At 42.5% G+C, this 128,821-nt stretch overlaps 2 protein-coding genes and 1 long non-coding RNA gene across 3 annotated transcripts; 1 reads left to right on the forward strand and 2 right to left on the reverse strand.

The window, feature by feature from the left end:
- Positions 1-3,719: 3,719 nt before the first annotated feature.
- On the reverse strand, positions 3,720-56,503 carry LOC140742125 (uncharacterized). Its single transcript, XR_012102229.1, has 3 exons — positions 55,989-56,503; positions 27,026-27,321; positions 3,720-4,595 (listed from the first exon to the last, which is right to left on the reverse strand). It is a non-coding gene; the product is annotated as an uncharacterized lncRNA (long non-coding RNA).
- Positions 56,504-56,569: 66 nt separating this feature from the next.
- Positions 56,570-59,889, forward strand: rbm15b (RNA binding motif protein 15B). Its single transcript, XM_073072548.1, has one exon. It carries the CDS (start codon positions 56,882-56,884, stop codon positions 59,444-59,446), a length of 2,565 nt encoding a protein of 854 aa, XP_072928649.1. The 5' UTR covers positions 56,570-56,881; the 3' UTR covers positions 59,447-59,889.
- A 27,649-nt stretch (positions 59,890-87,538) lies between these two features.
- manf (mesencephalic astrocyte-derived neurotrophic factor) lies at positions 87,539-100,947 on the reverse strand. The gene is made up of 4 exons (XM_073072558.1): positions 100,771-100,947; positions 93,957-94,084; positions 91,576-91,717; positions 87,539-87,809 (listed from the first exon to the last, which is right to left on the reverse strand). Exons 1-4 carry the CDS (start codon positions 100,868-100,870, stop codon positions 87,625-87,627), a joined length of 555 nt encoding a protein of 184 aa, XP_072928659.1. The 5' UTR covers positions 100,871-100,947; the 3' UTR covers positions 87,539-87,624.
- Positions 100,948-128,821: the final 27,874 nt, after the last annotated feature.

A 128,821-nucleotide genomic window follows, 5' to 3' on the forward strand; every position in this document is an offset into this window, starting at 1 on the left:
CCCAAGGTGGGGAACCCCAGTCCAGGCGGGCTCGGATCCTGGAGCACATTTCACAGGGAAGGTGAAGGAAATGTGCTGGCTGTTAGGGATTCGACAACAATTCCAACTAACCTACCACCCTCAGACTTCAGGGACGGTAGAAAGGATAAACCAAACAATCAAGAATGCCTAGTTAGCCAAAGCTCTAGTTGAAACAAGAAAGACATGGGTTGATGTATTACCAGGAATCCTGATAAGACTGTGAGAAACTCCAATCCACGTGCTGGATCTCAGCCTCTCCAGATTATTGATGGGGCAAGCAATGCAACTCCCTTAATGGGAAATTATGGGTTGCGGTGAGCCTGGGACTTACAAGGATAGAATTACATCATCAATGTAACCTCCGGGAGAGGTTCCGGAGGATTGGAGGGTTGCGGATGTTGTTCCCTTATTCAAGAAAGGGAGCAGAGATATCCCAGGAAATTATAGGCCAGTGAGTCTTATCTCAGTGGTTGGTAAGTTGATGGAGAAGATCCTGAGAGGCAGGATTTATGAACATTTGGAGAGGAATAATATGATTAGGAGTAGTCAGCATGGCTTTGTCAAAGGCAGGTCATGTCTTATGAGCCTGATTGAAATTTTTGAGGATGTAGCTAAGTACATTGATGAAGGTAGAGCCATAGATGTAGTGTATATGGATTTTTGCAAGGCATTTGATAAGGTACCCCATGCAAGGCTTATTGAGAAAGTAAGGAGGCATGGGATCCAAGGGGACATTGCTTTGTGGATCCAGAACTGGCTCGCCCACAGAAGGCAAAGAGCAGTTGTAGATGGGTCATATTCTGCATGGAGGTTGGTCACCAGTGGAGTGCCTCAGGGATCTGTTCTGGGACCCCTACTCTTCGTGATTTTTATAAACGACCTGGATGAGGAAGTGGAGGGATGGGTTAGTAAATTTGCTGATGACACAAAGGTTGGAGGTGTTGTGGATAGTGTGGAGGGCTGTCAGAGGTTACAGTGGGACATTAATAGGATGTAAAACTGGGCTGAGAAGTGGCAGATGGAGTTCAACCCAGATAAGTGTGAGGTGGTTCATTTTGGCAGAAATGATGCATAATATGATGGCAGAATATAGTATTAATGTTAAGACTCTTGGCAGTGTGGGGGATCAGAGGGATCCTGGGGTCTGAGTCCATAGGACACTCAAAACTGCTATGTAGGTTGAATCTGTGGTTAAGAAGGCATACAGTGCATTGGCATTCATCAATCGTCGGATTGAGTTTAAGAGCCGAGAGGTAATGTTGCAGCTGTATAGGACCCTGGTCAGACCCTACTTGGAGTACTGTGCTCAGTTCTGGTCACCTTACTATAGGAAGGATGTGGAAACCATAGAAAGTGTGCAGAGGAGATTTACAAGGATGTTGCCTGGATTGGGGAACATGCCTTATGAGAATAGGTTAAGTGAACTCGGCCTTTTCTCCTTGGAGTGACGGAGGATGAGTGGTAACTTGATAGAGGTGTACAAGATAATGAGAGGTATTGATCGTGTGGATAGTCAGAGGCTTTTTCCCAGGGCTGAATTGGCTAGCACGAGAGGGCACAGTTTTAAAGTGCTTGGAAGTAGATACCGAGGAGATGTCAGGGGTAAGATTTTTATGCAGAGAGTGGTGAGTGCATGGAATGGGCTGCTGGCAACGGTGGTGGAGGTGGAGATGATAGGGTCTTGTAAGAGACTCCTGGATGGCTACATGGAGCTTAGAAAAATAGAGGGCTATGGGTAAATCCTAGCTAGTTTTAAGGTAGGGACATGTTCAGCACAGTTTTGTGGGCCAAAGGGCCTGTATTGTGTTGTTTCTATGTGAAAGACCTTTGTAACCAACTTAAAGAGTTGAAGAGCAACACACAAACTGAAAAAGAATGACAGTTGACACTTCAGGCCGAAGCCCTTCAGCAGGGCTGGAAAAAGAGTTGAGAAGTCAGAGTAAGAAGGTGGGGGAGGGGAGAGGTTAAACTGGGAGAGGGGGAGACGTGAGGTAAAGAGCTGGGAAGTTGATTGGTAAAAGAGATAAAAGGCTGGAGAAGGAGAAATCTGGTAGGAGAGGTCGGAAGTTCATAGAGGAAGGGCAAGGGGGAGGAGCACCAGAGGGAGGTGATGGGCAGGGAAGAGGTGAGAGAGGCAAATGGGAATGAGAATGGTGGGGGGGGGGGGGGATAGAAATTACCAGAGGTTCGAGAAATCGATGTTCATGCCATCAGGTTGGAGGCTATCCAGATGGAATACAAGGTGCTACATTCTGTCTGGGTAGGATAATAAAGATGCACATAAAGTAACTGAGAAAATTCTGAGTCAGGGAATTTTTGCTGCCCTATTTGAGTCGATCCTCCTTCAGGGTGGCCTCTCCTGCTACAGATTTATTTATGTCCAGGAGTGCCAAGTGGATGGGCTGTTAGAGTGAGCTTGGGGTTTAGTACGTGCAGCAATTAACTGACTTCAGCCACTAGTCTTCATATTCAAATATGCATTGTAGATTGCATTGAAAATACAGACCAGACAGACCAGGAGACAGGTGCATTACAGATGCATGAATCCAATCAACATCCCACTGCATGGATACAACAGTAATTCATGCTTATTTTGGGTGTGTTGGTGGGAAAATCCAGGCATCTGAAACTGTTACATGTGTAACTCAAAGAAGGCATTGCAAATATGGATTTGTTTGAATTGCCTGAATTTTCTTTGATCTTTAGCACATAAAATGTGTAGTGTTGGGCCAGGCAGACTTTTTTCCCACCGAAAGGAACTCCATCTGATGCCTGTTGTATCTCACTTTATCAAATGAAGAGGCTGCTTCATAGCTACCAGTACTTTAGTGCAGTGACTTCATTCACACAATAGTTGGCATCTCGTTCCCAGTGCAAGTGTCATTGTGATGAGGATGAGGTGATTGTTCACCGTTTTTCTGGGCCGTGTGTTGGTAAAGGTTCGGAAAGAACAAAGGTCACTGGCTATTTCCACAGACACACACATCAAGTACTGCAGGAAGGTCATTAACTCCATGAATGTTGTACTTTGGTCTGCCAGTACGTCGAGAAGTGAGTGCTACCCACTTGCGTGCTTTGGGAGTATGTCCTGAGGGATATGCTGAAGGATTGTGTGCTGAGGCATATGTAGAGGGATGTATTGAGGAATGTACTGAGGGATGTTGAGGGATTTGCTGAGGGATGTGTAGAGGGATCTGCTGAGGAATATGTAGAAGGATTTGCTGAGGGATATGCTGAGGGATTATGTGCTAAGGAATGCGCTGACGGATTTGCAGAGGGAATTGCTGAGGGAGTTGGTGAGGAATGTGTTGAGGGATGTTGAGGGACATGCTGAAGGAGTATCTGAGGGATGAGCTGAGTGATATGTTGAGGGAGTTGCTGAGGGAGTATGTGCTGAGGTTGCTCAAGCTGAGGGATGTGTTGAGGGAGTCGCTGAGGGATATGCTGAGTGATATGTTGAGGGAGTTGCTGAGGGAGTATTGGCTAAGGGAGTATGTGTTGAGGGAGTATGTGCTGAGGGAGTATGTGTTGAGGGAGTATGTGCTGAGGGAGTATTGGCTAAGGGAGTATGTGTTGAGGGAGTATGTGCTGAGGTTGCTCAAGCTGAGGGATGTGTTGAGGGAGTCACTGAGGGATATGCTGAGTGATATGTTGAGGGAGTTGCTGAGGGAGTATTGGCTAAGGGAGTATGTGTTGAGGGAGTATGTGCTGAGGTTGCTCAGGCTGAGGGATGTGCTGAGGGAGTCGCTGAGGGATATGCTGAGTGATATGTTGAGGGAGTTGCTGAGGGAGTATTGGCTAAGGGAGTATGTGTTGAGGGAGTATGTGCTGAGGGAGTATGTGCTGAGGTTGCTCAGGCTGAGGGATGTGCTGAAGCTTGGTGAAGCCATTTCAGTGGCTTCATGGTGGCAGACTGTCCGGGCGCTGAGGGTAGTGAGGGTCTGGGTTCTGACAACACTGAAAGGTGTATTGTTTCAACGAAGCCACATGAGGGACATCTGTACACAGAGTGTTTATACTTCACATCACTGGGAACGTAGTGACTAAGTAAGAATAGGAATATCTAAACAGAACAATTGTTTGAATGGAATGAACGCCATACATTGTCCTTGAACTCCTTGTGTATATTTTTATGAATGATGTTTATTTTTGAAATAAACCACAGAGTAGTACATGCAGAAAGTTCGTGCTTGTATTGTAAGCCCAAAGCCAGTCCAAAAGTAACTGTGACCCTGCGATGCATTTCACTATCTTCTCGACTGACCCACCAGGATTTTCCACACACAGACTGTTCTGTTTGCTGAGGCTCCCTGAGGAGTTAGGAACTAATGTGCAATCGGAAACCTTTTCTGATTCCCATTGTTTGAAGCATCCGCTCGGAAAACAAATGGAAGAGGGTTCCTGCTGGGTGATAAATGGTGGAAAACATGGTTTACAGCATTTACATTGTTCACAAAAGCTTCAGCCTTTGTCCTCATTGGAAAGCTGCTACCAACGCCTGAACCATTCCTGTGTCAAATCGACGGCTCGTAGTGTGTTCCATGATGATGTCCAAAGTGAGCTGCACGAATTCTCTAGGAAAAGAAAGAAAATAGATTTCAATTCACTGCTCATGTTCTTGTTCTCAGATTCAGAAGTGTTTTTTTGTTTGCTGGGCATTTACAGTGTACCTGCCACCTGTATGGTATTATAAAGTCTACTGTATCTGAACTTGGTTGCTGTACGCACATGTTCAGCTCACTTTTGTACTGCAGAATATAATTTGTTAAATTTTACAACAATTTTTAACTTCTGCAAATGATAATTCTAAGCGATAAATCACACTCTTTGGGTTATTGAAGTACTAAATATAAGATTGTGGACTACTCAGTCTTTCAGTGGTTTCATTGCCATAAGTAAAGGTGAAGGGAGCATTTAATTGGTGATTAGCACTTGGTGGATTATTTTTGTGCTGTTTTTAAGAAATACAAATTTCGTTCAGCAAATATATTATGTTAATACTCGAGTGGTAAAATTATTTTAGATGTGAAATATGAGGCATTCAAACTACTTGCAGAGACTCCAGTCCCAGGTTCTGCTTTATAGACCTGAAATAAACTTAATTTTCACCAACAAAGAGCATTGTTTTATGCTTATGCAAAGAACCTGTTTTTATAGTCTTATTTTCCTGCTCTCTAGAACTGATTAACTCTGCATGATTTGTTCTTTTCGTGGAAACAACAACCTGAGAAACTCTGTATTCCAAAAACATAACCATACCAATCATATACACTCAGTAAAGTGGCCACAGAGTGTACATTTGTGAACTTCTGCTGCATTCGTCCATTCACTTCAAGGTTCAATGTGTTGTGTGTTCAGAAATGTTCTTCTGCACACTATTGTTGTAACACATGGTTGTCTGAGTTACTGTAACCTTCCTGTCAGCTTGAACCTGTCTGGACATTCTCCTCTGAACTCTCTCATTAACAAGGCTTTTTTGCCCACAGAACTACAGCTCACTGAATGTTTTTTGCACCATTCTCTGTAAACTCTAGAGACCGTTGTGGGTGAAAATCCCAGGAGATCAGCAGTTTCTGAGATATTCAAAGAACACCGTCTGGCACTGACAATCATTCCAAGGTCAAAGTCACTTGAATCAAATTTCTTCCCATTCTGATGCTTGATCTGAACAACAACTGAACCTCTTGACCATGTCTGCATGCCTTTATACATTGAATTGCTGCCATATGATTGGCTGATTAGATATTTGTATTAATGAGCAGGTGTACAGGAGTATCTAACAAAATGGCCACAGTGTTGTTTATTTCATGTCATTAAACTCATCCATCCCTCTCCAGCTGTCACCTCAGCCAGCCGCAAGTTGTACTCTATATAAGGACAGTATGAGCATATATAAAACTGTAGATTTCTTTAAGTAGCTCCCCTTGTTCCAAACAAAATTTATCATGAATCTAAACTGAAAACATTTTGCAGGTGCTGTAAATCCAGAGGAACAAACACAAAATACTGGAAGAACTCAGCAGGTCAGGCAGCATCTATGAAGAGGAATGAACAGTCGACACTTTGGGCTGAAACCCTGCTGTCTTGATGAAGTGACTTGGTCTGAAACACTGACTGATCATAAGACCATAAGATGTAGGAGCAGATTTAGGCCATTCAGTCCATTGATTCTGTTCTACCATTCCATCATGGCTGATCCCGGATCCCACTCAACGTCATGCACCCGCCTTCTCACCATCCTTTGGTGCCCTGACTGATCAGGAAACTATCAACTTAGCACAAGGACTCCTAAGTCTCTCTGCACCTCTGATGTTTGAATCTTCTCCTCATTTAGATAATAGTCCACACTATTGTTCCTTTTACCAAAATGCATTATCATACATTTTCCAACACTGTATTTCATCTGCTACTTTTTTACCCATTTTTCCAATTTGTCCAAGTCCTGCTGCAATCACATTGCTTCCTCAGCACTACCTACCCCTCCACCTATCTTCATATCACCTGCAACTTTGCCACAAAGCCATTAATTCCATTATTCAAATCATTGACAAACAATGTGAAAAGTAGTGGTCCCAGTACTGACCCCTGAGGAACACCACTAATTACTGGCAGACAACCAGAAAAGGCCTCTTTTATTCCCACTCGCTGTCTCCTGCCTGTCAGCCATTCCTCTATCCATGCCAGTATCTTTCCTGCACCACCATACGATTTTATCTTGTTAAGCAGCCTCATGTGTGGCACCTTATCAGATGACTTCTATAAATCCAAGTAAATGACATTCACTGCCTCTCCTTTGTCCACCTGCTTGTTATTTCCTTGAAGGACTCCAACAGATTTGTCAGGCAAAATTCCCCTTTACAGAAACCATGCTGACTTTGACTTATTTTATCTCCAAGTAGTCCGAAACTTCACCCTTAATAATAGATTTCAACACTTTCCCAACCACTGAGGTTAGGCTAACTGGCCTGTAATTTCCTTTCTTTTGCCTTCCCCCCTTCTTAAAGAATAGAGTGAAATTTGCAATCTTCCAGTCCTCCAGGACCATGCCAAAATCAAGTGATTCTTGAAAGATTATGACCAATGCATCCGTTATCTCTTCAGCAACCTCTCTCAGGACTCTGGGATTAGTCTATCTGATCCAGGTGACTTATTCACCTTAAGACCATAACACCATAAGATGATAAGACATAGGAGCAGAATTAGGCCATTTGGCCCATTTAGTTTGCTCCACCATTCAGTCATGGCTTATCCTTTTCTCCCCTCCTCAGTCCCACTCCATGGTCTTCGGCCCGTAACCCCTGATGATGTGTCAAATCAAGAACCTATCAAGCTCTGCCTGTGGTAAGAAATTCCACAAATTCACCACCTTTTGGGTAAAGAAATGTCTCTGCATCTCTATTTTAAATGGACACCCCTGAGGCTGTGCCCGCTTGTCCTAGACTCCCCCACCAAGGGAAATATCCTTTCCACATCCACTCTGTCTAGGCCTTTCAACATTCAAAAGGTTTCATCCCATCCACCTAAATTCCAGCGAGTACAGACCCAGAGCCATCAAATGTCACTCGTATGATAACCCTTTCATTCCTGGAATCATCCCTGTGAACCCTCTCTGAGCCCTCCAAATGCCAACACATCTTTTCTTAGATGAGGAGCCCAAAACCATTCACAATACTCAAGGTGAGGCCTCACCAGTGCCTTATAAGGTCTCAGCATTACAGTCCTGATCTTGTATTCCAGACCTCTTGAAATGAATGCCAACATTGCATTTGCCTTCCTCACCAACTCAACCTGCAAGTTAACCTTTATGGTGTTCTGATTTTCTCAGATTTTTGGGATTTTCTCCCCATTTAGAAAATAGTCTGCACATTATTTTTATGACCAAAGTGCACGACTATGCATTTTCCAACATTGTATTTCATTTGCCATTCTCTTACCCATTCTCCTAACCTGTCTGAGTCCTTCTGCAGCCTACCTGCTTCCTCAACACTATCTGCCCCTCCACCAATCTTCCTATTACCTGCAAACTTGGCAACAAAGCCATCTATTCCATTATCTAAATCATTGATATACATAATAACAATAAGCGGTCCCTACACCGATCCCTGCGGAACACCACTAGTCACTGGCAGCCAATCAGAAAATACTCCTTTTATTCGCACTCACTGCCTCCTACAATCAGCTAATATTCTAAACATGCCAGTAACTTTCCTGTAATACCATGGACTCTTATCTGGTAAGCAGCCTCACGTGTGGAACCTTGTCAAAGGCCTTCTGAAAGTCCAAATATCCACTGCTTCCACTTTATCTATCCTACATGTAATCTTCTCAAAGAATTCCAACAGGTTCGTCAGGCAAGATTTTCCGTTAAGGAAACCATGCTGACTTTGTCCTATCTTGTCACCAAGTACTCCATAACCTCATCCTTAACAATTGACTCCAACATCTTTCCAACCACTGAGGTCAGGCTAACTGGACTATAATTCCCTTTCTGCTGCCTTCCTCCTTTCTTAAAGAGTGGAGTGAAATTTGCAATTTTCCAGTCCTCTGGCACCATGCCAGAGTCCAATGATTTTCAGAAGATCTTTACTAATGCCTCCACAATCTCTACTGCTACCTCTTTCAGAACCCTAGGGTGCAGTTCATCTGGTCCGGATGACTTATGTACCCTTAGGTCTTTCAGCTTTGTAAGCACCTTCTGCCTTGTAATAGTAACTGAACTCACTTCTCTTCCCTCACACCCTTCAACGTCTGGCACACTGCTAGTGCCTTCCATGCAAAATACTGATTTAGTTCATCTGCCATATCCTTGTTCCCCCATTATTATTTCTCCGCTCTCATTTTCTAGCGGTCCTATATCCACTCTTATCTTTTATTTTTTACATACTTGAAAAAGCTTTTACTATCCACCTTTATATTGTTTGCAAGCTTGCTTTCATATTTCATCTTTCCCCTCCTAATGATTCTTTTAGTTACACTCTGTAGGGTTTTAAAGCTTCCAAATCCTCTTTCTTCCTACTAATTTTTGCTTTGTTGTATGTGCTCTCTTTTGCTTTTACATTAGCTTTGACTTACCTTGTCAGTCACAGTTGTACTATTTTGCCTTTTGAGTATTTAATTTTTGGAATACAGTACATCTATCCTGTACCTGCCTTATTTTTCAGAGAAACTAATGCCATTGCTGCTCTGCTGTCATCTCTGTCAGCATTTCCTTCCAATTTACTTTGGCTAACTCCTCTCTTGTACCACTGTAACTTCCTTTACTCCACTGAAATACTGCTACATCAGACTTTACTTTCTCCCTATCAAATTTCAAGTTGAACTCAATCATATCGTGATCACTGCCTCCTAAGGGTTCTTTTACCTTAAGCTCCCTGATCACCTCTGGTTCATTACATAACACCTAATCCAGTGTAGCTGATCCCCTAGTAGGCTCATTGACAAACTGCTCTAAAAAGGCATCTCGTAGGCATTCAACAAACTCACTCCCTTGAGATCCATTACCAACCTGATTTTCCCAATCGACCCGCATGTTCAAATCTCCCATGAGTATCATAACATTACTCTTTTGACACACCTTTTCTATTTTGTGTTGTAATCTGTGGTCCACATCCCAGCTATTGTTGGAAGGCCTGTATATAACTGCCACCAGGGTCCTTTTACCCTTGCAGTTTCTTTGAGTTTGCCTAGCTATTTTTTCCTTTGTAATCACACTGCTGGTGACTTCCTGAGTGAAGACAGTGCAAAGTACCCATTAAGTTCATTCATTTCTTTGTCCCCCTATTACCAGCTCATTAGTATCATTTTCCAATGGTTCAATATCAACTTTCACCTCCCTTTTATTCTTTATAAAACTGGAAAAACTTTCAGTATTCCGTTTTGTATTATTGGTTAGTTTTCCCTCATATTTCATCTTTTCCCTTCTTATAGTTTGTTAGTTGCTCTTTTGTTGGATTTTAAAAGTGCCCCAATCTTCCAACTTCCAATTCACTTTTGCTACCTTATATGCCCTTTCCTTGGCTTTTATGCAGCCCTTAACTTCATCTGTCAGCCACAGTTGCCTACACCTGCCATTTAAGACCTTCCTCTGTGGGACATATCTAGCCTGCGCCTTGTGAACAATTTCCAGAAACTTTAACCATCTCTGCTCTGCTGTCACCCCACCAGTATCCTCCTCCAATCCACCAGGACAAGCTCCTCTCTCATCCCTCTGTAATTCCCTTTATTCCATTGTGAAATGATACATGTGACATACCAATTCTACTCAAATTCCTCATCCAGTATAGACACTGCCGTGCTTATTTCATAATAGAATCAACATGTTGAGCCCAATATAGATCCTCTGAGATGTTGATACCCAGGAACCTGAAACTGCTCGACTTTTCCACCGCTGCCCTCTCTATGAGGACTGGTGTGGGTTCTCCTGAAGTCAATCTGTACAACTCCCATTTCTCAGCACTTGGTCTATAGCCTTTTATGCCTTGGTGATTAGAAACATAGAAAATAGGTGCAAGAGTAGGCCATTCGGCCCTTCGAGCCTGCACCGCCATTCAGTATGATCATGGCTGATCATCCAACTCAGAACCCTGTACCTGCTTTCTCTTCGTACCCCCTGATTCCTTTAGCCACAAGGGCCATATCTAACTTCCTCTTAAATATAGCCAATGAACCAGCCTCAACTGCTTCCTGTGGCAGAGAATTCCACAGATTCACCACTCTCTGTGTGAAGAAGTTTTTCCTCGTCTTGGTCCTAAAAGGCTTCCCCTTTATCCTTAAACCGTGACCCCTCATTCTGGACATCCCCAACATCGGAAACAATCTTCCTACATCTAGCCTGTCCAATCCCTTTAGAATTTTATACATTTCAATAAGATCCCCCCTCAATCTTCTAAATTCCAGTGAGTATAAGCCTAGTCGATCCAGTCTTTCTTCATATGAAAGTCCTGCCATCCCAGGAATCAATCTGGTGAACCTTCTCTGTACTCCCTCTATGGCAAGAATGTCTTTCCTCAGATTAGGGGACCAAAACAGCACACAATATTCTAGGTGCGGTCTCACCAAGGCCTTGTACAACTGCAGTAGAACCTCCCTGCTCCTGTACTCAAATCCTTTTGCTATGAATGCCAACATACCATTTGCCTTTTTCACTGCCTGCTGTACCTGCATGCCCACCTTCAATGACTGGTGTACAATGACACCCAGGTCTCATTGCATCTCCCCTTTTCCTAATCGACCACCGTTCAGATAATAATCTGTTTTCCTGTTCTTGCAACCAAAGTGGATAACCTCACATTTATCCACATTAAATTGCATCTGCCATGAATTTGCCCACTAACCTAACCTATCCAAGTCACCCTGCATCCTCTTATCATCCCCCTCACAGCTAACACCGCCGCCCAGCTTCGTGTCATCCGCAAACTTGGAGATGCTGCATTTAATTCCCTCGTCTACATCATTTAACCATAACCATATAACAATCACAGCACGGAAACAGGCCATTCCGGCCCTCCTAGTCCGTGCCGAACTCTTACCCGCACTCAGCCCATAACCCTCCACTCCTTTCCTGTCCATATACCTATCCAATTTTACCTTAAATGACACAACTGAACTAATCATTAATATATATTGTAAACAACTGGGGTCCCAGCACTGAGCCTTGCGGTACCCCACTAGTCACTGCCTGCCATTCTGAAAAGGTCCCGTTTACTCCCACTCTTTGCTTCCTGTCTGCCAACCAATTCTCTATCCACATCAATACCATACCCCCAATACTGTGTGCTATTTCAAAGATCAACTTCATTCACCAGACTTATTTACATGTATTAAGAATTTGAGGCACTGTGTTGGTGTGACATGCAACAAAACCGACAGTTAACAATTATATATAAATAATAAAGATTTATATAAAAAACAAAGTTAGAGCTTAAAGGATGGATATGGAATAAAATGTGGATAAATACCAGTGTGTATTTACAATGTCAACAGCATTATAAACAGTGGTTTAAAGTGTTTACAGTGCAGTGACTGAGGCAATAGAGATGGATGGGGGAGGGGCTAACTAAAATGTTTGATCGGATTAACTGCCTGAAGGAAGAGACTTTTAAAATGTTGTGAAGCCCTATAGTGCTAACCAGAATGATTCATCTAACTTCTGGATTCCAATCAGTCTTTGGATGAAAATAAAATCTTCCATACATTCCCTGTAAACTTCTTACTCCTTACCACACCCTCCGGTAATAGATCTACTATGGGAAAAGGTTTACTACTGTCTACCCTATATATGCCCCTCATAATTATCATCACCTCTGACAGCTATCCCTTCAGCCTCTCTACTCCAAGAGAAACAAGCCCAGCCTTTCTCGTCTCCCCTCATAACTGGAACTCTCTACCCCAGGCAACACCCTGGTCAACCTCTTCTTCACACTTTCCCACACAATCACATTCTTCTACACTGAAGCAACCAAAACCTGACACAATATTCAATTTGTAACCTTACCAATGATTTATAAACCTACCCCATAACTCTCCTGCTCTTATATTCTGTACCTCAGTAAATGATGGCTAGCATTCCACATGCATTCTTCACATCCTGTGTTGGCATCTTCAGCTTGCCTGTGTTCCTCAGGACTCCCTGAGATCCTACCATTCATTGTCTATGTCCGAGCCTTGTTAGTCCTTCCAAAATGCATCACTTCATGCTTATCAAGATTGAATTCCATTTGCCACTTCTCTGTCCAACATACCAGTGATTAATCTATTTCTACAATTATTTTATTTTATTTGCAAGTTTATCGTATCTCTTTCATCAACAACTCAGTCATTAATGTATTTAAGGATGCCACTATCTATCCATGTTGATGGCAGGATTCCTATCACAAAAGCAACCCTTACTGTCACCCTCTGTCCATTACTAAGCCAGTTTTGTATCCTATTTGACTTGGATCTCATGGACTAACTTTTTGGACCAATATCCCAGATGGGATCTTGAGAAATGTCTTTCTAAAATCCATTTAGACTACATCAACTGCACTGCCTCCATCTACAGTATAAACATTTAACAATTACAGCACGGAAACAGGCCAAGTCGGCCCTTCTAGTAAATGATTCCTTATTAAAAAACCTGAGTTAGTCAAATTGAACAACTGACAAAGAGTGTCAAAATATTGATAGTAGCTGCTTTTATTTGAAATGGAAAGACATGCAATGTTTTCCAGTGTTCTATAAGCACATTGATTAACTGTAGTTTTTCAGAGGGTCACATCTTTTTGTTGATGACAATGCAGAAAATTCAAAACATACTAAATATTTCTTGTCCATTCATCCCTCCCCACTAATCTCCCTCTTGGCACTTATCCTTGCAAGTGTAACAAGTGCTACACTAGCCCCTACACCAGCTCCCTCCCTCGCTACCATTCAGGGCCCCAGTCCTTCTAGGTGAGGCCACACTTCACCTGTGAGTCTGTTGTGGCCATCTATTGCATCCAGTGCCCCTGTTGTGGCCTGCTGTATATCGGTGAGACCTGATGTAGTTTGGGAGACTGCTTTACCGAGCACCTACGCTCTGTCTGCCAGAAAAAGCGGGATCTCCCGGTGGCCACTCATTTTAATTCCACTTCCTTTTTCCATTTTGACATGTCAGCCAATGGCCTCCTCTACTGTCGCGATGAGGCCACACTCAGACTGGAGGAGCAACACCTTATATCCCACCTTGGTAGCCTCCAACCTGATGGCATTAGCATCAATTTCTCAAACCTTCATTAATGCCCCCCCCACTTCACCATTTCATTCCCATTTCCCTCTCTCACCTTATCTTCTTACCTACCCAACACCTCCCTCTTCTTTCTTCCATGGCTTCTGCCTCTCCTATCAGACTCCCCCTTCTCCAGCCCTGTATCTCTTTCACCAATCAGCTCTTTCCTTCACCCCTCCTCCTGTTTCACCTATCATCTTGTGTTTCTTCCTCCCCTCCCCCCACCCCTATCTCTGACTCTTCATCCTTGTTTTCTTGCCAGTCTTGATGAAGGCTCTCAGCCTGAAACGTCGACAGTTTACTCTTTTCCATAGATGCTGCCTGGCCTGCTGAGTTCGTCCAGCAGTTTGTGTGTGTTGCTTGGATTTCCAGCATCTGCAGATTTTCTCTTGTTTGTAAGGATATCTTCTCACTACTACTATCAGGCAGGAGGTACAGGAGCCTCAGGTCCCACACCACCAGGTTCAGGAACAGTTATTGCCCATTAACTATCAAGCTTCCGAATCGGTGTGGATAACTTCACTCACCTCAACTCTGAGCTAATTTCACAGCCTTTAGACTTACTTTTGACTCTACAACTCATGTTTTCAGTTTAATTTATCTTTGTTTTATCTGCTCACATTGCACATTGATTGCTTGTCAGTCTTTGTTTTCTTTATTTTCCTGTAAATGCTGACAAGGAAATGAATCTTAGGGTTGTATATGGAGAAATATACGTACCTTGAACTTTGATTTGAATATATAATGAAATGATTGGTAATTATACTGTTAAGCTAAATGTCACAGCAATTATAGGATATTTTAAAATTGCACATTATGGGAAAACCTGATCTCTGTACCTCCCTCTGTAACTGGATCCTTGGCTTCTGCATCAGGAAATGACAGCGTGCATTAGTAGTAACACCTCTTCCTCACTGACAATAAACACAAGCACACCTCAAGGATGTGTGCTTAGCCCACTGCTCTACTCTCTCTACACTTGACTGTGTGGCTAGGCAATTAATTTTCTGATGACACAATTGTTGTTGGCAGAATCTCAGATGGTGACGAGGAGGCGCACACGAGTGAGATAGATTGGCTGGTTGAGTGGTTTAATAGCAACCTTGCACCCAATGTCAGTAAGATGAACAAATTGATTGTGAACCTCAGGAAGGGGAGTTCTGGAGGACGCACACCAGTCCTCATTGAGGGGTCAGCAGTGGAAAGGATGAGCAATTTCAAGTTCTTGGGCATTAGCATCCCGGAGGATCTAACCTCAGTCCAACATATTGATGCAATTACAGAGAATGCAGACCAGTGCTATACTTCTTTAGGAGCTCGAAGAGATTTGGTATGCCACATAAGGCTTCAGCACATTTCGACAGATATTTGTAGAGATCTGGTATGGAGGCAACAATGCACAGGACCAGAAAAGAGTTTCTGAGAGTTGTCGACTCAGCCAGCTGTCTCGTGGACACTAGCCTCCCTGCCATCAAGGACATCTTCAAAAGGTGATCCATCATGAAGGATCATCACCGTCCAGTACACGCCCTTCTTCTCATTACTACCATTAGGGAGGGGGTACAGGAGTCTGATGACACACACTCAACATTTTTGAAACAGCTTCTTCCCTTCTTCCATCAAAGTGTATGTATTTTTATTCAGATACAGTGTGGTGTAGGCCCTTCTGCCCTTCAACCAGCACTGCCCTAGCAACCCCATGCCACAGGGAGGCACACAGAGGATGCCAGGACTGAACGCTGAACTCTAACACCCCAAGCTGTAATAGCATTGTGCTGAACAGTCCATGAACCCGTCAACACTTCGCTCTCTCTCTCTCTCTCTCTCTCTCTCTCTCTCTCTCTCTCTCGCACTATTTATTTATTTATTTTTCAGACATATATTCTTATTGTAACAGTCATTTTTTAGGTATTGCACTAAAGTGCTGCCTCAAAACAACAATTTTCATGAAAGATGTCAGTGATAATAAGCCTGATTCTGATTCAGAGTTTTGTCTGCAGATGGGTTGTTAGCTCAACACAGTTACAGTTCGGGTTGTTTTGGAGTTTGCAGTTCAATTCTGGTGCCATTCTGTAAGGAGTCTCTGTATGTTTTGCCTGGGTTTCCCCTGGGTGCTCCAGTTTCCTCTGACAGTCCAAAGATGTACAGGGTAGGTTAATTTGGTCATTGTAAATTCAAAGGAGGTTCACGAAAATGATTCCAGGATTGAATGGCTTGTCATATGAAGAGCGTTTGATATTATCTGAATTCAGAAGAATGAGGGGTGACCTAATTGAAACCTATCAAATGATGATCAAAAGCCTTGATAGACTGGATGTGGTGGGAGAGTCTAAGACTAAAGGAGACAGCCTCAGTATAGAGAGCATCCTTTTAGAATGGAGATGAGGAATAATTTCTTTAGCCAGAGAGTGGTGAATCTGTGAAATTCATTGTCACAGACAACTGTGGAGGCCAAGTCATTATGTATGTTTAAAGCAGAAATTGATAGATACTTGATCTGTCAGGGAATGAAGGGATACGGGGGTGGGGGGGGGGGGTGGAGGCTGGAGATTGGGGCGAGAGGAGAAGTGGATCAGCCATGATGAAATGGTGAAACAGATTTGATGGGCCAAATGACCTAATACTGTTATACTATACTGTTGGCCAGAAAGAATGAGTCTACAAATCAGTGAATTCAAATGAATCAAAGGCAGTGTAAGCAGACAGACTAATTGTCTTCGTTCTTGTTGCGTGCTTGGGGATGGAGGCTGCCATTTTGTTGATCAATGTTTCAAAGAAGACACAGTGATACTTCAGGTAATCTGCTGGACTGAAGATCACTTCCAAATAAGAAGATATATGTGAGATGTTCATTGGTTGGCTATAATATGCAGGTTTGTGAATATTGGGGTTGGTGCCTGCCTGGAGTGATTCGAGCGTGTTGCTAATTGAGAACAAAAAGCAATAAATTATCGACTGCCACTTGATGGGAAAGGGCAATAAATGGACGCTGGCTTAGAGCAGAGCCAATAACAAGATGTTAAAGGACAGGCATATGACCTGTGGCTGATGACATTGGAATGGGATATTTGAATCGATAAGGAATGGATATAAAAGTGGATGCTTTGTGTGTGCTGGCAGCGGGAACTTCGCAGAATAACCATCACAGATACAAGCGTGAGTAACCCTGCGTGAAACATGTGGCGAGTGAATCAGGACAATGAGGACCGCCTGGCCAGTGTACACTCCTTTGCTTGCTCTTTAGCTATTCAGGAGAGTCAGGGATACTTAGCAGGTATGCACACAAGGTATTTAGTGTATGAATTCCCGTACTTCTTGTCAGTAAATACAGATCTCTCTGTGCCTCACTAATCATCGTTATACAGAGTATTTTTTTACAATACCTTATGGTCTTATTTAGACTGCCCTCCACGAGAGGCTCTCGCACAACACTAGAAGCTTTACAATTCTCTACCTAGATGAGAGGGTTTATACCACCTTACCCCTAGGGAGTTTGTGCCTCACTACCTCAGCTTTATTGAAGGGTACCCAGCCACCAGAGAGGATTACAGTGATAGTAGTAGTGCGGTCACTCAAGTCAAGTACGGTGTTCTCCTAAGGGGTTATTGCTTTAATGGAGAACATCTGTACGTGACTTTGTTTAACGTGGGGAGGCTGATGCAAGGGCAGCCAACACACAGTCTTTGACAGATCAGAATCAGGGACCAATGGCGTAGAATGCAAGACAGCTGGGGACCCTTCACTGCTAAAGCTTTCACTGCCATTGTGATGTGTCATCTTTTCTGCCAGCTCCACTGCTGAGATCTTGGTCGGATCGCTCTTTGACTGGAACCTCCCCCTTGACCTTATCATCATGGGAGACCCTACCAGGACTTAAGCTCCATACTGTATCACTCTCAAGATCTCAGGAACTCGCAAGCCTCTCCATCACGACAAGGTGATGATCCTCAGAGAAGGGAAAGGATTACACAGCCCCCACTGCTCAACTTGAGGAGTGGGGTGGTTCACATTTTCAAAGGTGCTGATGTCGAAAGGGTTGAGAAGGAGTGAGCAAGACTAAGAGCCTGTCCATGTTGATGCCTTGGCCAAGACCATGCCTGACCCTCAATAATTGTTATCGATGCACTGTAGACAGCTTCCTATCTGGATGTATCACGCTTGGTATGGCGAGTGTTCTCTCTGAGAAATTCACCACAGAAACCAGCCTCCACTCCACAGACTCTGTCTATATTTCCCCCTAACTCGGTAAAACAGCCAGCATAACCAAAGCCCCCTCCCACCCTGGACATTCTTTCTTCTCCCCCATCTCGTTGAGTAGCAGGTACAAAAGCAAAAGTAAATACAACTTTCAAGAGAAGCGCTGTCGATGTTTCGGGCCGAGACCCTTTGTCAGGCTCAGCCCGAAACGTCGACAGTGCTTCTCCCTGTGGATGCTGCCTGGCCTGCTGTGTTCCACCAGCATTTTGTGTGTGTTGTTGTTTGAATTTCCAGCATCTGCAGATTTCCTCGTGTTTACAACTTTCAAGGACAGGTTTTACCCCACTTTTATAAGACGTTTGAGTAGTCTCCAGTACGATAAGATGGACTCTCGGTCTCACAATCTACCTGGTCATGGCCGAGCACCTTACTGTCAACCTGCACTGCACTGACTCTGCATTCGGTTATTGTTATTCCCTTGTACTACCTCAATGCACTGATGTGATGAAAGGATCTGTAAAAAACGAAGTTTTTCACTCTACCTTGGTATATGTAGTAATAAAGATAAAGATTAGCTTTATTTGCCACTTTTACATTGTAACAAACAGCAAAATGCAATGTTTGTGTCAAATCAAATCAACGAGGATTGTGATGTTTCCAGCGCCAACATAACACGCCCATCAATCTCTAATCCTAAATAGACGTCTTTGGAACCCGGGGAACCTGGAGGAAACCCACATGGTCACAGGAAGAATGTACAAACTCCTTCCAGACTGCAGTGGGAATTGAACCCCAATCCTACAGCTGGTGCTGTAACAATTTATGCTAACTGCAATGCCACTGTGTTGCTCCAATAAACTGATGAAACAATTTATCATTTATAGGGGTTTATCTCCCCCTACACACTAGAATCTATAGCCCTCTATGCCACTACTACAAGATGTTTGTATCCTTTAGCCCCATCCTCATTAGGTTTATACTCCACAACCCCCCCCCATTAATGAGTTTATACTCCTGTATCCTGTCACTTGCTAGCTAACTTTCCTCTTCCCCCAAATGGAGGGTTTATACCACTCTCCTCCACCCTACTATAGGATTCATTCCCTCTGACCCCTCCATTACAGAGGACAATTGTCCTCCCACCATTCTCAACCTCTACCCCCTCTCTGACTTCTTTGCAACTGCAGCTGGTTTGAGGCCCCATCTGAGGGTGCTGGGCTGTGACATTGTCCCACAGCTTCTCATAAAACCTCTCACATTGAGGGGTGTCTTTAATGGGGGGGGGCAGGGTAATCTCCCCCACTAGCCAGGATCTTCCCTCGGAGCTGTGATGTCACTGAGTCAGGCTCCCTCAGCTGGTTGAACAGCCCACTGTTTGTGGAAATACAAATTCAGATTCAGCTTTATTTATCACATGACCATGGAAACATACATTGAAATGCATTGTTCATGTTAACAACCAACACAGCCTAGAGATGTGCTGGGGCAGCACATAAATATCATCATGCACTCTGGCACCAACATAGCATGCCCATCATATTCAGCAAAACATACCATGCGACAAAGCAACGACAGCAAAACAACCCCTGTTCCTTCTTCATTTGCATCCACTCACCCAGCCACGAGCATATACAGTTCTCTAACCCCAGAACAGGCCATCTATGGCCTTCAGCCCCCTGTGGACTCATGGATTCATAAGACATTGGACCTTCAACTTCCCCAGTGGACTCATGGATTCATAGACATTGGACCTTCAACTTCCCCAGTGGACTCATGGATTCACAAACATTAAACCCCTAACTTCCCCAGTGAACTTGCTGAGATTTTCAGACCCAGACTCTGGCCATCAGGTCTTGACATCTGGACTTCCAATCAACCTTTAAGTTTTGATCTTTGACATTAACCCACGATCTGCTGATGACAATGAATGAGGACCTTGATTGAGGACCTGACCTCCAGGCCTCGAGGTCCATTGATGAATGGACCCTGAACACTAGGCCTTGATTTGTCACTAACTGTTGTGTCTCCTGCCCTCACAGAACGTCCAGAATATGCTGATGGCTCACTTACCTGGGGGTACCTCATCCTCACTGGCCTGCCAGCTTGAGATTCAGGAATGTTCACGTTGCTGGCCTTTGAACGTGAAGTAGAGGCTTAGACTTACTTAGACTTAGACTTGGGCTTGTCCTCAAATTCCCCACATCACTGTCCCTAAACCCTAACCTGACACATAACTCCCCTCTCTGTCCCCAAATCCATCCCTACAAACCTAAAATACCATAAAACATAACTAAGCCTGAACAGCGACCCTGATGCGGAGACCACAGCTTGGTACCATCTACACGCTAGAGCAACACCATGGCTCCTATGTTCCCGATAGTGTACCACTGACAGCTCACAGCAGCATTAGGAAGATGAGACTCTCTGGATGAGACTCCTCCACTCACTACAACCGACACCACCGATCGACAAACGACGCAATAGCCACAGCTCTATACCCCGTCCTTACACATCTGGAGAAGAGGGATGCTTATGTGAGAATGCTGTTCTTGGACTACAGTTCAGCATTCAACACCAGAATTCCCTCCAGGCTCAACGAGAAGCTCAGAGACCTCGGCCTTCACCCTGCCTCATGTAGCTGGATCCTGGACTTCCTGTCAGATTGCCGGCAGGTGGTAAGAGTGGGCTCCCTCACCTCTGCCCCTCTGACCCTCAACACAAGTGCCCTTAGGGCTGTGTCTTAAGCCCTCTCCTTTACTCTCTGTATACCCATGACTGTGTCGCCACCCATAGCTCCAATCTGCTAATTAAAATAGCTGACGATACTACACTGGCCTAATCTCAAACAATAACGAGGCAGCCTACAGAGAAGCCATCACCCTGATAGAGTGGTGTCAAGAAAACAACCTTTCCCTCAACGTCACAAGAACAAAGGAGCTGGTTGTGGATTACAGGAGGAATGGAGACAGACTAACCCCTATTGACATCAATGGATCTGGGGTTGAGAGGGTGAACAGCTTTAAATTCTCGGCATAAACATCACTGAGGATCTCACGTGGTCTGTACATACCGGCTGTGGGGTAAAAAAGGCACAACAGCGCCTCTTTCACCTCAGACGGCTGAAAAGTTTGGTATGGATCTCCAAATCCTAAGAACTTTCTACAGGGGCACAATTGAGAGCATCCTGACTGGCTGCATCACTGCCTGGTATGGGAACTGTACCTCCCTTAATGGCAGGACTCTGCAGAGAGTGGTGCAGACAGCCCAGCGCATCTGTAGATGTGAACTTCCTACTATTCAGGACATTTACAAAGACAGGTGTGTAAAAAAAGGCCTGATGGATCATTGGAGACCCAAGTCACCCCAGCCACAAACTGTTCCAGCTCCTACCATCTGGGAAGCAATACTGCAGCATAAAATCCAGGATCAACAGGCTCCAGGACAGCTTCTTCCACCAGGCCATCAGAATGATTAATTCATGCTTACACACCTGTATTTCTGTGTTATATTGACTATTATAAATTACTGTAATTGCACATGGCACATTTAGACGGAGATGTAACGTAAAGATCCTCGTGTATGTGACGGGTGTAAGTAATAAAGTCAATTCAATTCAATTCAGTGTGGAGAAGGGATGCTGAAACTGAAGCTTTATAAGACACATGTCAGGCCACACTTAGAGTATTGTCAACAGATTTGGGTCCCATATCTCAGAACAGATGTGTTGTGATTGGAGAGAGTCCAGAGGAGGTTCACGAGGATAATTCCAGGAAAGAAGGGGTTAACATATGAGGAGCATTTGGCAGCTTTGGGCCTGTACTGTCTGGAATTTAGAATGATGCAGTGGGGTGGGTGGGGGGGGGGGGGAACTTTCATTGAAACCTACCAAATATTGAAAGGACTAGATAAGGTGGATGTGGAGAGGATGTTTCCTCTGGTGGGGGTATCCAGAACTAAAGGGTACAGCCTCAAAATCGAGCAGCCGACCTTTTAGAACAGAAATAAGGAGGAAATTTTTCAGCCAAAGAGTGGTGAATCTATGAAATGCTTTGCTACAGACTGTGGTGGAGGTCAAGTCTGTGGGTATATTTAAAGTGGAAGTTGATAGATTCCTGATTGGTCAGGACATCAAGGGATAAGGTGAGAGGGCAGGTGTATGGGGTTGAATGGGATCCGGGATCAGCCATGATGAAATGAGGGAGCAGGTTTGATGGGCTGAATGGCCTAAATCAGTTCCTATGTCTTATGGTCTTATATTCTAAAGGATCTCATAAGAATGATCCCAACAACAAATGGCTTAATGTATGGGGAGTGTTTGAAGACTCTGGGCCTTTACTCAATGGATTTGAGAAGAATAAGGGGGTATTTCATTGAAACCTGCAGAATACTGAGGGATCTGGATGGAGAGGACATGAAGAGGATGTTTCTATCCATAGGACAGTCTAGGATCTGAAGGAAAGGCTGAAATAAAGGATTGAGAGGAGGAGGAATTTCTTCAGGGAGAGGGTAATGAATTTCAATATTCAAAAAATTTAAGATTCAAGTTTATTTATCACGCGTACATTGAAACATACAGTGAAATGCATCGTTTGTACTAACATCCAAAACTGCTGACAATGAGCTGGGGATAGCCTGCAAATGTTGCATCACATTCTATCGCCAACATAACATGCCCACGGCATTCAGCAGAACAATACATAACACAACAAGCAACAGAACAGCAACAGGGAAACAAGCTCATTCCTCCCTCCCAGCCACGCACTTATACAGTCCTCTAACTCCAAGACAGTCCATTTTCTTCAGCCTTCAGCCTCCAGCAGAGTTGCATTTAGATTTGGACTGGCAGACATTGGGCCTCCAACTATCCCAGCAAACTTGCAGAGATTCATGGACGGTATCATTGAATGTATTTAAGGTGGAGACTGAGAGGTTGTTGATTGGTAAAAGGATTTATTCAATTCAATTCAAGATTGTTTAATGTCATTTCTGTTATTTTTGTTCTTAATAAAGACAAATAGTGTGGGTAAAAACACTAGCACATATTTATTTGGGACACTCCACCCATGCTTTCAGCTCGACATGAGCGTGTGCAACCAGCTCCCCCATGTCATTTCCAGTTCCGGGTGAACCACCCACATTGCCCAATGGGAACTGAAGTTCTTGATTATGTACCCACATAATAACACAGCCTCCCCCTTTAAAGAAAAACCAAAGACAATACTATGTCCCATAGATCTTCAAGAAACAATAATGCTTTCCAACAAAAATATTTACATTAACTTCAATTGTAATGAGCAATTGTCCTCCCTTATTCACTCAGGTACTATCCATCCATCTCTGTGGTAGTTTAATGATCCCTTTTGGTCTGCTATTAGTTTCCACAGATGGCTTGCTTTCATCTGCTGTGTTAATATTAGTATCCTTTTGTGAACTCTGGTCAGCATGTTCATTTCTTTCACATCCTTCTGCCAAGATCCTATCTGTTTGTCTCTGTTATTCTTCTTTCTGTGTGATAATAATTCACTCCACATGCCTCATAATGTAGCTCTAGACTGTATCTATGTGATCAGTGAGCCAACTGATTATGTCTCAATTCACAGAGCTCCTTCTGTTGGCTGTATATCATAGATAGCAACTCCTCTTGTTGGTTTGTGTTGAACTGTTGCTGTTGTTCTGCCTTTGGGCCTCCCCATTTTCCTTTTTATTTTCCTCTTCAACTTTGGAGAAGATCATGGAGATATTTTTGATTTCCAATCCTTAATTGGAAGTTGATGAAGAGACAGATTTTGAAACAAAGCTGCATAATGTGGAAGCAAAACTGGTGACTTGTTCACCATGATCACTCTGTTCAGCACTGGCATCCTGACTGTCATGCTGGTGTAGCTGGTATGCATTTCAATGGAAAGGGGAGTTCTTGTTCTTCTCTTGCATAACCTCTCCTGAACTCTCATGGATGCTCTAAGGAGTTTCTTGAGTTTCAGTTAAGTATCCGAGTCCCTCAAAGACATCTTTGTACACTTCTACGAGTGTTTCATGGTCATCTTTTGTCTGTGAAGCCACCAGCTTGAGCCTTTCACATGCAGTCAGGCCTAATATCGGCTGTACTCACTTTTCAACAATCGGTAGCTGTGCCTTTAGATGCTGCCCCTTCTGCTAGAAGGTTACTACACAGCCCCATTTTACTGGTACATTCTCTCCAGCATAGCCTGTCACTTTTTTAATTTCACTGGATAAATCTTGCTTTTAACTTTGGAAGTTTTGTGGTCCTTCATGAACAACAGATTCACCTGGACTCTAGTGTCAAGCTTGAATTGAATTACTGTCTCATTCACAGTCACTGGAGCAATCTGTTCTGTGTTGTCTGTAGAGAATATACAAAACCTTCCTCTATTTCTTCTTCCCACAATTATTGCAGGACTTTCCATAAGCAGGACATTTCTTTTGAATGTGCCTACCTCCACGTTTGCTGCATTTGCAGTTTGAGCCTATCTCTTTGCTATGCTGTTGCTTTGGGAAACGCCGTATGCTCTGCCCCTCTGTGTTCACTGCATGGACTGTTGTTCCTGCCCTGTGTAGCTCCTTAGCTTGTGATCATGTGGTTTCTGCTGCCCTACTCATATCCACAGCCTTTTCCAGCGTTAAATCTTTTTCATAGAGCAATCTTTCTCTGGGCCCTTATTTGAAGTTCTATTTTGTCTCTTACTAGTGAATCTCTCAAATCTCCAAACTCACAGGACTTAGTGTGTGAAGCTCAGCTAAGTTTTGGACAAAGCTAACACCTTTTTTCTGATCACAGGAAAAAAACCTTTCAAACATGATGTTTTTACTTGGGACAAAATACTCCTCGAATTTTGTCATCTGTGTCCAATGTTAAGTCTATCTCATCAATTTGAAAGCTGTTGTAGATGTCCAAAACATCTTCACCAATTACATGTAAAAAGATAGACACTTTCAACTGCTCCTCTGTCCCTCTGCCTCTGCTCACAGCTAAATATATATTGAATCGTTGTTTGAAGTGTTTCCAGATATCAGCTAGATTGCTGGCAAACTGCATATTGGTATGGGAGGACTTGGGCTATCCATTATAGGGAATGGCCTGATTTTGCTCCTATATCTTATGATGTTATAATCCTGGAGCAGGGGTGGAGTTGGATCATCTGTGTGGACGTGAGGGTGGAAGCACAGGCTCAGACTTTTATCTTCATCGGAGGACACACTATTCATACAGAGTGGTTAGCACCGAGCCGTGCAGCACTCCACACACACGAGGCTTCGTATCCACCCTCACCCTCCCCGCCCTCCCGTTTCCTTTCACCCAGTGCTCACCCATTGTACACAGCTACCGGGCTATTCTGATCTCTTCCTGTCAGTCTGCTTTCTATTTTCAGCGCAGTGACAAATAGAGGGGAAAACACAGCCTGAGGTTGGAGTACATCATCGGGCACGCGGTAGGTCTAGTCTTGTGAAAATGGCGCCATTGAGCAAACAAAGTGGCATAGTTTGCACGCACAGTTCCACAAATAACGCCTGGCTCCTTTTGGGCTTTGACCTAGCTTTGACATCAGAAGCACATTCCACCAGTTGTAATGTCTGGGTGTGATACAGAATGAACTCTAAATCTCCTGGAACAGCTGAGGAAACAGAACCACCTCAGACTGATCAGAGTTGAGAATGCCATTCAAAACAGGAGTACACTAGGCAGTAGGTCAAATTGCCAAACATTCAAATAGTTAGTAGACAATATTAGGCTTTATAAGGCATTTGATCGGACCGCACTTGAAGTATTGTGAGCCATTTTGGGCCTCTTACCTAAGAAAGGATGTGCTGGTATTGAAGAATGATCCTGGGAATGAAAGGTTTAACGTATGAGGAGTGTTTGATGGTTCTGGGCCTGTATTCACTGGAGTTTAGAAAAATGAGGAGGAATTTCATTGAAATCTATCAAGTATTGAAAGCCTAGAATCTAGGGGTTCTCAACCTTTTTTATGCCATGGAGCGTCACCATTCCATCGTTGGGAACCCCTGACCTAGATGGAATGGACATGGAGAGGATGCTCTCTATAGAGGGGAGTCCAGGAACAGAGGGCACTGCCTCATAATACGTCCCTTTACAACAAAGATGAGAGGAATTTATTTAGCTAGAGAGTGGTGAATCTGCGCAATTCATTGCCAAGACGGCAATGGAAGGCAAACTATTGGGTGTATTTAAGGCAAAGTTTGATAGGTTTTTGATTAGTAAGGGTATCATAGGTTACAATGAGAAGGCAGGAGGATAGGGTTCTGAGGGATTATAAATCAGCCATGATGGAATGGCGGAGCAGACTCGATGGACTGTATGGCCTAATTCTGTTCTTATGTCTTATGGTCTTCTGATGTGCCAACTCAAATGACATTCCTCCCTAACCATGTTTCTGCCCAAATGCTGAAGTCCAGCAGGGGAGAAGAGATGTACACGCTGGTAAGCTCATTGGTCACATGGATGTAATTGGGCAGCTTGGGCTTGTTGGACCTAAAAGGCTTGTTCCTATGCTGTATCTCTAAATTAAAAATTAATACTTAAAATTAAAAAACAGAAATTGCTGGAAGTACTAAGGAGGAAGAGAAAGTGTTGACATTTCAGGTTGAAGATATTTTATCAGAATTTAGAAAGAAGGAAGTTGGATATTTCAATAGGTACATTTAATGTCAGAGAAAGGAATACAATATACATCCTGAAATTCTTTTTCTTCACAAACATCCACAAAAACAGGAGTGTCCCAAAGAATGAATGACAGTTAAATGTTAGAATGCCAAAGCCCCCCCCCCCACAATTCCACCTCCCACGCATAAGCAGCAGCAAAGCAATGACCCCCACCCTCCCCCACCAGCAAAAAAAGCACTGGCACCCTCACCGAGCACTCAAGCATGCAGCAAAGCATCAATGAAGACACAGACTTGCAGTACCCCAAAGACAACTCGTTCCCCTGGTAATTCGACATACCACAGGCTCTCTCTCCCTAATAAAGGAAAAAGAGGTGTTCCCGTTTCACAGCGAGAGGGGAGACATAACAAACAACTCACTGGTTTATGGTGTTAAAAGTCTGTTGCATCGATTTTTCCAAGCTCTGTGCCCAAAGATCTCGGGTCTCTGGGCAGAAAGCCAGCAGGCAGCTTGCTGCTTTCGATCTTCCGTCTCCAACGACACATCAGGCAGTGGCACCAGCCTTGAACCCACCCACCTCCAGAGCCATGAAAGCGGGCTAGTCTTCCAGGCCATGCCCTTGGCATACTGAAAAGCGGCCGGTCGTGAGGCCCCCAGAGCAGGTCCCATATCTGCAAAGTCGGCATGTAACTCCAGGTCAGGGTCTTTAAAAGAACTTTGAAAGGGAGAAAAAAGAGATATCAAAGATAGAAATAGAGCTGTTTCTGAAGATGCAAGCAAATGAGTTGCTGTAGGGCACCATCATCCTCAGCCTCGGCCCTTCAGGATATTTACATGGAAGTCACTGGGCTGCCAACTTGTATTTATTCATGCACTGTTATTTTATTTTCTAACTGTACACAATCACATGGCTTTACTTCATTCTTTGCTTGGACCTATGCACATTAAATGGCCTCATTCTCTGAATAATCAAGTTTGCTGCCTACTTATTGAGATAGCTTCAGCTCATTCTCCATTTCTGATGGTCTGTACAATGCTAATGCAGTCTCATTATTTGCTGCGGCAGTTTATGCTACTCCCTGACAGTATGCTGACATTGTGTCGATGATCCTCCGCTCACACTTGTTACCCTGCTATTTCTTCTTTGCGTCCACCTCTTGTGTGGTGCCGTTTTTCACCCTGCATCATGCTGTCAGAGTAGCATGGAAGCAAAGTGGTTAGGGCAATCATTTTATAGCACCAACACTTACCGATCGATATTCAATTCCCACTGCTGTCTGTAAGGAGTTTGTACGTTCTCCTCATGGCTGTGTGTCTTTCCTCTGGGTGCTTCAGTTTCCTCCCACAGTCTTAAGGTTAGAATGAGAGATAGTGAGTGGCAGGCATGCTATGTTGGCTCTGGAAGCGAGGTGACACTCGGGGGCTGTCTCAGCACAATACTCAGTCTGTGTTGGCCGTTAATGCAAAATGACACATTTCGCTGATGTAGACGTGACAAATAAAGCTAAAAATCTTTAATCTGTTGCTGGATTTTCTGCTGAACTTTGTTAACATGGTGCATCTGGCATTCGGCCTCTGCTCGTACTAGCTGCTTCATTTCCTATGTGTGCCTGTCTGCATCATGTTACAATGTGCCTGTGCTTGTTCACCAGGTGCATTTCATTGTTCACCACATGTGGGTGTGTCCCCACAAAATTAACCAGGCGCCTGGATGAACCAAGAGATTGGCCAGATCGGTGGCATTCAGGACTGATAACCCAGGAAAGCACAAGAGCTCCAAGCATAACCTCCAGAAAGCCATCTCACAGGCAACTCCAGACTAAACTAGAATCACAGAAGGAGGCTCGACAGCCGTGGCAGGGCTTGAATGCCATCACCTTCGATAAATCAAAACCAAACAGCATAAATGACAACAAGGTTTTGCTCCAAGATGAGCTGAATGCTTTATGCTCACTTTGACTGACAGAACATGGAGGCACCTTCACTAAGCCCCACAGCACACAACAACTCTGTGATCTGCGGCCAATATAAGAGTGAGTAGGGTGAACCCATGAAAGCCATCTGGGCCAGGCAGTGTACCTGGCCGAGTAATGAAGATCTAGCTTCGGCAGTCTGAGGTGTCCACCTGCTTCAAGCAGGCATCAATTTTACAGGTGCTCAAGAAGAACATGGTAATCTGTCTCAATGACTATTGTCCATAGCACTTACATCCACTGTGATGAAGTGCTTTGAGAAGTTGGTTATGAAGCATATCAACAACTGCCTGAGGAGTGACTTGGATCTGCTCCAGTTTGCATCCGTCACAAGAGGTCCACAGAGATGCCTTTTCATTGGCTTTTCTCTCAGCTCAGCAGCAGCTGGACAATGTCTTCATACATTAGGATGTTCTTCATTGACTATAGCTCAGCATTCAACATGATCATCCCCATGAAATTCATCACTAAGCTCCAGGACCTGAGCCTCAATACCTCCCTCAGTTTCCTCACTTGCTAACCCTAGTCAGTATGGATCAACAATAACATCTCCCCCCACAATCACCATCAGCACAAGGGTATGTGCTTAGCCCCCTGCTCAATCACTTTATATCTATGACTGTGAGGCTAAGTACGACTCCAACACTGTAATTGTTTGCTGATGATACCACTGTTGTTGGCCAAATCAAAGGAAGTGAGAAATTGGTATATAGGAGGTAGGTTGAAAATCTGGTTGAACGGTATCACAACAACCACCTCTCACTTAACGTCAACAAAACCAATAGAACTATAGGAGAAAGGAGCCAGAGGTCTGTGAGCCAGTCCTCATTAGGGGAACAGATGTCAGCATTAACATATCAGAGGATCTGCCCCAGGACCAGCACTAAGTGTCATCACAAATAAGGCAAGATAGTGTCTCTACTTGCTTAGAAGCTTGCGTAGATTGGGCATGTTGACAAAAATGTTAATAAATTTCTATAGGCACACAGTGGAGAGTATTCTGACTGGTTGCATCATGGTCTGATAAGGAAACACCTGTGCCCAAGATGGAAAAGCCTACAGAAAGTGGTGGATACAGCCCAGTCCACCACAGACAAAGGCCTCCCACCACTGAGCATGTTTAGGAACACTGTCACAAGAAAGCAGCATCCACCATCAAGGACCCCTACCATCCAGGCCATGCTCTCTTCATATAACTACCATCAGGAAGGAGCTACAGGAGACACCAGGTTCAGGAACAGCTATTCAACCATCAGACTCCTGAACCAATGTGAATAACTGCAATCACCACAACTCTGAACTGATTCTAAAACCTACAGACTCATTTTCAAGGACCCGTTACAGCTCATGTTCTCAGTATTATTTTTTATTTGCAGTTTTGTCTTATTTTGCACATTACTTTTTTGGCAGTCATTGGCAGTTATGTATAGCTCTACATAAATTCTATTGTATTTCTATTTTTTCTGTAATTACCTGCAAGAAAATGAATCCCAAGGTAGTACATTGAAACAAAAACATACTTTAAAAATATATTTACCTTGAACTTTGAACCTATCCTTATTTATACAATATTAACAATTTTTGAGCAAACAATAATCTGCTGGAGGAACTGAACAAGTCAAATATTATCTCTGAGGGGAGAAAAGTTGTCAACATCTCAGATGGAAACTCTGCAAAGATTTCTTTCCTCACACAGATATTGATCGACACGCTGAGTTCCTCTAGCAGATAGTTTGTTATCCAAGTTCTCACATCTGCAGTCCCTTGTATTAATATCTTTCATGAGTGCACATTTTTCATATCAAATAACTTCATTGATCTGCTTATTCAGATATTCTCATTTGGTTACCATATATTTTGTCGTTAAGACCCAAGCAGCGAGTAAATCCCTTTATTACCCATCTCAAGTTCTTCATTGGTGCTATGGTAGCGTAGCAGATAGCACAACCCTATTGCAGGTCAGCGCGTCAGAGTTGAGTTTAATTTTGGTGTCCGCTAAAAGGAGTTTGTATGTCCTCCCCATGGAATGGATGGGTTTCCTCTGGGTGCTCCAGTATCCTCCCACAGATGTACTGCTTAGTTAGCGAATTGGTCACTGTAAATTGTCCTGTGATTAGGCTGGGGTTAAGGGAGTAACTCAGGGAGTTGCTGGTGGCATGGCTTCAAAGGCCTTATTCCGCATTGTATCTCTAAATAAGTAAATAGATCTACACACTGCCCAAGCTGTAAGACCAAACATGGTCTTGTTTCTGGAATGTCAAACTGCTGGGTTAGAACGCCATCTGCAGGTTCAACAAAGCACATGCCCTATAATCCAGACAGCAGCTTGAAAAAACGCTTCTGTACTCTCTTCAAAGACTTAACATCCTCCCTATAATGGGGCGGCCAGTACTGTATGCAATACTCCAGGTGCAGCCTAACTAGAGTTCTATGAAGCTGCAATATAATTTGCTGATTCTTAAATTCAGTGCCATGACTACTAAAGGCAAACATAACATATGACTTCTTAACCACTCTATCAAAAGCCTCTTTTAGGGAGCTATGAACTTGGACCACAAAACCCCTCTGCTTCTCTACACCATTAATGGTCTTGCCCTTAACATTGTACCGTCTCTTTACATTTGACTTATTAAGGTGCAACACTTCACCTTTGGCCATGTTAATCTCCATCTGTCATTTCTCCACCCATATCTGCAATTGATCTATATCCTGCTGTATTCTTTGCCAGTCATCTACGCTGTCCACAACACCAATCTTTGTATCATCTGCAAAATTACTAATCCAACCATCTACATTTTCATCCAGTTATTTATATACATCACAAACAGCAGAGGTTGCAAGACAGATTCCTGTGGAACGTCACCAATCACAGACATCCAGCTAGAAGAAGTCCCTTCGACCACTACCCTCTTGTCTTCTACGGGCAAGCCAATTCTGAATCCAAACAGCCAATTCACCATTGATCCCATGCACCTTAATCTTCTGGATAAGCTTCTCATGAGGGACTTTGTGAGACGCCTTACTAAAATCCTCTGGTTCTACAGGTATGTTGGATGCAGTTAGTCAGAGGTGTCCTCAAGCTAGCCAGGTTGAAGTGCCCTGTAATGATTGGGAAGGCATTAGGGATGCTGATTCGTGGCTGATGATCAAAGTGCTAAGCTGCTCCAGTGCCAGCTTGATGTTAACCAGAGGAGGAACGTATACCACTACCAAGATAATGGTGGAGAAAAAGTAGAACAGATGACACTGGACCACCAGATGTTTCAGGTTGGGGGAGCAGGACTGAGACAGAAATTCCACGTCCATGCAAGTCTCCACCTCTATGTGGTGCCACCATCCAGTCCATGCAGCCATGTGTCAGTTCCCCGTGACCCCAATATTTCAAATATATATATAAAATGATCCAGTCTCCTCCACCCTCAAGGGCAGAAATCCAGAGATTTACCACCTTCAAGAGAAGAACTTTCTACACCTCTTACTTTTAAATGAGAAGCCCATCATCCCATGTTCCTCTTGATTGCGTTTCTCCCAGCTGGGATGGAAATATCCCAGCATCTACCCAGTCAAGCCCCTTTAGAACCTCAGATGTAATTCCTGCATTTGGTTACACTGATTTTTGGGAATTTAAGACCTGATCTTCCAAGGCTTCTTGTCCTTTTGGAAATTCTGTTTCAGCTATCAAGACTGCCTTTGAAGAGACAAAGGAGCACAATCCAAGGACTCCTTCCCAGCAAGGCAGTAACCACGTCGACCCAAGAGCCACCCTATTTTGATTAACACATTATTTTTACTGGAAAAGAATTGGCTTGTGGTGCAGTGGTAAATATGAAACATTGACTTATCATATCAGAGGATCTGCCCTGGGACCAGCATGCAAGTGCCATGAAAAAGAAGGTAATGCAGCGCCTCTACTCTCTTAGAAGTTTGCGTATTCAGCAGACTTTGACGAACTTCTATCTATGCATAGTGGAAAATATCCTAATGGTTGCATCTCAGCCTGGAATGGAAACACTAATGCCAGGAATGAAAGTTTGCAGAAACAGTGGGACATTGATAGCGTGCAGAACTGGGCTGAGAAGTGTCAGATGGACTTCAACCCAGATAACTGTGAAGCAGTTCATTTTGGTAGGTCCAATTTGAAGACAGAATATAAATGTTAAGACTCTTGGCAGTGTGGAGGATCTGAGAGATCTTGGGATCCGTGTCGACAGGACACTTAAAGCTGCTGCACAAGTTGACAGTGTTGTTAAGAAGGTGTATGGTGTGTTGGCATTCATCAAATGTAGGATTGAGTTCAAGACCCATGAGGTAATGTTACAGCTATATAAGGCCTTGGTCAGACCCCACTTGGAGTACTGTGGTCACCTCACCTCAGGAAGGATGTGGATACTATAGAGAGAGTGCAAAGGAGATCTACAAGGATGTTGCCTGGATTGAAGTGCATGTCTTATGAAAATAGGTTGAGTGTACTTGGCTTTTTCTCCTTGGAGCGACAGAGTATGAGAGGTGACCTGATAGAGATGTATAAGATGATGAGGGGCATTGACTATGTGGATAGTCAGAGGCTTTTTCCCAGGGCTGAAATGCCTAAACACGAGGGGGCATAGTTTTAAAGTGCTTGGAAAAAGGTACCGAAGGGATGACAGGAGTAAGTTTTTTTTACACAGAGTGGTGGGTGTGTGGAATGCACTGCCACTGACTACGGTGGAGGTAGTGCTAAATAGGGTCTTTTCAGAGCCTCTTAGATAGGTATATGGAGCTTAGAAATATAGAGGGCTATGCGCTAGGGAAATTCTAATTAGTCTGTAGAGTAGTCTACATGGTTGGCACAACATTGTGGGCTGAAGGGCCTGTAATATGCTGTAAATTTCTATGTTCTAATTTCTAAGTGGTGGGTAGAGCCCAGTCCACCACAGGCAAAGACCTCTTCACCATCAAACACATTTACATGGAGCGTTGCCACAAAAAAGCAGCATCCGTTATCAAGGAGCCCCACCATTCAGACCATGTTATCTGCTCGCTACCACCATTGGGCAGGATGTGCAGGAGCCTTGGGTACAACACCACCAGGTTAAGGAAGTTATTATCCTACAACCATCAAGCTCCTGAACTGGTGTGGAGAACCTCATTCAACTCTGAACTGAGCCCCCAACATACAGCTTTCACTGTGAAGGACTCAACAACCCACATTCTCTGTATCATTTTATTATTTATTTGCACAATTTATCTTCTTTTGCACATTGGTGTTTATCAGTCTTTATATATAGTTTTTCATAAATTCTCTTGTAATTCTTTATTTTTCTGTAAATGCCTGCAAGAAAATACATCCCATATTTGGTAACATACATGTTATTTGACAATAAATATATTTTGATTTGGACTGTGTGGAGAGTCAAGAGTCTAATCATTTCTGTGAGATAATTAAACTCTCCTAATTCCCTCCTTTCACCAAATATCCACACAGGTTTTGAGTTCTTCCAGGAGCAGTGTAAGCGAGTGGGTGTTGGGAGTGTGGTTTATTCAGAAGACGTACAACTGCAGAGAACTGCATCACCAATGCAGTGGGTATGGTGTGTTGGGGTATAGTAGATCAATGTACCTGACAGTCACCACTAACTGATAGCCTGCCACCATGCTGCTCTGTGAAGCTGTTCTCTGTTTACAAGGAGGAAGGAAGGTGTTCGTCCTCAAGTCCATGATCAAAATGCTGGACGCCACTGAGAGCAAACACAGGGTTGGGGGGGGGCGGAGTCAATTCCAAAAAAGAGCAGAGGGGATCCAGTATTTACCCCCACCCCAACTTTTCATGGGGAGCCGGTGGAGTTATTCCCAACATCAACAGTTGGATATACCAGCAATCCATCACAGTTTGGTTTGTTCTGGGTTGTCCTGGACTTATAATGAAAGTCTGTCCTCAGTAAGCCTTTAGTAAGAGGCTTTGAGGGGAATCAAAAGGGTTACGATGGATGCTGATTCAGAAGCAAGTGTCGAGCCTCATGAATACAGTGAAAATGGGCTCTGGGAAGTTGGGTGGTGAGTGAGAGACCAACTCTAGTGGGAGTTCTGCATCAGCCAAGTAGAGAAGAGCAGATTTTGACCATGAAGAGAGCCACCCTGAACACCTGAAAGAGGGTGCAGTAGTTGGAACTTTTCACTTACCACCCCTTCCCTTCACCCTTTACACCATCTCCCCTCAACTCTTCATGCTCAAATGAAGGGTCTCAACCAGAAAGAACATAGGGAGGCAAAAAAAAACCCAGGAAATTATAGGCCAGTTTGTCTGACTTCAGTGGTTGGGAAAACACTGGAGTTTCCGAGTACTTGAAAGCATATGGTAAAATATGCCAAAGTCAGGATGGTTTCCTTAGGGGAATCTTCACTGACAAATCTCTTGGAATTCTTTAAGGAAATTAACAGGCAGGATAGGCACAGAAAAATCAGCAGATGTTGCTTACTTAGATTTTAGACAATAGACAATAGACAATAGGTGCAGAAGTAGACCATTCGGCCCTTCGAGCCTGCACCGCCATTTTGAGATCATGGCTGATCAATTCCTATCAATACCCGGTTCCTGCCTTGTCCCCATATCCCTTGATTCCCCTATCCATAAGATACCTATCTAGCTCCTTCTTGAAAGCATCCAGAGAATTGGCCTCCACTACCTTCCGAGGCAGTGCATTCCAGACCCCCACAACTCTCTGGGAGAAGAAGTTTTTCCTTAACTCTGTCCTAAATGACCTACCCCTTATTCTCAAACCATACCCTCTGGTACTGGATTCTCCCAGCATCTGGAACATATTTCCTGCCTCTATCTTGTCCAATCCCTTAATAATCTTATATGTTTCAATCAGATCCCCTCTCAATCTCCTTAATTCCAGCGTGTACAAGCCCAGTCTCTCTAACCTCTCTGCGTAAGACAGTCCAGACATCCCAGGAACTAACCTCGTGAATCTACGCTGCACTTCCTCTACAGCCAGGATGTCCTTCCTTAACCCTGGAGACCAAAACTGTACACAATACTCCAGGTGTGGTCTCACCAGGGCTCTGTACAAATGCAAGAAGATTTCCTTGCTCTTGTACTCAATTCCCTTTGTAATAAAGGCCAACATTCCATTAGCCTTCTTCACTGCCTGCTGCACTTGCTCATTCACCTTCAGTAACTGATGAACAAGGACTCCGAGATCTCTTTGTATTACTCCCTTACCCAACTCTATACCGTTCAGATAATAATCTGCCTTCCTGTTCTTACTCCCAAAGTGGATAACCTCACACTTATTCACATTAAACGCCATCTGCCAAGTATCTGCCCACTCACCCAGCCTATCCAAGTCACCCTGAATTCTCCTAACATCCTCATCACATGTCACACTGCCACCCAGCTTAGTATCATCAGCAAATTTGCTGATGTTATTTTCTATGCCTTCATCCAAATCGTTAACGTAAATGGTAAACAGCTGTGGTCCCAATACCGAGCCCTGTGGCACCCCACTAGTCACCACCTGCCATTCCGAGAAACACCCATTCACCGCTACCCTTTGCTTTCTATCTGCCAACCAGTTTTCTATCCATGTCAATGCCTTCCCCCCGATGCCCTGAGCTTTGATTTTACCCACCAATCTTCTATGTGGGACCTTATCAAATGCCTTCTGAAAATCGAGGTACACTACATCCACTGGATCTCCCCCTTCTAACTTCCTGGTTACATCCTCGAAAAACTCCAACAGATTAGTCAAGCATGATTTACCCTTGGTAAATCCATGCTGGCTCGGCCCAATCCTATCACTGCTATCTAAATATGCCACTATTTCATCCTTAATAATGGACTCTAGCATCTTTCCCACCACCGATGTCAGGCTGACAGGTCGATAGTTCTGTTTTCTCCCTCCCTCCTTTCTTAAAAAGTGGGATAACATTAGCCATTCTCCAATCCTCAGGAACTGATCCTGAATCTAAGGAACATTGGAAAATGATTACCAATGCATCCGCAATTTCCAGGGCCACCTCCTTTAGTACCCTAGGGTGCAGACCATCTGGACCTGGGGATTTGTCAGCTTTCAGTCCCATCAGTCTTCTCATCACCGTTTCCTTCCGAATGTCAACCTGTTTCATTTCCTCTGTTACCCTATGTCCTTGGCCCATCCATACATCTGAGACATTGCTTGTGTCTTCCTTAGTGAAAACAGATCTAAAGTACTCATTAAATTCTTCTGCCATTTCTCTGTTTCCCAGAACAATTTCACCCAATTCATTCTTCAAGGGCCCAACATTGTTCTTAACTATCTTCTTTCTCTTCACACACCTAAAAAAGCTTTTGCTATCTTCCTTTATATTCCTGGCTAGCTTGCGTTCGTACCTCATTTTTTCTCCCCGTATTGTCTTTTTAGTTAAGTTCTGTTGTTCCTTAAAAACTTCCCAATCATCTGTCCTCCCACTCACCTTAGCTCTGTCATATTTCCTTTTTTTTAATGCTATGCAGTCTCTGACTTCCTTTGTCAACAACTGAGGCCCCTTTCACCCCTTTGAATCCTTCCTTCTCTGGGGGATGAACTGATTTTGCACCTTGTGCATTATTCCCAAGAATACCTTTCCCAGAAAAGATAGTCTTTTCTGCTAGGCTATCCGTCCAGTCAACTTTGGCCAGCTCCTCCCTCATGGCTCCATAGGTTCCCCTGTTCATCTGCAACACTGACACCTCCGAGCTGCCCTTATCCTTCTCAAATTGCAGATAAAAGCTTATCATATTGTGATCACTACCTCCTAATGGCTCCTTTACTGCGAGATCGCTTATCAAATCCTGTTCATTACATAACACTAAATCCAGAATAGTCTTTCAGACGGACTTTTTTGTAATTTGTTTTTTTATTGAAGTTCATCATCTAACAAACGGAAATGTTTGTTATCTTATATGGAAATATAAGATATATTTCAGACATTGTACATATATATCATATAATCATATATCATATAATCAAATCTCCACAAAGTATTTATCTGAGGTATACACTTATAGAAAAGAGTGGAAAGAAAAAACAAGCAAAAGGAAAGAACAAAAGGGAGTGATCTTTTTTACAACAGATTCATTGATTTGTGAGAATAAAATCAGGCCTATGAGGCATTATGTAGTTAAACCATTTTTCCCAGTATGAATCAAATTGTTCCAGCTTATGATTGACAGATGCTGTTATCTTCTCCATTTTGTAAATGTCCATTGTAATTTCCATCCATGTATTTAAAGCTGGGCCCTCCTGTGATAACCATTTCCTATTGAGTCTTTTTACCAGCCACCAACAGTATATTCATTAAATATTTATCTCTTTTCAATCATTCTTGAGGTATATATCCAAAATATATGGTCTTACTCTCTAAGGGTATTTCACATTTAAATCTGTCTTGTAGGGCATTGTGTATCCCCCTTCAATAGTTTTTGATAACCGGGAAGTCCCAAAAAATAGGATAATGATTTGCATTTTGATTTCCACAATTTCTCCAGCAAACAGGGAGGTTACTATCATAATGGGATTTCTGAGAGGGTGTAATAAAATATCTTATCAAGTTTTTCCATCCAGACTCCCTCCATTTCTGTGAACTGGTACACTTCCATTGATACCTCTATATTGTTGTCCATTCTTCCTCAGATATAATTATCCCTCCTTGCTTCTCCCATTTTGTTTTAATGTATGAAGTCGAATGTGTTTTAAGATTTGACAACCCCTTATACATGCTTGAAATGATTCTACTACCATTATCTGAATTATATGCTTTTCTAAAGAGCTCTATCAAGCATGTACTTGCCTTGGTTACATTTTTAAGCATCTTATTAACATATTGTCGCATCTATAAATACCGATAAAAATCTTGTTCTTCTAATAAGTGTTTCTCTTTAAGCATTTCAAAACTGAACAGTGTTCCTTCTTTCATTATGTCCAGTCCTTAAATCTAGCATCCAATTTATTTGGTGTAAAATCAGAGTCATATGCATACCATTTAAGAATTGCAATGTCTCCCTCGAGATTATATTCTTTTATAGTAGTTTTCCATATTTTAAGAGTCAATTTCACCCATGGGTTATCAATAGTATTTACGTACCTTTGCAGGTTGTTATCAGCCAAAATTGCTTGTATGGGGATGGGAAGTACCCGCTCCTCAATGTTTTTCCATTGAGCGTCATATGATGGGTTGCACCAACATATCACAGCTCTCAACTGTGCTGCAAAATAATAATCTCTAGGAGAAGGCAGGCCCCATCCCCCCTTTTCCTTTGCTAATTGCAAAGTTTTGAGATGAACTCTAGGCCTTTTACCCCGCCAAATATACCTTGATAGCATCTTGTTCCATTCATTGAATTGATTTTGATTAATCTCAATTGGTAGGGTCTGAAAGAGATATAACAGTCTGGGCAGTATATTCATTTTAATACTCAATCCTTGAACGGAGATTGAAAAAAGGAATCAGGTTCCATCTTGCCACATCTTCCTTAATTTTTTTATATAAAGGCTGATAATTACATTCTGATAATTTTGCCAAATCTTTTGGCATAATGATGCCCAAATATTTGAAAGACTCTGTGTGCCATGCCCAGGGGTATCGACTTTCAATTTCTCTTGGTGGGCTATAGTAATATGAAAGTATTGGGTTTTATCTTTGTTGATCTTGTATCCTGATAATTGACCATATTGTTCAAAGGATTGCATCAATTTAGGTAGAGTATGATGGTTGCCCTAGATAGATCAAAATGTCATCCGCATAACAAGCCAATTTATGCTCTGTCCCTTTAATAGTAATTCCCCTGATATCTTCATTTTGTCTGATGTATTGAGCTAAAGGTTCCAGATTTAACGCGAAGAGTAGCGGTGACCATGCACAACCCTGTCTCGTGCCCCATTCTAGGGTAAGACTATTTGATAAATATCCATTGATTTTAATCCTAGCAGTAGGATTGTCATATAGTGTCTGTATAGTTTTAATAATTGTGTCTTGGAAACCAAATTTATGTAAAAGCCTGTACAGAAAATTCCAATTAACCGAATCAAATGGTTTTTCAGTGTCCACGCTTATCACTATTGCTTCGATTTTATTTTTTTGTATATGATCCATAATGTGGTGTCCTTCATATATTGTCTTGTGTCTGGCGTTGTCGTATAAAACCTGTCTGATCATTACGTATCAATATGGGTAGAAACTCCTCTAATCGTTTGGCCATGATGGAGGTAAATAATCTATAATCTACATTAAGAACGGATATTGGTCTAAATGACCCGCATTCCATTTTATCCTTGCCTTCTTTCGGTATAGCTGAGATTATCGCTTCCTTCCAACTGGGTGGCATTTGTGCCTTTTTTAGAGCCCAGTTCAGTGTGGGGAGTGAAACAGAAATTAACTCATTTTTAAATTCTTTGTACCACTCTGCCATATACCCATCTGATCCTGGTGACTTGCTTAATTTAAGCCTACTAATTGCAGCTTTTAATTCAACTTCAGTTATGTCAGCAGTCATCGTTCTATTTTGTTCTTCACTTAAAGTGGGTAACTCTAGAGAATTCAAGAAGGTGTCAATTTGGGTTATACTTCCCCCTGGAACTTTGGAATATAGAGTTTTGTAAAACACTTCAAAAGCTTGTTGAATTTCACTTAGCTTATTTTTTTATCATTTTTGTTCTTGGGTCCCTAATTCTATGAATTGTATTTTCTGCTATTTTTTTTTCAGTTTCCACGCCAGTATTTTCATAGATTTCGATCCACTTTCATAATGTCAGTTTCAGAAACATTAAGTTTTTCCTGATTTCTTGCGTAGCCAAACTATTTATTTCATTCTTAATTCTTTTAATTTCCCCTAATGTATCCCGTGCCAAATTCAATTTGTTTTTTCTCTAGTTCCTTCAGCCTATTTTGTAATTCCTCTAATGTTTTATTCCTTATTTTTTCTTATATGAAGATATCGCTATAATTTTCCCTCTTAAGACCGCCTTCAGAGTATCCCATAAAATGGGAGGTGAAACTTCTCCATTATTATTAAATTCTAAGTAGAGACCAATTTCTTTTTAATTTGTTCCTTAAAGTACGAATCATTGAGTAGACTTGAATTTAGTTTCCAAATAGTATTCTTTGGTTGTAGGTCAAAATCAACAGATAAATATATAGGTGCATGGTCACTTACATCTATTGCCCCAATTACACAGGTGTTTATTTTGTCTTTGTCTTTTCCAAGTGTAATGAAATAGTCTATTCTTGTATATACAGAATGGGGAGCAGAATAATGAGTCTAATCCCTTCAGAAGGACTTTAATGAAGTGCCACATATGATGCTGCTAAACAAGAAAGATATTAGCATACTGGAAAGATATTAGCATGGATAGAAAATCGGCTGACTGGCAGGAGACAAAGAATGTGAACAAAGGGGGCCTTTTCTGTTTGGCTGTCGATGATTAGTAGTGTTCCACAGGGTATGGTGTTGGTTCCACTTCTTTAAGGAGTTGTTGGAGGTTGTTCCACACAGTGGCATCGATGAGGAATCAAATGAGCCTGCTCTCACCAATGTCTGCTGGCAGTGAGCTCAGGCTCAAAGACCCTTCCACCACTGCTACCGATAGACAGACCTGCACAGTGCTGCTTCTACAACTCACCTCCTACTGCATTTGTTCTCATAGGAATCTCTAAAATCTTGACCAAAAAAAGATCACAGAAAACTCCTGTAGCATGCCAAAAACTTTTATTAAAATTTTATAAAAGGAATTTCTGTTGAATAAATAAAACTTTCAATTGACCAAACATACAGGAAATCTACAAGAAACAATGGCAAAGGAAAATGGAGAGTAAATTTAAACACCACAATACAAGAAGATGAGGACAGAGGTGGGCAAGCTGAAGACTGAAGCACGAAAGGGCATCAAGAATCTGTGTCTTAGACTCCTCACTCCCACATTCTATCCAGACCTTACAATATTTGATAGATTTCAATAAGAACTGTCCCCCCCCTTGCATTCTTCTAAATTCCAGTGAGTACAGACCAGGAGCCATCAAACATTCCTCGTATGATAACCCTTTCATTCCCAAAAACATCCTTGTGAACCTCCTCTGGACTCTCTCCAATGCCAGCATGCTACCATTGCATTTGCTTTCCTCACCACTGACTCAACCAGCAAGTTAACCTTTAGGGTGTTCTGCACAAGAACTCCCAAGTCCCTTTGCATCTCAGATTTTTGGATTTTCTCTCTGTTTATAAAATAGTCCGTATATTTATTTCTATTACCGAAGTGCATGACCATGCATTTACCAACATTATATTTTATTTACTATTTTCTTGCCCATTCTCCTAATCTGTCTAAGTTGTTCTACAGCCTACCTGTTTCCTCAACACTACCTGCCCCTCCACCTATCTTCTTATCATCTGCAAATCTGGCCACAAAGTCATCAATTCCAAATCAGGGACATATAACATGGACAGAAACAGTCCCAACACCGATCCCTATGGAACACCACTAGTCACCAGCACCCAACCAGAAAAGGCCCCCTTTATTCCCATTCTTTACCTCCTGACAGTTAGCCAATCTTCTAACTATGCTAGTATCTTTTCTATAATACCACGGGATCTTATTTTGTTTATCAGTCTCATGCGCATCACCTCATCAAAGGCCTAAATCCAGATAAACATAAAATGATGCATTTTTAAAGTACCAGTAAAGCTAGGACAGACACACAAATGATAGCTCCAAAGGAGTATCGAGGAACTGAAGGACCTTGGTGTACAAGCCCAAAAACCCTTGTGGAAGTCGAATCTGGATAAAGTCACTCAGAGACTGTATAAGTACAAACTCTTTATTCAAAGCTCCTGGGGCTTACTCAGTTCGTTGCTCATACAGGAACAGTTTGTCTGTGACTGTTTCTGCTCAATTCACCAACTAACTCACAATTCCCGTTACAAGTGGATATATTCGTTCAGATACCAACCCCGCCCCTCCCCCCCACACATACCAAGCTGGAGTCAGACTTATCTGTTGCTTGACAGTACTGAGAGACAAATTACAGAATAGGCATATTGGCCTAATACACAAAACAGACTGAAGCTGTCCTATCTCTACACATGAGTGCACAGGGAGGTAAGCATCCTGAAACCCTAGCTAGCTACCTTCAATAAGAAATATTGCTCAGCATTGAATAACAAAATTAGCACATCTGTTGATCATCAGCGATTTCTTTCAGATAAACAGGCTGCTATTGTTTAACGAAGTGTTAATCCTTTTACATACTTTATCACCCTTGAAGGTGACAGCACAGATAAAAAACGTGGTTAAGAAAGCAAATGAGATGCAGGCCTCATTAGTCAGGATATCAAATACTAAAGAAAGGAGGTTATGCTCCAACTTCACCAGCCTCAACTTGAGCACTGTGTACAGTTTTGGTCACCACACTATAGGAAAGGTGTGATAGTGCTAGGTTGGATGAGGTCTTTCAGTTATGAGGAGAGCCTGGGGAATCTAGAACTGAAGTGATGAAGAGGAGACATAATTGAGGGATCTAAATTATGAGGTATGTAGATAGGATAGACAGCAGTAAACTATTCCCCATATCATAGGTAGATAAAAATAGGGGACAAAGATTTAGGGTAATTGATAAAAATAGAGAAGAAATATGAGGGTATCTTTTTCACCAAGAATGGTATCTGGAATACATTCCGTAGGTGAATGCTGCAAGTAGAGTCACTGACAGTTTTTAAGAAAAGTCTAGAGGTGCATTTGAATCACCAAGGCATACCTCTACAAGGTAAACTGTGGAAGATGGGATTAATATAAGTGATCCCTACCGGTTGCTATGGTTCCCTGCTGTATCAAGTTTCCCCTCAGCTTCCTTCACTCCAAGGAAAACAAATCAAATCTACCTTGTCTCTCTGTATAGCTGAAATGCTCCAACTCAGGCAGCAGCTTGATGGATCTCATCTGTATCTTCTCCAGTGCAATCATGTGACAAACAGAATTGCACACAGCACTCCAACTGCAGTCTAGTCAATGGATTATACAGTTATACCCGTACCTCCCGGCTCTTCTATGCTCCAGCTAATGAAGGCAAGTATAACACAAAGCTTCTTCACTACATTATCTACCTGTGCTGCCACCTCCAAAGATTCATGGACTTGTACATTAAGATCCGGTTGTTTCCTACCCTTACAGGTCATATCCACCTTGTCTATTGTCCTGAGCACTTTCTACAGACAGGAATGAAATCTCTCAGCAGCTTCTGCATGTGGGATTCATTGAGGTTGAAGGGAAGAGTTCCACTCCTTTGCAAAATGTTAATAAATATGCCATGGTGATGTTGGATTCTCTTGGTTCTAGAGTGATAAATATGAACGTGTGGGAAATGGAATGACGTGTTGGACAAAAATGTATTTTTATTGCTACTTAGAGATAGAGCACAATAACAGACCCCTCTGACCCAATGACCCCATACCGACCATTACACCCATGTGACCGCTACCAACCTGTATGTACTTGGAATGAGAGGAATCGGGGGGGGGGGGGGGGGGGCATCATGTGATGACGTAGGATCGAGACGTTGGGAATCCAGCTCCCTCGTAAAAAGTAATGAAATAGGGTTTAAATGAAGAAGAGTTAACAAATATCTACTAGAAACTATTTATAAGTAACTCAGGATTATCTTTTGATATGGCTCCTAAACCGAAACAGAAGAAAGCTACTACTTCAAAGACTGCGCAAATTGGCGGGGAAAAAGGCCTAACCGTCTCGGCGAAGCCTCGGACTCAAGTTGGATCTCCTCCCGGCGAAGTGCATGGCACTTCTGATGATGCGGGACAGGAAGTTGCAGCAATGTCGGCGGTCTCTAAGAAGAAACGGCAAGAACGCATGCGCGAAAGTATGCATGAACAGATATTAACAAAACTACAAATCCCAACTACGGCTAGAAGTGAAACTGGAAGTGAATCGGAAGTGGAATCCGACTCTTTGGGAAATTCAGAGGAAGAAGAAGAGGAAAAGAAGGAAGAGATTAAAGGAGACATAAAAGATATCCTGATTTATATTATGAATGAATTAAAAGCTATAAGAAGGATGCAGAATACACTCGATAATGTGGTGGAAAAACAAAAGAAGATGGATAATAAAGTTAAAGAGATGGAAGTAAAAGTGGAAGAAAACACTGAAAGAATAGATAAGATAGAAGACAATAATCTTGCTTGGACAATAGAAAAAAAACGGATGTTGGAAAAAATAGATGCGCTTGAAAACTCTAGTAGACAAAATAATATCAAAATTGTTGGTCTTATGGAAGGTACAGAGGGAGAAAATCCAATAAAATTCTTCCAAGAATGGATTCTGAAAATTTTGGAAATGAAAGAAGGAAGCCAAGTAATTGAAATTGAAAGAGCACACAGAGCTTTAAGACCAAGACCTCAACAAGATCAAAATCCAAGATCAATTTTGATAAAATGCTTAAGGTACCAAGATAAAGAAATGATCTTGAAGGCAGCTACTCAAGGTGCTAAAAAGAGAAATGGGCCATTGATAATAGAAGGGAAAAGAGTTTTTTTTTATCCAGACATAAGTTACGATCTTCTGAAGAGGCGGAAGGAATTTAATCCAGTGAAAAAATCTTTATGGGAAAAGGGCTATAAATTTTTATTGAGCTATCCAGCAAAATTGATAATTTTCCTGGATAACGAAGGAAGAAGATTTTTCGTTGACTACCGGAAAGCAGAGAAATTTGTACAAGAATTACCTGATGTCCACGAAGAGAAGTAAAGAATTATAGAAATGAAATGGACTAATGATGAAGACTGAAACAAGGTTGGACTTGACAGACATTTATAAAAAAAAATAGTTGAGGAGTATTAATTGGGAGTAGAGACATTAATTATTTTCTTCTTTTTTTCTTCACTAATATATTTTCTTTTTTTTTGTGGGGGAGCTGGAGGAGCTCCTGATCGATGGCTGCGAGTTTCACGTGTACAATCATGGCGATTGCCATGACCCGTAAAATGGGGGGGGGGGTAATGTTGTGTTCTTTTTATTCGCAACATTAGTGGGGGGGGGTACTTTGTTTTTTTTCTTATATATTAGTTATCTTTCTTCTATTTTTCTTCTTTTTTGCCTGGATGGTTGGGGAGAAACTCATAGCAACATGGGGAATTTTAAAGAGTTCCCAAGGTATTATGAATGATTAATTTACTTAATTTTTAAAGTTTTAATGTTAATGGAATTAATGGACCGTGAAAAGAAAAAGAGTTTTAACATATATTTAAAAAATGAAAGGAGATATAGCTTTTTTACAAGAAACACATTTAATTCAAAATCAAGAGGAGTTGCAATTTTGGTTAATAAATCTTTACCAATTAAAATACAAAATGTAATAATTGATTCTGGGGGGAGATATGTGATTATACATTGTCAAATTTTTTTCAGAATTATGGACTTTTATGAACATTTATGCACCAAATGAAAATGATGCAAAATTCATACAAGAAGTTTTTTTGAACTTGGCTGATGCACATGATAAAATATTAATAGGTAGAGATTTTAATTTTTGTTTAGATCCAGTTTTGGATAGGTCAACTAAAATTGCTACAAAATCAAAAGTAATAAAACTAACTTTATCATTAATGAAAGATTTAAACTTGATTGATATATGGAGGAAAATTAATCCAAGAGAAAGAGATTATTCATTTCATTCAAACAGACATAAAATTTACTCAAGGATTGATTTTTTTTATTATCAAAAAATATTCAAGTTAGAGTGAAAAGTGTGGAATATAAAGCAAGAATACTGTCAGATCATTCCCCCTTGATAATGACAATGATAATGATGGATAAGGAGGAATCGATTTATAGATGGAGATTTAATTCAATTTTATTAAAACATCAAGATTTTTGTGATTTTAGGAATGAGAGGAATCCAGAGCACCTGGAGAAAACCCAAGCAAACAGAGAGAATGTACAAACTCTTCACACACAGCAGCAGGAACTGAATCCAGGTCTCTGGCACTGTAATAGCATTACACTAACCACTAAGCTACCATGCTGCAAATTATGAACAATTCAAAAGCCATTAGTTTAGATCCAGAGAGGGACCACCATTTAGGCTATCTTCACAATCTTCATCCAATGCTACCTGTTATGCCAAATGCTAATCATCCTGCTGGTCCTCCTCCTTGTTCTAGTCCTCCTTCTCCTCTATTTCCTGGAGGCTTATAGGCCACAGTACGTAACACAACCTGATGAGTCCTGGAGAACAATACTGCAGATGACAAACCTTATTTTGAGGATGTGTGTAATGCAGTGGCTTTCATTGTGACTACACTGGCTGCAGCACAGACAGGAGCCAGAGGAGAAATAAAAAAAGGGGATAGCTCCTATCACTCAAAATCCACCTTGAATCTCTACAGAGGAGATTGGTAGCTGAAGGATGAATGTATCGTGTGAACTCTTGGGACACATGATATTGATTACAGGGAGAGTTAGCCTTTGTCACCTTCAGGTGGGGAAAATTAAGTAGTATGTGTATGCAATCTATCACTGCCTGTACCTCCGGGAAGCTCACAACGGTGGAAGGTCTGCCCACGTGCTTATGTCTCAGGTTCACTGCTAAAGCGAATGCTGAAGAGAGCATCAATGGCCTTTACAATGCTACAGTGAGCAAGTCACTGTGAGAGATGGCGTGTGTGCACCAACGCCATTATCTGGAATGATCACAAGAACAGCAGGAGTGACAGCGACCTGTAAGGGTGGAGAAATCCATCACGACTGATTTGCATTTGACTTAACAGCCAGATGTTACTCTAAATTGAGATGGTAGTAACGCAAGGATGGTTCAAGTTAGTAGAAAACTACAAATGAAGCATTTGTAACAATTTCTATTACCCTTGTGCTTCTCTTTATTGGCTGTTTTTCACTCTGGGTTTGTTACATCACAGTAATGTAATGGTTAGCATGATGCTATTACAGCTTGGGATGTCACAGTTCTGATGTCAACTGTAAGGAGTTTATATGTCCTCTCTGTGGAATGCTTGGGTTCCCTTCAGGTGCTCCGGTTTCCTCCCACAGTCCAAAGATATACAAGTTAGTAGCTTAATTGGTCATTGTAAATTGTCGCGTGATTAGACTAGGGTTAAATTGGTGGGTTGCTGTGCGGCATGGTTTATAGAGCCGAATTTTGGTCTCCAGGGTTAAGGAAGGACATCCTGGCTGTAGAGGAAGTGCAGCGTAGATTCACGAGGTTAATTCCTGGGATGTCCGGACTGTCTTACGCAGAGAGGTTCGAGAAACTGGGCTTGTACACGCTGGAATTAAGGAGATTGAGAGGGGATCTGATTGAAACATATAAGATTATTAAGGGATTGGACAAGATAGAAGCAGGAAATATGTTCCAGATGCTGGGAGAGTCCAGTACCAGAGGGTATGGTTTGAGAATAAGGGGTAGGTCATTTAGGACAGAGTTAAGGAAAAACTTCTTCTCCCAGAGAGTTGTGGGGGTCTGGAATGCACTGCCTCGGAAGGTAGTGGAGGCCAATTCTCTGGATGCTTTCAAGAAGGAGCTAGATAGGTATCTTATGGATAGGGGAATCAAGGGATATGGGGACAAGGCAGGAACCGGGTATTGATAGTAGTTGATCAGCCATGATCTCAAAATGGCAGTGCAGGCTCGAAGGGCCAAATGGTCTACTTCTGCACCTATTGTCTATTGAATGAGCCTATTTGCGCTGTATCTCCAAATAGGTAATTCATTACAGTACTCCACTTGTGACTGCTGCTAACCGCATTAAGCTGCCCCAATTCGGTGGGCACAAATTCTTATTAACAACACGTACTGATTGGTGGTCAGCATAGACTCAGTGGACCAAAGAGTTTGTTTCCATGCAGTATGACTCTATGAGTTTGGCAGAAAATCTTATCACTTACTTTTACGCCACAGAAGGAAGCTCTTTGGCCCAGTAAGTCCATGCCAGCATCCAGAAGAGTAATCCCATCATCCCAGTCCAAATTGAGTTTATTGTCATATAAACAGAAATGATGAAAAACTTGCATGCAGCGTAAAACCATAAGGCATAGGAGCAGAATTAGGCCATTTGGCCCATCGAGCCTGAACACCATTCAATCATGGCTGATCCTTACCCCCCCCAACCTGTTCCCCAGCCTCCCCATAACCTTTGATGCCAAGTCCAATCAAGAACCTATCAATCTCTGCCTTAAATACACCCAACAACCTGGCCTCCACAGCTGTCTGTGGTAAAAAAAATTCCACAAATTCACTACCTACTGGCTGAAGAAATTTCTCCACATCTCTGTTTTAAATGGATACACCTCTATCCTGAGGCTGTACCTTCTTGTCTTAGACTCCCCCACCACGGGAAACATCCTTTCCACATCTACTCTGTGTAGGCCTTTCAACATTCGAAAGGTTTCAATGAGATCCCCCCCCTTATCCTTCTAAATTCCAGTGAGTACAGACCCAGAGCCATCATATCCAGAATGTGAGAGAGGATAGCGAGAGGAAGAATAAAGGACAGGTGGGGACTATACGGTTCCAGAATATTAAGTGTGTAGTAGAGAAAGGTGAGGTGGAACAAGTGATAAGGAGGACACATGTACAGAGGGATGGTCTGACGGAACATGGAGTTAAATGTGCTGAAAGAATAAGTAAATTTAGAAAGGACAACAAAATTCAAGGGGCATATAGCCCGAAGGGAGTTCGGGGATCTGGGTTAAGCACAATAGGCAGCGATTTAAACAGAGAGAGGAGAAATGGGCTAAAAATTCTATATCTGAATGCACATAGTGTCAGAAATAAGGCGGATGAGCTTGAAGCTCAGTGCGAATGGGTAACTATGATGTTGTTGGGATAACGGAGACATGGCTGCAGGGAGATCAGACCTGGGAAATGAATGTACAAGGGTATACATGCTATCGTAGGGACAGAAATGTGGGCAGAGGGGGTGGGGTGGCCCTGTTGGTGAGGAATGAGATTCAGTCCTTTGCAAGGGGGGACATAGGATCAGGAGAAGTAGAGTCTGTGTGGATAGAACTGAGGAACAGTAAGGGCAAAAAGACCCTAATGGGTGTTGTCTACAGGCCCCCCAAACAGTAGCATGGATATTGGGTGCAAGTTGAATAGGGAGTTAACATTGGCATGTGGCAAAGGTAATGTCGCAGTAGTTATGGGGGATTTCAACATGCAGGTGAACTGGGAGAATCACGTTGGTGCTGGACCCCAGGATAGGGAGTTTGTAGAGTGCCTACGGGATGCATTCTTGGAACAGCTTGTACGAGAGCCGACCAGGGACAAGGCTATTCTGGGTTTAGTGTTGTGTAATGAACAGGAATTGATAAGCGATCTTGAAGTAAAGGAGCCATTAGGAGGTAGTGATCATAAGATGATGTTTTTATCTGCAATTTGAGAAGGATAAGGGCAGATCGGAGGTGTCGGTGTTGCAGTTGAACAGGGGAAACTATGGAGCCATGAGGGAGGAGCTGGCCAAAGTTAACTGGACGGATATCCTAGCAGAAAAGACAGTGAAACAGGTATTTTTGGGAATAATGCACAAGGTGCAAAATCAGTTCATCCCCCGGAGAAGGAAGGATTCAAAGGGGGGGAAAGGGGCCACAGTGGTTGACAAAGGAAGTCAGAGATTGCATAGCATTAAAAAAAAAGAAATATGACAGAGCTAAGGTGAGTGGGAGGACAGATGATTGGGAAATTTTTAAGGAACAACAGAACTTAACTAAAAAGGCAATACGGGGAGAAAAAATGAGGTACGAATGCAAGCTAGCCAGGAATATAAAGGAGGATAGCAAAAGCTTTTTTAGGTATGTGAAGAGAAAGAAGATAGTTAAGAACAATGTTGGGCCCTTGAAGAATGAATTGGGTGAAATTGTTATGGAAAACAGAGAAATGGCAGAAGAATTTAATAAGTACTTTAGATCTGTCTTCACTAGGGAAGACACAAGCAATCTCCCAGATGTATGGATGGGCCAAGGACATAGGGTAACAGAGGAAATGAAACAGATTGACATTAGGAAAGAAACGGTGATGAGTAGACTGATGGGACTGAAGGCTGACAAATCCCCAGGTCCAGATGGTCTGCATCCTAGGGTACTAAAGGAGGTGGCCCTGGAAATTGTGGATGCATTGGTAATCATTTTCCAATGTTCCTTAGATTCAGGATCAGTTCCTGAGGATTGGAGAATGGCTAATGTTATCCCACCTTTTAAGAAAGGAGGGAGGGAGAAAACAAAGAACTATCGTCCTGTCAGCCTAACATCAGTAGTGGGGAAGATGCTAGAGTCCATTATTAAAGATGAAATAGTGGCATATCTAGATAGCAGTGATAGGATTGGGCCGAGGCAGCATGGATTTACCAAGGGCAAATCATGCTTGACTAATCTATTGGAGTTTTTCAAGGATGTAACCAGGAAGTTAGACAAGGGAGATCCAGTGGATGTAGTGTACCTCGATTTTCAGAAGGCATTTGATAAGGTCCCACATAGGAGATTGGTGGGTAAAATCAGAGCTCATGGCATTGGGGGAAGATATTGACATGGATAGAAAACTGGTTGGCTGATAGAAAGCAAAGGGTAACGGTGAATGGGTGTTTCTCGGAATGGTAGGTGGTGACTAAGTGGGGTGCCACAGGGCTCGGTATTGGGACCGCAGCTGTTTACGACTTATGTCAATGATTTAGATGAAGGCATTGAGAATAACATCAGCAAGTTTGCTGATGATACTAAGCTGGGTGGCAGTGTGACATGTGATGAGGATGTTAGGAGAATTCAGGGTGACTTGGATAGGCAGAGTGAGTGGGCAGATACTTGGCAGATGACATTTAATGTGAATAAGTGTGAGGTTATCCACTTTGGGAGTAAGAACAGGAAGGCAGATTATTATCTGAACGGTGTAGAGTTAGGTAAGGGAGAAATACAAAGAGATCTAGGAGTTCTTGTTCATCAGTCACTGAAGGTGAATGAGCAAGTGCAGCAGGCAGTGAAGAAGGCTAATGGAATGTTGGCCTTTATTACAAAGGGAATTGAGTACAAGAGCAAGGAAATCCTCTTGCATTTGTACAGGGCCCTGGTGAGACCACACCTGGAGTATTGTGTACAGTTTTGGTCTCCAGGGTTAAGGAAGGACATCCTGGCTGTAGAGGAAGTGCAGCGTAGATTCACGAGGTTAATTCCTGGGATGTCCGGACTGTCTTACGCAGAGAGGTTAGAGAGACTGGGCTTGTACACGCTGGAATTAAGGAGATTGAGAGGGGATCTGATTGCAACATATAAGATTATTAAGGGATTGGACAAGATAGAGACAGGAAATATGTTCCAGATGCTGAGAGAGTCCAGTACCAGAGGGCATGGTTTGAGAATAAGGGGTAGGTCATTTAGGACAGAGTTAAGGAAAAACTTCTTCTCCCAGAGAGTTGTGGGGGTCTGGAATGCACTGCCTCAGAAGGCAGTGGAGGCCAATTCTCTGGATGCTTTCAAGAAGTAGCTAGATAGGTATCTTATGGATAGGGGAATCAAGGGATATGGGGACAAGGCAGGAACCGGGTATTGATAGTAGATGATCAGCCATGATCTCAGAATGGCGGTGCAGGCTCGAAGGGCCGAATGGTCTACTTCTGCACCTATTGTCTATTGTATGATCTGCCTTTCATTCCCGGAAATATCCTTGTGAACTGTCTCCGGACTCTCTCCAATGCCAGCATGCTAACATTGCATTTGCTTTCCTCACCACTGACTCAACCAGCAAGTTAACCTTTAGGGTGTTCTGCACAAGGACTCCCAGGTCCCTTTGCATCTCAGATTTTTGGATTTTCTCCCCATTTAGAAAATATTCCGCACATTTATTTCTACAACCAAAGTGCATGACCATGCATTTTCCAACCTCATATTTCATTTGCCACTTTGTCCATTCCCCTAATATGATCATTCTGCAGCCTATCTGTTTCCTCAACACTACCTGCTCCTCCAGCAATCTTTGTATCATCTGCAAAATTGGCAACAAAGCCATCTATTCCAACATCTAAATCACTAGTATACAGCATAAAAGAAATGGTCCCAACACTGTCTCCTGTGGAACACCACTAGTCACTGGCAGCCAACCAGAAAAGGATCCTTTTATTCCCATTCGCTGCCTCCTACCAATCAGCCAATGCCAGTAACTTTCACGTAATACCATGGCCTCTTAACGTGGTAAGTAGCCTCAAGTATGGCACCTTGTCAAAGGCTTCTGAAAGTTCAAACATACAACATCCACTGCATCCCTTTTATCTATCCTACTTGTAATCTCCTCAAAGAATTACAACAAGATCATCAGGTAAGATTTTGCCTTAAGGAAATCATGCTGACTTTGTCCTATCTTGTCCTGTGTTACCAAATACTCCATAACTTCATCCTTAACAATTGACTCCAAAATCTCCCCAACCACTGAGGTCAGGCTAACTGGTCTATAATTCCCTTTCTGCTGCCTTCCTCCTTTCTTAAAGAGTGGAGTGACATTTGCAATTTCCCAGTCCAGAGTCCAATGATTTTCTAAAGATCATTACTAATATCTCCCCAATCTCTACCCTACCTCTTTCAGAACCATAAGGTGCAGTTCAGCTGGTCTGGTGACTTTTGTACCCTTATGTCATTCAGCTTTTTAAGCACCTTCTCCCTTGTAATAGTAACAGCATTCACTTCTCTTTGTTCACACACATCTGGCACACTGCTAGCGTCTTCCACAGTGAAGACACATGTAAAATACCCATTTTTTGCTTTGTTCTGTGCCCTCTTTGTTGTTTTGACATTAGCTTTGACTTCCCTTGTCAGTCACAGTTGTCTTATTTTGCCATTTGAGTATTTATTTGTTTTTGGAACACATTTGTCCTGCACCTTCCTCATTTTTCCCAGAAAATCACGCCAATGCTGCTCTGCTTCATCCCTGCCAGCAACTCCTTCCAAATTACTTTGGCCAACTCCTCTCTCCTACCTCTTAGTTTCCTTTACTCCAATGAAATATTGCTACATCAGACTTTACTTTCTCCCCATCAAATTTCAAGTTGAACTCAATCATATTGTGATCACAAGCTCCTAAGGGCTCTTTTACCTAATCACCTTTGTTTCATTACATAACATCCAGTCCAGTATAGCTGATCCCTAGTAGGCTCAACGACTAACTGCTCTAAAAAGCCATCTTGCAGGCATTCAACAAACTCTCTCTTGAGATCCGTTACCAACCTGATTTTCCCAATCGACCTGTATGTTAAAATCTCCCAAGACTTTCAAAACATTGCCCTTTTGACATCCCTTTTCTATTTCCTGTTGTAATCTGTGGTCCCCATCCCAGCGACTGTGGGGAGGCTTGTATATAACTGCCATCAGGGTCCTCTTACCCATGGAATTTCTTAACTCAACCCATAAGCTATGCTAAAGGGTAATTTACAGTGGTGATTATTCTATTAACCAGTGCTTGGGAATGTAGCACGAAACTAGAAAATCTGGGTAAAACTCACATTAGTGAGCACACGCAAGTTCCACACACACCACACCAGGATCTACTACTGTACAACTGTGTAAATATTCTTTATATTTATTTCCTCTGATTTTCTGATCTTCTATAGAAATACACACTAGTCTTCGAAGATGTATGCATCAAGTCTGATCTCCCTGCTCTATCTCTATGCCCAAAAATGCTCTCTTTTCATAAACTGATCCAAATGTTTTCCTGGAATTATTTTTGTAATTGTTTCACCAATCTTTCAGGGATTGCTTTAAGATAACAATTTCCACTTCAGTATTCCTGCCCATTATTTTGAAGCTATCTTGTGATTACCTATTCTCTTTCCTTCCTTTTTTTTAATCCACTCTTTTGATAATGGACAGACAGAGACCTGGTTTAAATCCTGATCTGAAGTGCTGTCTATGTGGAGCGTGCACATCCTCCCTGTGACTGTTCTACAGGTGTTCCAGTTTCCTTCTCCATCCCAAAGACATGCTAGTTGATTGGTTAGCTGTACACAGTATATCACTGCAGATTACCCAGGTGAGTGGTAGAATCTGGGGGGAGTTGACAAGAATGTGGGGAAAGTAAAGAGATTAATGTAGAGTTAACATAAATGAATGATTGACATCTGCCGTGGACTTGGCAGGCCACAGACCCTGTTTCCCTGTTGTATCTCTAAATTTCCTGCGTGTTTCTGTTTTAACAGACCTACTAGTTTCTTCAATCTCTTCATGTAACTTAAATTTTCATCCCAAATAAATTTCATGATTATTTCAACATTTACAGCAAATTTACTCTTCATCTCTCCTTTAGCAACAACTAGGCCCTAGTCAAGCTTTAGCACTAAACCTTTACAGCATCCCCTATACTTCCTCCCTCAGGGCCTTAAACAGTCCTTACATGTACGGCAGCAAATCACAGATGAACCATCAGCGTAATTTATTTCATCTGGTGCTCCTGCTGCAGCCTCCTCTACATCAGTGAGACATGACTCAGACTGGGGTAACTGCTTTGTCAAGTACCTTTGTTCTGTACATCAAAACAGTCAGGACCTCCCAGTGGCCAGCCATTTCAGTTCCACTTCCCATTTTCACACCAACATGTCTGCCAACCGCCTCCTCTACTGCCACATTGAGTCTAGGACGCAGACTGGAGAAACAACATTTCAGATTGCATCTTGATCATCTTCAACCTCATCACATCAAAGTCAAATAAGCTCTTCTCGGGATTCCAGCAGGGTACAAGTATTGATTTTAACTGACCTTTTGATGACAATCTCTGCCCTTCATCAGGGACGACGCCAGGCATTCCTGATAAAGATGGCAGAGTTTGTCATCGAAATGTTGGTTAAAATTGATACCTGTACCTGGCTGGAAACACAAGGAGTTTATTTGTCACATATGCCGGGTAAGCACCCATTAACATCGATTTCTCTAACTTCCAGTAACCCCTCCCCTCTGTTTCCCCTTATCCTGTGGCTCCTTTAACTTCCCTCTTTCCCCACTTCACCTTTCTACCCCTTCCTTTATTCTGTCTGCTGTCCTCTCCTGACAAATGTCATGAAAATTAGTTTTTGCAGCAGTAGCACAGTACACTTCAAACATAATTACAGAAACTTAATGTAGATTATACCTAACCACGCAACAAAATAAAAAAAAGACATTTGGGCAAGTTGAAGGAAATATAATCGAAATAAAATTAGGGTTCTTCAGGAAGGTTCAAGAAATGATAGATAGATGAGAGAAAAAGAGCAGGGCCTGGATGGTTGGGGTACTGACAAATACAGATTAATCCAGTCTCTCAGAATTGTTTTCCCCTATAAACTTTCCTGTCACTTATATTAGACTCAGAGGCCTGTAATTATTTGATGCATCCTTCCTACTTTTCTTGTATAAAGGTGCCACAAATACATTTGAAGTCTATAACTTACCTCTTCACTTTCAAGTTTTGTGCCATCTGCAACTTATTGTTGCATCCAATTCCAGGTCACTTATCCATTTCCTCCAGACAAAAAAAAAAGAACCTTTAACTTTGTATTGATGTATATGTGACAAATAAAAGCTAGCCTTTCATCTGTAACTGGAGGCGTCAACTCTTGTATGATGCACCCTGAGCATTTCCAGATCTGAGTATTTCAGATCACGGGAAATTTTCGCCTTTTGTTTTGTTTGATTACATCTCTTAATCGCAGTGACTTGATAATTGTCCTTCCCAAGCTACTATAGCCCCTTTCAATCCCTCTCTTAGAGCTCGATCATAGAAGCGTCACTTCATCAAACGGCCTTCAGAAATCCATATACTCCATTTCTACCGCAGTCCCCTCAAGTTGGGCAAGCATTTCATGGAAGAAATCCATACTGACTTTCTACAAACAGCTCACGTCGATGTGACCTGCGAACGCCGATCCATTTTCATCTCTACGGCCGCGCTGGCGCTGACAGGCGGGGGTATGACGTCACCCAAACCTGCGTGCGTGCGTGCAGCGTGGTCACGTTGCCCGGGACGCGCGAGGTACGCAGGAAGCGGTGACCTGAGCTGAGAGAGGAGTTGGGGGAAGGGGCAGCGGCGCGCATTCTTTCGGTGGATAGGGGGATTCCTCCGACAACATGGCGGCTGGGAACCTCAGGCTGTGAGCAACAGTTGCGCCAGTGCCTTTGTGCCGGGCTGGGCCGCGGCGGTTCGTCTTTGATCAGGGGGGATCCCGGTTGGGTGATTGGCCGCTTGGCGGCGGCGGCGGGGGTGGGGGTGTGAGCCTGGTTGGTGGGAGGACGGGGAGGGGAGGCTGGCGGCCTAGCGCGGGCGCGGGCTGAGGGTGGGCGGACCATGAAGAGACAGAGCGAGCGCGACGCGAGCCCCGGCTCGGCCCCAGCCAGCGGGCTCGGTAGCAGATCGGCCAAGCGACTCCGGGAGCGGGAACGAGAACGGGAGAGTCGGGGCGGGCGGGAGGAGTGCGATGGGGGCCGGGGAGGCGGTAATTACCACAAGGCCTCGCTCAGCGCCAAACACCCCGGCCAGAGTAGAAGTAGAAGCCGAGACAGGCCAGCGGGAGGGGGAGGAGGAGCGGGAGAGAAATCCAATAGTAATAGCCGTAGGGAGGACAGGGGGGACCATCACCATCACCACCATCATCATGAGCCAGCCAGGCCGCCGTCTGCCAGGACCAGTTCAGCTCAGAAAAGTAAAGGTGACGGCAGTCGGCCCACTGGCCTGGAGTATAAGACCTTGGTAGTCAGCAATCTTGGGTCACAACTGACAGACGAGGCAGTGGAGGATGGCCTCTTCCACGAATTCAAGAAGTTTGGGGAAGTGAGTGTCAACGCCACTCAGACTCCCGAGGGGGACCGACTGGCATATGTGCACTTTCGCCAGCATGAGAACGCGAAGGAGGCAAGGCATGCTAAGGGGCGGCTGGTGCTTTATGACCGTCCTCTTAAAATCGAGCCCGTGTACCCCAAGAGGAGGAGCTGCACTCCACCGGAGGTGAACTATGTGCCCATACATGCTGGGTACCAGTATCGACAGCGCTCTTTGTCACCCGGAGCGTGTGCCCTCAGAGAGCAGAGGTCGAGACATGCCAATTATTCCATAGAGGTGGTACCGCTGCCAAGGGAGCGTGAGCGGTCATTAGATTATTATGGATTGTATGACGAGCGTGGGCGTGCCTACAGTTACCCAGTGCAGGAAGATGATTTGATGCCTGAGGATGACAAGCGAGCCACCAGGAATTTGTTCATTGGCAATTTGGACCACAACATCTCAGAAATTGACTTGAGGCGTGCTTTTGAGAAATATGGCATTATTGAAGAAGTAGTTATTAAGCGTCCAGCCAGGGGGCAAGGAGGCGCCTATGGATTCTTAAAATTTCAGAATTTGGATATGGCACACCGTGCCAAAGTGGCCATGTCAGGCCGTGTGATCGGCAGGAACCATGTTAAAATTGGATATGGCAAAGCCAACCCAACGACTCGTTTGTGGGTTGGTGGTTTGGGACCTCTGACTTCGCTGGCTGCCCTCGCCAGGGAGTTTGACCGCTTTGGCAGCATTCGCACAATTGACTACGTTAAAGGTGACAGTTTTGCTTACATACAGTACGAGAGTTTGGATGCTTCCCAGGCTGCCTGTGCCCAAATGCGGGGCTTTCCCCTGGGGGGACCCGATCGTCGATTGCGGGTCGATTTTGCCAAGGTGGAGGACACACGCTACCAGCAGCCTTACCCTCAGGCGCCACTGTCCATGCATTACGAGCCCCTGCCTGATGGGTACAGCCGCCATCGCAGCCTGGAGAGGGAGGCTCGTGCTCGTGACCGGACTCCACCCCTGCCCCTGTATCACGAGCGGGACAGGAACTTTTCTGATGGCGACTGGAACAGCCCAGCCAAGTCCCTGGACCGTCGCAACAATGCCGACGGTTACAATGCCTCCGTCCGCAGTCGCAGCAGAGATCGCTGGGCGAGTGAGCGGGAGAATGACCGTGGTGCCGCAGCTGTCAAGCCGTGGGAGGAGCGCCGGAAGCGCCGGAGTCTCTCCAATGATCGCGCCCGCCCTGCCCACTCGCCTTACGAGGAGCGGATGAGAGCCAAGCCCCAGAGCTCCTTGGAACCAAGTCCGGACAAGAGAAACAGAGACACTAGGACGACAGATGGGGTGTCTGACAAGGAGCAGACCATTGCTACTGCCCAAGATGACCGACGTCTGCCCCTCGAGGAAAAAATGCCCCTTGATGTCCATGAGCCAGTGCAGCTCAAAAAGAAAGACAGTGAGCACAATCACAGAACTATTGAGGTTGATCCTGAGACTAAAGCCAATGTTGAGGCTCCAAAAGTTGAGCCCAAGAAGCCAGCCAATTTGTTGGAGTTTGCTCAGGCGCTGTCGTTGGCCTGGAATGGTGTCCTTGTACTCAAAAACAGTTGCTTTCCTACAAATATGTTCACACTGGAGGGTGACGCTGCCATCACCCTTGCCCTCCTAAAGGACTCTGCAACAGGTGCCAAGGTATCCCAGCTGAAGATTGCGCAGCGCCTCCGCCTTGACCAGCCCAAGTTGGACGAAGTGACCCGTCGCATTAAGCAGGGCAGCCCTGATGGTTATGCTGTGCTGCTTGCTGTGCAAGCCCCTCAGGGGGCAGAGGGTGGTAATGGTGCCGTGGCGGTTGAACCAGGCCTCCAGCAGCGGCTCTTGCGGAATCTGGTGTCGTACTTGAAGCAGAAGCAGGCGGCTGGAGTGATCAGTTTGCCCATTGGTGGGGTGAAAGACAAGGACAATACAGGCATGCTGTACGCCTTCCCTCCCTGTGTTTTCTCCCAGCAGTTCCTACAGACAGCTATGAGGACTTTGGGGAAAGTGGAAGAAGAACATTTGATTGTGGTAATACTACGGGACTCAGTCTGAGAGACTCTTTCACATTGAATAAAGTGTAGCTCCTCTTGTAAGGACTGTAAAGTGTCTTTAGGACAATAATTGCTAAACCAAACAAATGTCTGTCTGTACCAGAACTTTTAGATGTCTAATTCTCTAGTCTGTTTTTACCATAATAGTCCTTTTATTTCTTCCAAGTGGAATTTTAGGCCAGTGCTGAAGTTCGACTTTCATTTGTTTGGTTTTTTAAATTTGGCTGTATGAAGAAAGTTCTGAATTGTCAGTAAAGCTGCATCTAATGTTGTATTTTTAATTCTGTTCTGTTCCTGACTTTTTTATACTTTCTAATAGTTGAAAGTGCAAAGTGAGATACTTATGAATATTGTTCCACAATAATTTGAAGATCACTTTGTATTTTTGTTATACAAGTTGAAAGGCACTAGAAAGTATTAAACAAAATGTGGATTTGATTTTTACCATGAAGTTTCAGTAAGGAATTTGAATGTAAGCATGATGAATTCAGGGCTCCCAAATGCTTCCTGTTTTTAAAGAATGTAACCTGTATTGGTTTCTCCTAGAATTGTACCTGATGATTTCGTTAACCCTTGGAATCTCTCAAGTTTTTCAATAATCTTCCACTTTTTTGACTTTGTCTTTAAGTCCATTTTTGTTGATTATAATTCACTTGTTTCTCAACAATTCTTCCTTTTATTAACCATTTTCTTCCCAGATAAGGCTTCTGCTCCTGTTGGCCTTTCTCCATCCCCTCCACAGGTGTACTTTGCTTCTAACTTTAGCTCTATGTGCAAGTATCCTTCTGTTCCACACCACTGAGCTTCCTATCTGCTTCCTTTGAAACACATTCCTCGCTGATATACCATATATGAATCACTCTGCCCACCCTTTCAACACCATTCAACTTTTCTATATTTATTCTTCCTCTTTTGGGTTGTATCTTTCTCCTCTGTATACCTGCCTCTGTCTCTCTTCACTGTTATGCATCTTTTTTTATTATCTCAGCCACTTTCACCCTTCATTTACCCCTCTCCCTTCACTTGGCCCCGTTCACTCACCCCCCCATGTACCTTTCATGCCCCACTACCTCTGCCTGCTGTTGCAAATTTTTTTTCCTCCACCTGAATTTTCATCTGTAGGATATCCCATCCCAAATTGATGTCTGTCTTGTATTGTTACCAGCACATAGAAAACTGCTGCTATGTAGCTTCTTCATCACTGCCTGTCTCCTTTATTTTAATTCCATGTCGTTTCTCCATTCAGACATCTGCCACTCCATTATTTTTTTCTTTCTCTGTTACAGCTACTGTATTTGCTTCTGTCTTTCTTGTTCCTATCGTTATCTCTTCATATTACAAATATTTGATTTCTGTATTGCTCCTCAACTTGCCTCTCCTTTCAGCACCCCTTTCTTGTATGTTCCTTGTTTCTGGCCCCTCACAACATCATTAAGACCATAAATCTTAAATCTTAAATCCGTCAAATCTGCTCCGCCGTTTCATCATGGCTGATCCATTTCCCTCTCAGCCTCAGTCTCCTGCCTTCTCGCAGTAACCCCTCACTCTTATTAATCAGGGTAATGAGAACCTATCAATCTCTGCCTTAAATAAACCAAATGACTTGGCCTCCATTGCCTCCTGTGGCAGCAAATTCCACGGATTCACCAATCTGGCTAAAGAAATACCCCCTCATCTGTTTTCTCGTCATGCCACTTTATATTCCTTCCTTTACCTTTAGTGACTGTACATTCATTTTTCACATAACCAAACAACCCCTGTCCTTACACCATGTCCCACTTCCCGTATTTCTGCTGTCTTCCACTTTTGCTTATTTCTCCCTATCCTTCATTAACCTGTGTCTTTGTTTCTTTCCTTTACTACCTGCTTTTATCCCCTTGGGGAATGTATCTTTCTCATCTGTTCTACACACCTAATCTCTAGTTAAGCCTGGTGACCCCATAATCTTTTATGATTTTATTATGCCAGTGTGACCTCCTGTGCCTGACTTTTTCCTCCACTGTGCCTCATCTCTCCCCCTTGGGCCCCCACGGCCCTCCACCCCGCGATCCCTCCAGCCTCCCCTGTGCAATCTCATCACCACTACCCTCACCCCCCCCCCACTCTCCCGCCCCAATTTATTATCCCTCTCAACCCCCATTCTCCTGCCTTCTCCCCATAACCTTAAATAAGGCCATAAGATATAGGAGCAGAAGCAAGCCATTCGGCCCATCGAGTCTGCTCCGCCATTCAATCATGGGCTGATCCAATTCTTCCAGTTATCCCCATTCCCCTGCCTTCTCCCCATACCCTTTGATGCCCTGGCTAATCAGAACCTATCTGTCTCTGCCTTAAATACACCCAATGACTTGGCCTCCACAGCCACTTGTGACAACAAATTCCACAGATTTACCACCCTCTGACTAAAGTAATTTCTCCGCATCTCAGTTCTAAGTAGAGGCCACAACTTCAATCCTGAAGTTGTGCCCTCTTGTCCTAGAATACCCTACCATGGGAAATAACTTTGCCATATCTAATCTGTTCAGGCCTTTTAACATTTGATGCCCTGACTAATCAAGAACCCATCAACCTAATACATAATTGAACACACATACGCTCACTCTTTACTGCATCAGTATTTTTCCTTCATACCTCTAATCCCCATTCCCCCTCACTGCCCCCTCCCCCAAAAGGGTATTTTCTTCCTGTTGTGTACTTGCCTTTCTGTAGTCTTCAAACCACAAAACCTTATCCTGATCCCTTGCTACTTCCTCTCTCCAGCAGGTTCTTGCCACTTCTTGGACCTTACTTGATCATAGTGGTCAATTCTTCCCATCCCATTCCAGCCACTCTTGCCCTTGGACCCTTTCTTAGTGTTCCTAATACATGGGAGCTCAAAGCAGATATTTTTCTGATGCAGCAGATTCTATTTATCACATGAATTAGGCACAGGAGAAGATCATGGCTTTCTCAGTCCTGCTTTGTAGTTTGATAAGATCACAGTTCATTTGGTTGTAAACTCAACTACCTACTCTGTCCTACACACAGTAACATTTCACCCCCTTGCATATCAAGAATCCATCTACCTCTGCCTTAAGTCAAAGGCTCCTCCCTTTGCCCTTTGGAAGAGAATTCCAAAGACTTCTCTGAATTTTAAACAGTTCCCTTAGATTTAGCTGCCATGTCTCCTCTCATTTTTTAAAAAATTACAGCAAATGTAAGTTCAGCATATCCAACCTTTACTCTATCTACCCAGTCCATTGTACTAATCAAGTAAATCCATGAACTGCTTTCAATGCATCAATGTCCCCACTTGGACAAGACCAGTACTAAACAGAACATTCTAGATGTGTTCTCATCAGGGGCCCAATGTAACTTGAGGTATTGTATGTTTGCTTTCCTAAATACCACCTCTACCTGTATATTGCAACCATTTTTGGATCTTGTATAAGTGTATCCCAATGCCTCTGCACCCATCTAGTGTGTCTCAGAACCAAGTTGACATTTAAGTGACCATATTCTTGTATGCTGGCAATTTGTTTCAACCAATCCTGATTATGAAAAAGACAAAAGTATGATGTTCGTACATTGAGTGATGAAACTGGGAATGTTATTCCATTAGAAGGTGTATCATTACTCAGTGTAGCTTTGTTTCTGAAAGAATTGATTCATGTTTGGGATCCAATTGCAGTATTTGGACAAAGGCTTATAATTTCTGTCTGGGCCAGAACAATGGAATTTACATTCCACTCACAAACACACCTCCACAGAAGTCACTGGCTCTGAAACCTCTATAGAATTCACCCATTGGATTCAAATAACTGTCCTGTTCACCACCAGCGGTTCACAATGAAAGGTAAGTGGGCATGGAGGTATCCAGGTGGGATGAAGGCAGGAGAAAAACTCCTGTTGAAAAGTGAATGGTGCCTGAGAAGTTGTTTATTTCCAGCATTTTTAAATTTACATTGACTGCAACATTCATGGGGAATCTTAAAATGAAGGATTCATATATAGTGTACCCAATGATGGGCGATTTGAGGGGATTTTGCAAGTTAGAAATTAATAGCAAGAGGAGTTGTGACTTGCATGTATAACTGGAAAAATTACACAGTGCAATCATATTACAAGAGGATTTGATTAATTCATGGACAAAGGAAGAACAAGAAATTTTTGTGATAGAATAGAGGCTAAGATTATCAAGAATCAGGTTTACTATCACTGGCATATTGGGAAATTTGTGGCAGCAGTTCAATGCAGTACACAAACTATACAATAAGAAATATATAAAGTGCAAAAAGTGAGGTGTTCATCAGTCCATGGTCTGTTCAGAAAGCTGATAGTGTTGGGGAAGATGCTGTACTTAAAAATTGTGTTTTCAGGCTAATGTATCACCTTCCTGATGGTAGTAATGAGGAGAACATGTCTTGGGTGGTGAAGGACATTAATGATGGATGCCTTTTTGAGGCATCACATATTCAACATGCCCTCTAGTTTGGAGGCTAGTGACTATGATGGAGCTGGCTGAGTTTACAACCCTCCTCAGCTTTTTCTGATCCAAATGACATTCTTGACTGTCTTGTGAATAGAACTTGTGTTTTTTTTAAACATCTGGAGGTGTAGGAGAGAAGAATGAGGATAGAAAAAAAATGTTGGAAGTCTGAGATGCAGGAAAAAAACAGTTGCTGAATATCTGAAGTACAGGTGAATACTGGGAATATCCAGTAGGTCAGTTAATATCTGTGGAGAGGGAAAATAAATTCAGTGTTATCTTCCACGGATGATGCTCTCCGCAGTTGTTTCTCGGGCAGTTTTTCTTTCAGCATCTGCATATCAGAATTAGACAGTTCTGGCTAAAGCAGGAAAGCCTGGTTATTTGAATTTGGAGCATTGTGATTAGAAAGCACTCATCACCACCACTTAGTTGACAGCAACACTATTTCTGTCACCCAGGTACATTTGTTTTCCCTGCACAGCCCTTTGCAAACTAAAACATGTTTTCTCAATTTTCCTTTGAAGGATCATTGACTTGAACTGGTTCTAGGTGTTGCCAAACCTGATGAATATTTTCAGAATTCTCTTTTTACTTAAATAATTTCTCTTTAATGTACACATTATCTGCTTTCTTTGAAGAAAAAAATGCAAAGCAAACATTTAACACTTTCTTCATGTCCCTTACCTCTATATGAAGTATGGGTCCGTAGTGAAGTTCTGGTGAAATAGCTACTCACATTTTAAGCATTAAAAATAATGCTGGATTCAATGTAATGCTTCATCCTTTTCTGTAATCACCTGTTCCCTCACATGACAACTTCATTTACCCCCTTTTACATTTCACAGACTTTATTTATTGATAGAATTTCCTCAAATCACACTTCCTTTTAATTTTTATTTCCTTTCCATAGAGGTGTATTAGGTTTACCTTTGGCTCTTTAAAGTAATATACTGAGTTTGTCCCAATCCATCTGTGAAGACAATCCAATGCACTGTACTTTAATTTGCATGTACCTATTATAACTCTGCTAGTACTTCACCTTTCTTATTATAAATCTGCTAGGTCTTTAATTTGCACTTACCTTTCCTATTATAACTGCTAGGTCTTTTAAATAATTGAAATTAGATTTTACTGGTTAGATTAGTTTTATTTGACACATGTACATCAAAACAGTGAAATGTATCATTTTGCATCACCAACCAACACAGTCCAAGGATCTGCTGAGTGGCAGCACACAAGTGATGCCAAGCTTCCGGTGCCAACATAGCATGCTCACAACTTATTAACCCTAACCTGTAGGTACTTTGAATGTGGGAGGAAACCCGCAGTCATGAGAAGAACTCCTTGCATACAGATCACTGGCACTGTAAAGTGTCATGCTAACCACTACGCTACCGTGCTGCCCCCTCAAGTTACCTATTTTCCTCTCCATTTTGTCCCTCTAATTTTGAACCTTTTAGTAAAACACACTCCACTTATCCCATCTGAACTTGCTTGGACCAGATTTAACACTGCTTTGCTAATTGGAAAGGTTCTCCCAAATACAGAGTCACAACCATGGAGTTGTACAGCATGGAATTAGCCCAATTGGACCATGCTAACCAAGACACCCATTCAAACCAGATCTATTTGGCCCATAATCTTCTAAATCTTTCTGATCCATGTACCTGTCTTTTAAAAGTTACTATTGTATCTGCCAGCACTTCTTCCTTTGGCACCTCATTCTATGTGAATGAAGGATGACATCTAATAAAAGTTGTCCCTCAAATTCCTATCAAATCGTTACCCTCTCATCTTAAGCCTCTGTCCTATATTTCCTGATTTGCCAACCTGGGGAGGATGCATTTACTATATGTCCCTCATGATTTTATACACATTTGTAAGATCACCTATTAGTCTTCTATACTCTAAGGATTAAAGTCCTTTTGTCGGCAGAGCAGTGGTCATAACATCTGCTTATTTGAAATACAATGTACACTATTTAGACACTTGCTGTTCTATCCAGAGTTACCAAACAGCAAAAGGGTTGCAGTTGGCAAGATAAGTTGTTACTAAAATAGTGAGATACTAATATTTCACCCTTATTCTAATATTCAGACATCTGATGAAACAAAATGGATTCAGTTTGAGGAATCACTTCATTTATATGAGCCAGTCACTTCGTTATGCTTTTTAAAATAACCTCATTTGTAGCTACATAAATAGATTGCAGTGCAATTGTCAACATTAGTTTACCCATTATTAAAATCTTTAGTTATGTGATATTAAAATCACCAATATACAAATTATAATTTCTATCCATGGAGGTGAGGAATAGGCTGGAAGGGGTGAATACTGCAATCCCTCAGACCAACAATGAAGCCCTCAATATTGACACCTGAGTTGCCCACAATTACTAACAGCGACACTGTGGCTTTCAATAATTAACTATGGAATGCTAGTGTCAATCCTGACACTACTTATGAAGCTCTTCAATCGTTGATGATTCTGAAAATGCACCACACACACACATAGAAATGCACCATAGAAAGCATTCTGTCTGGATCCATAGTGGCTTGGTGTGGCAAATACTCTGCATGTGACTGCAGGTAATTGACACAGATCAGCACATTATGGACCATCCTCCCTTTAAAGTTCAAAGTGAAAATTTATTAGAATACATGCATGTTGCCACATACAACTCTGAGAATCTTTTTCCTGCAGGCATACTTAGAAAATCTACAGAACAGTAACTGCAAAGAGGATTACTGAACTATGCAAATATAAATAAATAGTAATAAATAATGTGAGCATGAAATAACAGAATCCTTGAAGTGACACCATCAGTTGTGGGAACAGCAGAAATAGAATGAGTCCTCTATGAACTCTTTGTGTCTCTGCTTCAGTACGAGCCAGTATAATCCCACCCACTCTTGACATTTTCTTCTCCCATCTCCAATTGGGCAAAAGATAAAAGCCTGAAATCATGTACCGCTGAGCTCCGTCACCTTCTATCTTAGTGTTATCAGACACTTGAACAAACAAACCTCTTCTTGCACAATCTGCCTGTTTATGATCTTACATTTTATCATTTATCTGCACTGCATTTTTCAGTAGTTTAATTTTTGTTTATGCAGTGCAGTAACAGGCCCTTTCAGCCCAAACAAGCTGCACCGCCCCATTACACCCATGTGACTAATCTATTAATCCGTGCATCTTTGGAACGTGGGAGGAAACTGGAGCACTGGGGGAAACCCATGCAGTCACGGGGAGAATGTTCAAACTCCTTATGAACAATGGCAGAACTGAGCCCTGGTCACTGGTCCTCTAATAATGTTAAGCTAGGCGCTACACTCGTTTCACCTTATTCTAGCTCAATGGACAGGATAATGATCTGATTGCAAGACAAGCTTTTCACTGTACAATGTAACAATAATAAAACAATACAAGCTATGGCCTTTTCATTGACAATCTGTTCTTCATTTCACACTTCCTCTCAGTTACAGACTAAACTCTGAACCTAAACTATTGGAAAATAATATTGAGAGTCACAACCATCAGATATATATCATATGTCATACTCATTTTAAAAAAACTGCAGATTTTGGATATATAAAATAAATCAGAACTTGCTGGAAATAGTCAACAGGTAAGGCTGTGTGCGTGCGGGGATATGCTAATGTTTCAGCTCAAAGGTCCTTTGTCAAACCTGGCAACCATATTCTTTGATTTTCTATTATTGAGCTATTATGTGAGATTCAACCATTACACAAGAACAAAGTCGGAGCAGAAGCTGTTCACTTTGTTCCTCAAGTCTTCCCGGCCATTCAATATGATCATGGCTGGTCAACCCCAAGCCTCAATTTCTCTGGAACTGTGACCTTCAGTTATCAACACTTATAGTGTGGGCTTCATCATTAACATATTTATTAACTTAGTTATTAACACTTGTAACATGGCCCTAATTGGGCATCTGTACTGTGATAATCATACATATAACATTGCATTCAATAATTTACATGTATTATAAATCTTGATTTAGTTACACTAAACTACTGACACTCCGGTATTTTCACAAATGGTATGAACCCAAACACTGACACACACTGTTACTGTTTTACTACAGATGCATAGAATGAGTACCACCACCAAATATTGACACTTGTACACTAACCCTTAATCATTAATTTTTTTGCATTTCAATTTTTGATACATTCTGTGGCCTTTTTGTTGGTACTCAGTTATTGACACATATTCAGTGGCCATTTATTAAGTACAGGACCCAGTGTGGTCTTGCTATTTAGCCCATCCACTTCAAGGTACGACATGCTGTGAATTCAGAGATGTTCTTCTGCACACCAATGTCGTGACACATGGTTATTTGAGTTACTGTCAGCCTGCGCCTGTCTGGCCACTCTAACCACTCACATTAACCAGGTGATTTTGTGCACAAAGCTGCTGCTTATTCAATTTTTTTTATTGGCACCATTCTAAGTAAATTGTAGAGATTGTTGTGTGTAAAAATCCCAGGAGATTAGTAGTTTCTGGTGATATTCAAACCACCCTCTCTGATACCAACAATCATTCCACAGTCAAAGGTACTTAGATTATATTTATTCAGATATAAATCAGATGTTTGGTCTGAACAGCAACTGAACTTCTTTCTTGTAAAGTCGGCAGTTGGAAGAGCAACATAAGGTGCTTTACTACCACCTACTGAGGTGGAGAGTGGAGCAAAGAGACAAGAAGTATGCCCACTAAATTAATACTCTGCCCCCAAAAAATTCAAATAATATCAAAAAGTCAAATATGCACATGTATACATTATGATGGCAGTGATATCCCAATGACCTTTCCATGTTAAACTGTCTCAAAGATCTCAATTTAGCAATTAGATGTTTCCTTTGCACCTTATAGGAACTGCATTTGAAGAATATATGCTTCACCATTTCTTGACAAATGCACTCCCTACAAATGCCTGTATCATGCATATTAATTCTAAACAAGGAATTATTCAACCTAGTATGTCCAGCATGTAAATGTGTAAGAGTAACTCCTTGCCTCCTTTTATACCTACCTCCCAGTTGAATTTACACCATCCTCTGAATTTTATGTAAGCAACATCCATTCTTTTCCTTATCCCAACTTTGTTGCTACAATGATCTTTTTAATTAAGGCTTTCACCTCCCCTTTATACAAAGGTGCTACCACATTTACATCCTTGATTTTAAGTGATTGGCTAGAATGTCCACCACTTTGTTTCCTTCAATCCCAACATGGGCAGGGACAAATAAGAAATGGATACTTGAGCTGAGACCCTGCAGCCTCAACAGATGTCTAATCTCAAAAAGAATGTCTGGTCTACAATTTGAAATACCTGTTCTAATAGATGTCAAAGCCATGAATGAATCAGAGCACAGAAGTACATGATGAGGGTGTACTACTTAGACTCATTCCAAGGCTAAAATGATAGCACCCATCTCAGATGTGAATGCTGATACAGTACTTTGATAATCTTTTCTTAATAGTCACTTGAAACTTTGGAACATAAATACTTGAATGACCTGTTACTGGATCTTTTGAACCATCTGTATAGATATGTAAGAAACCATAATATCTGCCTTGTATATATTGCTGAACTATCTGTGTCACTGATATACAGTCAACCTTCATCTTGATCGTTTCTTGAAGGCTTAAATCAACTACAGGCAAAGGGTTGAATGATGGAGGAGTGACAGAAGGCAAACATTGTGACTATATTCTGCAGTATGTAACTCAAGATTTTGTGCCCATTCATTTCCCATCCACCGAGAACTGAAGACCTTACAACTTTGGTGCTCCCAACACTCAACTAATGCAACTGAACCTCTTGACCATGTCTGCATGCTTTTATGCATTGAGTTGATTCCACATGATTGGCTGATTAGATATTTGTATTAAGGATATTTGCCACTGAGTGTATACTGTAAGCCTTGTGAACGTTATTCACTGATATTCATGCAATAGCCCTTAATAGTTGATGCTGATTGTCTTGCATTCAATTATTGATAACTATTCACTGACTCTCAATCATAGAGACTATATTGTGACCCCCCCCCCCCATCCCCAGTTATTGGTTATTGTTGATCCTAATCATTAACAGTCATAGATGCCCCAGCAAGCCAGACCATCCTTTCCATATCCAGCTTGTCAAGACTAATCAGGACCTTGTTTGTTACAACTAAGTCAAATCGGGTGATTGAGTTCAAGAGCCATGAAGTAATGCTGTAACTCTATAAAGGAGACCACAAAGGAGACTTACTAGGATGCTGCCTGGATTAGAGAGCATGAAATATGAAGATAGGTTGAGTGAGCTGGGCTTTTCTCTTTGGAGCAAAGGTAACTTGATGGAGGTATACAAATGATAAGAGGATTGAGTGGATAGCCAGAGAATTCTTCCCCCCCCCCCAGGGCAGATATAGCTAATAAGAGGGGGCTTAATTTTAAGGTGATTGGAAGAAGCTATAGGGGAGATGTCAGGGGTAAGTTTTTTTTTACACAGTAAAAAACAGAATGGTGAATGCATGGAATGCCCTGTCAGGGATGGTGGTAGAGGAAGATACATTAGGGACATTTAAGGACTCTTAGGTAAGCACATAGATGATTGAAAAATGAAGGGCTATGTAGGAGGTAAGGGTTTTATTTATCTTAAAGGAAGTTAAGAGGTCAGCACAACATTGTGGGCTGAATGGGCTGTATTGTGCTGTGATAATCTGTTTTTAAGTCATTTCACTCTTTTAAACTAGAGTTCAGCCGATTCAATGTTTCCTCGAAATAGAACACATTTCATACATAAGTTAATCTAGTAACAGATTCTAATGCATTCACACTTTTCCTTCAATAAGACCAATATCCTATACAGTAATCCAAATATGGTCTCACCAAGGTTCTGGATAATATCCCTGTGTTTGTATTCAATTCTTGTCACAATACATTATAACATTCTGTTAGCTTTCCTTCTTACTTGCCATACCTGCACATAGCTTTTCACAAATCATACATTAGGGCACCCAGATCCCTCTGTGTCTCAAAGCTCTCACCATTTTGATAATGCCCTTCTATTTCAGTTTTCTTAATGAAACCCACAGTTCAACATTATTCTTCCTTTGGCCACTCACTTAACCTACCTAAACCCATTTTTAGCTATCTTGTGCTCTCTTCACAAGCTTAGCCAAAATCCCTTCAAGGATTTCATCAAATTAGTTACATAAATTATTAGAAGTTAGGTCTTGGCAACAGACTCTGTGACTCCACTTGTTACACCTTGTCAACCAGAAAATAAACATCTACTCTGATTCTTTTAGCTACTCAACACTCCAGCCATACAATGTCCAATATAGATTTTGTATGGCATTTTTTAATTTCCAGTTCCTGGAAATCCATGTGTAGGACATCTACTTGTATACAAGTAAGATATTAATTCTCTGGCCTTCAGTTATTGACACTTGCAAAGTGGTCCTCCATCGCAGATAATAGCATTTTGGTCTTCAGTCAAAGACATCCAGAGCATGCCATCAATAATTCATCCGTGCTGTGACCCTTGATGACTGAAACTCTTGCAGAGACTTTCACCCATTAATATTCACACAATTACATTCAATTGCTGATGCTCATTCTGTGACCCTAGTTTATTGTCAGGTATAGATAGAGTGGCATGCAAAAGTTTGAGCACCCTGGTCAAAATTTCGGTTACTGTGAATAGCTAAGCGAGTAAAAGATGACCTGATTTCCAAAAGGCATAAAGTTAAAGATGACACATTTAATATTTTAAGCAAGATTACTTTTTTATTTCCATCTTTTACAGTTTCAAAATAATAAAAAAGGAAAAGGGCCCGAAGCAAAAGTTTGGGCACCCTGCATGGTCAGTACTTAGTAACACCCCCTCTGGCAAGTATCACAGCTTGTAAATGCTTTCTGTAGCCAGCTGAGTTTTTGTTTAGGGATTTTCACCCATTCTTCCTGGCAAAAGTCTGCTAGTTCTGTGAAATTCTTGGGCCGTCTTGCATGCACTACTCTTTTGAGGTCTACCCATAGATTTTTGATGATGTTTAGGTCAGGGGACTGTGAGGGCCATGACAAAACCTTCAGCTTGCACCTCTTGAGGTAGTCCATTGTGGATTTAGAGGTGTGTTTAGGATCATTATCCTGTTGTAGAAGCCATCCTCTTTTCATCTTCAGCTTTTTCACAGATGGTGTGATGTTTGCTTCCAGAATTTGCTGGTATTTAATTGAATTCATTCTTCCCTCTACCAATGAAATGTTCTCCATGGCTGCAACACAAGCCCAAAGCATGATCGATCCACCCCAGTGCTTAACAGTTGGAGAAGCATTCCTCTTGGAGTTTGAGATCATTGAATTTTTCAACAAGTTCTACTGAGATGAGTGATATTAAAATAAATAGTGTTTTACATTAATGTTTAAAGAAAACTACTATGTAGTTTCAACTGTTCATATTCTATAAAAAATTAAAATAAGTGATGAAAATTAGTACTAAATTAATTATTCATATTTCATACCTGCATTTAATATTTTATTCCACACATACTTGCAGGATCAAGGGCACATAGGTGTAGTGTAGTTGTGATGACAAGTACAAGGATGTGGTCTTGGGCTCTGATTTCTGGATTTAGGTTCATATACAATAGCTGTCCTTGACTTTGATATAGTATTTTGCTGGGCTATGATAATATTATGGGTGACCTGAATTATGGTGAATCTAGTTATTGTTGTTTTGTGGTATTGTGTTGTAGTAATGACATTTGGTAGTACTATAGTTTGTAGAACAATGGGATGAAATGTTGCGTTGGCTTATGCTGGAAATTCATGATCTAGTTTATGAAGGTGGTTGTCTGGAAGGAATGACAATGAAGCATCTGATAGTATTTGAGTCCTGCTTCTAGCAGATTGGGATGGAACTGGGCCGCTTTGAAGATTGTGAACACTGTTCCCTCTACGTAAACTGCACAGGTGTGCGGCCGCACAGTAACTCAAATGCTCCCGTGCACATAGCCTTTTTTGTCGCACAGCTAGAATTTTCTTTTATATAATGATAAAAAAGACACCTGGACAAAAAAGACACGTACATTCGAATGCTGTTCATAGACTTCAGTTCAGCATTCAACACAATCATTCCTCACCACCTGATTGGAAAGCCCCCCAGGGCTGTGTACTCAGTCCACTGCTGTTCACTCTGATGATTCACGACTGTGCAGCAACACACAGCTCGAATCACATCATCAAGTTCACTGATGACACGACCGTGGTGGGTCTCATCAGCAAGAATGATGAGTCAGCATACAGAGAAGAGGTGCAGCGGCTAACGGACTGGTGCAGAGCCAACAACCTGTTTCTGAATGTGGACAAAACAAAAGAGATGGTTGTTGACTTCAGGAGAGCACAGAGCGACCACTCTCCGCTGAACATTGACAGCTCTTCTGTTGAGATCATTAAGAGCACCAAATTTCTCACCTGGATCTCACTTGGTCCCTCAACACCAGCTCCATAGCCAAGAAAGCCCAGCAGCATCTCTACTTTCTGTGAAGGCTGAGGAAAGTCCATCTCCCACCCCCCATCTTCATCACATTCTACAGGGGTTGTATTGAGAGCATCCTGAGCAACTGCATCACTGCCTGGTTCGGAAATTGTTCCATCGCAGATCGCAAGACCCTGCAGCGGATAGTAAGGTCAGCTGAGAAGATCATCGGGGTCTCTCTTCCCACCATTACAGACATTTACACTACACGCTGCATTGACAAAGCAAACAGCATTATGAAGGACCCCATGCATCCGTCATGCAAACTCTTCTCCCTCCTGCCATCTGGGAAAAGGCACTGAAGCATTCAGGCTATCACGACCAGACTATGTAACAGTTTCTTCCCCCAAGCCATCAGACACCTCAATACCCAGAGTCTAGACTGACATCTACATCATTTATTATTATATTCAAATTTGTCCTCTACCGTGCCTATTGTCTTGTTTATTATTAATTAATTATTGTTCTGTCCTGCACTGTTTTGTGCACTTATGTAGTCCTGTGTAGTCTGTAGTCTAGTGTAGTTTTTGTGTTGTTTTTACATAGTCTAGTGTAGCCTTGTGCTGTCTCACATAGTCTCGTGTAGTTTTGTGTTGTTTCATGTAGCACCAGGGTCCTGGAGGAATGTTGTTTCATTTTTACTGGGTACTGTACCAGCAGTTTATAGTTGAAATGACAATAAAAGTAACTTGATTTGACTTGATATACTGTAATTGTGAAATATGTGTTAATGAACATAATCATACATGTTCTAAATAATAAACATGCTACAAACTTTACTCTAAAACACTTTAGAGCTTCAACATATTTACAGTGCCAGTGTTTCAAGTTACTCCACTGTTACAAACTCTAGCAATAAGCGCAGAATGGAAATTGGTAGTTCACTGTTAATAAGCTGCTGGCTTGCTGAACTCTGATGCCTATAGTGAGTATCTTCTGTTACCTACCCCGTAACTGGGTGTCTTACCAGCAAAGTTAGAAGTGTCCGTTGGAGTCTGGTACTATTTTCAAAACAGTGTTTATTAGTAAAATATACGAATCAATATCAACAATGCAAATATACAGATAATACACGTTAGCAATAACTAAACCTAAAAGTGTGGATATAATAATAATAATCAATAATAAACAAGCTCTATCGATGTCTAGGGGATAATGAAGTATCATGGGAAAGTATAAAGTTCAGTTCAGTTCATACAGGCTGAGGTAGTTGTTGGTCGATGTGTTGTAATTGTTGGAGGGAGGGAGGGGGGAGAGAGAGAGAGGGAGAGGGAGAGGGAGAGAGGGAGAGGGAGAGGGGGAGGGAGGGGGAGAGGGAGAGGGAGGGAGAGAGAGGGAGAGGGAGGGAGGGAGAGAGAGAGAGAGAGAGAGAGAGAGAGAGAGAGAACGAAAACGAACAGTGACAGCCAGTCAAACCTTCCTTTACATTCTTGATCCATTGATGTGTTGTTGTGGCCATTCAGGTATGACCCCTCTGTCCTTTTGCTAGACCGTTCTTCTATGGTGGACTCGACACCCAGGCAAGGGTGGACACACACACAAGCCCCCACTGGCCTCGCTATAAACACTGTGAGTTAAAATTGACCGATCCTTCGTTCGGTCTTTGATGCCCCCCACTTTTCTCGTGGGTTCCAACACTTAAGCAGTGCTCACTAGTGTGTCTCTTGGTGCATCTGAGGGGTGTCTCCCCAGACCTCACTTTTATCCCTACTCACGGGGTCTCAGATGTCAATCAGTTTTGAATGGCTGTGTCCATCAAACCAGCCCACTCCGGCTGTCCACTGAGGAATTTTAATGAACAGAATGGTACCAAGTAAACAGCCCTCTCCGGAGCCGTGAGTCTTACAGGAGTCATAATATGGTCTCTCTCCCCCGGTGTTATCTCGCCCTTGTCTGAAGCAAATGTTCCAGTCCCAGTATGTTTTGTTCCATCTCTTTCTCTCTCATTAGCAACCTGGCAACAGTAACGGTTTGTAATTCTCCCAGGGGAGGGGGACATGGGCAACCCTGCACCCTTCTGCCCATCAGAGTTGTTCATCCTTCGTAACACTTCTTTTTGCCATTGTGCCTATCAGTCAATTTGACATTGTTTACCGGTATTGTGAGTTGTGGTTTGTGTTTGCTTGATGTGAAAAATTCTATAAGTAATCTTTCAAAAAAGTCATCATCTATTTAAATTTTAAAAATGTTAGAACAAGGTAAATATTCCTTTCCATAAAATTGTTTGCATGACTGGGTAATTTTTGACTTGTTAAATTTTTCAAATAATATTTTTTAATAATCTCAAAAAATAATTATTTTTAGACCTATGGATGTCGAAAAGAAAAGCAAAAGAAGAATTAAATGCTTTGAAGAACAAAGCTGTACATTTAAAGTAGAAAGGATTTTGCAATGTAGATACTTGAACTACTCTCTGCATCATAAACAAAAAAAATTGGAGATTTTTTTGCATTTTAAAATGTATGTGGCATTTGTGTGGAAAAGCAGAGGTTGGAGGAAAGTTCAGTAGTGGAAATGAACGCGAATAATGTAAATTAGATTATTTAAAATGACATCCTCACCAGAGAATTCATATAGATGCATTTACCAAATCACGCAACCAGAAGGAATATGGAATTTTGGCATGTTAACTGAAACTCCAAAAGACTGTGAGCATGAAACAGGATGTGCGAAAATAGTCTAATTCTGATATGGTGAAACTGGTAATTGAAAGCATTATCTTAGGAATTAAAATTAATGCTTCTATGTATTCCGTGCAAGAAATTCATGTGTAACTGGCCGAATAAGTAAATATACCAGCGAGTTGGTGCAGAAAGAGCCATGTTTTTGAGTTTGTTGAGGATGTCAGTTTTGTGCTTCAGAAGCGGATAATGGGAAGAATTATGGAAATCTTTTCATACACATATTTTCAGAAGGCATTTGATAAGGTCCCACATAGGAGATTGGTGGGTAAAATCAAAGCTCATGGCATCGGGGGGAAGACATTGACATGGATAGAAAACTGGTTGGCAGATAGAAAACAAAGGGTAGCGGTGAATGGGTGTTTCTCGGAATGGCAGGTGGTGACTAGTGGGGTGCCACAGGGCTCAGTATTGGGACCACAGCTGTTTACAATTTACGTCAACGATTTAGATGAAGGCATTGAGAATAACATCAGCAAATTTGCTGATGATACTAAGCTGGGTGGCAGTGTGACATGTGATGAGGATGTTAGGAGAATTCAGGGTGACTTGGTTAGGCTGGGTGAGTGGGCAGATACTTGGCAGATGACGTTTAATGTGAATAAGTGTGAGGTTATCCACTTTGGGAGTAAGAACAGGAAGGCAGATTATTATCTGAACAGTGTAGAGTTAGGTAAGGGAGAAATACAAAGAGATCTAGGAGTCCTTGTTCATCAGTCACTGAAGGTGAATGAGCAAGTGCAGCAGGCAGTGAAGAAGGCTAATGGAATGTTGGCCTTTATTACAAAGGGAATTGAGTACAAGAGCAAGGAAATCCTCTTGCATTTGTACAGAGCCCTGATGAGACCACACCTGGAGTATTGTGTACAGTTTTGGTCTCCAGGGTTAAGGGAAGACATCCTGGCTGTAGAGAAAGTGCAGCGTAGATTCACAAGGTTAATTCCTGGGATGTCCGGACTGTCTTACGCAGAGAGGTTAGAGAGACTGGGCTTGTACACGTTGGAATTAAGGAGATTGAGAGGGGATCTGATTGAAACATATAAGAGAGGGGGCGGATAGGAGATTTTGTGGGGAAGATCGGGGGTCTCAGATGGTATGTTGCTTCCCTGGTGCCGGGGTCCGAGACATCTCAGATTGGGTGCAGGTTATTCTCGAGAGGGAGGGCAAGAATCCAGATGTTGTGGTCCATGTAGGGACCAATGACGCGAGTAGGATGAGTGAGGGGGTCCTGTGTAGGGAGTTCAGGGAGTTAGGTGCGAAGCTGAAGGGCAGGACCTCCAGGGTAACAATCTAAGGATTGCTACCTGTGCCACGTGCGAGTGAGGCAAGGAACAGAAAATTATAAAGATTAATACGTGGCTGAGAGGATGGTGCAGGAGGGAGGGCTTCAGGTTTGTAGATAATTGGGCTTTGCTCCAGGGAAGGTGGGATCTGTTCCAAAGGGACGGTTTACACCTGAACTGGAGCGGTACTAACATTCTTGCAGGGAAGTTTGCTAGTGCTTCTTGGGGGGGTTTAAACTAAATTTGCAGGGGGTGGGGATCCAGAATGTGAGAGAGGATAGCGAGAGGAAGAATAAAGGACAGGTGGGGACTACACGGTTCCGGAATATTAAGTGTGTAGTAGAGAAAGGTGAGGCGGAACAAGTGATAAGAAGGACACATGTACAGAGAAATGGGCTGACGGAACATGAAGTTAAATGTGTTGAAAGAATAAGTAAATTTAGGAAGGAGAACAAAATTCTAGGGGCGTATAGCCCGATGGGAGTTCGGGGAGCTGGGTTAAGCACAATAGGCAGCGATTCAAACAGAGAGAGGAGAAATGGGCTAAAAATTCTATATCTGCACGAAGTGTCAGAAATAAGGCGGATGAGCTTGAAGCCCAGGTGCGAATGGGTAACTATGATGTTGTTGGGATAACGGAGACATGGCTGCAGGGAGATCAGACCTGGGAAATGAATGTACAAGGGTATACATGCTATCGTAGGGACAGAAATGTGGGCAGAGGGGGTGGGGTGGCCCTGTTGGTGAGGAATGAGATTCAGTCCTTTGCAAGGGGGGGACATAGGATCAGGAGAAGTAGAGTCTGTGTGGATAGAACTGAGGAACAGTAAGGGCAAAAGGACCCAAATGGGTGTTGTCTACAGGCCCCCCAAACAGTAGCATGGATATTGGGTGCAAGTTGAATAGGGAGTTAACATTGGCATGTGGCAAAGGTAATGTCGCAGTAGTTATGGGGGATTTCAACATGCAGGTGAACTGGGAGAATCAGGTTGGTGCTGGAACACAGGATAGGGAGTTTGTAGAGTGCCTACGGGATGCATTCTTGGAACAGCTTGTACGAGAGCCAACCAGGGACAAGACTATTCTGGATTTAGTGTTATGTAATGAACAGGATTTGATAAGCGATCTTGCAGTAAAGGAGCCATTAGGAGGTAGTGATCATAATATGATAAGTTTTTATCTGCAATTTGAGAAGAATAAGGGCAGCTCGGAGGTGTCAGTGTTGCAGTTGAACAGGGGAAACTATGGAGCCATGAGGGAGGAGCTGGCCAAAGTTGACTGGACGGATATCCTAGCAGAAAAGACAGTGGAACAGCAATGGCAGGTATTCTTGGGAATAATGTACAAGGTGCAAAATCAGTTCATCCCCCAGAGAAGGAAGGATTCAAATGAGGGAAAGGGGCCACAGTGGTTGACAAAGGAAGTCAGAGATTGCATTGCATTAAAAAAAAGGAAGTATGACAGAGCTAAGGTGAGTGGGAGGACAGATGATTGGGAAGTTTTTAAGGAACAACAGAACTTAACTAAAAAGGCAATACGAGGAGAAAAAATGAGGTATGAACGCAAGCTAGCCAGGAATATAAAGGAAGATAGCAAAAGCTTTTTTAGGTATGTGAAGAGAAAGAAGATAGTTAAGAACAATGTTGGGCCCTTGAAGAATGAATTGGGTGAAATTGTTATGGGAAACAGAGAAATGGCAGAAGAATTTAATGAGTACTTTAGATCTGTTTTCACTAAGGAAGACACAAGCAATGTCCCAGATGTATGGATGGGCCAAGGACATAGGGTAACAGAGGAAATGAAACAGATTGACATTAGGAAGGAAACGGTGATGAGTAGACTGATGGGACTGAAGGCTGACAAATCCCCAGGTCCAGATGGTCTGCATCCTAGGGTACTAAAGGAGGTGGCCCTGGAAATTGCGGATGCATTGGTAATCATTTTCCAATGTTCCTTAGATTCAGGATCAGTTCCTGAGGATTGGAGAATGGCTAATGTTATCCCACTTTTTAAGAAAGGAGGGAGGGAGAAAACAGAGAACTATCGACCTGTCAGCCTGACATCGGTGGTGGGGAAGATGCTAGAGTCCATTACTAAGGATGAAATAGTGGCATATCTAGATAGCAGTGATAGGATTGGGCCAAGCCAGCATGGATTTACCAAGGGTAAATCATGCTTGACTAATCTGTTGGAGTTTTTCGAGGATGTAACCAGGAAGTTAGACGGGGGAGATCCAGTGGATGTAGTGTACCTCGATTCTCAGAAGGCATTTGATAAGGTCCCACATAGGAGATTGGTGGGTAAAATCAAAGCTCAGGGCATTGGAGGGAAGACATTGACATGGATAGAAAACTGGTTGGCAGATAGAAAGCAAAGGGTAGCGGTGAATGGGTGTTTCTCGGAATGGCAGGTGGTGACTAGTGGGGTGCCACAGGGCTTGGTATTGGGACCACAGCTGTTTACAATTTACGTCAACGATTTAGATGAAAGCATTGAGAATAACATCAGCAAACTTGCTGATGATACTAAGCTGGGTGGCAGTGTGACATGTGATGAGGATGTTAGAAGAATTCAGAGTGACTTGGATAGGCTGGGTGAGTGGGCAGAAACTTGGCAGATGACGTTTAATGTGAATAAGTGTGAGATTATCCACTTTGGGAGTAAGAACAGGAAGGCAGATTATTATCTGAACGGTGTAGAGTTAGGTAAGGGAGAAATACAAAGAGATCTAGGAGTCCTTGTTCATCAGTCACTGAAGGTGAATGAGCAAGTGCAGCAGGCAGTGAAGAAGGCTAATGGAATGTTGGCCTTTATTACAAAGGGAATTGAGTACAAGAGCAAGGAAATCCTCTTGCATTTGTACAGGGCCCTGGTGAGACCACACCTGGAGTATTGTGTACAGTTTTGGTCTCCAGGGTTAAGGAAGGACATCCTGGCTGTAGAGGAAGTGCAGCGTAGATTCACGAGGTTAATTCCTGGGATGTCTGGACCGTCTTATGCAGAGAGGTTAGAGAGACTGGGCTTGTACACGCTGGAATTAAGGAGATTGAGAGGGGATCTGATTGAAACATATAAGATTATTAAGGGATTGGACAAGATAGAGGCAGGAAATATGTTCCAGATGCTGGGAGAGTCCAGTACCAGAGGGCATGGTTTGAGAATAAGGGGTAGGTCATTTAGGACAGAGTTAAGGAAAAACTTCTTCTCCCAGAGAGTTGTGGGAGTCTGGAATACACTGCCTCGGAAGGTAGTGGAGGCCAATTCTCTGGATGCTTTCAAGAAGGAGCTAGATAGGTATCTTATGGATAGGGGAATCAAGGGATATGGGGACAAGGCAGGAACCGGGTATTGATAGTAGATGATCAGCCATGATCTTAAAATGGCGGTGCAGGCTCGAAGGGCCGAATTGTCTACTTCTGCACCTATTGTCTATTGTCTATTGTCTAATTGCTGAGGAAAGTACAGCCATTCTGCACAGAAAATGTTAATTCGGTATTTTAAGTTTCAACTGTAAAATGAAACTTTTTATAAGACTGAGTTTTTTGAAACTACCTGCATGTGACAGTATCACTATTATTGAAACAACAGTCTTGATATTCAAAAAATGGTGATGTTTACATCAGTCCGGGCAAATGTTATGCTCGGAAAGAAAGGATTCAAAGGATTGAATAATGGTGTGACAGCAATTCTTCAACGGGGGAGGGGGGGAGCATCTGTCTGGGCAGCATTGCCTTGCACATACAGAAGACCTGTGATAGACGACGCATGGAGAAAAGAATCAATTATGCAGGATATAGAAACTCTATGTATACAATGTTCAACAGGTCATTGGTTAAAATGGAAAACTGGAAGAATTAGCTAATGTCACAGAATATTATGTTGTGTCATTTAGACCACTAAACAAAGCTGGCTGTCAAGACATTTTGCAGTTAATGATTTAATGAGGAATTACGAAGTTTTATCCTGTATTGCAAAGAGTAAGTTATTGAATGTAACGATTCAATCAACAACTGCTGCCTGAAGACTTTGACCAATTCACAATATCAAGTAGCATTAACTGTCCTTAACAATGTTTTTGAAGATTTGGAATCTCTTTGTAAATTCCTTCAGAAAAGCAGTTTGAATACAATTGAAGCACTGCAGTATGCAAGAGCAAAAATTACAAGTTACGGTCACAGTATCTTGGTGATCCCTGTATTGGAGTGACAAAATGAAAGATCTGCTTGCACCTATAAATTCTGGCGTCGATACTACTATTATTCGATTCATTCAACATGTGTGACGAGTGAAGGCATGCTTTTGACCCCGTTGCTATTGCAAACACAACCAATTTTAAATTTGGGAAAGAGAACGTTGTACGACAAAAAATAAACATTCAGCTACTATTATGAACTATTCCGAAAGCATTGCTTCAAAAATATCGCAGCAATACTGTGATTTCAAATTTGTTGTTTCTGAGAAAGTTAAAATTGTTCACTGATGTTCACTGTTAAGATGTTCGCTGATACTTTGAACTACATGCTTAGAAACCAAGGATTCGATGAACTGTCAATTCTTGTTGACCTTGTTGGAACATTTCAAGTTTCTGGTGCTTTCGGTCATATGAATTCAATCAAATGTAAATCCAGAAACGGACCAGAAGTGGAATATTTGGATGATCTAATGAGGATTAAGATGCATCTTTCATCTGGATGTGAAATTAATCAGCACAGTGTTTATAGACAATGCATTTGTAATAAAACAGATGAGAAAAAGTTTGCGAAACATGAAAGATGTCCTTTGTACTGTATGTCATTATACTCAATTACCGTGTAAAATCAAAATGTGATTTTTCAATTTTCATTCTATTCATAGTATGCATATTACAAAAAAATGAAGTGCCACGCAGTTCAGTTTTCAGTCAGTGTAAAAATTTCCTGCTCAGAACAATGCGTTGTTCCGTGCAGCTGTAAAAAAAAGAGAGAACGTTGATTGGGAAGTCTGGGTCCTAAAGATTTGTATGCTGCCCTTACCTGACAGGTTTAGATGGGAAAAGGCCACTTCAGCCTGTAATTGCATTTTCAGACATTCCTGTTACCTCTCAAAAATATTAGAATTGTATATTCTTTACACTGTCCTATTAAGAGCGGTGCTCAATTTTACTTATTTGCCTTTGTAAACAGATCCAAAAATACTTGAATCGGAGCATTCACCAACCCTGCCTATGGGTACTAAATTTGATACATACTATACTTTGGTACTGTATTAGGTTCTGAGGAGATCAGCAATCTGTTCGCTTTAAAAGGAAAAACGACTTGCTACACTTGCTTGTGTAATGTTGATAGGACTGGGACTCACAAATCTTGACCCTTGTATTGGAAATGCAATTTTTTGCACGCTGAACAATGACTTTTGTTGCCCATTAGTTATTACAAGTAAACCAGGACAAAGGTTTCACTGTTGTTTTATGTTTTTTGTTGTTGTTTAGTAGAAGCACTTGTCCTTCTTAGTCAGAGGTCATAAGTTCAAGCACCCTCAAAATCTTGTCCAACAGTGCAGGTTATAGTATCCAGTTTGCTAAATGATGTTGTCTTCATTAGGTGGCGGTATTGGAGACTCCATATTATTTCATTCAAGATGAGACCTAGCTCTGTAAGCAAAATTCCTAAAATAAGGCCTAAGAATTGAAATACCTTTCTTATTATCATTGTTTCCTCTATAGCATTTGTCAGCATGTTGTTGAATATCTGAACAACTTTAGATTGTGAACCTGTCTTTCTGCATTGTAGATCTGTTGTTTGGGTCACACCACTCCAACCTACTTAATCCTCAGCAGCGTTAGATTATCAAGAAGATGGATTCAAATTTGTTTTATAAGTAACACAATATCCACTACATTTACCTCTATTCCCTTCAATTTTAAGTAATGAACTTGACACCATTTCCAGTCAGGGTTTTGCCTTAGTAGTCTGTTCTCATTCTTTTTTTGGTTGATATAGTTTTAAACAAGTCAACATAATCATGGATCAGCCCATGATTGAATGGAGGTGCAGACTTGATGGGCTAAATGGCCTACTTCTGTTCCAGTATCTTATAGTCTTATAATGGGGAAAAGGTGTATTTATAGCCACAATCACCCCTACAAATACCTTACTTTCAATCCCACTGCTTATCTACTGTTTGGACGTAACTAACAGATTATCTGTCAATATTCCTGATTATCCAAAAAGTCTAATCGAGAGTGAATCCTAAGAATGGCGGGTAAAATTGGGGGGAGGTCTAGTGTTCAGTGGAAGTGGCTGAACAGAGATTGGGTCAGAATTTTGGAAGGTGTTTTATAGAATCAAGAACTAAACAGACAAAGCACACAGCAGAGAGAGAGACACACAGAGAAAAAAACATTTCTGTAGCATTGTCATTAATAATAAATTTATTCTGTGACGCACACAATAGGTAGAAGGGAGTTTGCAATTACCTTGTCTGGTGTGTTCAAATATGGACATTTCTATCTCATCCCATCTGAAAAACTTACATAAAACATTGGAACAGAACTAGGCCATTTGGTCCACCGTCTGCTTCATCATTTGATCATGTCTATTCCATTTCCCTCTCAACCCCATTCTCCTGCCTTCCCCCTGTAACCTTTCACACCCTGATTAATAAAGAATCTACCAATACCCACCTTACACACAATGATCTAGCCTCCACAGCTGCCCGTGGCAATGAATTCCAGTTTCACCACCCTCTGCTAAAGAAATTCCTACTCATGTCCATTCTAAATTGGCATCGCTCTATTCTTATGTCCTCTGGTCCTAGACTCCCCTACTATAGGAAGCATCCTCTCCACACCTTAGCTAGGCCCTTCAACATTCAGTAGGTTTCAATGAGATCCCCCTCATTCTTATAAATTCCTGTGAGTACAGGCCCAGAGCCAAACACTTTACACATGATAAACCTTTCATTCCTGGAATCATTTTTGTGAACCTCCTTTAAACCCTCTCCTATGTCCGCACATCCTTTTTTAGATAAGAGTCCAAAAGCTTCCCCAAGTATGGCCTCACCAGTGTCTTATAAAACCTCAGCATTACATCCATGATTTATATTCTCGTCTCAGAATTAATGCTAACATTACATTTGCTTTCCTCACTGACTCAACCTGCAAGTTAACCTTTAGGAAACCCTGCATGAGGGCTCCCAAATCCCTTTGCACCTCAGATTTTTGAATTTTCTCCCCTTCTACCAAAGTGCATAACCGTACATTCCCAACATTGTATTTCATCTGCTACTTCTTTGCCCATACTCCTAACCTGCCCAAGTCCTTTTGCAGCTATCTGCTTCCTCAACACACCCCACTGTCCACCTATCTTGGCCACAAAGCCATTGATTTCATCATCCAGATCATTGACATATAACATAAAAAGTCACTGGCCATCAGAAAAGAGATCCCTTTATACCCTCTTCTTGTCAATCAGCCATTGCTCTATCCATGATAGTATCTTTCCTGTAATACCATAGGCTCTTATCTATTTAAGCAGCCTCACATGTGGCACCTTGTCAAAGGCCTTTTTAATATCCAAGTACATAATATTCATTAATTCTCCTTTGTCTATCTTGCTTATTATTTCTTCAAAGAATTCCAGCATATGTCAGGTTAAGATTTCCCTTAAGAAAACTATGCTGACTTCAGCCTATTTTACTATGTGCCTCCAAGTATTCCAAAACATCATCCTAACAATCGACTCCAACATCTTCCCAACCGCTGAGGATAGGCTAACTGGCCTGTAATTTCCTTTTTCCTGGCCTCTCCCTTCTTGATGGATAAAGTGACACTTGTTATTTTCTAGTCTTCTGGAACCAAGCCAGAATCTACGGATTCTGGAAAGATCATCACTAATGGCTCCATAATCTCTTACAGAACTTTCCTGTGTAGTCCATCTGGTCCAGGTAACTTACCTACCTTCAGACCTTTCAGCTTTTCAAGTACATTCTCCCTAGTAAGGCTCTCACTTCTGCCCCAACTCTCAAACATCCAGCATGCTGCTAGTGTCTTCCACAGTGAAGACTGATGCAAAATATTTAATAATTTTGTCTGCCATTTCCTTGTCCCCTATGACTACATTTCCAGCATCATTTTCTAGTGGCCTGATATCTACTCTTTTGTTCTTTATACCCAAAAAAACATTTGGTATCCTCTGATATTGTGGGCTAGCTTTGCTACATCTCATCTTTTCACTCCATATGGTTAAGAAGCATCCCAATCCCACTAATTTTTTTTGTCTATTATATGCCTTCTCTTTTGTCTTTGACTTCCCTTGTCAGCCACGACTATGTCATCCTGCCTTTAGAGATATATCTATCCTGCATCTTTGCTGCTCTGCTAGTATGCCTTCAATCAATTTTGGCCAGCCCTTCTCTAATGCCTCTGCAATTCCCTTTACTCTGCCACTACTTTAGCCTCTTCCTTTCAAATTGCAGGGTGAATTCTATCATATTATGATCACCGACTCCCAAGGGTTCCTTTACCTTAAGCTCTCTCATCAAATCCAGTTCATCAAACAACACCCAATCCATAACACCTGATCTCCCAGTGAGCTCAAAACCACAAGCTGCTCCAAAAAGCCATCTTGTAGGAATACTACAAATTCTCTCTTGGGATCCAAGATCAGCCACAACCTATTTCCCCAATCTACCTGCGTATTGAAATACCCAATGACTATTGTAATATTGCCCTCTTACATTCCTTTTCTATCTCCCATTGTAATTTGTATCTTAGATTCTGGCTACTGTTCAGAGCCAAATGCAACTCCCATCAGTGTATTTTTTAAACCTTGAGTTCCTTAACTCTACTCACAGGGACTTTACTTCTTCTGATCTTTAGCTCTTTAAGGATTTGATTTCATTTTCTTAAGCAAGAGCCACACCACCCCCTCTTGCCTACATAGCAGTCCTTTCGAGGCAATAGTTTTGTTGACACAATCATCTAGCTACCCAGTTTGAATCTTGACCTTGGATGCTGCCTGTGCCAATTACTGAGGCAGGTTAGTTACTTATTGCCCTTAGGGATCATGGGTGACAGAGTTGGGACAATGGGTGTAGTTGAACATGCAAGGGGGAAAATTGGGATAAGGCAGAAAAGGGCTGGTGGTTGACAGTTGGGAAGATTTGTTTCTGGACTGCATGACTAACAAGTGATTATATGTGAAACATTACTGGGAAGGACATTAGGTGGGGAAAACATGTGTCCATACTAGAGGCAAGGAAAGAAGCATGCAAGTCATTTTAATGCTTTACATCAAAAGAAATACAGTATCCAGTATTTAAAAATATTCTTTAAGAACTGGTACAGGAAGGAAAGATTGTCCAGTTTTTCTCACCACTCAACTTAGATGGATAGAAAAGAGTGAGTCACTCTGTGGTGGGGGGGGGGAGAGACCAGGAGAAATGGCACCGAATGTCAGCTGAAGGCAATCTTGTCATTCCCCTGCCTTTCTCTATCAGGCTGGCGCAGTCTCAGTTCTTTGAGCAAACTAAAAGCTCTTTGGATCATGGCCACAAATGTAACCTTATCTCTACAAACAACATTTCTACTGGGGGAAACAGATGAGATCATCTCGGTCATCTTCAACCCTTTCAGGTCCTCAACACCTTTATTTTCCCCATAAGGAAAACTTTGCAGTGACTGCAGTCCCTCCTCCAACCTCAGTTGTTTTCAGAGAAGAAAAAAAATACCTGGGCCATATGTTCATTGTCACAGAACCTTTCTGAAAAAGAACAAATAGTCAAGTTTGGGACTCACAATGTGTGAGCAATTGAGAAAGCAGTTCAACTTCCTCAAAACTGCTTATACAAGGACTTTCTCAAGAATGGCAAGGAACATAGAAAGCTGGAACTAGTCTGAAATCAAAGGCTAAGACTAGCAGTATAGTTGTATTAACAATATACCCTTTTACCTTCGGGTATCTGCCGGCATGATCATTCATTAAATACTTAGAAAAATCAGTGAACATCAAGTTTTGGACAACTTTAATAAATTCTTCACATCCCATTAACTTCCCCCACTTCCGAAACAAAAAGAAAAGCTCGACAAAACAGCATCTCCCAAGAATCAGTCTATTTTTATAACAAATCATGGCATTAAAGTCCCTTTATTAATAAATACAAAAAAGTGAAAAACGATGGAGAATGTACAGTCATGAAACAGTGGCTAGGGCATCATTAGAGATCGCTACGTGATTTGGCAGCATGGGGCGCGTACTTGGGCATCAGGTCAGTGATTTTCTGGATGAAGTCCGATTTTTCAGCACAGCCTTTACAAGACTCGCCCCACTCATCCAGGATCTTCTTCAGTTCCTTGACCCGTAGTTTCTTCAGATCCACTGTGCTCAGATCCACCTGCTTGTCTGTTATTTGGCACAGCAGAAAGGAAAGACAGGTATATAGTCAGTGACATTATCCTTAACCCCTCTCCCAAAGTAAATCTCTGTAGCTGAAAAGATAGTTATGTACAAACATTGATGTTTGATTACTTTCTCTGTTCAGCACAGGATATAGCAGCCAAAAAACCAGGCACTTAGTTTTGAAGTTATGCCACATCAACTTTCACACCCATCCAAGTGCACTGATTTTTAAAAAAAACATTCAATTCAAAACACAGGAGCAAACACGAAAAATACCCCTCAGATCTGTCAACTCAAGATTATAAATCAGATTTTCATGGAGAGCATAACCCATGCCTTGTGATTCAGGTGTGTATCATCACTGAGCCAAAAGTGCTTCAGTTCATTGCTAATTAGCAAGGAGCTCACTGACTTTACTCATCACCAAAAGGGAAGCATAGAGACATAGGCAAATTCAAATGAGCCCGCAGACTTGAAATTAACCTGCAAATGTTCTACCCATTTGCCATGTTATTTTCGTGCAAATGTCACTGCAAACAGATGAAATTATCCCTTGCGTCCTGGACAATGGAAGAAATGTGGCAAATTTTCAGGGAATATTTGTGTAGAGTTCTGTATAGGTATGTTACAATGAGACAGGGAAGTTATGGTATGGTACAGGAACCGTGGTGTACAAAGGCTGTAATAAATCTAGTCAAGAAAAGCTTACAAAAGTTTCAGAGAGCAAGGAAATGTTAGAGATCTAGAAGATTATAAGGCTAACAGGAAGGAGCTCAAGAAAGAAATTAGGAGAGCAGAAGGGGCCATGAGAAGGCCTTGGCAGGCAGAATTAAGGAAAACCCCAAGGCATTCTACGAGTATGTGAAGAGCAAGAGGCTGAGAAGTGGCAGATGGAGTTCAACCCGGAGAAGTGTGAGGTGGTACACTTTGGAAGGACAAACTCCAAGGCAGAGTACAAAATAAATGGCAGGATACTTGGTAGTGCGGAGGAGCAAAGGGATCTGGGGGTACATGTCCACATATCCCTGAAAGTTGCCTCACAGGTAGATAGGATAGTTAAGAAAGCTTATGGGGTGTTGGCTTTCATAAGTCGAAGGATAGAGTTTAAGAGACGCGATGTAATGCTGCAGCTCTATAAAACTCTGGTTAGGCCACACTTGGAGTACTGTGCCCAGTTCTGGTCGCCTCACTATAGGAAGGATGTGGAAGCATTGGAAAGGGTACAGAGGATATTTACCAGGATGCAGCCTGGTTTAGAGAGTATGGATTATGATCAGAGATTAAGGGAGCTAGGGCTTTACTCTTTGGAGAGAAGGAGGATGAGAGGAGACATGATAAGAGGTGTACAAGATATTAAGAGGAATAGACAGAGTGGACAGCCTGCGCCTCTTCCCCAGGGCACCACTGCTCAGTACAAGAGGACATGGCTTTAAGGTAAAGGGAGGGAAGTTCAAGGGGGATATTAGAGGAAGGTTTTTCAGAGAGTGGTTGGTGCGTGGAATGCACTGCCTGAGTCAGTGGTGGAGGCAGATACACTAGTGATGTTTAAGAGACTACTAGACAGGTATATGGAGGAATTTAAGGTGGGGGGTTTTATGGGAGGCAGGGTTTGAGGGTCGCACAACATTGTGGGCCGAAGGGCCTGTAATGTCCCGTACTATTCTATGTTTTTCTATAAGATGTGAAAGAATAGGACCTATCAAGTGTGACAGTGGGGAAGTGTGTATGGAACCGGAGGAAGTAGCAGAGGTACTTAATGAATACTTCACTTCAGTATTCACTAAGGAAAAGGATCTTAGTGATTGTAGTGATGACTTGCAGCAGACTGAAAAGCTTGAGCATGAGATATTAAGAAAGAAGATGCGCTGGAGCTTTTGGAAAGCATCTAGTTGGATAAGTCACCAGGACAGGACAAAATGTACCCCAGGCTGCTGTGGGAGGCAAGGGAGGAGATTGCTGAGCCTCTGGCGATGATCTTTGCATCATCAATGGGGATGGGAGAGGCTCCCAAGAATTGGAAGGTTGCGGATCTGTTCTGGGACCCTTACTCTTTGTGATTTTTATAAATGACCTGCATGAAGAAGTGGAGGGATGGGTTAGTAAGTATGCTGATGACACAAAGGTTGGAGGTGTTGTGGATAGTGTGGAAGGCTGTCAGAGGTTACAGCGGGACATTGATAGGATGCAAAACTGGGCTGAGAAGTGGCAGATGGAGTTCAACCCAGATAAATGTGAGGTGGTTCATTTTGGTAAGTCAAATATGATGGCAGAATATAGTATTAATGGTAAGACTCTTGGCAGTGTGGAGGATCAGAGGGATCTTAGGGTCCAAGTCCACAGGATGCTCAGAGCAGCTGCGTAGGTTGACTCTGTAGTTAAGAAGGTTTATGGCATATTGGCCTTCATCAATCTTGGAATTGAATTCAGGAGCCGAGAGGTAATGTTGCAGCTATATAGGACACTGGTCAGACCCCACTTGGAGTACTGTGCTCAGTTCTGGTCACCTCTCTACAGGAAGGACGTGGAAACGGTAGAAAGGGTGCAGAGGAGATTTACAAGGATGTTGCCTGGATTGGGGAGCATACCTTATGAGAATAAGTTGAGTGAGTGAACTCAGCCTTTTCTCCTTTGAGCGAAGGAGGATGAGAGGTGACCTGATAGAGGTGTACAAGATGATGACAGGCATTGATCATGTGGATAGTCAGTGGCTTTTTCCCAGGGCTGAAATAGCTAGCATGAGAGGGCACAGTTTTAAGGTGCTTGGAAGTAGGTACAGAGGAGATGTCAGGGGCAAGTTTTTTTACTCAAGAGAGTGGTGAGTGTGTGGAATGGGCTGCTGGCAACGGTGGTGGAGGCGGATGCAATAGGGTCTTTTAAAAGACTTTTGGATAGGTTCACGGAGCTTAGTAAAATAGAGGGCTATAGGTCAGCCTAGTAATTTCTAAGGTAGAGACATGTTTGGCACAACTTTGTGGGCCAAAAGGCCTGTATTGTGCTGTAGGTTTTCTATGTTTCTAATGTAAAATGCAAGTGAAACTGTTACTTGCTAATTCAGTTTGTGATTTCTTGAATTCAAAATGAATACAATTCTTTCCTCAATAAACTCCAGGATGTTAAATAGCAGAACAAGGTGAGCTACAGTGATGGGATAATTAAAACAAATACTCAAAGTACGCAGCATTTCAGGCATCAGTGCAGAACGAACAGTTGACAGTTCAATTTGATAAGTTTTCATCAAAAATATTTAATACAAGTTGATCACTAACCTGTGAGATCTGCATTTTCACATACTGTGCTCATTCTTCTGAAGTCTAAGCTTCTGACACTAGTCAGAATTATACTTGCTAAATGTGCCTGTATAAAGCAAATCTGACTGAAACGTCCCATGTGCAGTGAAAGCATGATCACTGCAACTTCTAGTTTCAGAGCTCAATAGCTCCTTTCACCCATCATATCCAACAGTCTCTTCTATAGATGGGGTGGGAGGGCTGATATTGTGAAACATATCAGATGGTAGATTTCATGTTGCTGTTAACAGCAGATTAAAATATGTAATTTATTCATATTTATATATGATACAGGAGACTATCTGGCACAGTCTGTGATAGCTCTCAGACCATCCCTTTAGTTGTAAGCACTTATTTCACTATTACTCTTCTTGTGAATGCCTGCATATACCTACTTGAATGAAATCACATCTCAATCTTTTGAACTCGATAACAACAATTTGCACATTTCCTTCATAACACAAATGCCCAAGTGCCCTTACCATATTTCAGATCACAGATTTGATGGTCTGACTTCTTCAGTTTTTCACATATTTTAGTGATTGGCACATGATTGCTCATTGGCTTGGAAACCTCTTTGACCACTCTGGTTGCTGCATCAATCGTCGCTCCAATATAATAGCACTGAAAATAAAATGATGCATTAATTTTGTACTACCCACAAATGTACCTCTCCAAACAAGAGATTTTACAGAAGTTGGAAATCCAGAGTAACACACATAAAATGTTGGAGAAACTCAGCAGATCAAGCAGCAACTATGGAAAGGAATAAACAGTAACATTTCAAGCTGAGAACCTTTATTGGGACAGAAAGGTGGGGGATGGAGTGATGATGAATAGAACATAAAAGCACAAAACAGGCTCTTCAACCCACAATGTTGAATCAACCTTTTAATCTATTCTAAAATCAATCTAACCCTTCTCCTCTACATAGCCCTCCATTTTACTATCATCCATGTGCCTGTATAGGAGTTTCTTAAATGCCCCTAATATATCTGCTTCTATCGCTACCTCTGGCGGGGCATTCCATATACTCACCACTCAGTTAAAATAACCTTTGATATCACCCCTATATTTTCCTCCAGTCACATTAAAATTAAGCCTCCTCACATTAGCCATTTCTGCCCTAGGAAAAAGTCCAATCAATGCCTCATATCTCGTGCCTCTATCAAGTCATTGTTCATCCTTCTTCGCTCAATCTATGCTATGATTTCTAATCTAGGTAATATCCTAGTAAATCTTCCCCTCCCCCATCCTCACTAAAGTTCCACATTCTTCCTATAATGAGGCAGAAGTTTTTCTAACTTCAAATGATTTCTCCCTATCTCCCTTTTTCCATGCCAGCTCCCTCTTGCTTCCTGATCTCCCATGGTCCCCTCTACTCCCCAATTCCTTCTTCTCCAGCATTTATCCTATTCAACTTAAGTTTGCCGATGATACAAAGATAAGCGGAGGAGCAGGTAGTGTTGAGGAAACAGAGCTTACAGAGAGTCTTAGATAGCTTAGGGGAATGGGCAGAGAAGTGGCAAATGAAATATAATGTTGGAAAATGTATAGCCATGCACTTTGGTGGAAGAAATAAATGCAAAGATTATTTAGATGGGGGGAGAATTCAAAATGCAGTGATGCAAAGGGACTTGGGGAGTCTATACTCTAAAGGTTAACCTCCAGGTGGAGTTGGTGGTGAAGAAGGTGAATGCAATGTTGGCATTCATTTCTGGAGGTATAAGAGCAGGGATATGATGTTGAGGCTCTGTAAGGCACTTGTGAGATCACACGGAGTATGGTGTGCAGTTTTGGGCTCATTTTAGAAAGGATATACTGACTTTGGAGAGGGGTCAGAGAAGATTCACGAGAATGATTCCAGGAATGAAAGGGTTACCATGAGGAACATCTGGCAGCTCTTGGGCTGTATTCCCTAGAGTTCAGGAGAATGGGGGGGGGGGGGGGGTGGGGGGGGAGAATCTCACAGAAACATTCTGATTGTTTAAGACCTGAACAGATTAGATTTGGCAAAGTTATTTCCCATCATGGTAGGGAAGTCTAGGACAAGAGGACACGACCTCAGGACTGAAGGACGTCCATTTAGAACAGAGATGTGGAGAAATTACTTCAGTCAGAGGGTGGTAAATCTGGAATTAGTTGCCACGATTGGTTGTGGAGGCCAAGTCATTGGGTGTATTTAAGGCAGAGATAGATAGGTTCTTGATTAGCCAGGGCATCAAAGGGTATGGGGAGAAGGCAGGGGAGTAGGGATGACTGGAAGAATTGGATCAGCCATGATTGAATGATGGAGCAGACTCGATAGGCCGAATGGCCTACCTCTGCTCCTGTATCTTATTGTCTATCACCTCCCAGCTTCTCACGTCATTCCCCTCTCCTCACCTAGTTTCACCCATCAGGTTATACTCAGATCCCGCACCCACCTTCTTCCCATTTCCTTTTCAGTCCTGATGAAATGCTGACTTTTACTGCTCTCCATAGATGCTGCCTGACTTGCTGAGTTCCTCTCATTCTCCCTCTATTACATCAGTAGTGAATTTTGCATTTTTCTCCAGTAGTGATTTGTGTGTTGTTTTGAACTCTAATGGCTGTACCTCCTTACTTAGCTTTAATTATGGGGTACCTAGAGTATGGACTCTCGCCACACATATCATTGAGTACAATTTGTCTACTCAGTGGATTACACTATTCAAAAATTTGGAAGATGATTGGATTTGATCAGATCTTGTTGTCACTGCTAAAGTAACACAGGTGGTAAATTTAGAGATACTTAGATTAAACATAATCCTATTTCGAATAGGTAAAAGCTACATCAAGCATGCAAGTTGCATAGTAGAAATACTGGTTAGCAACCACTTACAAATCTGTTTTCCTTGCCCTTGACATCCCTGCATGCCACGAGTAGTTCTTCCTCTATTACATCAGTAGTGAATTTTACATTTTTCTCCACTAGTGATTTGTAAAACCGATCCAAGAATGTCGTACAAACTGCAAGACAAAAAAAATGGGCTTTGAATGTTTGGTGTATAAGAACAACAAAAGGCTTTCTGCTGGAAGCACAAGCTGTTTGCAGAATTTAACTCTGCACCCCACCCCTTTCCCTGCAATAATGGAAGAGTTCCAAATTTTTAAAAAACTACACCAATCCTCCAATTTCAATCTGTATCCGATTCTCCCATTGAAATGTTTCTTGTAAATTGTACAAAAATTATTGTTGCATCGCAGAAAGACATTTAAAACCTTTGATGTAACTAATCGTAATCACAAACACCCGAGAATATACTATGCCAAAAGGTTCTCAGTAGGTTATAGACATGCACCCATTTGCAGCGTGGGAATAATTTTCTCAATGGATTGGAAGGCTTCTGACTCTTTCCGTGGGCTACCCGATAATAATTGTCACATGCTTTCCACACTCTGCTTTCCGAAACAGACATACATGAAAGTCTCAACAGCTGATTTCATTTCTGTTGCGGGCCTTGCTAGGATACTGTGGCCATATTGCCCAGCCCTAGAACAAGCAAGTCTTTTCCCTTGTGCCACTTTGGTGCGCACAAAAGGTCAGCTAAGCTAGGTGGAATTCAGATTACTGGCCACCTTGTTCAAACAAACCAGGAGACGGGTGTCCTTTCAGATGTACACTCAGTGGCCACTTTATTAGATACACCAACTCGTTAATGCAAATATCTAATCAGCCAATCATGTAGCTGCAACTCAATACATAAAAGCAGATAGGTCAAGAAATGTGATCCAAGTGACTTTGACCGTGAAATGATTGTCAATTAAGGCGGGGTGATTTGAATATCTCACACTACTGATCTCCTGGAATTTTCGCACACAACCAGTCTCTAGAGTTTACAGAGAATGGTGAGAAAAGCAAAAATAAACAGCAAGTTGCAGTTCTGTGGGTGAGAACACCTCGTTAATGAGAGAGATCAGAGAAAAATGGCCAGACTGGTTCAAACTGACAGGCAGGTGGCTGCAACTGAGAGAGCTAGCATGACAACAGTGGTGTGTGCAAGCATCTCCCAACACATCAAACCTCAAAGTGGATGGGCTACAGCAGCAGAAGAACACACCAGTGTGAAAGATAAAATGTTTAAGGGAAATCTCTTCATTCAGTGTGGAACGAGCTACCAGCTGAAATTGTGGATGCAGGTTCAATTTCAACAACTAGGTCAACTGTATAGGTACAAGGATGAGAGGTGCGGAGGGCTACGGACTGGGTGCAGGTCGATGGCACTAGTCAGATTAATAGTTTAGCATGGATTAGATGGGCTGAAGGGCCTGTTTCTGAGCCATAGTGTTAGTTCCTAAACTCTCTGAACTGAATGGGTGGAGGGCAGGGAGATGAGTCAAATGACAGTTACAGGGGAATTCTACAAACAGATTACCGTAGATTCCGGACTACAGAGCGCACCTGATTAAAAGCCGCTGGCTCTAATTTTAGAAATAAAATCAATTTTTTACTTGTAAAGGCCGCACCGGACCCACGTTGTAATATGAGATATTTACACAGAAAGATATTACATGTGAGGATTTTTTAACTTTTAATTAAATCCATATGGTAACAAAAACAAATACATATTGCAAATGCTTTTTTTCGAACCATGCCCGTAACGCGGCTACTTTTAAATATACGTTGCGTATACTTCTTTACTGAACAACATTCCAATATCTCCTAACGACTGGTAAAAAATATATATACTGCAGCCTACCAGGAAAAGTTATTGATCGCCTTTAACTTAAAAGCAGCGTTTTCGCTCCGCCGCTCGACCCCCGCCGTCCCGTTTATCGCAAACGGCATTTAAAAGCAGCGTTTCGCTCGGGTCTAATGCCCCCTCCTTCCCGTTTATCGCAAACCGGTATCCCACAAGACGCGGCGAAACCGGGTGTGACGTCATAGCATCCCGCGATGTAGTACAGAAAACAAATATAGTTAAAACTCTTCTAACTTTAACTAGAAAATGAATTACTAAGCGAAAATATTATAAACTAAATAACTGCCATAAAGGCAGCACAATGCTTTTCTTCGAGTGTTTTCCATGTTGATGAGGGTGAGTACAAATGACTGATTTACAATAATTTAATTGTGAAAGTGCGCTTGATTTATCGTACAATTTCATTGGACCTCTGTGAACTACTCATCAATTTTATTGGTCTACTGTTACGAGGCAAAATGTTTACGAGGCGGCATGAAAAAAAACCATGTATTAGCCGCTCTGGATTAAAGGCCGCAGAGTTCAAAGCTGTTCAAAATGTGGGAAAAAAGTAGCGGCTTAAAATCCGGAATCTACGGTACCTTAGTTTTATTTGTCACCTGTATGTCCAAATGTACAGTGAAATGCCTTGACTGCATCAAATTAAATCAGCGAGGATGTGGTAGGAGCAGACTACAAGTGTCACATTGCTTCTAGCACCAACAGAACGTGGTCAGAACTAACCCTAACTGGACACTTTTCGAACGTGGGAGGAAACCCACGTGATTACGGGGAGTATGTATAAACTCCTTACAGACAGCAGCAGCAGGAATGGCTAGACTAGACTTGTTGGAGATGCATTGATCTGTTGCATCCCCATGGCAAGATGGGGAAGTACAGGTGGCCCCCGCTTTTCGAACGTTCACTTTACGACAACTCGCTGTTATGAAAGACTTACATTAGTACCCGTCTTCGCTAACCAAAGAAGATTTTCGCTTTTATGAAAAATAGACGCCATGGATTAGATTAGACGTGTGCTTACCCCGAGAAAGACTACAATGACTGTGAAGTCTTGTGCAGGCAGTTGTTTGCACATGCACGTACGTACATATGCGTGTACGTGCCGATTTTTTTCCTCCAAATCGATTTTGGCTCGCTGCCTTCCCGAGTTTGATAAGTGAAACTACACCATATCTACAATATTTCTACTTTATATAGTGTGTAAATTTATCATATCATTCCTGCTTTTACTATATGTGTTATTTTAGGTTTTATGCGTTATTTGCTTTGATTTGGTAGGTTATTTTTTTGGGGTCTGGGAATGCTCAGAAATTTTTCCCATATAAATGAATGGTAATTGCTTCTTCGCTTTACGACATTTCGGATTACAAACAGTTTCATAGGAACGCTCTACCTTCGAATGGCGGGGGAAACCTGTAACTGCATGGAATCTGGAGGGGGCAGGGAGGACTGAGTACACAAGGAAAGTTTGTGGACCACGGCAGCATCAATAAGTAAAGAAAGTCAAATTTGTTATATGTACCTACACTGTGCACAGGTGCAATAAAACACTTAATTGCATCATTGTCCTGCAGGCTGATTATAAGCTACAAAAACATGCAAGGATTTCAAAAGATGCACTATTTCTCATACAGTGTGAGAGAGTGTAGAAATAGAAACAGCAGACAGCCTTGGCAGCATGATTGAGCATTTAAGTGATTTATATCAGTATTCAGAAAGATGTTGTGGCTACACAAAGTGAATGAATAAGCTCGTCCTGATGGGATGCAACCATATTGCTGATGGAAAGGTACTGAGGACCTTCTAAATAACTGTAGTTTCAATGCTGGTGCCAAGGATACTACTCTCTTCAGAATCATACTGTGCAAAAAGGATGTAAGGATGGATGGACCTACTAATTACAGATTAGCCAGTTTAATAGCGGGAAAGGCTCTATGAACAATTGCCCTAGATAAACTGTCCGTTGTCCTTCAGTTTCACTTGAATAGATTGAAAGCCCTGGTTTCAGACCAACGTTGAAAGTGAAACGGTTCAATGTAAATATCATGGTTCCATGGTTTTTCTCTATTCCATGGCTAACTGGAGAAGATGAATCTCAAGAGTTGTATTCTGTATACACACTTCGATAACAAAATGAACCTTTTTTCCTTACAGTAAAATTAACGGACCCTTTCCCATTTCAAAGTGCCAATTCATTGACCTACCAAACTATGTGTTTGAAATGTGGGAAGAAACCCACAAGATCATGTGGGCAACAAAAATAAAAATGAACAATAATTAAAATAGCCAACAGACTATAGGGCACAATCCTACAAAGGGGTACAGGAAGGGAGGTACATGGCAACTTAGACGCACAGTCGTACAAAGGGGTACAGGAAGGTGATATAGGTACACAGCACATTACAAGTGGCTGTAGTTTGAGAAAGTGGTTAAATAAATTTGGGCTTTATAAAATGGCAGAGAGCACGAGATCAAGGAAGTTATGAAAACTTTAAAAAAAACACAGGTTTGAAGCACTGCATTCAGTTCTGCATGTACTCTTTGTTAAAGAAATTTTTATTAGGTGGTGCGGGAGATTTATTAAATCTAGAATCATTCTCAAACAAACACAGTATGTTGTTACAGGCCCTAATGGAAATACAGGCAACAACTACATTAACTAGGAGTACAGAATTAAGATGACTTGTAAAATAACCAAAATTCAAAGATAACTTCAACCTCATTTCCAAATATACCTTGTGGCCAGGATCTACCACACAGAGCAGAAGTAGATTAAACCATTGATCAAAAGAAAGATCTAGATAAATAACCTAGAAGGGATGAATTTTCATTGCTATGTGCAAGAGAAAGGGAGTGGGAGTAATTCAGCAGACCAAATTGCTTCCTTCAGTGTTGTAACTATTCTGTGAATTCCAAATCTAGTCACTGCTTCAGCAACATCAAGTTTTTCCCCTAGTAATGCCAAGAATCAACTTTCTGTCATGTGCTAATGGTGATTATACTTGCATACAATGACCTACATAAAGTAAGACCTGGTGTAGTTACAACTGCAGAGAAATTGGAGGAGAGGCTCAAATAAAGAGTAAATATAATTAACCTGCCAAAAAAATCTTTTATCCCCTGCAACTGACTCAGTGGGAAGAAGCTACCAGATATCTCAAGTGCAGTGAAAATTAAAATCAAATGTTCCTCTTCTAGACTAATCCAGTTTTCACATTCATCAATTTAAAATTGAGTATCATCCTGTTCATTTTGGCAGAAGTGAAGCCCTCAGATTCACCATTCTCAGTTCTCAAGAAATAGTAGTGGATTTCTACTGATGTTATTCAGCAAGTCTGAGGTACTTGAACAGTGGTTTAATGTAATACAGTTTTGTCAGAGCACGATGACATCCTCTCATCAGCCTATGGTTTCAAGTTTACATGTGCATCCAATTAGAGACTGAAAGGGTGAGCAGCTCCATGCCTTCAGGTTTCTGGACATTAACATTTCAGAGGATCTATCATTAAAATAATCACAAAGGCTCCCACTCCATTAGGAGTTTAAAGAGATTTCATGTCACCAAATTTCTACGGACGTACAATGCAATACATTCTGACTGGCTGCATCAGTGTCTGATATGGAGGTTACAGTACACAGGATGGCAAGACTCAGCCAGCTCCACAGCCCTCATCACCAGTGAAAACTCATCAACACAGCCCCACAAAGGAACCTTACCTTCTGAGGCACGTGCTACTCTCATCACTACTGCTGGGGAATAGGTACAGAACCTGAAGGCCACACTCAATGATTCAGGAACTGCTTCTTCCTTTCTGCCAGATGTCTAAATGGTCTATGAACACCACCTCATTAGTTCTTTTCTCGTTTCTTACACTATATTTGCCATTAGTGGTAATTCTGTCTTTCCATTGTACTGCTGCAGCAAGGCATAAGATTTCAGTGATAATAAACTTGATTTTGATTCCAGGAGAGGAGGCCAATCTTAGTTAAAACCTACCTTAGTGAAAGCTTCATTAAGGGCAAGAAAAACAGACAAAGGGATCATCTACAGTTTCATTGTTGGTAAGGCCTTTTAAAACTTGCATTTTTTGACGAACACAACCGTCCACCAAGAGTGACACTTTCCTTGTTAGAAACTTCTGCGTGCATTTTGTTATACATTTGAATTCTCATTTTTGAACTTTTCATTCCATTGCTTTATTCAGCACATCTTAAGATTACTGCTCCAGATTTAATCTCTACATTAAAATGGGGGATTTTTCATCTATTCATACTCACTTTCGACCCTCCCAATTCCTTAACAATTGATTTCCAGTCCTGGTCCCCTTAGTTTTTAACCTAGCATCTCATATTTTGGCGAACTCCCCTTAACTTTTCTCCAACCTCCAGGACATCAAGTTTCCCCAAGGAAACAGCAACACTTGTTTTGTCTGCTTTGGAACAGCCTTTAGAAAAACATTTAAAAACATGATTGCGAAGGAGAAAATACTCGTAGGCTTGGTGGAAACCAAGTCCGTGTCCTCACAAACAAGAGAAGATCTGTAGATGCTGGAAATCCGAGCAACACGCATAAAATGCTGGAAGAACTCAGCAGGGCAGACATCTAAGAAAAGAGTACAGTCGATATTCGAAACGCCGACTGTACTCTTTTCCTAGATGCTGCCGGGCCTGCTAAGTTCCTCCAGCATTTTGTGTGGGTTGCTCCGTGTCCTCACGTGGGAATAGGATACAGTACACGGTAGGGGTACAGAAAGGGCTCTTTCAGACACTGTTAAAATTCTTTGAAAGGGACGAGGCAGTGAGTGAATGCAGGGTAAGTGAGGATGAGGGGAGGCGAAGGTTCGGGGAGAAGTACTGGAGTAGCTGAGCACAGGATCTACAACGGCAAGGACCAGAAGTGGGGCCCTCACTGCTTCCGCCGCGGACCCTCCACACCACCAGCCCACCTCCTACCTTCACACTCTCCTTCTTTCAGCGCCTCGGATGGCGTCACGAAGAAGATAAAGGCGGCAGCCACACCACCCACCAGCAACATCACACCGGTCCGTTGCATCTCCACACTGTACTTGGCCGCGCACGGTATCTACCGGCAACACACCGCAACGCGCAACCAACCCAAAGTTCCACACGCCCATTGGTCCACGTTCTTTCCCAGCTTTGCTCCGCCCCTAGCACTCTCGTCACTGAGAGGTCAATACATGTGTCATTCAATCTACATCTTGGAAACGTAATACTATTGGGTTAGGTTGTGCCCCGGCGAAGTCCCCCGGCGGCCAGTTGGCGTCTGATGATTGGTCACGCAGCAATTAACCAATAGAAATCATACACCGGGTGTCTGGAAGTGACGTTTCATCCTGGAGACGATTTGGGGCGGCAGATCACTGCGGGGCAAGGAAATAGATTTCCGGCGACCATTTTAGGAGTCGAAGGTAGTGTAGAAAGTTGTCCGGCGGGAATTCATTTTCGCTAACTGCTATACTTCCCATTTTGCGTGGTTGCTGCCGTTCAGCCTCACCAGTTTGTCTAGTTTCAAATTCAATCTTCATTCCTTTTCCACGTTCTTTCGACGCTTTTAACGTTTATTATGTGTGTCCTACCCTCAGCCTTAATGTGGTTCTTCCCTCACTCTGAACAGCGAAGGCAAGCAGACGAGTACCCGCGAAACTTTGAAGTGAAAGTTACGTTTATATCATTTCTTTTATACCATTAGACGCTACTTGCTGCCAAAAATCGTAGAGTAGAGGAATATTTCGTCTCACTATATTCGTGCTATACAACTCCTGCCCCTTAATGATGGATAAATACGTATGGTGCAATCTCTGGGTCTGAAGGCAGTGAAGCTTTGAATTCTAATCCTGCTAAGAAACAGAAACTACAGAAAGTGTATCAAAACAATGTTACATACCTGGAGTATGATCTTGATAGTGCTTCGTATAACATTTCCAAAATGATAGCAAACTGGAAAATCTCATACAATGGGTGAAAGATTAGTAATGCCTGCTGTAAAAGAAGTGCTCACCATTGTTCTCAAAGTAGATACCATTATTTTAAAATCAATTCCTCTGAGTAATAACTCTGTAGCTGGTATTGATGAAATGAGTAAAGACTCATAGTTGAGTATCAACAATGCACAGAGCTACAAAAACAGAATTTGGGATACAACTGCGAGAAAACGAGGCATTGCTAATGGCATATCTATGGTTTATTAAAAATGGAAAAGTTTATGAAGAGATTCTTTTTTTGTAAAAAGTTCAAAACATATCAACAAGAATCAGTCCATAATGAGCTCAAAATGTACATTGACATTAGAAGTATTTTGTGATTTCTTGTGCATCAGATGGAGCACCACATATGACAGGTCACCATGCTGGTTTAGTGGCATTTATTACTTCTGTGGTTTGATCGGGGCATGGCTGTGCAAGCGCGTGGAAGTCAGCCAGTGAGAACAGCGAGACGAGTTTAAAAGAAGACGGTTATTTTTTCAGTGGTTTCATTGGGGCACGACTGCACCAATTGGGGAACATCAGCCAGTGAGAACAGAGGGAAGAGTTTAAAAGGAGACAGCTTTATAGAGTGGGCATCAGAGGAGTAGAGGGGTGACAGAGTAGGAAGGCTTTGGCTTAACAGGGCTTCGGTCAAGGCGAGGTAGGTTATCTGTGTAGCTTACAGACAGGAAGTATGTGTGTGAGGCCAGCATTCTGTGCTTGGTGTCAGATGTGGGAAGTCTGGGAGACTCCCATGTGCGTCAAGCTGCGACTCCTTAGGGACTGCATTAAGGAACTGAAGATGCAGCTCGATGACCTTCATCTGGTCAGGGAGAGTGAGGAGATGATAGAGAGGAGATATAGGCAGGTAGTGACACCAGGGCCTTGGGAGACAGATAAGTGGGTAACAGTCAGGAGAGGGAAGGGCAGGAGTCAGAGGTTAGAGAGCACCCATGTGGCTGTACCCTTTAACAATAAGTACAGTCTAGCTCTGTGGCTCAGAAGGGTAGGAAAAGGAAGAGGATGGCAGCAGTGATAGGGAACTCTATAGTTAGGGGGTCAGACAGGCGACTCTGTGAACGCAGGAAAGAAACACGGATGGTAGTTTGCCTCCCAGGTGCCAGGGTCCGGGATGTTTCTGATCGATGTCCTGAAGTGGGAAGGAGAGCAGCCAGAGGTTGTGGTATATATTGGGACCAACGACATAGGTAGGAAAAGGGAGGAGGTCCTGAAAGCAGACTACAGGGAGTTCAGAAGAAAGTTGAGAAGCAGGACACAAAGGTAGTCATCTTGGGATTACTGCCTGTGCCACGTGACGGTGAGTATAGGAATAGAATGGGGTGGAGGATAAATGTGTGGCTGAGGGATTGGAGCAGGGGACAGGGATTCAGATTTCTGGATCATTGAGGCAGGGGTGACCTCTACAAAGAGGAAAGGTTGCACTTGAATCCCAGAGGGACCAATATCCTGGCAGGGAGGTTTGCTGAGGCTATTGAGGAGAGTTTAAACTAGGATTGCTCGGGCATGGGAACCAAACTGAAGAGATGGAAGAGAGGCCGTTGGCTCACAAATAGAGAAAGATTGGAGACAGTGTGAGAAGGATAGGCAGGTGATGGAGAAGGGATGCGCTCAGACTGGTGGTTTGAGATGTGTCTATTTTAATGCAAGGAGTATTATGGACAAAGTGGATGAACTTAGATCGTGGATCAGTACTTGGAGCTATGGTGTTGTGGCCAAGACAGAGACTTGGATGGCTCTGGGGCAGGAATGGTTACAGAGTCTCTGTGGGTGGAAGTTGGGAACAGGAAGGGGTCAATAACTCTACTGAGTTTTTTTTTGTAGATCACCCAATAGTAACAGGGACATCAAGGAGCAGATAGGGAGACAGATTCTGGAAAGGTATAATAATAACAGGGTTGTCGTGGTGGGAGATTTTAATTTCCCAAATATCGATTGGCATGTCCCTAGAGCAAGGGGTTTAGATGGGGTAGAGTTTGTTAGGTGTGTTCAGGAAGGTTTCTTGACACAATGTGTAGATAAGCCTACAAGAGGAGAAGCTGTACTTGATCTGGCATTGGGTCAGGTGTCAGATCTCTCAGTGGGAGAGCATTTTGGAGATAGAGAACATAATTCTAACTTCTTTACCATAGCATTGGAGAGGGATAGGAACAGACAAGTTAGGAAAGTGTTTAATTGAGTAAGAGGAACTATGAGGCTATCAGGTAGGAACTTGGGAGCATAAATTGGGAACAGATGTTTCTCTGGGAAATGTACAGAAGAAATGTGGCAAATGTTCAGGGGATATTTGCATGGAGTTCTGCATAGGTATGTTCCAAGGAGACAGAAAGAATGGTAAGGTACAGGAACCATGGTGTACAAAGGCTGTTGTAGATCTAGTCAAGAAGAAGAAATTACGAAAGGTTCAAAAAACTAGGTAATGATAGAAATCTAGAGGATTATAAGGCTAGCAGGAAGGAGTTTAAGAAAGAAATTAGGAGGGCCAGAAGGGACTATGAGAAGGCCTTGGTGGACAGGATTAAGAAAAACCCCAAGGCATTCTACAAATATAAGAAGAGTAAGAGAATGAGAGAATAGGACCAGTCAAGTGTGACAGTGGAAAAGTGTGTATGGAACCGGAGGAGATAGCAGAGGTACATAATGGATACTTTGCTTCAGTATTCACTACAATAAGGGATCTTGGTGATTGTAGTGATGACTTGCAGCAGACTGAAAGCATTGAGCATGTAGATATTAAGGAAGGGGATATGCTGGAGCTGTTGGAAAGCATCAAGTTGGATAAGTCACCAGGACCGGATGAGATGTACCCCAGGCTTCTGTAGGAGGCGAGGGAGCCTTGGGCAATGATCTTTGCATCATCAATAGGGATGGCAGAGGTTTAGGAGGAGTGGAGGGTTGCTGATGTTGTTCCTTTATTCAAGAAAGGGAGCAGAGATAGCCCAGGAAATTATAGACCAGTGAGTCTTACTTCAGTGGTTGATAATTGATGAAGATCCTGAGAGGCAGGATTTATGAACAATTGGAGAGGCATAATATGATAATGGTCAGCATGGCTTTGTGAAAATCAGTTTGTGCCTTACAAGCCTGATTGAATTTTTTGAGGATTTGACTAAACACATTGATGAAGGTAGAGTATTAGATGTAGTGTATATGGATTTCAGCAAGGCATTTGACAAGGTACCCCATGCAAAGCTTATTGAGAAAGTAAGGAGGCATGGGATCGAAGGGGACATTGCTTTGTGGATCCAGAACTGGCTTGCCCACAGAAGGCTAAGAGTGGTTGTACATGGGTCATATTCTTGTGGGTGTCCGGTGGTTTGCCTCAGGGATCTGTTCTGGGACCCCTTCTCTTTGTGAATTTTATAAAGGATCTGGGGAGGGGAGGGATAGGTTAGTAAATTTAGTAATTAGGTTAGTAAAGTCTCAATCTCCTTAATTCCAGCGTGTACAAGCCCAGTCTCTCTAACCTCTCTGTGTAAGACAGTCCAGACATCCCAGGAATTAACCTCGTGAATCTACGCTGCACTTACTCTAGAGCCAGGATGTCCTTCCTTAACCCTGGAGGCCAAAACTGTACACAATACTCCAGGTGTGGTCTCACCAGGGCTCTGTACAAATGCAAGAGGATTTCCTTGCTCTTGTACTCAATTCCCTTTGTAATAAAGGCCAACATTCCATTAGCCTTCTTCACTGCCTGCTGCACTTGCTCATTCACCTTCAGTGACTGATGAACAAGGACTCCTAGATCTCTTTGTATTTCTCCCTTACCTAACTACACTGTTCAGATAATAATCTGCCTTCCTGTTCTCACTCCCAAAGTGGATAACCTCACACTTATTCACATTAAACGTCATCTGCCAAGTATCTGCCCACTCACCCAGCCTATCCAAGTCACCCTGAATTCTCCTAACATCCTCATCACATGTCACACTGCCACCCAGCTTAGTATCATCAGCAAATTTGCTGATGTTATTCTTAATGCCTTCATCTAAATCGTTGATGTAAATTGTAAACAGCTGTGGTCCCGATACCGAGCCCTGTGGCACCCCACTAGTCACCACCTGCCATTCCGAGAAACACCCATTCACTGCTACCCTTTGTTTTCTATCTGCCAACCAGTTTTCTATCCATGTCAATGTCTTCCCCCCGATGCCATGAGCTTTGATTTTACCCACCAATCTCTTATGTGGGACCTTATCAAATGCCTTCTGAAAATCGAGGTACACTACATCCATTGGATCTCCCCCATCTAACTTCCTGGTTACATCCTCAAAAAACTCCAATAGATTAGTCAAGCATGATTTACCCTTGGTAAATCCATGCTGGCTCGGCCCAATCTTATCACTGCTATCTAGATATGCTACTATTTCATCCTTAATAATGGACTCTAGCATCTTCCCCACCACCGACATCAGGCTGACAGGTCGATAGTTCTCTGTTTTCTCCCTCCCTCCTTTCTTAAAAAGTGGGATAACATTAGCCATTCTCCAGTCCTCAGGAACTGATCCTGAATCTAAGGAACATTGGAAAATGATTACCAATGCATCCGCAATTTCCAGGGCCACCTCCTTTAGTACCCTAGGGTGCAGACCATCTGGACCTGGGGATTTGTCAGCCTTCAGTCCCATTAGTCTACTCATCACCGTTTCCTTCCTAATGTCAATCTATTTCATTTCCTCTGTTACCCTATGTCCTTGGCCCATCCATACATCTGGGAGATTGCTTGTGTCTTCCTTAGTGAAAACAGATCTAAAGTACTCATTAAATTCTTCTGCCATTTCTCTGTTTCCCATAACAATTTCACCCAATTCATTCTTCAAGGGCCCAACATTGTTCTTAACTATCTTCTTTCTCTACTAACTGGTATGTCTTTGGACTATAGGAGGAAACCAGAGCACCTGGAGGAAACCCAAGCAGTCACAGGGAGAATGTACAAACTCCTTAAGGGCAGTGGTGGGAATTGAACCTGGGTTGCTGGTACTGTAGAGTGTTGTGGTAACGATTATGCTACTGTGCCACCTTTGTGGACTGTATGTGCTCATCTTACCTCTGGAAAAATTTGATCAAATTAGTAAGATCTCCCACTAATAAAGCCTTGTTTAATTAATTAATATCTGCCATTCTAAGTGTAGAGTAGTTCTGTACCTCAGAAGTTTTTCTAATAACTCCTCAACTTGTCCTATCAGTTCACCATGAATAAAGAAACCAAATTTGTTCTCTTTCAATCATGTGGTACCACACCTGTTTCCAATAAAGATTTAAAAATCTCTTTCAAGCCTACAGCAATCTTCCCCCAAAGCTGTCTGGGATAGATTTCATCAGGTCCTGAGGATTGAGGCTACATCCACAGATAGACTTCCACACTATGCGTTTAAAAAAATATCTCTGTCCACGTTGAAACGGAGATTTCGGCAAATCTCCTCCTTCTGGACATGCGCAGGACACATCTACCGAAGACAAGTGACATGTCTGATGTCGAATCTCGCCGTGAAAGTGCGCGTTTGTTTAGTTACAGACTAGAAAAACTTAAACGATGGGCAGCTGTTGGTTCTCGCGCAGGAGAACTTAAAAGTAAAAAAAAACAAATACTGGAGCGTATGGAGGCAACTGACAGGGAGCTCACAGACAGATTGATCCGGCTGACGACAGACATTGAGAAACTGACTAACTCTGTTGCATTAATAAATCACCTTGTTAAATGTATAAAACATGTCTGCATCAGTGTTATCTTGTATTTCCATACAACGTTACATTAGGCTGTTACACATCTATTGTCAGAGAAGTACTTGCATAAATAGGTAAACCACCTTCATACGAGCAAGTACAGAAAACAGGGCAAAGTGATTTATTCAGTAAGTTATGGGTCAAAGTATATGGTGAGTACATTTCTAACACTTCTGGCATCAGTCTCGTTGCCGTCTGTTCTGAAATTGTTAGGTTGCGTTCAAGAAAACAATGAAACAGCGCGCTGCCATCTGACAGCGTTTTCAGATTTCTCCGGTTACCCCGTCCACACTGCTCTGGCCAATCCGGCGATTTCAAAAATACACACTTTGGAGAGCGTTTCTGAAAAGCTCTGGTTTCGGGGGACGAAAACACCGTTTTAGTGTGGACGGAGGGTAAAAATGAAGAGAAAAAGCTTCGGTTACGGATTTATCCGGTGTAGTGTGGACGTAGCCTCATTCACTTTTAAGCCAGCTAAGACATAATAGATCTTTTAACGGTAACTTGTTTTAGAATTTCACCATTATCCCCAGCCCTTAAATTCTGAAACCAGAATATATTTCTCCTTTCTAAGTGTAAATGAGAAATATTTAGTTAAATCCTCACCTCTATCCTCCAACTCCATGCACAAATTCCTTTTTGGACTCTCCCTGATTACCCTCCAGTCCAAGGGGTTCCCAACCTGGGGTCCATGGACCCCTCGGTTAATGGTAGCAGTCTATGGCATAAAAAAGGTTGAGAACCCCCACTCTAGCCCTTAAATACATAAAGTATTTCTTTAATCTTGGCTACCAGTGATACGCCTCTTGCTTCTTCCTAATTTCCTAATCTCCTAAATTTTTAGGTATGCACTTTCTTGTATTCTCCTGAGATGCCTTCTCAGTTTTCAGTTCTAGTACTTATTTAAAGCTTCCTTCTTTTTCTTTATCCAACCCTCAATATTCTCTGACAATCAGGGTTTCTTGGCTTGTCCATATTCTTCACCCTTATGGAAACTAGTTAACCCTGACTTGTCTGTACAGTATTTCATTTTTGAATGACCCCCACATATTGAATGCAGATTTACCTGTCCCGAAATACTTTTACCAAGTCCTGTAGTACAGTATTGTAATTGGCCTTTCCAAAATTTGGACCCTTAATCCCCAGTCCGTCCTTATCTTTTCCTGTAACAATGTTGAAACAGAGTTCCAGTCCCCATCTTCAAAATGCCCTCCTGCCACTTGCTTCTCCAAATGCTTGTAAATTCTGTCTCTTAGAATCCTCTCCAATAGTTTTCCCACCACTGATGTAGGATTCACAAGTCTTCTGATGGTCTTGGGTTCATTGTCCACAAGTTGGTCTAAAAGCTTCTGTGGACAGAGATTCCAGACATCCAAAATTAATGCTGTGAGGGCTGACTCTCAAATATCCCAGTTACTGACTGAGCAACTGCCTGCGACTGTGCTAAATGACAAAATCGGTCTGATCTGCAAGCTTCCTTAGACTCAGTCACAATGGTGTAAATAATTTAGTCAGTTTTGTCTAGTTTGATGCCGGCCATTTAATATAATCCATTGTCTTATGCTGATTAAACATGGACCTACAAGATCTCATTGTTTACTTGTTCACATTTTAATTGTGAATTTCCCTCAGTACATTTGTTCTAACTTAGGCTCTCAAGTTCCTGTCTAATAGCATCATAGTTTGCCCTCCCCAAATATATGCTTTCCCATACCATCTACTCCTAGAACCATCTAGAACCATAAGAAAACACTTTATTAGAACTAGCACAAATGCAATATAGAGAGAAAAACAAATGTCTACAGTGGTAGCAGTACAGAAATCAGACTAATACTCACTAAACAAGCTCATCTACAGAATGTTCATCCAGCCTTTTTTTCTCCAACTCATGCTCTCTCACTCTGAATTCACATACTTTAACTCTCTGGACATACTTGCCCCCACCATCTTCAAATCTTAGCACTAGCGCCGGTCATGACCTAGCCCAAGGCAAAACTCTTCCTTTTCCCTCTCTCTCATTCACTGTCACTCTCAAAGGAATTACCCCTTTTTGTACTCAAACCCCTTCCACTAGTACTTTCCCATCCCTTGGTGGCACCAGTTGTACCCCTTATCTCTTACAACCACCGGCCCAGACAGACATGATTTTTACCATTTTCCATTAGTATGGCTGCAGACTTGCACTTACTTGACTTTCTCAAAACATTTCTGTGGACTGGTTCTTTTGTAGATAGAAACATAGAAAACCTACAGCACAATACAGGCCCTTCGGCCCACAAAATTGTGCTGAACGTGTCCCTACCTTAGAAATTACTAGCCCTCTATTTTACTAAGCTGCATGTACCTATCTAGAAGTCGCTTAAAAGACCCTATTATATCCGCCTCCACCACCGTTGCCAGCAGCCCATTCCACGTACTCACCACTCTCTGAGTAAAAAACCTACCCCTGACATCTCCTCTGTATCTACTCCCCAACACCTTAAATTTGTGTCCTCATGTGGCAGCCATTTCAGCCCTGGGAAAAAGCCTCTGATTATCCACACGATCAATGCCTCTCATCATCTTATACACCTCTATCAGGTCACCTCTCATCCGCTGTTGCTCCAAGGAGAAAAAGGCCGAGTTCACTCAACCTATTCTCATAAGGCATTCTCCCCAATCCAAGCAACGTCATTGTAAATCTCCTCTGCACCCTTTCTATGGCTTCTATATCCTTCCTGTAGTGAGGCGACCAGAACTGAGCACAGTACTCCAAGTGGGGTATGACCATGGTCCTATATAGCTGCAACATTACCTCTCAGCTCCTCGAGGTACTTTCTCAAAACAATCCCACTCCAAGCTAACACCATTTTGTCTTATAAACTTCTATTTTATTTTAGCATATACCAAGGGGAAATCACAATTAACTCTTTACTTAACACTCCTCTTGATTTCTCATTGGTATATTATACAAAAATTATAGTAAATAAAAGTTAAATAGAATTATTATAATTACTTAAGTAGTGGGCTTATAATGTGAATTCTATATAAGCAATAAGCTAAAATAATCTTCACTATAAACAGCCACCATTATAATTAGTTCATGCCCTCTATTTAGTTCCTAGTTCCATACTTTGAATAATGCAAAGCTGATCACAATTAATCATGGTTACACTTCACAGAAATGTGTTGTATCAGAGGACGTCTTCTTCTATAGATGGACTTTGTACGTTCTTCCCACACGTCCATATGGTGACCTCTACTCAGGGGAAGGTCTATGCTATTGACAAAATTAATTCCAGGGCTTTTACTTCACCTGGGAGAAAACAAAGTATCTGTTATTATCAGTCTTACAAAGATTTACTTACTTACTGCCTTTTAGCCCTGAGCTGAACCCCCAAACCTGGAGGACCAGTGAACCACTGCCTCTACCCTTTGACATGGGTGACCCTACCAAGAGCCAAGGGCTCCAAACCATGACAAGGCTGTGGTCCTCGTGAAGGCTTACAAATATTTAAATCTTTCTCCCTTGGTCAATTTCTCCATTTAAACATACCAGATAGTCTTTTCCTTGTATCTCTTGGTCTTACCCAGAGACAGAAACACTTGTCCAATAATTGTTACCATCTCCATTTGCTGCAATCGCCCCCTTGCAAAATGGAAAATTTGGAATATGCATTCATACCTTTCCTCCTACCATGGGAGCCCTTTCTTCAAAATCCTTCTCTTCTGTTTCTGGAGTACACTTGATCATCCTGGTAATTGGTAAAGGTCTGTTATTCAGCTTGTACAAGGCTTGGAATAGTACAGTCATCCACACCTGTAAGGTGTGAATTGGTTTCAGTAAATAAAAAAAAGTTTTAAAAGTTTATTCATTCTATTGTTCATCTCTGATGCTTTGTGGTAATAGGCTATGTGATACACTCAATAAATGCCTTTATTGGTCCTGGCGAAGAGTCTCGACCCAAAACATCGACTGTACTTTTTTCCATAGATGCTGTCTGGCCTGCTGAGTTCCTCCAGCATTTTATGTGTATTGCTTGGATTTCCAGCATCTGCAGATTTGCTCCTGTTTGTAATTAGATGCCTTTATTGGCAGCCCAGTCTTTCACAGTTTGTCCTGACAAATGAGACCAATCTCTTGAGGGGCCCCATAATAACTAATTAACTTTTTGTAATCCCTTCAGTGTTTGACCCTGGTCAGATTTTGTACAAGGAATTGCCATTGACAGACCGGAATAGGTAAGCAAATATTTAAGTTGTTGCTGTTGTGAATGTAACCAGTATGCCATATCTTTTAATATGGGTAGTCGGTTTCTCAGGGAGTGCTGTTCTTCTAAGCTGCTGATAATTATCACATACTATAACTACTTCTTTAATCATGTCCACAGGTAGTCAAGAATCATTGGAGTCTGGCATTGTTTTGGAGGACTGGAAAATGTCACTCCATTCTTCAAGAAGGGATAGAGGCAAAAAAATAGGAAATTATAGATCTGACCTCAGTGGTTGGGAAGATTGGAGTTGATTGTTAAGGGTGTGATTTCAGGGTACTTGCAGGCACATGATAAAATCATATTCTTCTTTTTCAGCAAATAAAATAACAGATAACATAATTGTTAAGCAAACTTTAAGGATTTGGTTTCAATTTAGGAAATTTTTTGGTTTAGCAAATTTTTCATTATCATCTTCCCATTCTCCTTAATTATTTTTTTTATCCCTTCCATCACTGACAAAGTCTTTAAGGATTGGGATGAACTAGGTATTAAGTGTTTTTGGGACCTGTTTATCTCAGGATCTCTTGCTTCATTTGTCCAATTGTCAACTAAATTTGCACTCTCAAAAACACTTTTTTACAGATACCTTCAAATTAGAGATTTCTTACGTTTCCAATTAACTACTTTTTCTATAGGTCCTGATAAAAAATTACTGGATGATCTTTTAAATTTAAAACCTTTTGTTAATGGTTCTATTACCGGTATCTATAACTTGTTGATTGAATCTAGACAAGATTTTTTAGATAAAATAAAAAAAGCTTGGGAGGATGACCTAAATTGTCAGATTTCTGATGATAGATGGAATAAAATTCTTAAACGGGTTAATAAATCATCTTTCTGTGCTCGTCATTCTCTTCTACAATTTAAAGTGGTTCATAGAGCTTACATTTCTTTTTTTTAAAAAAATTCTGATGGCGGAGGGAAAGAAGCTGTGCTTGGGTGGATACAGGTCACCGTATCCAGCTTACATTTCTAAACAGAAGCTGTCCAGTTTTTATCCAAATGTTTCTCCACTTTGTAATAAATGCAACTCTGCTGATGCCTCTTTAATTCATATGTTTTGGTTTTGCCCTAAGATTGAAAAGTTTTGGCGGGAAGTATTCCATACCTTCTCACAACTTTTTAGGGACCAATTTGACCCAAATCCTCTTACTGCCTTGTTTGGTATTATTGCAAATGAAGATATAATTTTAAATACTCCTAACCTACAGGTTTTAGTTTTTACCTCTATTTTAGCAAGGAGAGCAATCTTGCTTAAATGGAAGGAGTCTACCCCTCCTACACATCTTCAATGGCTACGTGATATTATGTCTTATTTAAATTCAGAAAAGATCCGCTGCTCAGTTTTAAATTCGAAACAATCTTTTTATGATATCTGGGGACCTTTCCTAAATTACTTTTCCAATTTATAAAGTTTAACAGTGCATAGACTTTTATGTATATTTTTATCTTCTCTTCTTAAGCGAATATGTTTTCTTTTCTAATTTATCTATTATCATCCATCAGCTTTTTTCTTTGGGAGTTGGTAGGGGGTTGACTTTTTTTATATTAAAAATTTATTTTATGATGTATGACCTATCTTTAAATTTTTGATTACAGAGTGGTATACCTTTATGTGTAATGCTATAACACATGGGAGTTCGGGGAGCTGGGTTAAGCACAATAGGCAGTGATTGAAACGGAGAGAGGAGAAATGGGCTAAAAATTCTATATCTGAATGCACGAAGTGTCAGAAATAAGGCAGATGAGCTTGAAGCTCAGGTGCGAATGGGTAACTATGATGTTGTTGGGATAACGGAGACATGGCTGCAGGGAGATCAGACCTGGGAAATGAATGTACAAGGGTATACGTGCTATCGTAGGGACAGAAATGTGGGCAGAGGGGGTGGGGTGGCCCTGTTGGTGAGGAATGAGATTCAGTCCTTTGCAAGGGGGGACATAGAATCAGGAGAAGTAGAGTCTGTGTGGATAGAACTGAGGAACAGTAAGGGCAAAAAGACCCTAATGGGTGTTGTCTACAGACCCCCCAAACAGTAGCATGGATATTGGGTGCAAGTTGAATAGGGAGTTAACATTGGCATGTGGCAAAGGTAATGTCGCAGTAGTTATGGGGGATTTCAACATGCAGGTGAACTGGGAGAATCAGGTTGGTGCTGGACCCCAGGATAGGGAGTTTGTAGAGTGCCTATGGGATGCATTCTTGGAACAGCTTGTATGAGAGCCGACCAGGGACAAGGCTATTCTGGATTTAGTGTTGTGTAATGAACAGGATTTGATAAGTGATCTTGAAGTAAAGGAGCCATTAGGAGGTAGTGACCATAATATGATAAGTTTTTATCTGCAATTTGAGAAGGATAAGGGCAGATCGGAGGTGTCAGTGTTGCAGTTGAACAAAGGAGACTATGGAGCCATGAGGGAGGAGCTGGCCAAAGTTAAATGGATGGATATCCTAGCAGAAAAGACAGTGGAACAGCAATGGCAGGTATTCTTGGGAATAATGCACAAGGTGCAAAATCAGTTCATCCCCCGGAGAAGGAAGGATTCAAAGGGGGGAAAGGGGCCACATTGGTTGACAAAGGAAGTCAGAGATTGCATAGCATTAAAAAAAAAGAAGTATGACAGAGCTAAGGTGAGTGGGAAGACAGATGATTGGAAAATTTTTAAGGAACAACAGAACTTAACTAAAAAGGCAATACGGGAAGAAAAAATGAGGTACGAACACAAGCTAGCCAGGAATATAAAGGAGGATAGCAAAAGCTTTTTTAGGTATGTGAAGAGAAAGAAGGTAGTTAAGAACAATGTTGGGCCCTTGAAGAATGAATTGGGTGAAATTGTTATGGAAAACAGAGAAATGGCAGAAGAATTTAATAAGTACTTTAGATCTGTCTTCACTAGGGAAGACACAAGCAATCTCCCAGATGTATGGATGGGCCAAGGACATAGGGTAACAGAGGAAATGAAACAGATTGACATTAGGAAGGAAACGGTGATGAGTAGACTGATGGGACTGAAGGCTAACAAATCCCCAGGTCCAGATGGTCTGCATCCTAGGGTACTAAAGGAAGTGGCTCTAGAAATTGCGGATACATTGGTAATCATTTTCCAATGTTCCTTAGATTCAGGATCAGTTCCTGAGGATTGGAGAATGACCAATGTTATCCCACTTTTTAAGAAAGGAGGGTGGGAGAAAACAGAGAACTATCATCCCGTCAGCCTAACATCAGTAGTGGGGAAGATTATTAAAGATGAAATAGTGGCATATCTAGATAGCAGTGATAGGGTTGGGCTGAGCCAGCATGGATTTACCAAGGGCAAATCCTTTTTTGAGGATGTAACCAGGTAGTTAGACAAAGGAGATCCAGTGGATGTAGTGTACCTCGATTTTCAGAAGGCATTTGATAAGGTCCCACATAAGAGATTGGTGGGTAAAATCAGAGCTCATGGCATTGGGGGAAAGATATTGACATGGATAGAAAACTGGTTGGCAGATAGAAAGCAAAGGGTAGCGGTGAATGGGTGTTTCTCGGAATGGCAGGTGGTGACTAGTGGGGTGCCACAGGGCTCGGTATTGGGACCACAGCTGTTTACGATTTACGTCAACGATTTAGATGAAGGCATTGAGAATAACATCAGCAAGTTTGCTGATGATACTAAGCTGGGTGGCAGTGTGACATGTGATGAGGATGTTAGGAGAATTCAGGGTGACTTGGATAGGCTGGTTGAGTGGGCAGATACTTGGCAGATGACATTTAATGTGAATAAGTGTGAGTTTATCCACTTTGGGAGTAAGAACAGGAAGGCAGATTATTATCTGAACGGTGTAGAGTTAGGTAAGGGAGAAATACAAAGAGATCTAGGAGTCCTTGTTCATCAGTCACTGAAGGTGAATGAGCAAGTGCAGCAGGCAGTGAAGAAGGCTAATGGAATGTTGGCCTTTATTACAAAAGGAATTGAGTACAAGAGCAAGGAAATCCTTTTGCATTTGTACAGGGCCCTGGTGAGACCACACCTGGAGTATTGTGTACAGTTTTGGTCTCCAGGGTTAAGGAAGGACATCCTGGCTGTAGAGGAAGTGCAGCGTAGATTCACAAGGTTAATTCCTGGGATGTCCGGACTGTCTTACGCAGAGATGTTAGAGAGACTGGGCTTGTACACGCTGGAATTAAGGAGATTGAGAGGGGATCTGATTGCAACATATAAGATTATTAAGGGATTGGACAAGACAGAGGCAGGAAATATGTTCCAGATGCTGGGAGAGTCCAGTACCAGAGGGCATGGTTTAAGAATAAGGGGTAGGTCATAAAGGGTAGGGGTAGGACAGAGTAAAGGACAAACTTCTTCTCCCAGAGAGTTGTGGGGGTCTGGAATGCACTGCCTCGGAAGGTAGTGGAGGTCAATTCTCTGGATGCTTTCAAGAAGGAGCTAGATAGGTATCTTATGGATAGGGGAATCAAGGGATATGGGGACAAGGCAGGAACCGGATATTGATAGTAGTTGATCAGCCATGATCTCAGAATGGCGGTGCAGGCTCGAAGGGCTAAATGGTCTACTTCTGTACCTATTGTCTATTGTCTATAACATTTTGATCAATTTTATCACAATATATGAATGTACACAAGTTATGTTGAGATGTATCTATGTGTTGCACTCTGTAAATCTTGTTTTTTTTCTGAATAAAAATATTGTAAAAAAAAGATAAAATAGGCCATAGTCCATGGTTTCCTTAAGGGAAAATCTGTTTGAATTCTTTGAAGAAATAACATGCAAGTTAGACAAAGGAGAATCAGTGGATATTGTGTACTTGGATTTTCAGAAGGCCTGTGAGAAGGTGCCAAACATACTTAACATGGTATTACAGATAAAATACTAGCATGGATAGAGAATTGACTGATAGGCAGAATGCAAAGAGTGGGAATAAAGGGGGCCTTTTCTGGTTGGTTGCCAGTGACTCGTAGTGTTCCACAGGGGTCTATGTTGGGATCACTTCTTTTTATACTATATGTCAATGATTTAGATGATGGAATTGATGGTTTTGTGGCCAAGTTTGTGGACTATGTGAAGCTAGGAGGAGGGGCAGGTAGTTCTGAGGAAGCAGAGAGGCTACAGAAGGATTTAGATTAGGAGAATGGGGAAAGAAATGGCAGGTGGAATTCAGTATTGGGAAATGTATGGTCATGCAATATGTCTATGAAGGTTCTCCAGGCAGTAATAAATCAAGGCAACTGGACTTGCTGTGTTGTCTAGAAGACCTTTTGCCACTCATCCGAGAGGCTTCTTCAGGTTTGATCTATGGTGGGTAGTTTTCCAGTTTATAAACTCTGTGAGTTGTTTAAGGGATAGCAGGGACATTAAGAGTCATAGAGGTAATGAGAGGGTCATTAGTCTTATCTTTGTATGAATGAAGGTGTTAACTGTTGTGGAGATGTTAGGACATTGTTAGTAGCTGATAGGTGATCATTTACGTCAACCCCTCTGTTCAGAGATGAGTTTTCCAGTTCGACAAAGATGGCATCTTTAACTCCTCCTTCAAACTATCATAAACAGAGCAATATTGTATATGCTATCTAGTGCAATGAGAACTGCACAGATCTGCATATTGGCTAGACAAAACAACTACTTCACAAACGGATGGCCCAGCATAGGAGGGCTAACACCTCAGGTCAAGAATCAGCTGTATAGGACAAGGGACACTCCTTTGATGTCAACAGTGTGCATATTTTGGACAGGAGAACTGGCGGTTTGAAAGAGGGGTTTAACAAGACATCTTTGTCAAACTGGAAAACCCATCCCTGAACAGAGGGAGTGGGGTACGACACCACCTATCAGCCACTTACCAATGCAGTCCTAACATCTCTACCCCTGCATTTCCACTACAGTTCACACCTCCATTCATGCAAAGGTAAGACTAATAACCCTCTTGTTACCTCTGTGACACTTAACAACTCTGATTTCCCTCAGGGTTTATAAGGTGGAAAACTACCCACCATGGATCAGAACTGAAGAAGCCTCTCGGTTGAGTGGCGAAATGTCTTCTAGACAACACAGCAAGTCCAGTTGCCTTGATTTACTACTGCTTGATATGCATGGTCATGCACTTTGGTAGAAGAAAAAAAAGTGTAGACTGTTTTCTAAGTGGGGAGAAAATTAAAAAATCTGAGGTGCAAAGGGACATTCATTGTGCAGGATTCCCTAAAGGTTGGAGAATTGTGAGTAGTTTTGGGCCCCTTATCCTGCAAAAGGAAGAGCTGACATTGGAGAGGTTCACAGGATGGCTTTGGGCCTGTACTCATTGAAATTCAGGAGAATGAGCGGCTGATCTCATTGAAACCTATCGAAGGTCTACATAGAGTGGATGTGGGGGAGTTTAAAGACCAGAGGACACAGCCTCAGAATAGAGGGGTGCCTATTTAGAACGGAGATGAGGAGGAACTTCTTTAGCCAGAGGGTGGTGAATCTGTGGAATTCGTTGCCATGGGCAGCTGTGGAGGTCAAGCCATTGGGTATATTTAAGGCAGAGTTTGATAGATTCTTGATTAGTCAGGGCATGAAGGGATACAGGGAGAAGGTAGGAGATTGGGGCTGAATGAGAATGATGAAATGGCAGAGCAGACACGATGAGCAAAATGCCCTAATTCTGCTCCTATATCTTATGATCTTATGATATACCTTGTTGTTTAGCCCATTCAGTCATACCATGTACCCCTAAATGACCAGCTATATTATGTGCCCGTTGTCCCTTCGCACGGAATTCAGGGGTGTCAACCTGGCGTAACAGATCTAACTGGTCCACTTTATTATTAAAGGTGGTGGATAGAAAAGTATCTTTCTAGTGAGCACCTACATGGAAAACAGTGATCTTCATTCGATGCAACACACACAAAATGCTGGAGGAACTCAACAGGCCAGGCAGCATCCATGGAAAAAAGTACAGTTGACGTTTCGGGCCGAGACCTTTCTGAAGTCCTGTCAAAGGGTCTGAGCCCGAAATATTGATTGTATTTTTTTCCATAGATGCTGCCTGGCCTGTTGAGTTCCTCTGGCATTTTGTGTGTGTTGCTTAGATTTTCAGCATCTGCAGATTCTCTCTTGTTTGTGATCTTCATTTGGTGGGCTGCTTCCCAGATCTTTTCCCAAAGTGCCTGTCCCCACAGGGGTTTTTTCTGCATCTGCCAGCTTCATTGTTGTCACACAGCCATGCCATTTGAAACTGCCCACGAGTCTCTGTATGTGTGCACCTGACTCATTTGCTGCTGCATTGGTCCGGTGACTGCTACCGGTTCAGCTAGATGGTTGGAACCACACTTTCCCTGCTGCTGCCAGTGGTTCTGAGACTGGGTTCAATGCAGCTGCTGTCCACCCCTGGACACCAACTTGTCAGCGACTGGAGCCGTTTGTAGACCAAGTGTGGTGTTTGCTTCAGACAACTGCTTGTATGGTACAGCCCATGTGACAGGAGAGGGAGGGTTGGTGATTTTGTTCAGTTTTTATCCACAGGCATGTGGGCTACACTTCCATATAATTTGCTGACTCCCTCAAGCCCTTATTCGCCCATTCTGCAATGTATCACCTCCATTTCACAGTGGAAGCTTGCTGTGTTGTCCCCATCCAGTTAACGGAGCTCTCTGAGAGCACCCACATTATAATAGGGAGGTCGGGTCTCAGAATGATTTTCCTCCCCTCAGAGGAGGCTTCCATCTCCACCAACACCCAGTGGCAGACTAGCAGTTGTCTTTCAAAGGATGCATATTGGCATAGTGTGGGACCAGGATGCTAGGGGCATTCTCCCCATTCTGTCTTTGCCATAAACTCCATACGGTGGTGCCCTGACATACCTTTAGCTCAAAGGGCAATCTGGGTAAATGAGGAGCCAGAGGCAGGAGCTGAGCCACTGCTTCTTGAACAAATGTTATTGCTACTAGAAGTTGTTTTCTTCCTAGTTACTTTATATAATGGTTGTAACAAAACAGTTAGGTGTGGTATGTGCCACCTGCAATAGTCCCCAGACCTTTGGGTCTCTTGCTTATTGGTGGGGGTAGCCATTCCAGTTATCTTACTCTGTACTTTGTCCGGGATTACTTGATGTCCTCAGACACACTGGATACCCAGGAAGTGTACTGCCTGGCTCTTCAGCACCCATATTGTTTATTCATGTGGCTAACCAGCATGTCCAGGGCTTCAACTCTGTACCCTCTTAGCATTATGTCATTGATATAGTTGGGCTTACCTGTAAATCAGGTGAGAGAGTTTATACATCAAGGTCTTGTGCTATGGCATGAGGTAGGGCTATGCACATGCTCCTGATGCAATCTGGTAACAGTGTACTGTCTGCCTTCCCATGTGAAAGCAAATTGATGCTATGACTCTGGCAACAGGGGAAAGGAAAAAAATGCATTGGCCATATCTATTACAGCATACTATTTCTTTCCTCTGATACTCTTACCACTAAGGTCACTATGCAGCAGTTATGGTAGGACGCACTTGTTTAACTGACAATAATCAACTGTCATCCTCCAGTTGCCATCTGATTTACTTTTCATTCACTGCCCAGTCAGGACTGTTATACTCAGAGGTTGCATACCTGATCATAACTCTGCCATGGTGTCAGAGATCTCTGAACATCCTCCCAGAACTCAGTACTGCTTCACAAACCACAGCTCTTGGTGATAGTATTGTAAGAGGCTCCCATTAAAACAGTTGCTTTGAAAATTCTAAATGTGAACTTCCCCACCTTAGTCTGCACTGTCTGTTGCTGCAGCACATTTATTCCAATTACATTTTCAGGTAACACGGCTACCAGTACTTGGGCTTCCATTGGCGGTCTTTCTCCAGTAGCCAATCAATTCTCTTATTTCCCATGCTTTCATTATATTTCCCCCTAAACCCCCTACTTGCACCAGGGGCCCCTCGTGTTAGTTGGGATCTGTGTCCACCAAAGCATTAACCTTTTGTTTGCTCCCACCTCCCCACCACAAAGTAACAGTCATGTAAGGTTATGGGTGGAAAGGCTTCATTATCCTGACTGACCCCACCCCTACCAGAAAGGTTGGGGGAATTTGGGCCATTCTGGATCAATCCTTATGGAAGTCCATCATTCTCTCAATCAGCCTCTCCACCTAACCCCAGGAGTTGGTTCTTTGTCCAAGTGAGGGGCACTAGGCTCGACCTTCTTATTATCACAATGATGTTCCCATAAGGCATACATGGCTCCCATGGGCATACCATCAACCTTTACTTTATTCACTATTTCCTTTAACAGTACTTGAAACATCTCCCTGCGAGTTAGCCAGAGGTTTCTGCCTGCATTATTTCTAATGTTTCCCATTCCTTCCTTTGACTTCAAAACTCTGACTCTCGTTTCCCCATTATTAATCTTGTTAATGTATGTGCCTGATTCAATATCTCGTCATCCTCATCTAAACCTGGACAGCCTTCTGGAAACTCCTGAAACTCACCCCCTTCCTTCAGCAAACACAGGTTCCACTGGTGCCTTCCAGCTCATGGGAGGGCAACTTGTTGGCCGCTGCCACAAAGCCATAGGTGTTGTCTGTCCACCCTGGTACCTTAATCTCAGTCTCTTTGTCAGAAATGCCCTGTTTGCAAAGCATAGCACCTATTCTGCTGAATCCTGCCAACTATGTCAATTTATAATGAAAATTATTTTAAAATTCATATCAGGGCATTTGCATATGTATTTGCAAACAAAGGGAGGCAGTTCACGTGTTAAACCACAAGAAAACACTAATAGAACCAGCACAAATGCAATACAGAAGAAAAAACAAACGTCTACAGTCGTAGCAGTACAGAAATCAAAGTAACACTTGCCTACCAAATGAGCTCATCTGCAGAATGTTGACCAACTTCATCCAGCCTTCCCCCCACCCTTTCTAACAGAATGGAGATACTCTAACTCTCATGACCTACTTGTCCCTATCCTCTCCAATTCTTAGTACCGTACTAGCACTGATCATGACTTAGCCTAAGGCACAACTCTCCCCTCTCTTTCTCTCTCACTCACTCAAAGGAATTGCCCTTTCTTATATACTTAAAACCCCCTTCCGCTGGTACTTATAACTCCCTTGGTAGTACCAGCAGTACCCCTTATCTCTTATGACCTCTAACCCAAACAAACATGTTTTTCCTCATTTAAGGCTGCAGACTTGTACTTCCCTGGCATTCTCAAAACATCGCTGTGGACTGGTTTCGTGCACTTTCACAAAACAATCCCACTTCAACCTAACACCATTCTGTCTTGTAAATTTCCATTTTATTTTAGCATTATTTCTTCAGCGGTTTGAACGGGGCACGACTGTGCAAGCAAGTGGAGGTCGGCCAGTGAGAACAGTGGGAAGAGTTTAAAAAGAAGACAGATTTACAGAGCGGGCATCAGAGGAGCGGGATACAGAGTAGGAAGGCTTTGGCTCAACGGGGTTTAGGCGATAAGGAGTCAAGGCCAGGTAGGTTATCTGTTTAAAATAAAGACAGAAAGTATGTGTGTGAGGCAGGTTTTCTGTGCTCAGTGTCAGATGTGGGAGGTCTTGGTGGCCTCCCGGACAACCACGTCTGCACCAGGTGTGTCGAGCTGCAGCTCCTGAGGGACCGTGTTAGGGAACTGGAGATGCAGCTCGATAACCTTCGTCTGGTCAGGGAGAGTGAGGAGGTGATGGAGAGGAGTTATAGGCAGGTAGTTACCCCGGGACCACAGGAGACAGAGAAGTGAGTAACAGTCAGGAGAGGGAAGGGCAACAAGCAGATGCTAGAGAGTACCCCTATGGCTGTCCCCCTAAACAATAAGTGCTCCTGCTTGAGTACTGTTGGGGGAGACGGCCTACTTGGGGGAAGCAACAGTGGCCGTGCCTCTGGCACAGAGTCCGGCCCTGTGGCTCAGAAGGGTAGGGAAAGGAAGAGGAAGGCAGTAGTGATAGGGGACTCTATAGTTAGGGGGTCAGACAGGCGATTCTGTGGATGCAGGAAAGATACGCGGATGGTAGTTTGTCTCCCAGGTGTCAGGGTCCAGAATGTTTCTGATCGCATCCACGATATCCTGAAGTGGGAAGGAGAACAGCCAGAGGTTGTGGTACATATTAGTACCAACAACATAGGTATGAAAAGGGAGGAGGTCCTGAAAACAGACCACAGGGAGTTAGGAAAGGAGTTGAGAAGCTGAACCTGAAAGGTAGTGATCTCGGGATTACTGCCTGTGCCACATGACAGTGAGTATAGGAATAGAATGAGGTGGAGGATAAATGCATGGCTGAGGGATTGGAGCAGGGGGCAGGGATTCAGATTTCTGGATCATTGGGACCTCTTTTGAGGCAGGTGTGACCTGTACAAAAAGGATGGGTTGCACTTGAATCCGAGGGGATCCAATATCCTGGCGGGAAGGTTTGCTAAGGCTGTTGGGGAGAGTTTAAACTAGAATTGCTGGGGGGGTGGTAGTAACTGAACTGAAGTGACAGAGGAAAGGGAGGTTGGCTCACGAATAAAGAAAGCTTGGAGACAGCGCAAAAGGGAAGATAGGCAGGTGATAGAGAAAGGACGTGCTCAGACCGATGGTTTGAGATGTCTATTTTAATGCAAGGAGTATTATGAATAAAGTGGATGAACTTAGAGTATGGATCAGCACTTGGAGCTATGATGTTGTGGCCATTACAGAGACTTGGATGGTGCAGGGGCAGGAATGGCTACTTCAAGTGCCGAGTTTTAGATGTTTCAGAAAGGACGGGGAGGGAGGCAAACGAGGTGGGGGCGTGGCACTGTTGATCAGAGATAGTGTCATGGCTACAGAAAAGGAGGAAGCCATGGAGGGATTGTCTACAGAGTCTCTGTGGGTGGAAGTTAGGAATAGGAAGGGGTCAGTAACTCTACTGGGTGTTTTTTTTATAGAACATCCAATAGTAACAGGAACATCGAGGAGCAGATAGGGAGATAGATTCTGGAAAACAGGGTTGTTTTGATGGGAGATTTTAATTTCCCAAATATCGATTGGCATCTCCCTCAAGCAAGGGGTTTAGATGGGGTGGAGTTTGTTAGGTTTGTTCAGGAAGGTTTCTTGACACAATATGTCAATAAGCCTACAAGAGGAAAGGCTGTACTTGATCTGGTATTGGGAAATGAACCTGGTCAGGTGTCATCTCTCAGTGGGAGAGCATTTTGGAGATAGTGATCACAATTCTATCTCCTTACCATAGCATTAGAGAGGGATAGGAACAGACAAGTTAGGGGAACGTTTAATTGGAGTAAGGGAAAATATGAGGCTATCAGGCAGGAACTTGGAAGCATAAATTTGGAGAGCACCCTCTTCTTTGTGGTGGCGTGTTGGGGAGGCAGCATTAAGAAGAGGGATGCCTCACGTCTTAATAAGCTGGTAAGGAAGGCGGGCTCTGTCGTGGGCAAAGTACTGGAGAGTATAACATCGGTAGCAGAGTGAAGGGCGCTGAATAGGCTACGGTCAATTATGGAAAACCCTGAACATCCTCTACATAGCACCATCCAGAGACAGCGAAGCAGTTTCAGCGACAGGTTGCTATCGATGCAATGCTCCTCAGACAGGATGAAGAGATCAATACTCCCCAATGCCATTCGGCTTTACAATTCAACCGCCAGGAGTAAGATATGTTAAAGTGCCGGGGTTAGGACTCAATGTATTTAAGTAAACTACTTAAGAACTTTTTAAAAGCTATTATTAATGCTTTTTGAGAGGGTGATTTTAGATGCATATCATATTTTTACTGAGTTAAGTATCGTATGTAATTAGTTTTGCTACAATAAGTGTATGGGACATTGGAAAAAATGTTGAATTTCCCCATGGGGATGAATAAATTATCTATCTAAATTGGAAACAGATGTTCTCAGGAAAACGTACGGAAGAAATGTGGCATATGCTCAGGGGATATTTGCATGGGGTTCTGAGTAGGTACATTCCAATGAGACAGGGAAAGGATGGTAGGGTACAGGAACCGTGGTGTACAAAGGCTGTTGTAAATCTAGTCAAGAAGAAAAGAAGAGCTTATGATAGGTTCAAAAAACCAGGTAATGGTAGGAATCTGGAAAGTTATAAGGCCAGCAAGAAGGGGCTTAAGAATGAAATTAGGACATTCAGAAGGGGCCATGAGAAGGCCTTGGTGGGCAGGATTAAGGAAAATCCCAAGGCATTCTACAAGTATGTGAAGAGCAAGAGGACAAGTCGTGAGAGAATAGGACCTATCAAGTGTGATAGTGGGAAAGTGTGTATGGAACCGGAGGAGATGGCAGAGGTACTTAATGAATACTTTGCTTCAGTATTTACTACGGAAAAGGATCTTGGTGATTTTTGGGATGACTTGTAGTGGATTGAAAATCTTGAGCATGTAGATATCAAGGAAGAGGATGTGCTGGAGCTTTTGGAAAGCATCAAGTTGGATAAGTCACCGGGACTGGATGAGATGTACCCCAGGCTGTTGTGGGAAGTGAGGGAGGAGATTGCTGAGCCTCTGGCAATGATCTTTGCATCATCAATGAGGAAGGGAAAGGTTCGGGAGGATTGGAGGGTTGCGGATGTTGTTCCATTATTCAAGAAAGGGAGTAGGGATAGCCCAGGAAATTATAGGCCAGTGAATCTTACTTCAGTGGTTGGTAAGTTGATGGAGAAGATCCTGAGAGGCAGGATTTATTAACATTTAGAGAGGCATAATATGATTAGGAGTAGTCAGCATGCTTTGTAAAGGGCAGGTTGTGCCTTACGAGCCTGATTGAATTTTTTGAGGATGTGACTATACACATTGATGAAGGTATTGCAGTAGATGTAGTGTATATGGATTTCAGCAAGGCATTTGACAAGGTACCCCATGAAAGGCTTATTGAGAAAGTAAGGAGGCTTGGGATCCAAGGGGACATTGCTTTGTGGATCCAGAACTGGCTTCCCCACAGAAGGCTAAGAGTGGTTGTAGACGGGTCATATTCTGCATGGAGGTCGATCACCAGTGGAGTGCCTCAGGGATCTGTTCTGGGACCCTTACTCTTTGTGATTTTTATAAATGACCTGAATGAGGAAGTGGAGGGATGGGTTAGTAAATTTGCTGATGACACAAAGGTTGGAGGTGTTGTGGATAGTGTGGAGGGCTGTCAGAGGTTACAACGGGACATTGATAAGATGCAAAAATGGGCTGAGATGTGGCAGATGGAGTTCAACCCAGATAAGTGTGAGGTGGTTCACTTTGGTAGGTCAAATATAATGGCAGAATATAACATTAATGATAAGACTCTTGGCAGTGTGGAGGATCAGAGGGATCTTGGGGTCCAAGTCCATAGGACACTCAAAGCAGCTGTGCAGGTTGACTCTGTGGTTAAGAAGGCGTATGGTGTATTGGCCTTCATCAATCGTGGAATTGAATTTAGGAGCCGAGGTAATGTTACAGCTATAAAGGACCCTGGTCAGACCCCATGTGGAGTACTCTGCTCAGTTCTGGTCATCTCACTACAGGAAGGACATGGAAACCATAGAAAGGGCGCAGAGGAGATTTACAAGGATATTGCCTGGATAGGGGAGCATGCCCTATGAGAATAGGTTGAGTGAACTTGGCCTTTTCTCCTTGGAGCGGTGGAGGATGAGAGGTGACTTGATAGAGGTGAACAAGATAATGAGAGACATTGATCGTGTGGATAGTCAGAGGCTTTTTCCCAGGGCTGAAATGGCTAGCACGAGAGGGTATAGTTTTAAGGTGGTTGGAAGTTGGTACAGAGGAGATGTCAGGGGTAAGTTTTTTATACAGAGAGTGGTGAGTGTGTGGAATGGGCTGCCGGTGACTGTGGTGGAGGCGGAAACAATAGGGTCTTTTAAGAGACTCCTGGATGGCTACATGAATCTTAGAAAAATAGAGAGCTATGGGTAAAGCCTAGGTAGTTCTAAGGTAGGGACATGTTCGGCACAACTTTGTGGGCCAAAGGTCCTGTATTGTGCTGTAGGTTTTTCTGTTTCTATACACCAAGGGGAATCACAATTAACTCTTTCTGTTGATCTGTGTCAGGAATCCTGCCTGGATCAATTTTGCCCCATCGAAACGTTTTGCAATTATGCCCTTTCCACTACATTTCCTTCCTCATAGGCTTTACATGCTGGATCTACAAATGTTTGTACTTTCGCACCAGCTGTCCCCTCCTTTGACCCATCACTCTGGTTTGCATCCCCTCCCCCCCACCACTGCCGATCTAGTTTAAACCCTTTCCAACCGCTCTAGAAAACTGCTCACAAGATTATTGGTTAACCTCAAGTTCAGATGTGACCTATCCCTTCTGGGGATGGTCATACCTTCCCCAGAAGAGATCCCAATAATCCATTAATCTGAAACCCTACCACTTACACCAATTCTCCAGCCACACATTCATCTGCCAAATCATCCTTACTTCACAGGCAGCAATCCAGAGATTACCATCCTTGAGGTTCTACTTTTCAGCTTCCTACCTAGCTCCCTATATTCTCTCTTAAAGGCCTCATCCCTTTCTCCACCTATATTGTTGGTACCATAATGTACCGTGAGTTCTGGCTGCTTATCCTCTCCCTTAAGAATGCTGAGCCCTGATTGAGATGTCCCTAACCCTGGCATCTGGGAGGTAACGTACCATCCTGGAGTACCTCTGTCATGTCCACAGAATCTCCAGTCTGCTCCTCTGAATATTTAATTCCTTATCACCACAGCACTCCTTTTCTCCCTACTCCCCTTCCGGACCACAGAGGCAGATTCAGTGCCAGAGACCTGGTTGCTGCAGTGTTTCCCTCCTCCCTACAGTATCTAAAGTGGTATACTGATTATTGAAGAGAACAGTCATAGGGCTACTCCGCACTCTCTAACTAATCCCTTTCCCTGCCTTGGCAATTTAGGTGTAGCTCCCTGTAGCTCTTCTCTATCACCTCCTTATTCTCCTGAATCAGCCAAAGGATATCCAGTTCCAATTCCTTAACATGATCTTTAAGATTTTCAAATGTCTCAAATGCCGGTATCCAGGAAACTCGAGGTTTCCAAATCCCCCACATCTTGTGTGAGAAGGACACTATTGACCTGGGATACATTCTCACTACTGTAGCTAGGCACTAGACAGAGAACCCTGACAGAAGCCTTAATCTAGCCTCTGCTTTGTCCTTGCTGAAACCTCTTGAGGCAAAGCCTCTGTTCTCCACTCTAACTCTGTCCCACTCACATTATGGCTGCTCTCCTTAAATCTATCTTCTTTTTAGAAACATAGAAACATAGAAAACCTGCAGCACAATACAGGCCCTTCAGCCCACAAAGTGTACTTACCTTAGAAATTATCTAGGGTTACCCATAGCCCTCTATTTTTCTGAGCTCCATGTACCAAGAGTCTCCTAAAAGACCCTATTGTATCTGCCTCCACCACCATTGTTGGCAGTCCATGCCACGCACCCACCACTCTCTGAGTAAAAAAACTTACCCTTGACATCTCCTCTTTATCTACTTCCAAGCACCTTAAAACTGTGCCCTCTCGTGCTAGCCATTTCAGCCCTGAAAAAAGCCTCTGACTATCTACACGATCAATGCCCCTCATCATCTTATACACCTCTATCAGGTCACCTCTCATCCTCCATCACTCCAAGGAGAAAAAGCCGAGTTCACTCAACCTATTCTCATAAGGCATGCTCCCCAATCCAGGCAACATCCTTGTAAATATCCTCTGTACTCTTTTTATGGTTTCCACATCCTTCTTGTAGTGAGGCGACCAGAACTGATCACAGTACTCCAAGTGAGGTCTGACCAGAGTCCTATATAGCTGCAACATTACCTCTCGACTCCTAAACTCAATCCCACAATTGATGAAGGCCAATGCATTGTATGCTTTCTTAACCACAGAGTCAACCTGCACAGCTGCTCTGAGCGTCCTGTGGACTCAGACCCCAAGATCCCTCTGATCCTCCACACTGCCAAGAGTCCTACCGTTAATACTATATTCTGTCATCATATTTGTCTGAGCAAAATGAAGCATCTCCCACTTATCCGGGTTGAACTCCATCTGCCACTTCTCAGCCCAGTTTTGCAT

Source organism: Hemitrygon akajei, chromosome 19, assembly GCF_048418815.1.
Source record: "Hemitrygon akajei chromosome 19, sHemAka1.3, whole genome shotgun sequence".
Lineage (NCBI taxonomy): Eukaryota > Metazoa > Chordata > Chondrichthyes > Myliobatiformes > Dasyatidae > Hemitrygon > Hemitrygon akajei.

Excerpts from the sequence above, each read along its gene's own strand:
- rbm15b (XM_073072548.1), top strand. The coding sequence starts at position 56,882 with ATGAAGAGACAGAGCGAGCGCGACGCGAGCCCCGGCTCGGCCCCAGCC.
- manf (XM_073072558.1), bottom strand. The coding sequence starts at position 100,870 with ATGCAACGGACCGGTGTGATGTTGCTGGTGGGTGGTGTGGCTGCCGCC. Across the intron at positions 94,085-100,770 it reads GAAAGAAGGAGAGTGTGAAG|TTTGTACGACATTCTTGGAT; the intron begins GTAGGAGGTGGG and ends TTTGTCTTGCAG. Across the intron at positions 91,718-93,956 it reads AGGGCAAGGAAAACAGATTT|TGCTATTATATTGGAGCGAC; the intron begins GTAAGTGGTTGC and ends TTTTATTTTCAG.